The sequence below is a fragment of the Tamandua tetradactyla genome, chromosome 8 (assembly GCF_023851605.1).
Source record: "Tamandua tetradactyla isolate mTamTet1 chromosome 8, mTamTet1.pri, whole genome shotgun sequence".
NCBI classification, from domain to species: Eukaryota; Metazoa; Chordata; class Mammalia; order Pilosa; family Myrmecophagidae; genus Tamandua; species Tamandua tetradactyla.
In genome coordinates, this window is record NC_135334.1 from 78,356,016 (window position 1) to 78,500,194 (window position 144,179).

A 144,179-nucleotide genomic window follows, 5' to 3' on the forward strand; every position below is an offset into this window, starting at 1 on the left:
TCCCATTTTCAACACCTTGGAATATTGACATTCATTTGTTCTCCCTCATGCAAAAACATTCTTATATTTGTACACATAATCACCATTCTAGGCATCCCTAAGTTATACCAAGTCAGTCTATGTTTCCCTCTGGTGTCATATGTGCCCACAGCCCTTCTCCCTTGACTACACTCACATTCAGCTTCATTCGGTACACATTATGTTACTGTACTACCATGAGACAATATTGTGTTATACATTTCAGAATATAATCAGTTATGTTGCACACTCTGTATGCCTTCAGCACCAAATACCTAATCTCTACCCTCTTTCTATCTCCTGGTAACCTGTGTTCTTAACACTCAGAAGTCAGTCATTAATGTCGGTTCATATTAGTGAGACCATACAGTATTTGTCCTTTTGTTTCTGGCTAATTTCACTCAACATAGTCCTCAAAGTTCATCCATGTTACATACTTCATGACTTTATTCTGTTTTGCAGCAGCATAATATTCCATCTTACATATATACACCACACCTTGTGTAGCCACTTGTCCACTGATGGACATTTCCATCTCTTGGCAATTGTATATAATGTTGCTATAAACACTGCATGCAAATGTCTATTTGTGTCCTTGCCTTTATTTCCTCCAAATATATGCCTAGTAATAATGTAATCTTTACTTGTCTTTTCCCCCAAAGATTGTTTTTTGATTAGTAATTATTCTTATTCTTTACTGGTTTTCTTTAATATAGTTTTTCTTGTATTAAAATGGCAGTAGCCTCCTGCATCTCATTGGAAAATGTAATTAGAATTTAATTTCTTCTCCTTCTTGTTTGCAAACCAGATTTTTTAGGAACATATGTTCTGAGGCCACAGGTTGGGGCTTCTTAATCTACCCATGTCTAGTGACTTTCATGTAAGTTATGAAGGAAAGCCTAGGTCAGAGATTGGCAAACGGTGGAAGTGCCTTCCAGTTAACAATGTTTTGTGTTTTTTAACATTTTTTACAAGCTGAAAGAGAAACAAAACATAGACTAATGTGTGACAAAGACAATAAAATATTTACTGTCTTGACTTTTGTAGTAAAGTTTGTTGACCCCTGGATATGTTGGTGAGAATTAGAGGCGCATATGGGATCCCTCAGCAAGTAGGTGACGTTTGGTCTCCCTGATTTACTTTGAAACCCGGGTCTCCGACATGGCAGGCAGGAACTCTGCCACCGAGCCACCGTGGCCCGCCCTACATTTTAGTTTTGATGATATTTTTAATTTGGATTAGAAATGATTCTCTTTGTAAACACAATTATGAATTCCATCTTTCCAGGGAATCCCTCCCTTTCCCAAACTCTTTTTCTCTTCTGGAAACTTGGCAGATGTTGGGGGCCCCATGGTAGACTGGAATAGGACTAAAGACAGAAACTTTACCTTCCTGAATGCAGCGAACCACACTTTTTTTTTAATTTAATTTATTTTGTATTATCAAACTAAAACAACACACAAACATAAACATTCTTAACATACAAACATTCCATGTATGGTGCACAATCAATGGCAGTGAGTCACACTTTTGTCATTGGAAAATTTCCAACTAAATTTCATGAGTGCGTACCGCCTGGAGTGCCAGTCTTTCTGGCCCAGTGAAAAGTGGTTTAAAGAGAAATAGAAATCCCAGATATCAGTCAAAATATGTACTGGGTAAGTAAGGAAGTCTGACAATACCAGTCAAATAAGGTGCCCTTAAAAAAAAAAAAAAAAAAAAAAAACTTCCAAAAAGCAAAACAACAAAACTCAAAACAAAGTTCTAGAAGGGAATCTGAACTTATAATAAAACAGTTTCTACGACTTTCATATACTGTTGAAAGGGGGTGTACCTTTGGGCGTTTCTGCTACTTAATAATTTAAAATTGGAAAACAAACTAGGACAGTCAGACCAAGAGCAAAAGTAACTGCAGAAATTGTGAACTGGGTTATTTCTATTTTTTTTGCAATTCATTGTAAAGTTAGCAAAATTTTCATTGAGATAGCAGGGAAAAGGGGAGAAAAGCTGTGGACACTTTAATATGACTCAGGTGAAATAACATCATCAATTAAACTCACAAGTCGCTGTAAAACAGGACAGTTCCACAAATGTCCCTCTCTTAGTGCTTTCCTCTTCTTATAACCTACCTCAATAAGGAGCAGGAATTGGTACTCGAAGCAGTGGAAAAATTTCCCTGGTGTTTTAATTTTCACCATTCACACTGATAGCTGCTAAGACTCTTGTCAGCCTTAATTTCACAGGACTTTATACCTGTCATCCTTATCAGACTCCATATTAAAACAAAACCCATTGCTAAGATTTTCTGGACGATAATTTTATATACAGTGGTTTTCACAGAGCTTGAATGTTAGATTATACTTTTGAGGATTGAATAAAAATTCTTAGTCTTCATGGAGACAGCTGGAATCATGCAATTTATGTTTTGGGAGGTGGGGAGAGTGCAACTCATTTAAAAAAAATTATCATTCATTTAAAAATGATTAATTAGAAAGGTGTTACTCAGAAAACTTCCAGTAATGTGGTATGGGACCTCTTTGGGGTCAGATAGAACTGGACATGAAGAGAAAATTTGAATTCATAGGGAGTGATTTTGGAACTGAAAAACACAAAACAAAAAACCAGAGGTGGAAAAAGAGCCACTGGAAGCCAAACTGACCCAGGCCTCCGAGGACCTTAAAGCACTATTGTTTCTCCAGAGACCGTAAGAGACCATCATCCATTGGCCCCAGCCCCTTCTCTTTCTTATTTCTTTAATATATTTTTGTTGTCAAATCTTAACAAACAAACATACAAACATTCTTGATGTATGTGATGGTTTGAAAGGATATATGTACCCTAGAAAAGCCATGCTTTAATTCTAATCCCATTTTGTAAAGGCAACCGTTTCTTCTAATCCCTATTCAGTACTGTAGCTGCAATCAGATCATCTCCCTGGAGATGTGATTTAATCAAGACTGGTTGTTAAGGGGGATTAGGTGGAGGCGTGTCTCCACCCATTAGGGTCAGTCTTGATTAGTTTACTGGAATCCTATTAAAGAGGAAATATTTTGGAGAATGCAAGAGATTCTGAGAGAGCAAAGCAGAACAACATAGCCATGAGAAGCAGAGTCCACCAGCCAGCAATCTTTGGAGATGAAGAAGGAAAATGCCTCCCAGGAAGCTTCGTGAAGGGAAGCCAGGAGAGAAAGCTAGCAGATGACACCATGTTCACCATGTGTCTTTCCAGATGAGAGAGAAACCCTGACCCTGTTCGCCATGTGCCTTCTCACTTGAGAGAGAAACCCTGAACTTCATCGGCCTTCTTGAACCAAGGTATCTTTCCCTGGATGCCTTTGATTGCACATTTCTATAGACTTGTTTTAATTGGGACATTTTCTCAGCCTTAGAACTGTAAACTAGCAACTAACTAAATTCCCCTTTTAAAAGCCATTCCGTTTCTGATATATTGCATTCCAGCAGTTAGCAAACAAGAACAACATACAAACATTCTATACATGGCATTCGATCAATGCTCACAATATCATCCCATAGTTGTGTATTCATGAGCATGATCATTTTTTTTGAAAATTTGCATCACTCCAGCAAAAGAAATAAAAAATTCATACATACCATACACCTTACCTGTCCCTCTCATTAACCACTAATATTTCAATCCACTCAATTTATTTTAACCTTTGTTCCCCTTATGATTTGTTCATTTTTTATCCATATTTTTTACTCCTCTGTCCATACCCTAGATAAAAGGCAAATCAGACACAAGGTTTTCACAATCACACAGTCACATTGTGAAACCTGTATCATTATACGATCATCTTTAAGAAACATGGCTACTGGAACACAACTCCACATTCTCAGGCAGTTTCCTCCAGTCTCTCCACTACATCTTGACTAACAAGGTGATATCTATTTAATGCATAAGAATAACCTCCAGGATAACCTCTCGACTCTGTTTGGATCTCTGAGCCATTGGCACTTTATTTTGTCTCATTTCACTCTTCCTCCTTTTGGTCAAGAAGGTTTTCTCAATACCCTGATGCTGAGCCTCAGCTCATTCTGGGGGTTTTCTCAACCCCTTAATGCTAAGTTTCAGCTCATTCCAGGACTTCTGTCCCACATTGCTAGGAAGGTCCACACCCCTGGGAGTCATGTCCCATGTAGACAGGGTGAGTTTGCTTGTTGTGTTGGCTGAAGAGAGAGGCCACATCTGAGCAATAAAAGAGGTTCTCTTGGGGGTGACTCTTAGGCCTAATTTTAAGTAGGCTTGACCTATCCTTTGTGGGGTTAAGTTTCATATGAACAAACCCCAAGATTGGGGGCTCAGTCTACAGCTTTGATTATCCACACTCCTTATGAGAATATCAAGAATTCAACTTGGGGAAGTTGAATTTTCCCCCTTTCTCATCATTATTTTTTAATTTATTGAATTTTGCACGCATCAGTGGTTTATTCATTTTTAATACTGAGTAACTTTATTTTATTCAAACCATTTACCCATTAGATTGTTGATATAAAGCTGGATCTTTTCATTTTGAGGAGATATGAATACAGCCGATATGGAGAAACCTGCAAAAGATTCAAAAAAAAGAGGAATAAAAAGATAGATGTGGTATCTGTGGGAGAGTTGGTAAAGGAAGCTGTAGTCTAAAAAAAAAAGATCTTTGGATGAGGGAGCACATCTCCTTCAGCCACAACTATCAGTACCCTTTCTTAATTGTCCTTATTACAGAAAAATATTCTCATTCTAGCATCTTCTTTCCCTTCCAAATGACAAAAGGATATATAGATTCACTTTGTGTCAGGTGTTTGCCTGAGGTGCAGGTGCTACTGGAATGTGAGAAAGACACATATTGGGTGTCCATGCTTAGAGCTGACTCTGTCAGGATCTCTTCTCTACAACTGCCAAGAATTTTCTTTTTCCAATATTTTTTCCCACTATTGGTTCCAGCTTGTGACTAGCTTTGCTACCTCATGCAGATTCCTGTAGTACAATCTACAGATGTTTCGCAGGTTCTTCTTTACTAAATATCAGTTTTCTGTGTGTTTCCTCCCCAAGTGTTGCCTAAACTCAGAGTCCAGCATACAACGTGCATTTCAATGTCGCTTGAGATAGGACAGCAGAGACTATAAAAGCCTTAAATCATGCAGCAACTTGTAAATCATGCTGCCTTGGAGGCTGTCTGAAGAGAAGCTAAACAAAATTCATCTGAAAAATGTGCGGGCCCTCAGAGGTCAGCAGGGACTGGGCTGATGTCCTGGGAGCCGTCTCTGATGCACTGGATTAGAGGAACAGAAAAAACAAGTGGAGTAATAACAGCCTGTCAGGGACCAGAAAACTGTCAGTAAGAAGACACCATGCTCATTGTCACTCCACCACATAGTTCATCAATGAGCTGAACCCATTGGCATGTTCCACATTCCTGCTTACCCTGTTTCAGTGACCAGGGAACAAGCAATCCTCCCTAGGGCCCTGCGTGTCCCATCAAGTCCCTACAAGCCTTTTTTATGGAACACTCAGAAGCATACATTTATCCAGGAAATGCAATTACCAGAATCCTTGGTATTTCAATCTATCTCAAGTCTTGCTGACATTCTCTTCGGGGAAGTCATAACCACTTCTTTTATTAAATGGGATAGTGTCCACTTTAAATGTAAACAAAGTGCTTGAACTAAACTACTTAAATGCTTGAGCAAATGACTTAAAAGTTTAGAGGAGGACGATGTTTTACAAAGCATATCTGAAATGCTAAAGAACTAGACCACTATACGCTAGTATTTCTCCCTATACTAGAACACTACTGTACATCTTTGCTACTGAATAGATGAATTTTTCTATGATCAAGGCTTAAAATTCTGGGATAAACTGAAAACTACATTAACGAAAAGTACTGCTACTCATGCTCAGCAATAACACGTAAAACTACCTTATTGCCTCCTTTAAACTGTCTTTATTTTAAGAATTATAAATAGGTTCCAAACTACACAAAGAACAGATTGTGGATTACTATAGAAGGGGAAAAAATAGCTTACCTATGTTACTAAATTTCAACACCAAAAAATTTAACTTGGCTGAAGTTCTGAAGCTAAGATACTGAACCAGGAAGCTACAATTTATAATGAAATATTGAAACACCCTTAAAAACTTTTGCATTTATAGCTATACTAAATAATATTTCTTTAGGACTTCCTTACCCTGTAATGCAAGAATACAAGCCTAACAATAATATTACTGTTTTTATATTCCTTGTCTTTAATATATATGTAGCTGTATAAACAAATACCTTTAATAATTATGAAATTAAATTAAAATAAGTCCATAACTCTTGTATACTACTTTGGTCTCAACATTTTAAAACATCAATTAATTTTGAAAATATACAATTTACAACATGATCCTGTGGATGCAAGCACATTTTGTAGCGGACTAAAGATGCATTCACCACGTAATCCAGTGTTCAATACCTAAATTATAAATAACAATGCTGACTGACTTCTTACTTTGAAAATCCTTGAAAACTGGAATAATATTCTAGGACTCGCAGTGCTCACAAACATGTAGAAAAAGGTATACATTTCTCAACTTCCTGAAAGAGTGACACAAAATGCCCATTTTTTATACAGGGTAGATAATTACGTCAAATTCCTTTTCATTACCTTCCAATCCATGATCTTCTTTTTAGGCGTTTTCACTAGTTAAAATGTTTTTAAAATGTACAAATTCTCCTATAAGTTCTGACAAGAAAATGAACCTCAGCTCTTTAATTTCAGCCTTGAAAAAGGAATTTGGTCACAGTCATACACTAATAGCAGCCATTCAGTAAAACAGTGATATTGAGTGGGCAGGATTAAATTAAATTTAAAAAACTCACAAAATTCCCTTCATAGTTTGAACTGTAAACAAAGATCACATCTCTAAATCCAGTAATTTTAATACAAATTAGTTCCTGTACATTTTGACAAAGAGTCTGCAGATTTTTATGATTACATCACCCTCATAATTTCCATACATCATGAATATAATCTTCTCTTTACTTCCTATTTAAAAGCACTCCTTTAAATTGAGCTAGTAAGAGTGTGTAACTCCTAAGGCTAGCAGAGTTAAAGGCAAAACCTTCGCTTCTGCTATTTCTTGCTACAAACTACTTGGCTCATCCCTAGGAATGAAAGAACCAAAATATAATAAATATAGTTAAATTAAATAAATAGGCAAAAAATGAAATTTGAACATATTTTTGCACTTTTAGTTTATGATATTATTGAATATAAATGGATAGAAAGGGTGTAATCAGGAACACTAACAATCAGATTAGATCCTTTTGCATCAATGCTCGAATATTAGAGAGAATACATATTTTAGGAATGATTGTTCAGTGTTTAAAAACTTACTTTTATAAATCAATACAAATGAATATTCATTATACATTATGTTTAAATAAAAGTAAAAAACTTCCACTGTGCTTATTTATAGTCTACTATCCATTATATATATAATTGTGTTTTTCAAAGTACAAAATGCAACAGTGATGCTAACAATGACAATGTAATAAACTGTTGTAGCTGAGAGTATATGTTTAATTTCTCAGAAAACTGTAAAGAAATCTCACAGGAAAAAAGAAAATAGGGTAAGCAAAAAAGGAATGGGAGAATTATTATTTTTAAATAAGCAGCCAAATGAAGAAAGCTTTTTTTAAAAAAGATTAAGAATGTAAAAGTACATTTTAATATTTAAAAAGCATTTTTAAAAATCTTTAGCAACTTTATAAAAAAGAAAAATGAAAAAAAAATCGATAGCAACTTTATGACGAAATCTGCATTTGAAAAAGGCCTGTGAAAAACAGCAGGACAAAATTGCCCTCATCGCCTTTTATTTATTCTTGTCAGAAAAAAGTGATGCATCCCTGGAGCCTATGTAATGTTAAATAGGCATTTATAAAGTAGCAAGGAGAGTTTCATGGGAAACTTTTGCTTTTTCCAATCATTGACATTGCAGCCCCAGTAGGTCACAAGTAAACTTTCTCTAGCTAAAAGCAAAACGGGATATAAAGTTTTGAACAGCATTGTCGGTTGCCTGTGTTTTGCTGATCTCATTTTTTCAAAATGTGACTCCATTTCTTCTAAAACTTTGGGTGTGTATCATACTATTAATTTAACCTTTCCTTGAACTGCTTTCAGAGTTTATACAGCTTTTTCATGATGTTTTCCTTCAATGTCCACTCCATTAAAAGAAAGGAGTTGATTTTCCCATTTGAGCCCCCCCATGTCTGCCAGCAATACCACCTGGAATTATTTGGAATATATAGATTGGAGTGTTTTGTTATTTCCCTCATATAATACTGACTTCAAGCATCTCTTCTGTTTTTGGTAGCTCAACCACTGTTTATCACTGGCAGCAAATGTAGCAACAGTAACCTTTGTAGTTGCATTAGCTCTCACTCCAAGTCAGCTACTGATGTCCACAGCTCAGCATGAGGGGTTGAGGAAGGCACCACAAATCTGAAAAATAAAGACACTCACACAGAAGAGTCTTTTAAAATGAAAACAGGGGACTCATGTCCCAAAAAGACAAGAGCCCTGAACGCTTACTCAGTGCCATATATATTTTCTCAGTAAGGCAGGGAGTGCACAGAAATAACTTTTTCTTTGTGTCTATTATTTAACAGTATGTGCAGACAGAGAGAGTGCTTGTTCCTTCATTATTGGGGTAATGATTATGGGACAAAGATCATGTTCCTGTTCTTTATTTTTTTCCATGGGCAGGCACCAGGAAGTGAACCCAGGTCTCGGCATGGCAGGCAAGAACTTAGCCTGCTAAGCCACCATGGCCCACTTGCTCTATTTTTACTGGAATGTTAGCCAAGTGGATGTTTCTCAACTTTGGCTGACTTTAGTGTTCTAAAGTCAACCTTCCATCATAACCCACAGGTCTCAGTGTTCTGAGTTTGCAGATGTTTTGCAAAGCTGTTGTTTTGACTTCTTCTCTTATTTTTCTCTTTATGTCCCCCATTTTGTTTTTGAGGATCAGGCTAGGGACCTAGAGGAACTTCTTGGGACCTAGATATCTTTATCAGAGTACACCTCCTTCTAGGAGGATAGCCAGTCCTCCCAGCTAGAGTGCACATTTTAACTGCTTCTTACCAAGGTCACACAATAGCAATTGCATGTAATGGCAACATCAGGTGAACAGAAAAGACGCCACAAATGTATCTTTCTCTTACATTCGGACCCTTAGAATCTGATTTATTCACGATGTAAGCCATGGTTATTTTTTTGGGGGGGGGATGGATTTAGTGTATACATATATTTTGTATAAATGCAGGACAAAGCATTAAAATGTTTTTATACAGGTTTAAAGGAATTTAGGTATTTACATGATTTGAACATCATTTAGCCAGCACAATAAGAGTATACATTAAGAACAGGTCCACTTACAGCAATATTACTTTAGATTAATAGATTAAGCCACCTGGTTTGGGGCAAGAAAAGAAACATTTTCCAGCCAGTATAACATTTATAAAATAGAAAAGAAATATTACCCAGATTTGCATAGCTTGGGGCACCCAGTACAATATGTTAGGAGATAGACAAGCACATTATCCAGCCGGTACAGTATTTTTATACTAGCTACCCTGGTCTGGGGCAAAAACAAACACATAAAGCATTACCCAGCCAAGTACACCAAGCACCAAGTACAGTATTCTTCTTATACTTTTCTTCTATTCTTTTGCCATGGCGTCCTAGATTAATCCCATTAAAGGTTTGACAAAGAGTACAACAATATGACAACAAACAACAGAGCAGAATCAGAGATCCTATTATACTATTCAATGTTATTAATATTGAATGCCAAGCACCAGTGAGGGCATTCCACTATAAATGTAAAGGATCTGGGGAAAGAGTGTATGACTTTTACTGCCTCATCTATTTTTTGAAAAGCATTTTCAATAGAATTTTAATTATCAGGGATATATTTATATATTTTACATGCATAATAGCATAGATTCTTTTTTGAGCAATTGTTAGATTTAGACAAGTCCAATTCTGTTCAGTGGTTGATGTTATTCATTACAGAAGTCCTTTAGCTGCATCAGTTGGGAATTCAGCATAGATTTAGCAGCGAAAGATATCATGCACTCAGGCACAGGTATGAGCCCATGATGTCAGACTGTCAGTCATTTCTCCAGCAATCATCCAGTTTCAGATTGTGAACACTGTAACAGACTTAATCATGAAGAAAAGGTTGAGTTTTCCTTTATATCCTTCATATTTAAGCCATTACTTCAAGCAAACATTTCACCCACCTACAATTGCCATCAAAATTAAATTTTCCAAAATAATGTCAAATACTTAAAGTGCTTTAGTCAATGTATATTTGAAACATCAATATATAATTTTTTAATAAGAATTTTCACTTTTTCAGAGTTTTTTGATGGTATTTCTTTTGTAAAACAAATCTAATCATAAGATGCCATTGAAATTTAAAGTTTCAATCTTAAGCTGTTTTTCGCCGATGTCCAGTTTATACAATGGAAAGTTAACAGATTTTTTAACTTAAAAGTAAAGAAAAACTATAAGGATAAAACTTGCAAGCAAGGAGTTTCTTAATATTAAGCAGCTTCTCCAATTTAAAAATATGTAATATAAAACCAAAGGGGAGCCACAAATTTGGGGTCATCAGGTATCTCTGGGCAGCAGCGGAGGGGGTGGGGTGGGAGGTGGCGGCAAGTCAGCATCTCCAAAATTAATGTAGGGGCCAAGGGTAAGTTCATTTTAACATTAGAATCCTCAGAAGATTTAATAGAAGGAACTTTATCAAATACCCTTTCCTCTTCCTCCTCCTCACCCTCAGTCTGCAAAGGTTCCAGAACAGATTTAATAATAGTCCAGATCGGCCAGAAAATGACGGAGCGGGACCGCTTGCACGTGTAGCTTTTGAACTTTTTATCCACTCATTTCCAATATCCTAATTTTAAACTGCCCAATGTTGGAAACCAGGAACAGTGTTTTTCTATAACTCGCAAAAGTTCCATAATGCAGGGCTCGCTGGCCCTAGCTCCTCCTGCTTGGAGGAACAGTTTCAGAAGACAGACCTAGGGGCGACATTTAGTGTGCTTTCGCTATTCCCCTGACTACCCCACTTGTTTTACCTGAGAGTGTCCCTACCTTTAGTTTCTGTTTCCTGAACTCAAGAAGCCTCTAAATCCACTCGGGGATTCGTGATGTGACAATTTCAATTTTCGCTCTGGCAAATCTTCTTCAAGCTCCACTTTGGGTGCCACTTGCTGAGACCAGCTTAGCACAAGGGGTCAAGAAATGCACCACGAATCTGAAAAATAAAGACACTTACACAGAAGAGTCTTTTAAAATGAGAGCAGGGGACTCATGTCTCAAAGGACAAGAGCCTGAACGCTTGCTCAGCACCGTATTTATTTTCTCAGTCAAGCAGGGAGTGCACAGAAACAACTTTTGGTTTGTGTTTATTCTTTAACAGTACATGCAGACAGAGAGAGTGCCTGTTTCTTTACTATTGGGGTAATGATTATGGGACAAAGAGCATGTTCTTGCTCTGTCTTTACTGGAATGTTTGCCAAGTGGATGTTTCTCAACTTTGGCTGACTTAAGTGTTCTAAAGCTAACATTCCATCATAACCCACAGGTCTCAGTGTTCTGAGTCTGCAGGTGTTTTGCAAAGCTATTGCTTTGGCTTCTCTTATTTTTCCCTCCACAGTCTCGTAGATGTGTTCATATACTTCTCTTACAGCATTGCAGAACTCACTCTGAAGGATTCTTTGTAAAGCCTGAGGTTCTTGTGGTGGTTCTCCTCCACTCTTTTGTAGTTTTTACAACAGTGCAATTGCTCTACAAATATCTGTCTCCAGCAGCACAGGTTCCCCCAGTGCTGCCATCTACTCCTTTTGCCCACAGACCTACAGGAAAAATTCCCTACAACTCTTACTAGAGAAGAATCTAATGAGAGATCGCCCTCTTCTGGCCCATACATAGTATTTTAATATTTTCTCTCTGAGAAAACTGTGGGCAAAGAAAGAAGTAGTATCGTTAAGAGTGTGGTGGGAGGAAGGAATTAAAAACAAAGCAATGAAGTATATCTCTGAGTAAACCTTAGGAAGAAAACAGAAGATGTGACATATTGCTCATTAAAATCTTTGAAACAGTTTATATGAATATTAATGATTTTGGAATTTTAACAGGTGCCACAGCAGTTGTGTTCAGGTCAAGAACACCAACAAATGAGAAGTCTGTCTTATCATCAAAGTGTTCAATTTAATTAAAATGATCTCTAGCTATACATCTCTTTTATCTATTTAATTATCATTCCCTGTATTCTACACCTTGTAATCAATTTGAGATAATACAAACAAAAGGTCAAGGTCCCTGCCTGCCTTTAAGAAACTTTGAGTTTGAGAAATTGGAATGGGTTTGAGGGATTCTCAATGACAGTAGTATGTGATTAAGAATGTTGTTAAAGGAAAAACTGGTAGCTCTATGAATACAATCAGTATAAAATTGAGATTAATGGTATCACTAAACTTGAAAAACAGTATCAGTCTCTCAGATGGTAAATAAACTTCACTTATTCTCAAGAAAGTGAAAATTATCATATGACTCAGTTATGCAAATAAAATGATCAGTTCCTGCCTCATAGTTACAATTGAGTTTAAAAAAAGATTGCAAGTGAAGATCAGTTTATTACTCTGTGAGTAGCAAACAATATACAATTATCTATGCTTTGAATCCTCAGTAGTTGATTTCTTATTCACCTTTCATGTCTCACAGGTTAATGTGCATCAGCCAGAGACCCCTGCGATGGATGCTCTATCATCTCATACCAGGACCACCTGACACATGCAGTCAGAACAAGAGCAGATGGATGGTAGGACATAAAAGCATTTGCAGTAAATGAAAATCTTTCAATTCTACTTTTTGAATGATGATGCAGATTTACCAAAAGGGGATAAAGGAGGAAAAACTATGAAAGTGTGAGCATAGCTCAATACAATATTACCTGTGTACGGTACCATCTATTAACGTCTCTGTTTTCACCTGCCTCGTTAGTTGCTGGGTACAGGACGCTGACACAGTTGTCCCTCTATTAGTCCAGGAAAGCCTTCCTGTTTTGGCTGCTTGGATAAGAAGCAGAAATTGCTTATCCTCAAAGAGACTCCTAAGATTCAATGTATTTGGACACATTTTCTCCAGAGACTCACATACTGAAGCTTTATCAAACTTACTTTCCCACTCACACTGACAACTGCTTATACTGCCCAAATATCAGCCCAAATTACACAGAGCTTTACAGCTGATGATTTCCTCCATCAGATTCTGTATTTTAGGGGGTCAGATATGAAGCCTTTATTGATCATTCAATTGTCCCCAGTGACTTGCACAGGGCCTGACTATACAATAAGCTCAACTAATACTTGGAGGATTGAACTGACATTCTGAGTGTTCAGGTAAGGTTGTGGGGAAGATACAGTTTTAAATCAATTTTTTCTTAATTCAAATATTCTGTCCTCACTAGAAATAACTAGTTTTGGAAATGTTAACCAAACATGTCCTGGAGGACAGGCTGGAGCTTTGAGGAGAAGATGGCACCCTGAGCCTGAGCGGAGGTTGTCCCTCTCCGGTATATACCTGGGGCCTGAGACTAGTTGGGGTAAGAATAAGAACTCACTCACTGCCTCGCGGGGCCGCAGCCGAGGGCAGGACGTCTGCCAGCAGCCCGAAGTGGCGGCCTCTCATTGGTCCTCAACTTTCACTTTCGATTTCCTGCCTTCAACTGAGAACTCAGCTTCCTTTTCTCTGCAGCAAACCTCGGGGAAGTCTTCTGCGCAGATCGGGCGCGCTCCAGGTTTTGGTGAGTGATTCCTGACCACGCTTGGCCCTGTCCTGCCGTCTGGGAGGTTTGTGGGAGGCAGAGCTGCGAGAATTCGGGATGAGAAAACTGTCTGTGCCGGTGGGAGTTTGATCCCGAAGCTGTGCTGAAGGAAAGAGAGCCGGATGCGGGCGGCTGCTGTGACTGCAGGCTCCAGGACCGCCTCGGTCTCGGGAGCGGCGCCCGGAAAGAAGGAGGGTCTTGAAGAAGTGAAGTGCTGACTTCTTTCCTGGACTGACCGCTAGTTCTCCGAGCTGAGTGACCCTCTCTCCTTATTATTCAATAGGTTTGATTTTCAGACTTTGCCAGGGGGAGCCAGAGTCCTCTTTTCTTCAGAGATGGAAAGTCCCCCCCACCTTTCCTCTCCAGAGAAGCCTGTGAGATGGTTTCCCTGTTGGCTGTTTGTGAAAGCCCACGCGGTGCTGAGGGCCGGCAGAAATGGGAGCCCTCACCGGACTCTGTGGGAGGGAAGAGGGTGCCAGGGGCTCCACCAGGATGGGTTACTCCAGAAGCTGATCTTTTCCTTCCCTCTTGATCACCTCTGTGCTGCTATTCACAGCCTTCTTCACAAATTTTTGAAGCCACTTAGCCTGTTCAGAGATGGTAGGCTGGAAGAAGAGGTTGCTGCATAATTCTCCAAATTCTCCTGTGATCATGTCTCCCCCAGAATGTTGGGGCGCAGGGAACTTGCTCTGCCCTAAGTGCTCTGGAGGAGTACCTTCGAGGCTGGCACGATCCTCGGGTGTCCCCTCTGCTTAGAACTTTTCTTCATCACTCTTCAACTTAAAAACACATCTGCTTTAACCTCAATTCCTTACAGGTTTTCCCTTGCTCACACCTAGGGACAGGAGTTGGTAATACCTCAGAAAAAGCCCATCTTCATCTCACCCATGAGGGCTATGCACCTCCATCCCCCCGTGTTGCATTCTGTTCTGATGTGTCCTTTCCTTTCCTCCACCTGTTCGGCTTTCAAGGCAGCTGCTTCCTCATGAGTCTGTGCTTTACACCAGTACCGAGTCCATATTGGCTGGTTCTAAATTGCTGCCTCAGTGACTAGAATAGCGCAGAATACATTGAAAGAAATGAATATATGCATATATATAAATTAAACATTTCTGTAATGTTTAATTTCCTAATAGAAAAAGTATGCTGCTGAGGTGACCAAACTGTAATTTACATCCTTTCAAAGTACAATAAGTAAATACAGGTGCATCTAAGGGATTGCATTCTGAGGCAGGAATAGAGGGATATTAAGCAAACAAAAAGTATTTAATATAGTATGCAAAAAGGTGGCAATGGTAAAAAGATGGAATTAAAACAACAAAACAAATGGGCTTTATTTTGGGTTTAGTCCCACAGGGTTTTGCAATCGTAAATAGATTTCAGGTTAGGTCTCATTGTGAAAAGGTGATATTAGGTGGACTGTTTAAGGAAAAGAGGGATTTAAGTGCTCTTAGGTGGGGTTTGTCTGGAGTGGTCAGAAACCCTCTGGGAGGCCAGGGTGGGTTGGAGAGCAGAGTGCAGGGGGAGGAGCCGGAGGTGGGTCAGATGGATGAGACAGTGGGAGGAGTGGACCATGTGGACGTAATCAGACAATTGCAAAGAAAGGCTTCACTTTGGAGGGCATGGCTGAGCAGAGGAGTGGCGGGACTGACATCTGTTTTGACTCACTCTGGCTGATGGTGCGCGCACCGTGATGAGCACAGACTGTGGCAGACCCATGATAACATCAGCGAGACCAGTGGGGGCTATTCCTGGAGTCCACGTACAGATGCAGGTGGCAGGGAACTCATCAGAACATCCACAGGATTTTCTGTGAGAGAAGGGGCGGAGACTGCAGGTAGCTTTATTAATATGACCCTGGGTTACAAAGTGGCTTCTCTGATATGTGAAACCAGAAAGCTAGATCATTGGAGAGATTTCATTCATGTGGACCAGATTTAGCCTTTGCCTCTGTGGGGGGCTGCAGAGTGAGCTCTGAGTGGAATGGGAAGGAGTTGCAATGTTTCTGATTTCTGGGATCTCTGGTTGCCAAAAGGCTTTCCCTTTTGGCAGCTCCTGACCCAAGGGCCAGGGGAAGTTTAAAGGGTGTTGGCTCAACCCCACACCGAATTTATTCTCTGCACCTCCCACGGCTGCCTACCACTGCTTTATGGAGACATTTTCATTTTATTCATCTGATCTGTAGAGGCAGAGGAAGCCTCTATACAGACAGCCAGGATCCAGTGAGATAAGGGGGCTCAGGATTTAGCCAGGTCTCATCCTATGCTAAAACCTCTACCTTTGTACCACCCCTGAATAGGAACACACATTTTTTCTCAATGCCTGTCTGTCCTTGGTAGGGAGGATTTCAGTGGTGGCAATGCACAGGACTCATTGCAAGGAAAGTGAGCTTTATTCGTTTACTTTTGGCAGAAGCTTATGGAAGAACTGGTCAGGAACTGTGTACATGTACATTTTGCTGTGATAGTTTAGGGGTGCTTGGAGGACTTTGCACTGATGGACAATAGAGGAAGCCCAGTGGGATGAGTCTAGTCCAAGGGACAGGAGGACAGCAGGACATTCTGGTATCCCTGCTTCTTTCTACTCATACCATTTCATATTCTAACTCAAGTGAAACTGACTCAATCCTCACACTTAAGAGTGGGCCTAGTTCTGGTTCAGAGCTTCCTTTGAATTTCTAGTGAGAAAATCTTATACAGGGAACCTATGGAGGCTCCAAGGGCCCCAGCCCAGGCTTCTGTCAATTCTGACAGGGTTCAGCAGAGTCAAGAGTCCAGCCTGGATTGCTCTGGGAGGAAACAAATATACTGAGCAGGATAATAAGGGCAAAATCGGAGGGATCTTTGAAGCCCATTAGGTTGATGTCTCTCAGCCTAATAAACTTTTCTGCATGCCTCTCCACATAAATCCTTTGCAGTCTGATCTGTCCACATTTAGAAATCTTATTGGTATGATGGCTTCCCAGTGCTGAAGCTTCTCTTCAGTATTCCTACTAGTGCCCTAAGTCAAGACTCAGGGAACCTCTCTAGTTTCTTAAAATTCCTTCACCTTGTTCATGCATCTCCTTGACTCATATTTGCCACCCAAAAGCAGAGCTCAGCTGAGAGATCACAAGCAAGAGGAACAATAAGAAGAATTTCCAGAAGTGGTACCTTTTTTTTTTTTTTTTTTTTTTTTTTTTTTTTTTAAAGGAAAGACAGAGAGAAGGAAGGAAGGATAGAAGGAAGGAAGGAAGGAAGAAAGGGAAACATCTTTAAACATTTTCTTGTTTTATTGTATTTTGTTTTTCCGTTTTTTGTTACATGGGCTGGGGCCGGGAATCGAACCGAGGTCCTCCGGCATAGCAGGCAAGCACTTTGCCCGCTGAGCCACCGCGGCCCGCCCAGAAGTGGTACCTTTATTACTTGAAAATAAAATGATTTTCTGGATTGGTGTTAATGATATGTAAAGGGGTCAGAAGAAGTGTCATGATGACAATATCCTGAGACCACTGAGATGAAGGAGTTAAAATAGAATGCTCTGTGTTTAACATCCCTGGCCTCCCCATGGAAGAAGGCACAGCTCAGATATGCTGATGCCGGGTAACTCAGATATGCTGATGACATTAGACAAAGCTCTTTTCTCTTCTGCACATCTGAATGTTATACTGTATCAAGGTTGACCTTGTGTATTATCACCTCTGCCACATCTTCCCAGTCCCCCTTCGGGTCATAAGTCCGTGTTAGGCACTTGTCTTCTGAACTCACATAGTATACTTTCAGGCTACTTATTACAGGGTTTTAGAGTTGTTTTGTTATTTTCTACTTCGGTTTTAATTGTGCTAGGTTTATAAGAAGTATTCATTGAATAGTACTAGATGACACTATCCAGAATGAAATTTAGTATGATTTCATTCGCCAATCTATTTAGAAACATGATCTTTTCCCATATACTTTCTGTAAACTGGGGCTTTATAATGCCCAGAGATACAGTTATATCCCAGGCATAGAACGCACAAATCTCTATTATTATGCTTAGATTTATACAAAGCCTAGTTTTTGTCTTTTATTATCTGTACTCCTTGTCTTTAGTTGTCACATCTAGGACATTGTCAATTTGCATTCTCATTAGTCTACATACCAGGAGAAGACCCAAGAATGACTGCAATCATCTTGGGTTAATGGTAGCAGCTGACTTAACAGATTCTACCCAAATTTCCTTGTCTTTCATTCCAACTGCTGTGGAGCCCTTGGATCACTGCCTAGGCAGTGGTGGAGTCACTGCCTATGTATGTGGGTTTTGGAATTTCTACACTTGACCTCTATACTTTGATATCAGCTCCTAATATTCCCGTAGTGGACCTCAAATCCACAAAACCCATGTTCTCAGCAATGGTTGTATCCTGAGTGGGGTGAGAGATTAATTGGAGGCCCTGCTCCCATGGTTGGTTCACAGCTCAGCTCATAAACAATGTGGACATTTTTCATATGGAAACCATTGATCTTGCCACCCCCTCAGTCTGATCTGGCCGTTGGTAGCTGTGGCCCCGAGCCCTCTGCATATGGCCTTTGGCTGATCTTCATTATGTGAACCATTGGCTGCATGAGCTCTCCAGCCCCCAGTTGGCCTTGTTTCTCTTCAGGTTCACTTGTTGGGTGATGGGAAGAGTGGACAGTTTTTCCTAGGTTTATGTTTAACATCATATAGCTTCAAAACCACCCCATCTTCCTTGTACAGAACAAAGGAAAGATTTTCTTGTTCATGTCATCTTTTACATCAAAGCTTGGAAACCATTAAAACATGCATATCTACTAAGATCTTTGTTGTTTTCTGCTATATGTTTCCTTGCCTGTTCCTTTCTTGCCTCCCAGCCCAGGTTCTTGGAGTCAGCCTCACTATGCACCACTCTGCTATGCTGCCTCATGGACTGCCACCAGTAGTTCAATTTTGATTGCCATTCCTGCAAGCATGACCTAATAGAACATAAACTGGCCAGGTTTGCTTAGTTTTCCAGGGTAAACAGGACAAGAGACACAGTTGGTTAGCATGGCTGCTCAAAGGATCACTAAGTGAGGTATTTTACCTCCTCTCAGAGCTTTGTAAGAAACTTGACTAGGCAGATGTGTGGGAACCTACCATAACTTAAGTAACCCTACTGCTCCATAGGAGTAAGAACTAAGATCCCTGAGACAGTTTCCATGGTACAATAAGGGTGACATTTATTACAAAAGCCATAATCCTCTGGTGTGAGCTGAGGTCTGTGCTTACCAATTGAAGCTGAAAGTTCACTTACAGTCTTCTCAGTCCAAATAGGCTTTACCCAACTCGGCAATTTTTACTATACATTATGTGTCCTAGCAAAGCAGCTGATGTTTCATTTTATATTAACTCAGTAAACTTCCAGGGGAGAAATAAACCCAAATTATGCCAGTGTGCTCTTCACAGGAAGAAAGGACTCAAACCTCATGTTAACACTTTGTTCATACAAATCCAATCTAATTCCCAATCCTGACACTTTTACTTCAGTTTATCTCTCACCCTCATCTGTTTCTCTCCATTTCCCCCATCAATTTATCCTGCAAAATCCCATAGTCTCTCCTTGGTTAACTGTGCATGCGTTCTCAGTGATTTCTCCATTCCTACCTTGAATCCCCCTAAACTTTCACAACTCAAGTGGCATGATTATGTCTTTACTGTCCTCTATTGGATACTTTATAATTTTTACTTACTCTAGGAAAGAGACCATCACTTTTACATTGTTTGAGAAGTGTGGCATCTTCTGGGTACTGTTGTCTTATATGGCACCAGAGGCCTAGCAGCTCTGTGCACTCATAGCACACATAAAACTCAAAGCAGATGCTGTGCCTTCCCTGAACAGGACATTCGAATGCACTTTCTTCCAGGTAGAACGTTCTCTTCTTTCTTTTCCGTATTTCGTTCATTTTCTTCACTTTTCAGTTCAATCTTATGGTTTCAATTTGGAATTCCTGAGTAACTTTATCTGCCACATTGTTTAATTTCCCAATAATGCACACGTCTCTTTAGTAGTCTTTGTCACATCTGTTCTTCTTTTTTTTTTTTGCATGGGCAAGCACCAGAAACCGAAACATCTGCTCTTTTATACATATGTAGCTGATTATTTAATCTTGTTGACTTTTCAGGTGCTATTGAGTCCACTATTTAAAACTATTTAAACTCATCTTTATATTTTGGGAATTTAGTCTAGGTCCTAGCATATAATCTATCATCAAGGATAATTTGTTGAATGACATCATCTTATATTTTGAGAATTGTTTTCAAAAAGTCACAGCCATCTCATCTTTGTTTCTATTTCCTAGGTCTCTGACATGTGTGATCCCAAAAATATATCCGTAACCACATCCGTTCCCTACTATACATAATACACATGCATTTTTGGACTCCTGTCATTGTACTTGTCACATATCTCGGACAAGGTGAAATCCTACCATCTGCAAACAGAAGATCCTCAGAATCTGCCAGCTGGTCTGGACAAATCATTTCCACACCTCCATGTTTTAGGGTGTTAATTGAGCTTGTGCATTTATCTCTGTATTTGTTTAACTCTGTGTGGTTGGAGACAGACCACTGAAGGAAGAATCTAAATACATTAGATTCATTCCATCTCTATATATTGAATATAAACGTTGTTTGTGAGTCACTTACCATCTGTCTTTCCACATTTAATGAAAGGTTGCTCTCTTCATGTGTACACATATTGTCATCATTGCAGATGTATAAGAGAAATCATTGCAGATGTATAGCAGGTAATGAAACTGGTTGTGTCTTAGATAAGGTAGTTAGAGCAGACCTTTCTTAAGGAGAAGTGTAAGGGGAGAACGTGACAGGACTAGTAAAGAGAGACTGAAGTATAAGAATAAATTATTACCAGGGAAGAATCATTCCATGCTATGAGAAAGCAAGTGTAAAATCCTGAGGATCTTTGCATTTGGTGTGTTTTGCATCAAGGATGTGTTGTTTTTTTATATAATTTTTTTTTTAAATACCAAAAACCATCAAACGCAAACATTCTTAACTTTTGATCATTTCATTCTATATATATAATCAGTAATTCACAATATCATCACATAGTTGCATATTCATTATCATGATCATTCCTTGGAACATTTGCATCTATTCAGAAAAAGAAATAAAAAGAAAATGAAAAAAAAATTCACATACACCATACCCCTTACCCCTCCCTTTCATTGATCACTAGCATTTCAAACTAAATTTATTTTAACATTTGTTCCCCCTATCATTTATTTTTATTCCATATGTTCTACTTGTCTGTTGACAAGATAGATAAAAAGAGCATCAGACACAAGGTTTTCGCAATCACACAGTCACATTGTGAAAGCTACATCATTATACAATCATCATCAAGAAACATGGCTACTGGAGCACAGCTCTACATTTTCAGGCAATTCCCTCCAGCCTCTCCATTACATCTTGACTAACAAGGTGATATCTATTTAATGCATAAGAATAACCTCCAGGGTAACCTCTTGACTCTGTTTGGAATTTCTTAGCCATTGACACTTTATTTTGTCTCGTTTCACTCTTCCCCCTTTTGGTCAAGAAGGTTTTTTCAGTCCCTTGATGCCGAGTCTCAGCTCATTATAGGGGTTTTCTCAATCCCCTGATGCTGAGTCTCAGCTCATTCTAGGATTTCTGCCCCACGTTGCCAGGAAGGTCCACACCCCTGGGAGTCATGTCCCACGTAGATGGGGTGTGTGTGTGGTGAGTTTGCTGGTTGTGTTGGCTGGAGAGAGAGGCCACATCTGAGCAACAAAAGAGGTTCTCTTGGGGGTGATTCTTAGGCCTAATTTAAGTAGGCTTTGCAGGGTTAACTTTCATATGAACAAACCCCAAGACTGGGGGCTCAGCCTATAGCTTTGGTTGTCCATATTGCTTGTGAGAATTTCAAGAATTCAACTTGGGGAAGTTGAATTTTTCCCCTTTCTCACCATTCCCCGAAAGGGACTTTGCAAATACCTTAAGGATATGTTTTTGGTGTGGACAAGAAAAAGGGTATGTGGTAGGTCACACAGGGTGTTGGTAGAAAAGGCATTGTGTTTTCTTTGGCCAGTAACAATAAAGGAAAATAACGATCCTTGCATTAAGGATGTAATTTGTTGTACGATGTGAGCTAGGAAGAAATTATTGTGGAAAGCCCTTTTTACCCAGCCATCTAACTCTTTTCTTTGTTTTTCTCTCTCATTTTTCTATCTTTCAGTATTTTGGTCTTGGCACATTCTTGATTTCTGCCCAATCAGTATCCATTTGATTCCCACCTTACTTACCTTGCCCCTTTAATCATGCAGGAATTTATAAACAAGAATGGAGCAACCATATGGCTTCAGAAATCCTGGTGGACATACAGGAGGAGGTGACCTGCCCCATTTGCCTGGACTTCCTGACAGAACCCATGAGTACAGACTGTGGCCACAGCTTATGCCAAGCCTGCATAACAGGGAATAGCAAGCAATCAGAGATCAGTGAAGAAGGGCAAATCAGCTGTCCTGTGTGCAGAACTAGCTACCAACCTGAGAACCTCTGGCTTAATGGGCATCTGGCCAACACAGTGAAGAGGCTCAAGGACGTGGGATTGGACTCAGGGAAGTAGCCAAAGTTAAGTCTTTGTGTGCACCATGGAGAAAAACTCCAGCTCTTCTGCAAGGAGGATGGGAAGGTCATTTGCTGGCTTTGTGAGCGGTCGCAGGAGCACCACGGTCACCACACACTCCTGGTGGAGGAGGCTGCCCAGGAGTACCAGGTGGGAACCCAAGATGGAGGGATACAGGGCAGAAAGTGTAACCTGATGGGAAATCACTACCTTGCATCCTACTTTAATAATTTTGTCACCATAATGCTGAGCCTTGCTCTCTCTTTCTGTACCTTTTGTTCATCTTCGAAGGTCTAAATGACCCTTTTGTGCATTTTACCCACTTAAATAAAGATAAGCCTAGAGTACAGAGTCATGGCCATGCACAGATTATTTTGTACTTTGTCCCAAAAGGGTGGAGATTTAGTACCCAAGATTCTTCCTCTGAGCACAGTACAACTGGAGATCTTGGGGGTTTGAGAGGAAAGGATGTTCCTTACTGCAGGACCAGGTTCTTCTAAGATAAGATAGAATTAAGCTACTATTCTTGGCAAGAGAGTAGTGACTTTTACTGCTTGGGACTTAGAGAATATTTTCACTTCCTCAAATTTTCTTCCAAGTCAAAAATTCTAATTGCCTGCTTTATGATTTCTGTAATTTCTCATTGTCTGAGATTTGCCTGAATTTGCCCTAATTTATCCTCTGTCCTGGGCAAAGAAAGCCATTGTTTAACTCTGGTGTGATTCCTTTCTCACAGGAGAAGCTCCAGTTGTTTTTGGAGCAGCTGAGGAAGGACCAGAAGGAAGCTGAGAAGTTGGAAGCAGACGTCAGAGAAGAGAAAGCTTTCTGGAAGGCAAGAGGAGACTCTTCTTGAGGGTGTGAAGGATGGGTTTATCACTCAATCTTAGCTGAATTAATATATACAATTCCTCTGTTTCCATTAACAACACACAGTGATTTGTGTAGCCTCACAATTTAGTTCTGACTATAGATAAAACTTCTACTCCGAATCCTTTTTTCTACTTAATACATCTTTATTTTGTTTATATCATATACAATCAAAAAGCCCAATACAGAGAGTAAAGCCATTTTTATATATGTCAACCCAGTTGTTGGCTTAGTGTGTTGACCTGAAGAGGAAAGCTGGAGTAAAGGAGACTAAATATATTGTCACAAATATATTCAGACAAGTAAACAGCATCAGTAATGATGAAAAAGAACAAATGATGAAGGACATTGTGGCTATGGATATTGGTTTGGTAGAGACTGAAATTTAGGTCAAGATATTTTCATTTTTAGAAGAGTGTCTAAGTGGATAATAGTAACTTTAAGGACAATAGCATATAAAAGAATAGATGATGTGGCTGTTGAATAGTAAGTTATGTGTTAGACAACTTAAGTGGCTGATTCCTGTGGTTTCTTCACTAATGAATATATTAACCTGCATTTAAAAGAGAAATATGACTAAAACTAGAGAGTTGAAAATCGACAGAACATATATATGTGTTGCATTTTAATGGAGCGGTTGAGGTGACTTGGAGTTAGTGTTTAGAATGAGAAGAGAGAGGCTTGAAAAACACATGCCAAGGGTGCACGAGTGGTTCAGTGGTAGGATGCTTGCCTTCCATGCAGGAGACTTGGGTTCAATTCCTGGACCATGCACCAAAAAAAAAAAAAGAAAAAAAATAACCACATGTCAGTGCTCCCGTTTGTATGTCCCTCTCCCAAAATAATGTAAATTTCTTGAGGACTGTATTAATTGGACATCCTGGATTCTCCAAAGCCTGGGGTAATCATTGGCAAATAGTAGTGTATCACTTTGCGTACATTGAATAAATGAAAAAGTGAATTATTCAAATCAGTTCATGGCGAGTCATATATATTTGGGTAAGCAAAACTATGGGCCTCTTCCTTGTAAATACAGCCCATGTTTGCACTGAAAGCCTCTTGCTGTACTTCCAGTAGCGTCAAAGCTGCTTCTACTCTTTAGGGAACCTGACAACTTCCCATGGGTCTTTAGCTGTTCATCCATCTGGGTCTTGTATTTAGTTTTTGGCCCTCACACTGGGATCATCTCTCTATTCCTGCCAAATCAGGAAATCAGGGAGTGGTCGTTGGATATAATAAGGATTTTGTACTTGGGGAGAGGGCCATTCACTCCCTGACTCATGCTTTCTCTCTTTTCCCTAGGATACGCATGCATCATGGAAAGGTATGCATGGAGACCAGGGGTGAACCTTCTGCATTTTAAAAAGTGGTTTGTATCCATGACAGTTACATGGTGATCAACTAAAATGAAAAGTCTTTCAGGGAAGGAAAATTTGGATATCCTTTTCCCTTAAGTTTCTGGTCACAAATCAGTGTTGAGTGTTCCATAACTATTGAGAATCAACCAGATTCATGGTAAGGAATTTGGGTTGGGGGAAGTCACATTATTGGGTCCAAGACAGGTATTATGATGAAATGTTGCAGCTTCTGACATCATAAATTTTATGATGTGCCTTCATCTAGCACTGGTGTTTGTATTTCATAGGTGCTTCCCGTATTATTGGGATGGAGGTAGTATCCTATCCTTTTTGTCTGCCAAGTGTGGGAAAATGACCGGAGGTTAGAATGTTTCCATGAAGCAGATAGGGGTGCTGACCTTCAAACACCAGGCCCTGCCAGGGTGGAACACTGTCCTGGCCAGCACATGATTATTTGCAGAAAGAAACATCTGAACCTTTACGATGTGCCTGAGACTAATGTTGATGAGGCAGTTCAAGAAAAAACAATAACAATCATGAAAGATACTTTCTGTTTTGAAGTGCCTGAGTAAATACCATGAGGAACTCAGAGTCCTCGAGTCTCTCAGTGCTTGAGACTGAGTCCCCTGTTCCCATTTTTAAATGCTCTCTTGTGTTTTGTTTTTTGAGTTCTGCCTCGCCTTCCAATCAACCTCACCCTTTGCTGAGCTGGACTCAGCAAGTCATGCCCGAAGAGGACCTGAATGGAAGAAGGATCACCTGAGCGAAACTGAAACTGGTATATCGCCGCAGAACCCCGAGTAGTTTCAGAGGCCTCCGAAGTCCTCAGAAGGTAAAGATACTCGGATATTTTTACACGGTGACCATGGGAAATGGAGATAGCATGATGAAATATCATCCGTATATCTGTCTCCTGAGACAACTCCTCAAAGCAGGAGGAGCTAAGGCCAGTGAGCCCTGCATTATGGAACTTTTGCAAGTTATAGAGAAACACTGTTCTTGATTTCCAACACTGGGCAGTTTAAAATTAGGAGATTGGGAACGAGTGGGTAAAAAGTTAAAAAGGCTGCATGTGCAAGGAGTCCCACCCCCCATCACTATCTGGCCTACCTGGACTCTTATTAAATCTGTTCCAGAACTTTTGCAGACTGAGGAGGAGAAGGAGGAAGAGGAAAAGGTATTTGATAAAGTTCCTCCTATTAAATCTTCTGAGGATTCCTATGTTAAAATTGATTAGCCCTCGGCCCCTACATTAATTGATTTTAGAGAGGCTGACTTGCCTCCATCTCCTCCCCCACCTCCTCCACTGATGTCCAGAGTTACCTGACCAAAATTATCATCCTTTCAGCAGGGCATCCTACAGGCTAGGAGGGAGGGGGACCTTGAGGCTCTTGAAATGGCTTTCCCTGTTACTGTGTATGAAAGGGTAGGTCCCAGGGTTGATGCAAACAACCTGAACAGAATCTATGAATTCACTTATGGAACTTTCTCATTTAAAATTTTGAAGGACTTGAATTTGGCCATACAGCAATACGGTCCTAACTCTCCTTTTACTTTCAATTTAGTACGAGGTCTTGCTGAAAGCTCCAGACTGATACCAGTTGATTGGTCTACACTAGCATGTACCACTCTGGGGTCTGGAGAATTTTTACAATTTAAAACTTGGTGGATGGATCATGCAGAAACTCAGACTGCTCACAACAGAGCCCATAACATCCCTATTTCTCTCGATCAGTTAGTAGGAGCAGGAAATTGGGCTGGAGTAGAAAATCAGCTAACGATGAATGATCAGGCTACTGCTCACATTTGGTGCTGTTGCCTAAGGGTTTGGGAAAAAATTGAAACTAAGAGTGAGCCTCTTGTCTCTTTTGAAAAGGTTGTGCAGGGACCTCAAGAGCTCTACCCTGAATTTATTGGCCGGTTACAAGAGGCCATTAAAAAACAGGTCAATGATGTAGAAGTAGCTGATACTATTTTGCAATTAATGGCTTATGAGAATGCTAATCAAGATTGTCAAAAGACTACTGGAGTAATGAAAGGAAAAGTGGATCTTAAAAGATATATTAAATTGTGTCAAGGGATAGGGACAGAGAGTAACCGAGTTGCAATGATGGCTCAAGCTATGGCTGGATTGAGTCAATAATACATTCCCTGGAGAATGTTTAAATTGTGGAAAACTTGGACATACTAGAAAGGAGTGTCAGAAGAAACCCAGGGGAGCCAATGTTAAATTCAGGACAAAATGCTCCCCCTCAAAAGCAGCCAGGGTTGTAGAGGGAATCATTAGCCTAATCAATGTAGATCTGTATATCATAAGGATGGAACCCCTTTGCTGGGAAACTCCCAGTGGGTCCAGCTCCCGGCCTCTTATCAAAAGGAGGCCCTCCCTGTTCAGCAGAACGATCCCAACAGTCCCCCATGCTCCACAGTGCTTTGGATTTATCCTCTGCCACAGTAGGGTGTGCAGCTGTAGACATCCCTGCTGCAGAGCCTGTTATCTTGCTCCCTGGGGAGGTGCCGGTCCCTGTAAAAACTGGAATCAAGGGACCTCTGCCTGTTGGCACTGTCGGACTCCTCCTTGGAAGGAGCAGTTTCACCTCTCAGGCAGTTAGGGTATGTACTAGGGTGATTGATTGTGATTATCACGGTGAAATTCAAGTTATTATGTCTACATCAGTTCCTTGGAAGGCTAATTATGGAGACCGTATAGTTCAACTACCCCTACTTCCTTACACTCCCATAGGAGCTAGTAAAAGGGCTCGAGGTGACAAGGGTATTAGAAGCAAAGGGACAGCTGGAGTATTTTTAACTGAAAAAATTGTAGAGTCTTATCCCATCTGTAAAGTTACTATTCAAAATAGAATGTTTAAAGTACTTATTGATACTGGGGCTGACATTTCTGTTCTTAGCTCCAGTCATTGGCCCTCCTCCAGCCATTTCAGGAATCCTCTATTTCTGCTGCAGAACTTGGCACTACTAAGGGGTTGAAGCAAAATGTTCACATTTTTCGTTGTCAGGGACCTGATGGTCAGCTTGCCACTCTACAGCCATATGTTGCAGACTTACCGATCAACCTTTGGGATGGTGACGTTACAACAATGGTAAACTGAAATTTATATCCCAAAGCCTGGTCAATACAGTAACCAGAGTCAGCAGCTGATGAAGAAGCAAGGACATATTATGGGACTAGGACTAGGTAAACACTATCAAGGTATTGTTGACCTGATCTCTTCTATGGCTAATGAAAATCATGAGGGCCTCAGCTACTCGCCTTTCTCTTTCATGGCCACTGTTCATTCTAGCCTCCTCAGATCACCCAAACCTATTCCTCTTAAGTGGACTACATCCACCCCAGTTTGGGTTGAATAGCAGTCTCTACCTGGAGAAGAACTGGAGGCACGTCATAAATTAGTCAAAGAACAGTTGAATATGGATCATACTGAAGAATCTTTTAGTCCATGAAGCTCTCCAGTGTTCCCTATTACAAAAAAATCAGGAAAATAGAGGTTACTAACAGGACTCCGAGCTGTTAATGCAGTGATTCATCCTATGGGTGCATTACAGCCAGGATCACCTATACCATCTATGATCCCTAAAACTGCAGTGATTGATCCCATTTGTAGGGATTGATCTAAAGGATTTTTTTTTTTTTTACCATACCTTTGGCTCTTCAGGACTGAGAAAAATTTGCATTCTCTGTACCATCTTTTAATAATAAGGAGCCTATGAAATGGTTCCAATAGAAATATCTCCCTCAGGGAATGTTTAATAGTTCCACTCTATGTCAAAAGTTTGTAGCCAAGGTTTTAGAAGCTGTTAGATTACAATTTCCTTCATGTACATCATTCATTATATGGATGACATAATTCAAGCATATCAAGCTTTAGATAAAAACTTGACTGATGCAGGATTAAAAATTGCCCCTGAAAAAATACAAAAGACTACTCCTGCATCATACCTTGGGTCTATAGTTGACAACATTACAATTAAGACTCAAAAGGTTCAAATTCGAAGAGACTCTATTAAGACCTTGAATGATTTGCAGAAATTATTAGGAGATATAACTTGGTTAAGACCCAAGGTGGGTATTGCAACCTACGAATTGTCTAATCTCTTTCCCTTACTTCGGGGAAATCCTCAGTTAAACAGCCCTGGACTCTTGACAAAAGAGGCTGAACAAGAATTAGAGATCATTGAAAAGAAAATTCAGAAAGCCTCAGTAGGACTGATTGACTCATAAAAACCCATACCATTGATCATTTTCCATTCTCTACATTCCCCTACTGGGGTCTTTTATGCAACAGGATAGTATTGTAAAATGGATGTTTCTACCAAATAGTATGGTTAAATCCTTATCTCCTTATGTGGACTTGATTGCCCAGATCACACTTAAAGGAAGGGAGCACACCCGTGCCTTACATGAGCAAGAGTCCTCCCATGTTATTCTCCCTCCTTTGAGTAAACAGGCAGAAGCCTGTTTACAAAATCATTTACTCGGGGATTTGCAGAATTACTTTTATGTGTTGGCCCTGCTGAAGGATGTTTAAATTTAACTTATCAAACTTGGTTGTCAGTTACCCCCAAACTTAAAAATGTTAAAAAGACACAATTGCATTTAATATCAGGAATGAGTTTTAAATATGTGTCTAATAATAGTACAGGCCTTAGTCCTCCTGATAAACCATTGTGAACATATCATCCTTTATGGACTCCAGAAAGTGAGTATATCCATTGGGAGGATTGTTGAGGGTCTAGTAGTGTAACACTACTTAATGCTTCCTGTTAACCATTAAGATCCTCTAAGGGGTGTGCAGCTCAGAATTGTAGTAATACAAACGAGACCTGTTCCTTTCATGAAGCATTAAGATGGAGTGTGTCTGGATATAATGTAGCACGCAGGCCCCTTGGCAGCAAGCGGGCTCCTTGTTTACTCAAGCTGCTCCCTCTTTGGAAAGTCTCCCAGCCCCAAGGATGGTTGAAAGCACAGGTAAGCAAAGATAAGATGCTTCTGTAGGAGCCCCCACCCCCATAACCGCTCATCCACTTCTGTAAACTCAACTTTGCAATCCTTACAGGTCTGATCACTGGCATGCAGCCAATCATCTCCTTCAGACATCACCAGTTGCCATATTAGGACCACCCTACATCTAACAAACTGTCTTATCTATAAAAATCTTGTATCAGCCCCAATTCAGGGCTTAGACTTTCAGAAGCTACTCAGCTGATCCCTATGTTCATAGACTAATAAAACCTACTTCCTGAAACGTCAGGGCCTCAATCCTGGATCATTCTGTTTCCATGTAACGTTCCTGGAAGCTTACAACTTCGTTCCTGGTTATGCGCTCCAGTCCTGTTTCTGCATAATATTCCTGGAGGCTCTTGCAAAGGGTTGTTCCTGGTTTTGCACTTCATTTCTGGGGATTCTTCCGGGATCTAAAGGCTGGTCATATTCTCACCTCCCTTGCCCGTGGCAGCGGCGTTGCCCAGACCAGAGACCCGATGGGGTTCAGTGCTGACATCAGGACTTTCCCCATCTTTCAGACCTCTGAGCTCTCCAGGCAGGGTGCTCATCACAGCCAAACTAACCATCTGGGATAGTTTCTGGAACCAGGGTCCTGGAAACACCACCTGTCTGAGTGGTAAACACCCGGGTACATCAGTTTCAGCCCACTCATGACAGGCGAGGGGAGCCTGAGTGGAAGGTGGGTCTGATCACCTCCCAAGACTATCTGAGTACAGCTTCATCTGGATGACCAGGGGAAATGGAAATCTTCAGGGCCTGTTTGGGAAGGATGTGTTGGTTGAATGTGTGTGAATTTGTGAGTGAAAGGAAGTCCTGGGCCACAGGAGCTGTGCACCAGGCCATGATTGGGTTCGGACCCTGCGATTCCTGCACCCCTTTTAAGGGCCAGCCAGACTGAACAAAGTGATATTTGTTCAAAACACTCTCTTGTTTGTCTGTAAGTCCTCTCCCTACTTGGTGGCACCACCAATATGGGAGGGGAAGTCAGTAAGACACAGTTGTGGTGCATGATGTCCAAAAGATAACATTTTCAGTAAATGATGCTAGAGCAATTGGACACCCATATGCAAAAAAAAAAAAAAAAAAAAAAAAATGAGCCTCAACTGAAGGCCTATACTTTATACAAAATTAGCTCAAAAAGAGACATGAACTTATATGTAAAATGTGAAACTATAAAATAGCTTTTAGAAAGAAACAGTAGAAAATCCTTGCGATCTAGGGCTAAGGAAAGAGCTCTTGGACTTGATACCAATAAAATAGAACCATAAGGAAAATGGTAAACTAAATTTCATCAAAATTAAAAACTGTCGTTTTGTCAAAGACTTAAAAATTAAGCCAAAGTAGAAAATGGGCAAAAAACCCACCATGAACAGACATTTCAATGAAGAAAATATACAAATGGCAAATAGGATATGATTAACCATTAGAGAAATGCAAATATAACCACTATGAGGTATCACTATACAAGTAGGAGAATGGAAAAATAAAAAAAAAATTAGTGATAACAGTAAATGCTGGTGACAATGCTGAGAAACTACATTATTCATATATTGCTAGTGGTATTGTAAAATGCAAAAATGTAAAATGTCATTCTGGAAATAGGCAGTTTTTCTTGAAAAACTAAGCATGTAACAGCCATATGGCCCAACAATTGAACTCCTGGGCATTTATCCCAGAGGAATGCTATAGGTGGATATGTTCTTAAAGTATATTTTATTATACTGGCTAAGTGATGTTGAAATCATGTAGATATCTGAATTTCTTTATGCCTGTATAAAATTGTTTTAATGCTGTTGGAGACAGTTCTCTGGGGACTTAAGCTGTTGGCTGACCGCCAAGGGCATGGGGCATAGGCACACCGTGCCCTGCTAATGTGGTGAACTGCAGAAGCAAATGTTCTCAGGGCTGACTGAGGACATGGGACATAGGCACACCATGCCCTGCTAATGCGGTAGACTGCTGAAGCAAATGCTCTCAAGGACGCTGACTCAGGAGCCGGAAGAGATCTGAATAGAGAGCATTCTGATAAGAAATAAACGGTTCCTGGGACAAGGAGCTGGAAACCAAACTTTATAGCTTTGCATGCATAACAGATAGTCACAAATAATCTTGCTTTGATTATACTCCCTAAAGCAGTTCCTATGTAAGAACACAATAAATATGTGGACGTCAGTTTATCTGGGGCTCTTGCTGCTGCTGATCTTGAGTCCCCTGACCCCACTTAACTAACTTCTTGAATCTGTCATTTCTTAATCATGTGTGGCGCCCTTTCTTCTCCCCTGTTCTCCAGGGAAATCGTGGCAACTGGCGCCCAAACAGGGACCTGAAGAAGGGAAGACTCCCATCGATTGCAGAGATTTGTCACATTGCCAGGACCCAGGAGGAGGGAGAGTCCGGACTCCAAGAACTTAGTAAAAAGTTTTGTTCTGGGAATGTGTCAATCAGGGTTACATTGGGGCAATATACTTCTTTGCATGCTGGATATAAAACCTTGTTGTTTACTTTGTTAAAGGCAAATGTGGTGAAAGTAAAAAAGGATAAAATCATAGAGGTATTTTGCATTATTCAGAAATATTGTCACTGGTTGCTGGAAAGAGGAACTTTAGAACTTAAACAATGGCATGAAGTGATAAAGGAATTAAAAAAAGTTTACATACAAGAGAAAAATATCCCTGTTTCTATTTGGTCTTTGTGTAACTTAATTACAGCCGTATTACAACCATTTCCACATAGCAGTTCAGAAATGAAAGTGACAGTGACCATGAACGCGATGGGCCAGCGGATGCCACAGATGAAATAAAACGGGAGGAAAAGGCCACCTCTTTTCATTCTGAGGAATTTCCTTTTTTGCCCTCTGTAGATAAATTATCCCATAAAGGAATTTATTTTGAACAATAAAATATACTCAGTGAACTCCTCCTTTTGCTCTTCCAGACAATGTAACAAATGAATGTCCCCCCACAATTTTCAGTTGCAGTTCCTAAAGGACCAGTGGTCTCATTGGGAATTCAGCAAGCTCAGTTAGAGGGGGATCTAAAAGCTTATATGCTTCCAGTACAAATTACTCATATTCCTCCTAATGACTAATTTCCTCAAGGAGCGCACCAATTTGAGCATGTACCTCTTCCTTTTAAAATTTTAAAAGAGTTGAAAACTGTTTGTGCTCAATATGGCACCTCCTCCCCGTATACTGTGGGACTTTTAAAAGTCTGAGCACAGTCTGAGAGATTAATTTCATGGGACTGGGAGATGCTTGCACGTGCTGCCTTAACAGGTTCTGAGTTTTTGCAATGGAAATTATGTCTACTAGATGAAGCAAATCAACAAGCAGCTCATAATGCTAATGCACAGCCACCAGTACCAGTCACAGCAAATCAAATTGTGGGCACTGGACCACATGCCGGTGTTGAAGCTCAGGTACAGTATGATGATGTGGCTATTTTCAAACTCGACTTGCTTGTATTAGAGCTTGGGAACAAATTATTCCTCCTGGGACTGTTAACCCTTCTTTTGTACAAATTTTACAAGGAACTAATGAACCATATATATACTGATTTTGTAGCTCGATTAAAAGATAATATAGAAAAGTCAGTATCTCAGGTGGAATTAAGAAATTTGTTATTGCAAAGATTTGCTTTTGATAATGCTAATACTGAATGTCAAAAGACTTTGCACCCTGTTAAAGCTGCTGGGGGACATTTAAAAGATTATCTTAAATGTTGCATAGACATTGGTTCAGAAATAGGTAGAATGCAAATGTTAGCTGAAGCTGTTGCTGGAATAAACATAAAAGGGTCCCAAAAAGGGAAATGTTTCAAATGTGGAAAACCTGGACACATGAAAAAAGATTGTAAAGCTAGAAATAATTTTAGACCTAATCCCAAAACTAATAATGGTAATTTGGAAATTAGGTCAGGAGGAAACACTCCCTAAATGTCAAAAAGGTTATCATTGGAGCAATCAGTGTAGGTCTTGATTTGATGTTGAAGGCAATTTGTTATCCAGAAACTAGACATGGGGGCCAGCTCGGGGCCCCAGCCAAAACAATGCCGGGTGGATGCAGAGAGGATACAAACCCTCTCTGGCGATGTGTCCAAGATTTGTCCCCTGCAACCAGGGGAAGTGCTGCAATAGACTTACCTACTGCTGAAACTATTATGCTAGTCCCTGAATCTAATCCCAGAAAAATTAAAACAGGAATATATGGTGTGCCATTTTGACAGGATGTATGTACCCTAGAAAAGCCATGTTTTGATCCTAATCCTATTTAATAAAGGCAGCCATTTCTAATTCCTATTCAGTACTGTATGTTTGAAACTTTAATTAGATCATCTCCCTGGAGATGTGACTCAATCAAGAGTGGTTGTTAAACTGGATGAGGTGGAGATATGTCTCTACCCATTCTAGGTGGGTCTTGATTAGTTTACTGGAATCCTATAAACGAGGAAACATTTTTGGAGAAGGTCAGAGATTCAGAGAGAGCAGAGAAGAATGGCATAGCCTTGAGAAGCAGAGAATCCACCAGCCAGTGACCTTTGGAGATGAAAAAGGAAAATGCCTCCCGGGGATCTTCGTGAAACAGGAAGTCTGGAGAGAAAGCTAGCAGATGACACCATGTTCACCATGTGCCTTCTCACTTGAAAGAGAAACCCTGAACTTCATAAGCCTACTTGAGCCAAGGTATCTTTCCCTAGATGCCTTTGATTGGACATTTCTATAGACTTGTTTTAATTGGGATATTTTTTCAGCCTTAGAATTATAAACTAGCAACTTATTAAATTCCTCTTTTAAAAAGCCATTGTGTTTCTGGTATATTGCATTCAGGCAGCTAGCAAACTAGAACATGTGGCCCTATTCCTGCACAAACAGTAAGACTCATGCTAGGAAGCAGCAGTTTAAGTAATAAAAGCATCTTTGTTCATACAGGAAGCATTGATATGGATTATAAAGATGAAATTCAAGTTATGATTTCAGTGCAAGGTCCATATCAAATTATAGAAGGACACTGGATTGCTCAATTATCAATTTTACCATATTATAAAATGGAACATTCAGGAAAGAAAAAAAATAAGAGAATTTGGCAGTACTGGAAAACAAGAAGTATATTGGCAAGAGTTATTAACAAAAGAAAGACCCGAATGTACTATACAGGGTGGAGGTAAATCATTTAAAGGACTTGTAGATACAGGAATAGACATTACTATCATTGCTTTAAAATACTGGCCATCAAGCTGGCCTCTGCAGATGTTGAGCCAGACTTTACATGGGATTGGCACAGGTAACACTTATATCCTATAAAGGGCCAATGGTCAAACAGGAACCATTCAGCCTTATGTTCTGGACATAGCAATAAATCTTTGGGGTAGAGACTTATTAGAACAAAGGGGAGCATATGTTAAAATTCCATTCTTAGCTCCCGCAGTAAAGGACATGACAAAAAATATGGGTTATAATTCACTTCAGAGCCCCTCACAAAATTTTAATATTCAAGGACAAAGTTCTCATACAGGCCTCAGCTATCCAAATTTCTAATTGGGGCTGCTGCTGGTATTACACGCCAACCCATATCTCTAACTTGGGAAACAAATGAGCCTGTGTGGGTTGAGCAGCGGCCCTTATCTAAAGAAAAATCAGAGCCTCTAACTCAATTAGTTCAAGAACAGTTTAAAGCAGGACATATAGAAGAATCTTATAGTCCTTGGAATCCTCCAGTATTTGTTATAAAAGAGAAATCAGGAAAATGGAGAATGTTAACTGATTTAAGAAAAGTTAATGCTGTAATTCAATCTATGGGGTCTTTACAATCTGGCTTGCCCATACCAGTTATGATTCTTAAAAACTGGTTTATTATTGTGATAGATTTAAAAGATTGCTTCTTTACCATACCTTTAGCAGAACAAGATAAAGAGAAATTTGCTTTTACTGTGCCCACATACAATCATCAAGAGCCAGTACATAGATAGCAGTGGAGAGTTCTTCCTCAAGGCATGTTAAATAGCCCTACAATATGCCAGAGACAAGCTGGATTGGCTTTGCAGCCTATCTGAGACAAATATCCTGAAGAATATATCATTCATTATATGGATGACATTTTAGTAGCCATGAAACAAGAACAGTTACAAATTCTTTTTCAAAGGTTAGAACAAAGATTAAATAAAGTAGGATTACAAACAGCACCAGAAAAAATTCAAAAAACAGTTCCATATAAATACTTGGGCAGTATAATAAATAAAACTACTGTTACTCCTCAAAAGGTTTAAATAAAAAAAAGAACATTTGCAAACATTAAATGACTTTCAGAAATTGTTAGGAGCTATTAATTGGTTACAATCCATGCTTGGAATTCCTACTTATGCCTTACATCATTTATTTGATACTTTGAAAGGAGATCCTCAAATAGTCCCAGAAAATTAACCATTCAGGCTGAAAAGGAATTAGAATGGCTTCAAGAATGTATCCATTAATAGCTCAATAGCATAGAATTCAAATTAGAGTACCTGCATGGCTTTTCATTTTTCCCTCAAAACATTCTCCCACAGAAATTTTAACACAACACGAAGCTATACTAGAATGGATATTTTTGCCTCATTCCACACAGAAAAAATTAACAACTTACCTGGATAAAAGGGGTCTATTGATATTTAATAGCAGGTTATGGCTAAGACAATTGTGTGGGCAAAATCCAGAGAAAATTATTGTTCCACTTACCAAACAACAAACAGAAAGTACATATCAAACTAATTTAAATTGACAAATAGGCCTTGCAGATTACCTGAAGGAAATTGATAATCATTACCCTAAAACAAAATTGTTTCAATTTCTCAAGGTTACCACTGAGATTTTACCTAAAATTATCAGTAAAGAACCTTTAGTGATGCAGCTCCATACTTTACAGATGCCAATAAATCAGGAAAACCTGGTTATTATGGACCAGGTGCAAAAGTATGGGACACCAGGTGTACTTCAATACAAAAAGCAGAATTAGGAGTAATTATTCAATTAATAAAAGATAAACCAAGTTTGCTTAATATTGTAGTGGATTCACAATATTCTGTTACTGTCACTCATAATATTGGAACCGTTCATTTAAACACTGACAGCTCTGAGTTAGGTCAATTATTTAAACAGCTACAAAATGCTATATGACAGCGTACTCATAAGATTTACATTGTTCATATTCGATCTCATACACAATTACTATGTGCGTTGGTGAAAGGTAATGATAAAATTGATAAACTATTAATTGAAACTGTAAAAGCTTCCACATGGCATGATCTTACACATTGCAATTCTAAAGGTTTACAGCAAAAATTTCATTTAACTCATGCTCAGGCTCAACAAATTATTCAACATTGTCCAACTTGTCCCTTACATCCTATACCATTCACATCCAGAGTGAATCCATGGGGGTTACAACCAAATGAAATCTGGCAAACTAACGTTACACATGTCCCCTCATTTGGAAAACTGGCTTATGTTCATGTTCCCATTGATACTTAGTTTGGCTATATTGTAGCTTCTCCTTTAAGTGGAGAAACAGCTAAGCACATTATTGTCCATTTTCTGGAATGTTTTGGACATATGAGAATTCCTTCACAAATAAAAACAGATAACGGACCAACCTATATATTTAGAGAAGTTCAATCATTTTTTCAATTATGGAACATAAAACATGTAGCAGGAATCCCATGTCACTCACAAGGTCAAGCTGTTAGAGAAAGGGCTCATCAAACACACAAAATGCAATTTCAAGAACAAAAAGGGGGAAATGGGGAGCTATTCTCTTCTACTCCTAGAAATCAGGGTAACTAAACTATGATTACATTAAATTTTTTCAATATTAGAGGAGAAGTTTCTGAGACAGCCACAGAAAAACACTGGTCAAAGGTATTACACAAACAATTTTTAGAACAACCAATTTGGTGGAAAGATTTAGATACAAATGAATGGAAGCCTGAATGGGTAACTAATGTGGGGAATAGGATATGCTTGTATTTCCGCGGGTGATGGACAGCCATTGTTCTGGATCCCCTCTAGGAGAATCAAGCCAAGATACGGGCAGGAAACCATAGAAGAAGCGATGTGTGGTAATGCCCTGCACCCAACAAGCTAAGCCACCTTCATGGGGGCAAATAAAAAGTTAGCACGGGAAGCTGAGGAAACTCTTAAGGAGTGAGGCAAGGAAAGAAATACACTTAATTTGTTCCTTACCTTTGGTGACCGTGGTTGAACTATCTGTAAGTTACCTTGTCTTACATTTTAATAAACACTCAAGTAAATTGATGTTGCTTATCTTTGCAATTGTATTAAAAATACCTATAACTAAGGCTGAAAATTATACTTATTGGGCATCTGTACCAAAGACCTGTCACATGGCAAGATAATTCTATAGCTGTTTATATTAATGATTCATCTTATCTTCCTGGACCAGTTGATTTTTGTCTCCCTTACTTCCAAAAGGAGGAAAGGCATTTTAAGGCTTTATTTATATCTGTCAAGCCATGATAATACTCCTTGTTTGAAATTAGAACTTCAAAGATGGCTAGGTTATATTCCTAAGAAAAATAATTCTCTGGCTAAATTGCATTTGCTTTCTGCAATGATCTTTGCATATAAGAAAAATCAACTTCCGAGCCTGTTCCTAATGAACTGCCTTTATGTGAAAATTTATATACATGGACTGAAGCAGAGCGTATTCAATGGGTGCAATGCCATGCTGAACAAAAGTCAGTACTCGTTAATGATTCCTATGGAACTGTAATGGTTTGGTCCCCTAAGGCGTATTCAATTCAGAATTGTAGCTCTGACTTAAAGTGTTTGGTTAAGTTATGTTGGTGTACACTGAATAATTATTCTACTGAGATTTATACCAGGGCTACAAATAAAATCTTGTGGCATGGGATGGGAATGGTAACCCCATCCCCTTTTATTAACTCAGGTCCTCGACATACAGCAACTTGAAACTAGCCATGAGTTTAGCCTCTATTCATATTTGGAAAGGAAATCACTTTTTAATAAAATCAATCTATTCTCTTAAATTTAAAACTGATCAAACTGGTTATATTCAAGCTTGTGCGATGAATCCTTATGTTATTTTAGCAGGAAAAATTGTGTTCTAGTTTGCTAGCTGCCAGAATGCAAAATATCAGAAACAGAATGGCTTTTAAAAAGGAATTTGATAAGTTGCTAGTTTACAGTTCTAAGGCTGAGAAAATGTCCCAATTAAAACAAGTCTATAGAAATGTGCAATCAAAGCATCCATCCAGGGACAGATACCTTGGTTCAAGAAGGCCGATGAAGTTCAGGGTTTCTCTCTCAAGTGAGAAGGCACATGGCGAACGCAGTCAGGGCTTCTTTCTCAGCTGGAAGGGCACATGGCAAACACGGCATCATCTGCTAGCTTTCTCTCCTGGCTTCCGGTTTCATGAAGCTCCCTGGGAGGCGTTTTCCTTCTTCATCTCTAAAGGTCGCTGGCTCGTGGACTCTCTGCTTCGTGGTGCTGCAGCATTCTCTGCTCTCTACGAATCTCCCATTCTCCAAAATGTTTCCTCTTTTATAGGACTTCAGAAACTAATCAAGACCCACCCAAATGGGTGGAGACATGCCTCTACTTAATCCAGTTTAACAACCACTCTTGATTAAACCACATCTCCAGGGAGATGATCTAATTACATACAGTATTGAATAGGGATTATTCTGCCTTTGTGAAATGGGATCTTGATTAAAACATGGCTTTTGTAGGGGACATACATCCTTTCAAACCAGTACAAATTGCTCAAGGGCTGCAATCTCTAAATCCACTAATGTGGCTGAAAATATTAGGACGATTTACTATTAGCTTAAATATTAGGACGATTTACTATTAGCTTAATAGTGATGTTAATTCTTCTCTTTTGTCTTTTATGCATAATCTGAAGTGTTTCCAAAGAAAGCAGCGTGCATCCAAATTAAGGAGTGCTGCCTTGACCTCTGTCATGCTAGCGCTACAAAAATAAAAAAGGAGAGATGTTGGAGATGGTTCTCTGAGGGCTCGAGTGGTTGACTGACAGCTGAGGGCAAGGGGCATAGGTACACCTTGCTCTGCTAATTTTGTAAACTGCTGAAGCAAATGCTGTCAAGGACGCTGACTCAGGAGCCCAAAGAGACCTGAATAGAGAGATTCTGATAAGAAATAAATGCTTTCTGGGATAAGGAGCTGGAAACCAAACTTTGTAGTTTTGCAGGCATGACACATATTCACAAATAAAATCTTGCTCTGATTATACTCCCTAAAGTAGTTCCCATGTAAGAACACAATAAATATGTGGACATCAGTTTATTCAGAGCTCTTGCTCCTGATGAGATTAAGTCCCCTGACCCCACTTAACTAACTTCTTGTGTCTGTCGTTTCTTAATCCTGCGCAGCGCCCTTCTTCTCCCATGTTCTCCAGGGAAATCCCGGCAAAATGCTTTGTCCTGTATTTAGATGAAAATATATGTATACACTAAATTCCTCCCCCCAAAATGGGCGTGGCTTACATTGTGAACAGATCAGACTCTAAGGGCCGAATGTAAGGAAAAAAATAAATTTGTGGAGTCTGTTCTGTTCAATTGATGTTGCCATTGCGTGACCTTGGTGAGAAATAATTGAAGTGTGCATCTAGCTGGGCGGACTGGCTATTCTCCTGGAAGGATGTGTAGTTTGATAAAGATATCTAGGTCCCAGGAAGTTCCTCTCGGTCCCTAGTCAGTTCCCAGAGGACCCACCTGGGTCTGGTCATGTAAGCTAATTGGAATTTGGCCACCGTTGTGTGAAGATATCACAGAAAAAACTGCATGCAAGCTGTTAGAGAAAGAAAGAGGAGAAACTGAGGAGAAGAAGAAGATGAAGAGATGAGATAAAGTGAACAAAAAGAAAGTACGTACAGCCACCGCCACTGCTGACTGTGACCCTGATAAGTGGGAAGGCGATGTGTGGGTTGAAACTGATGATGAAAAAGATGGTAATATTTTAGATGAGAAAGTCTGTCAGAATGGAAAGAGTAAATGTCCTCTAGAAATAGGAGCTTGCCCATTACAAAGGCAAAAAGAAGAGAAACGGCAACCAGATTAGTTTCAAAACCACTATAAAAAACAAGAAATAACTGACATTCTTAGGTGTTTTACTCAGAAAACTGATGAGCCATTAATTACCTGTAGGGTCAGAATTGCTGATGCAGGGGTTGGAGGAGTGGTGCTGGAATATGCTGGTTGCATGAAACTTGTAGGAATCAGTACTGATTCCTTTATACAGACTGCTTTTCAGGAGTTTAGTTGGCAGACTGGAGAAAGCTCTAACTTGCTGGCATTGGCTGCACAAGGGTGTAATAAGCAGTACCCTACTGACACTGTGTGGCCATGAAACGATTGGCCCTGGTACACTTTGCGAGATGCTATGCAGAAATTGAAAGAGGAAGTTATGAAGTCAGCAATTGCTTTAGGAGAAGCCAACACATACCACCTCCTCCCTGTCAATGCTTCACAAAAAAATGCTATCATTAAGGCAGCACTTCCAGCATATAAACACTTGATAATGACTTATTATTAGGAGAAACAGGCAATCCACTTAACAGTGTCTTAAATAAAATGACAGAGCTGGGAGACACAGGAGACTGGAATATAGGGAAAGGAGAGACCAAATGATATAATGGGAGATGGTTTCCCAATACCAGTAACAGGATTTCCTGCAGACATATGTTCCAAGCCCTGCTGGAAGCTGGGGTCAACCAAGAAAGTATTAACATTTTGTCAAATAATGAAATAAAGAGAATGTATGAAGAAAAATATAAACCAGGTTATAATTGTGAAGTGAATAATGTTCTTACTCCTGGCAAAGTATAAGACCTGTGTCTAGCTCCCTTAGCACCTCTGCACCCTCATTTAGTCCCTTTCTTTCAGATAAAGGGATTAGGCCAAACCCCATTATCTCTGACTCCAAATTTGTGAGTCCCCTTTGGTTTTATGTTTCATATTTTTGAATTGGGGAAGCTGTTGAATATTGAGAAACTCCTTGCTTGTAAGTTTTATCCTTACACTTTTTCTTTACTTTTAAATAAAAAAATCTGTTGAGTTTGAAAAAGTCTTGATATGTGCCATTAATTCATATTAAAAAATTGTATATTGATGTTTCAAATATGCATTGACTAAAGCATTTTAAGCATTTAACATTATTCTGACTAACTTGATTTTGATGGTAATTGTGTGTGGTGAAATGTTTGCTTGAAGTAATGACAAGTATGAAGGATGTAAAGGATGTGTTTTTACTAAAAGGAAAAAAGAGTAGTTTTGTCCTAAAATAAAATAAATGGCTGTTACAGAATGAGGAAAATGTAAGACAAAGCCTGAACAAATATAGTAAGTTGCCGAAGGTTTGTGGAAAAGGAAATTATGGTCAAAAGTTAGGAAAAGTTTTAGGTGAACTAAAAGGGAAGGTGTTGGAAGCAGTACCCGAATCCTTTAGTATCTACCCTCCCTTATGTGAGTTTGAGCCAGGGGACTTGGTGTGGGCAAAAGAGTGGGAAAAAATGGCTCCCTCCAGCCTCAACAGCTGTCAGAGTCACAGAAATCATCCCATGGATTGACTTCTTGCAGTGGTCAAGAGGGCCACTGTAGACAACCCCTGGGAGTGTACCCCTGATCCTGAGCACCCAGCATACCTCACCATCCAGGGACTGCCACACTTGTCTTCATCACAGCTGAGATCCACTGACTAGTCTGCAACTAAGGCCTGCTTCGGTCACCCCAGAAGCTGATCAATCTATGTGTGGCCAAAGCCTGAGGAAGCTACCAGCCAGCCCGAGTAAGCCCTTCCTGGTTTCTATGGGTGTTCTAATGTTGTGGGTATCCCTCTCAGTCCCTTGCTTGTGCTAACCATGTACTTAATCCTCTTAGTTTTCCCAGCCACTGCCTAGGGAGCATGTCCCTGGTGACGGCACTCCCCATAGCCAGCACTATGCTCCTTACTCTGATGCTCCTAATTGGCAAACTTACAAGCTCCTCCAGTGGGGATGACCCATGTGAGTCATACCTTAAAACCACGTATGTTGGAGACAGAGTAGAAACCACCATGGTCTTCCACTACCAGGGCCACCCCAGGTCTGTCACCTTAAAGACACCCAATACTCTGTGTGCACCCCCAAGGGAGGGTCCCTGTATGCTGTAATCCCACCTTGCCAGGTTCAGTAGTGCTGTTTTTGCTACACACGGGTGGCAAGGCTATCACCATAACCTCTATAAAAGGAAGCAGTTCCCAAGTCCACCTGATCTTCAACACATGTACAGTTTTACCCCCATTGAATCCACACCTTTCCTGGTGCAATCCTCCTGGTAGTGCAATGCATACGAGATCAGGGGGAGCTCTTGGCTGTGCTGAGGTGGAGGCCTCCTGGGAGCTGGTGCCATGCAATTTGTCTCTTGCCCAAAGCTATGAGCTGGGCTCTCACTGAAGAAGAAACCTGGGTTCCCCAAAACATGTGACCAGAGCCTGGCTCCTGCCAGCAGGTGAGGAAATTCCAAGGCAGGTGCTGGGTGTGGAGGCCAGGGGGCATAGGCTGTCAAGGAGACAGATCAGACCCTCTCAGGGGCCATTGCCCCTCCCTCACTTGCACATCTCACATCACCCTGCTTGGCCCTGGAGGATGGCTGGTAAGCCAAAGATGGGTAAGATTCCTCAGGGAAGGAACAACCTAAGACAGGCACAGTTGCAAAGTGTAAGAATTTGAGAATTTTGCCACGCAAAGGAGGACTCCAAGAGACGTTCTCTCATGCAACACGCAAGGGGTTTATTTTCCACACATGTGTGGGGCTCGCTGAACACGCAGGAACAGAGAGCCCCGAACCTAAGTCTGCAAAAGCTTTTTAAAGGGTAAGATGAGGGGGGTGGGGGTTGAGCATGGGTCACAGGTGCTGTTTTGCAAAAAAGCAGATAAGAACAGTTTTACAATAAGCATTTCTTAACAGTTTTACAACAAGTAACCTTGGCGCCAGGATTGTTTATCTTCAGCCTGATGGGGCCCATAATTCTTTTCTTTATAATTCTTAACTCACACTAAATGCATAGCCGTGAATATAAAATGACACAAATGCTTTTGCTGGATATTTCAGAAGCTAAAATATATGTAAATAGCTAAATTAAGCAGGAAAAATTAGCTACTGTTAAGCTTTATAAAATTCCCTTTTACAAAAGGAGCCATCAGGAGAAAACTTGGGGACTAACAGAGGTGGGGCACAGACCCTCACCCCCAGCTTTGCAGGGGCCTAAAGCCTTACCCCTTCTGAGGAGGGACTCCTGCCCCCATGGCTACCTTGTTTCCCACGCCCAGTTCAGATTGGGACCCAGGTAGCAGACAAAAACCTGGCCAAACAGCAACTTCCCACTTACCACAGCCCAGATTTGTTTCCCATTTTTACCTTAGCCACAGGAAAAAGGGCAACTAATGAAAAGGACTGTGTTAGGGTGCTTTCCCCCTTCTTTTTCTTCCTTTTTTTTTTTTTTCCCCCTAAATGCCTCCTACTAGTCCTGGTTGACAGTTTATGGTGCTCTCTTAAAGCCCTGGTAGAAAGAAAAACTGCGGCTCAGGTCCTGGCCGTCTGAAATACCAACACCTGCAACAAAAAGAAGACAAGATACAGGTGATGCTATTGCCCACTGGCATGGGCAAGCATCAAAGCGGGGAATGTAGCACACAGGGCCCTGGCAGCAAGCAGGCTCCTTGTTCACTCAAGCTGCTCCCACTTTGGAAAGCCTCCCAGCCCCAAGGACAGTTGAAAGCACATGTAAGCAAAGATAAGAGTCTTCTGTAGGGGGCCCCTCCCCCACAACTGCCCATCTGCTTCTATAAACTCAGCTTTGCAATCCTTTCGGGTCTGGTCGCCAGCATGCAGCCAATCATCTCCTTCAGACATTGCCAGTTGCCATATTAGGACCACCCTACCTCTAACATGTCCTCTTGTCCATAAAAATCTTATATCAGCCCCCATCCTGGGCTCAGACTTTCAGAGGCTACTCAGCTGAGCCCTATGTTCATAGACTAATAAAACCTTCTTCCTGAAACTTGGAGCCTTGATCTTGGTTTGTTCTGTTTCCACATAACATTCTTAGAAACTTGCAGCCTCGTTCCTGGTTATGTGCTCCAGAGGCTCTTGCAGAGACTTGTTCCTGGTTTCACACTACAAAATCATACTAGTATTACAACTTATGTGAACCCTCCCATTATTTGGCATGGTATGGGGATGGCCCCACTTTTTCCAACATTAGAGGATGGGCCAGCCCAAATCACATTGTGGAAAATTCCCTTTAGCTTGAAACCCATCCAAATTTTGGACGGACAATATCAACATTCTAGTAACTACTCACTATCCTTAATGTCTCCACTAATTTCTACTTTCATATTCAGTCTTATGTCTGCAATCTGTATGTTTTCTTAGTAGGCAAATTATATTTGAATGAAACAATTCAAGAGATTCAGTGTTTAAATAATTCATGTAAATTCTGTACATGCCTTAATTCATCTCTGTTTTCTCCCAATCATAGTTATATGGTAAACATACTAAAAGATATAAGAGTGTTTATAGCTGCTGTCATGGGCATAATAGCCATCACTACTGTGGCTGCCGTTTCAGGAGTGGCCTTGCAAAAGAGTATTCAAACTACAGAATTTGTAGTTTGTACAGGGTTGGTCTGGGGAAGTCAAACCAGGACTGATAAAGAAATTAATACTAGGATAGGGGATTTAGAAAATGCAGTTCTAATTTTAGGAGAAGAGTTGCAAAATGTAAATATGCAATTGCATTTAAAATGTGATTGGAATGTATCTAGCTTTTGTGTAACCCCTCATGCTTATAGCAGCAGCACCTCTTGGGAATCTGTAAAGCTGCATTTGCTTGGCCATTGGGACAATTTAAGTTTAGACATCTCTCGATTATAGGCCGTAGTATCAAACATTCAACATGCTCAATTGCAATTGCTTCCTAATTTACAGACCATGATATGAGTCGCAGATTGATTACAGTCTTTAAACCATATGACCTGGATAAAGGGCTGGGGAAGAGGTCTTTTGGGAGGAATGCTAATTATTTGTCTTTGTCTTCTCTGTTTATATTTAGTCTTCAGATGCATGCCACAAGCCCTCCAGGGTAGGAAAATCGCCAGATCTGCCTTCATAGTTCTACAAAAACAAAAAGGGGGAAATGTGGGAAAATGGCCCAAGGTTAGAATGTTTCTATGAAGCAGTTAGGGGTGCTGACCTTGGAACACTAGGTCCTGCCAGGATAGAACACTGACCTGGCCAGCACATGAGTATTTGAAGAAAGAAACATTTGAACCTTGCACTGGGCGCCTGAGATTAATGTTGACCTGGCAGTTCAGGAAAGAAAAACAACTTAATAACAATCATGAAAGATACTTTCTGTTTTTTTTTTAAAACTTTTTTTTATTAATTAAAAAAAATTAAAAAAACATTTAGATATCATTCCATTCTACATATACAATCAGTAATTCTTAATATCATCACATAGTTGCATATTCATCATTTCTTAGTACATTTGCATCGATTTAGAAAAAGAAATAAAAAGATAACAGGAAAAGAAATAAAATGATAGTAGAGAAAAAAAGACTATACGTACCATACCCCTTACCCCTCGCTTTCATTTACCACTATTTCAAACTGAATTTATTTTATCATTTGTTCCCCCTATTTTATTCCATATGTTCTACTCTTCTGTTGATATAGTAGCTAAAAGGAGCATCAGACATAAGGTTTTCACATTCACAGAGTCTCATTGTGAAAGCTATATCATTGTTCAATCATCATCAAGAAACATGGCTACTGGAACACAGCACTACATTTTCAGGCAATTCCCTCCAGCCTCTCCACTACATCTTGCACAACAAGGTCATATCTACTTAACTCGTAAGAATAACCTCCAGGATAACCTCTCAACTCTGTTTGGAATCTCTCAGCCGTTGACACTTTGTCTCATTTTACTCTTCCCCCTTTTGGTCGGGAAGGTTCTCTCAGTCTCTTGATGTTAATTCTCAGCTCATTCTAGGGTTTTTCTCAGTCCCTTGATGCTGAGTCTCAGCTCATTCCAGGATCTCTGTTCCATGTTGCCAGGAAGGTCCACACCCCTGGGAGTCATGTCCCACGCAGAGAGGGGGAGGGTGGTAAGACTGCTCGTCGTGTTGGCTGGAGAGAGGGGCCACATCTGAGCAACAAAAGAGGCTTTCTTGGGGGTGACTTTTTAGGCCTAAATTTTAAGTAGGCTTGACCTATCCTTTGTGGGGTTAAGTTTCATGTGAACAAACCCCAAGCCTGGGGGCTCAGCCTATAGCTTTGGTTGTCCACACTGCTTGTGAGAATATCAAGAATTTTCAACTTGGGGAAGTTGAATTTCTCCCCACTGATACTTTCTGTTTTAAAGCTCCTCAATAAATACAATGAGGAACTCAATAGTCCAGGCTTTCAGTCCTTGAGACTGAGTCCCCTGTTCCTATCTTTAAGTGCTCTCTTGTGTTTTGTTTTCTTAAGTTCTGTATCGCCTTTCATTCAACCTCACCCTTTGCTGAGCTAAACTCAGCAGTCAAGTACCCAGAACTTTCCCCATGGGGACAACTCCTTTTTTATTTATATTTCTCTCCTGGGAATAAAAGAGTTCAGATCTTTCTGTGTGATTCTTCTTAAATTTCCACAAACAGACCCAAGTCTCAGGGAATAATATTTTGGCCCTAGTGCCATCAATTGACCCATCTAGGTCAAATATGTTCAAAGCTTTTATAGAAAGGTGGCATATGTGTCTAAAATTGCACACCTACCTGGCAGCATCAAGCCCCTTAAAGCAAATAATGTTCAACCTTCTGTTAGTCTGGTGGTCATCACTTCTTCCTCACCATGTGCGTTTAACTTTTTTCCTCAAAACCTGAAATCTCAGATGTTATTCTGAAGCCTTTCTACTGGCTAAACAGACTTTCAGACTCTTGGGCCTCTCAAAATAGGATTTCCACTCTTGATATGTGTCAAGCTCCCAGCATTCAAGTTGTGCAACCTTGCTTTCTGACTATCTCCCTGGGAATCCATAATTGTGGCAGTGAATTTTCTATACATTAAAGGTTCCTTTTTTTTTTTTCATAGATGCATCCAAACTTTTTTTTTGTAAATCCATTATTTCATATAATTCCAAATGATTTCTAGGAATTAGCAAGGGAGATGGTAATTATTTCATTTTAGGAGATAGAAACGGCTTTTGAGAGCTTAAGACTTTTCTAGGTCACTCAGAATAAAGGAAAGGGTAAACATGAGCACATATCTTCTGACGCCAGTGTCAGGAGATTTGCTCCCCCCCTCAGTATCATAGGGGTAAAGGGTCCAAGTGCATTAATAGGACATAAAGCGAGAATGTCATAGAGTTTGAGGGACACCAGACCAGAGGTATTGGGGCCAAATTTTGTCATCCCTTGGAGTGAGGATTCGACCCTGAAGAAGCCAATAATTTTTCAAAACAAAGGAGTGTATTCCAAGCTCCAGATCTGAGTGGGATGCTACAAGCATCAAGAGGTGAGGAGAGTTGGGGGAAGGGCATGGCTATGGGATTCTTGAGAGGCAGGGGCTAAATGGGGGGGAGGGTGCATTTTCTTGAGGAGGCTCAAGGAGATGAGACAGAGCAGCAATGAATGGGCATCATGTGCTCAGGATATAGTCATTTACTACATATTTATGGGAATGGCCAGAAGTCTGGTTTATCCTCTCACTCATCACTTTATTGCCTCACATAGTCCCCTCTTCTTGCCCATTCTGGACAGGAATTAGATTTCAGGGCTCACTCTTATGTGTGTATTCAATATTAAGAAATTTTTTTTTTGTTTTTTCGTAGCTCAAAAATGTCCAGTGCTACTGGGGTAGGGAAAAATCACCGTTTCTTCAAACTACCCTGTTTTCATCACCTTTTAGTATTATGTCTTCTCTAGCAGGTCTCATGCTTTAATGTCCCACCTCCTAACACTCATCATGATGTTTCTCCGGTTTTCCCTCTTTGCCCATGACCCCTGAGCAAAGTTCTTTCTAGCTCCATCTCAGATGCTCTCAAGGTCCTTATCTAAATGTCACAAATAAAATCATTTCATATCCTTCATATACTCTGTAATTCCTACAGTTTCCATGATGCTGAATCCAACCAACCCTAATCCAGGTATTGTTGTTTCTGAGGATTGGACACAAGTGACATATGCCCCAAAGTTCATGAAAAATTCATTTTCATTTTGGAACTGTTATGACTTTGATATCTTGGGCTCTCACATAATCACATTAGGGAGACATTACTGGGAGGTAACTGTGTCCCAGAAAACTGCCTGGTTCCTGGGGGTGTACTGTGAAAGACATTCCAAATCTTTTTCAAGCTTTGTTTTTAAACAACATGCAAATAATCAAGCTAATTACTCCAGATACCAACCTCAATATGTCGTCTGTGTTATAAGATTATGTAAGCAAAATAGGTATAATGTTTTGAGGATTCTTTTTCCTCAAATCCATTCACGTTGACCCTCTCCTTGACTGTTTCTCCCTGTCATGTTGGGGTTTTCATAGACTATAAAGCTAGCACTGTGTCATTTTTCAATGTCACAAACTGTGTGTTTCTCATCTATAAATCTCTAATTGTCATTTTCTCAAACTGTTTATACATATTTCAATGCCAGAAATTGTAAAGGCCCCATGTCCCTGCATCCCCCAAACTCCTCAATGTTCTTATACCCTAAATCACCTCTATGCAGTGGCCCTTTTCCTGGAGTACATCTCTTGCGTCCAGTTCATTTGCAACATCCTGACTATTTTTTCCTTGCTCTTTTCTTCCTCCCTCAGAAGATCCTTCAGTCATCAATAGGATGTACCATTTTTTTAATTAAAAAAAATTAAGAACAAACAAAAACATTAATATATCATTCCGTTCTACATACATAATTAGTAATTCACAATATCATCACATAGTTGCATATTCATCATTTCTTAGAACATTTGCATCAATTCAATAAAGAATTGATAAAAAGAATCAAAAAGAATAAAAAGACAACACCAAAAGAAATAAAACGAAAACAGAGGAAAATAAAAAGATTATACATACCATACCCCTTACCCCTCGCTTTCATTTATCACTAGCATTTCAAACTAAATTTATTTTAACATTTGTTCCCCTTATTATTTAATTTTATTCCATATGTTCTACTCATCTGTTGACAAGGTAGATAAAAGGAGCATCAGACACAAGGTTTTCACAATCACACAGTCACATTGTGAAAGCTATATCACTATACAATCATCATCAAGAAACATGGCTACTGGAACAGAGCGCTACATTTTCAGGCAGTTCCCTCCTTCCTCTCCACTACATCTAGAATAACAAGGTGATATCTGCTTAATGCATAAGAATAACCTCCAAGATAACCTCTCCACTCTGTCTGGAATCTCTCAGCCATTGACACTTTGGTCTCATTTCACTCTTCCCCCTTTTGGTCAAGAAGGTTTTCTCAATCCCTTGATTTATAGTCTCAGCTCATTCTAAGGTTTTTCTCAATTCCTTGGTGCTGAGTCTCAGTTCATTCCAGGATTCTGTCCCATGTTGCTAGGAAAGTCCACACCCCTGGGAGTCATGTCCCACGTAGACAGGGCGAGGGTGGTGAGTTTGCTTGTTGTGTTGGCTGGAGAGAGAAGGGGATGTACCATTTTACCTTATGTCTTATTCTTCCAATATCTTGTTAGCATTAGGAGAGAAGCCTAATTCACCATGTTCCCTATTCCCAAGGAAAAAGTGACCGTTGAATCCTAAAACAAATGAACAAACAAAATGACTAGCATTGGGATAAACCTCTGCAGGCTCGTTACTCCTCATTCTCTCTGCCACTGGCCTCAGAAGTTGAGGCATAGCGTCCTAACAACCTTATCTGATATCTAAGACCTTATATAAGAATCACTTGCTAAAAAATGTGTCCTTAGGGGCATGTCAGTTTATCCTTCAGGCCCATATTTACCAAGGATTTAGGGAGAAAGCAATATAAATACTGTATACCAAGAGTGTAAATTTTGTATCCACAGTGTTTACTTCCTTGCTGTCCACATACCAGCAGTGTATCCTGGAATAAGATACTTAAATGGTTTTGCTTAAGTTTTTAAAATGACTTGGGAATAAAAACTGTTAATACTTAAATCATTGTGAGGAGGTCAATATTATTAAACGTGAAGCATCGATCTAACTGTCTCAACTTAATAAATACTTGTTCTACTTTTTACTGAAAAATATATGCTGTCCCATAGAACAGGCTCAAACCTTCAAGGGAACTATAGAAGGCTCTACTGAAATTTCATTTTTCAAATCCCAAATAAGACTGTCAAGATTACTCCAGCTCTTCTTTGATTAGCAGTTAGATTTTATCCCAATTCTGATATTGCCACATACTATCTTTATGAAGTGAACTGAATTCTGTGGAATTCCCTTTCTCATTTGTAAAATAATGTAGTGAAACTTATCTGATGGAATATAGTGAAAATTAAATAATATAATGTTTTTAATAAGTTCTGCCATCTCCTAACTTGTTAATAGTTATCTGTAATGGTGTATATTGTTTTTCTCATTCCCTTTCTCTATGACTCACAATAACTGATTTTAAGACTATATAATAGTTTATTTCAAAATTACTACCTTTACTTTGATTTAAGAAATAGACTGACTTGATAAAAATAACACAGATTTTTTAGAAGATATTATCTAACTGTAAAATAAATATTTCAGCATTGCAAAACTCTCTTTGTTCTTATTATCTTCATGGTCACCTGGACTAATTTTATAACTGTAAAAGCACCTTCACCTAATTATATTAAAAGCTGATTTGATATTCTTACCTTTTCCTGTAGTAATTTTATTTCATAGGAAATCATTGCCTCCTTCACCCAACTCTAAAAAATTATTATTCCGAGCGGTAGAGAAATGGTCAGAGTATTAAGGGATCTCTCAATCATGGTTACTTTGGTCAGTCTCACTCAAGTGAGGTAGTTTTTAGGGGTAAAGTTTTCTTTGGCCAGTTCTCCTAATTCTCCTAAAACAGAAGGGGAAGTAATTTCTGCAGTGGATGTTCACGTAGAGCTTGGTAGTAATCCTGTGGCTTTTGGCGTCTTTATCTCCTACTCTGCCCCAACTGGTACTGAGCTGGAAAACTAAAAACAGTGAGCAACTTTTCAGGTAGTTTCTGTTCTGGTTCCTTCTTGGACAGTGGAATTCCCCACTTTCCCATCTCTGAGTGATCTTTGGTGAGGGAAGTCATTGCACGTTAAGATATTTTACACTGTCTCCCTCTTTATATATACACACAACCCTTTGTCTCGCAGCCACCCATGGAAACTGGGAAAAATCAATACTTATAAGTTTTCCCTTTGACTCTTGCATTTGGTTCAGTTCAATGACAATGACTGAGAGTCTAACTAGGGACATCTTGTACTCTTGATAGTCAAGGGACACTCATGTCTTCTCATTCGCTGGAAAGTCCTGTCTTCAGTTCAAGGAGACAAGCAACGGATCTGAACACTAAAAGACATCCTCCTTCTGATAGGTCTTCTTGGCTCCCGTGCTGAAGGCCTCTACTGAAAAAACATGGGAACTAAAAGTTGCTTCCACTTATAATACCTCTTCACAGAGAAAGATCAGAGATGATTTCCTGGACTGAAAAATCCCAGTGGATACCAAATGTTGATTGTTGTCCACATAGGTATCAATTCTAGGGCTCCCCCATCCCCAGCACCTCTGAAACTGAGCAGCAATTTTACCACCTTGTATTTTTGGGGTGTTAGGACGATGCTGGGCCATTGATCAGTGAGGTGGGTGAACACAGTGCAGGGGCTCAGGAGTACCTGAGGCCCTAAACCTTCAGCCCCCAGGATCATCCATGGCCTAAGTTCCAGCAGCAGCATCTAGAGTCATCATCCCTGAGGATGAGCACAAGTTCCTCAGCAATGGGGCCTGAGATCCTCATTGGAATATTGAGGAATATTGTAGTGCAATTCTATCCCAATAAGTTTTAAAATCTCTGTAAAATGAAAAAACCTTTTCTTTCTTTCTTTTTTTTTTTTGGCATGGGCCAGCACCCCAGGAATCGAACCCGGGTCTTTAGCTCAGCAGGTGAAAATTCTGCCATTGAGCCGCTGGCACACCACCCCTAAAATGAAAATCTTTGGACAATAAAATGTCTACTATTCAGAAAGAAGTCGCAAGATAGTGCAAAAATAATGAAAGGAAGAACAAAGTATCTGATGATAAGTACCCAGGACACATAGGGAAAGGGGATGGTGAAAACCCGGCTTCTGGATCAGCTCTGTTGTGGTCATGGACTCACAGAGAAGAGAATTCTCCCAGGCTCTGCTCCTCAGGGTGTAGGGACTGAGGGGAATAATGGAGACAAAGTCAGAGGGACTTAGGAAATGGGTATTTTTCTTCCTGCTTTTGAAACAATGTACTGGTTTTGGATACCTGCTGAGCTTTGAAGCCTCTCCTATGTTCCCTCATCTAACACAAGCATGCAAAAAAAAAAATAAAAATAAAAAAAAGACTAATAATAAATGGTTAGACTTCTTTTCATGAAAACAGATGCCTTTTTTCAGGGAGACACAGAGTACTCTGAGTAGGATCATGTGCCCAAGAAGCAGGCTGATATCTGACAAGGACTTCTTGTTATACAAGGACCCTCCCCATTAGGTGTGGTGTCAAGGTGACCTCAGCCTCAAAGCAGCTCTTCTTGTCCAGAACCAGCAAGGCCTGTTTCCACTTAAGACCAGTTATTTTCAACTTCAGGTCCACACAAGAATGACCTGGGAAGTTTTGATTCTTTTAAAATCAATCATTTGGTATATAATGTGCTTGCAATAAAATGCATCCATTTAAAGTATAAAGTGGAGGAATGCTAACAACTATTTACACCTGTAAAACATATAGAAGATTTTCTTTGGATAAGAAAATCAAGATAAGGAATATTTTCATAATCTCAAAACATTTTCTTAGGTCATTTTTGGTCAATCCCTTTCCTTGCACCCTGCAATCCTGAAACAGCTATTGATCTGTTTTTCTCTCATTCTAGGTCAGTTTAGTTTTTCTAAATTTCATGCGAATATAATCACACAGTGTGTACTCTTGTGTCTGGCTTCTCTTGCTCTTCAGAATACTTTGAGCTTCATCTATGTGGTTTATTTATCAGTAGTGTTTACCTTTATATCCTTAATAAATAATATTCCTTGTACATATATGTGTGCTTTGCCTATTGATGGATATTTGTGTGGTTTACAATTTGAGGCTATTGTGAGTAAAGCTACCATGAATATGTACATATCTTCGTGAAATGAAATATTTTCATTTCTCCTGTGTATACATAAGGGTGTAATTACAATTTTACCCTCCTCTCAATAACATATGAAAGTTTCAGTTTCTCACATCCTCACAAGATCTTGAGATTGATTGTCCTTTAATCATAGTCAATCTAGTGTGTTTCTAGTTGTTTTAATTTTCATTTCCCTGATAATTATGTTTTGCATCTTCTTAACATGCCTACTGGCCATTTATATTTTTGTGTAGTATGCATTCACATTTTTGCCTCTTTTTAGTTGGGTCGTTTTTTATTGCATTTCAAAAGTCATTTTTATACATTTTCTTTCAACTTTGGCTTGTCTATTGAATTTCTTAATAGTATGCATTGAAAAAGAGTGTTATTAAATTTTATCAATTCAAGCTCATCATTTTTTATTACTTTTTTCAAATTTTAATTTTGAAATGATTTCAAACTTACAGAGAAGCGGCAAAAATAATACAGCAATATATGGAACAGTTCATGAATTTGTGGGTCATCCTAGTGCAGAGCCCATCCTACCCTCTTTGCATTATCTGATTTTAGTATATGGACTGCCAAAACAAGCATGATGACTTCTTTTTTGGAACCTAAGGAATTGCTCTTACCCTAAAGCTGCACAGCTTTTTAACTGATATTTCGTTCTTTTTTTTTTTTTTAATGCATAACGCTCACGTCTAGGAGTTGGATCCACTCCAAGTTAAATTTTGTCTGTTGCATGAGGTTGATATTGATGTTCTTTTTTTCTAAACTGATATACAGATTTTCCAGCAAAATTTATGTAAAGGACTTTCTCTACTGAATTATTTTTATTAAATATAAATTGATGCAGGAGACCTAAATACACAAATAAATAAGATAAATAGACCAGCCCATGCACCGTCCTAAATACATACATACATACATACATACATAAATACACAAATTAAATAATTTAATAGACCAGGCCAAAGAGCGCATGAAAAGATGCTCAGCATCATTAGCCATCTGCGATTTGCAAACCAAAACCACAATGACATACGATTTCACAGCCATTAAAGCGACCATTATTAAAAAAAAAAAGAAAATAACAAGTGTTGGGGTGGATGGGGAGAAATTGGAACACTAACTCATCACTCATGGCAATGTAAAATGATGTAGCCACTGTGCAAGACAGTTTGGCAGTTTCCCAGAAAGCTAATTATATATAGGATTACCTTATACCCAGCAATCCCACTACTAGGTATATACCCCAAAAGAATTGAAAATAGGGACTTGGACAGACATTTGCACACCAATGTTCATAGCAGCATTATTACTATTGCCAAAGGATGGAAGCAACCCAATGAGGAATGAATAAACAAAGGAGTATTACTCAGCCATAAAAAATAATGAAGTCCTGATACATGGAGTACCATGATTGAATCTTGTGACATCATGTTCAATAAAATAAGCCAGATAAGAAGACAAATATTGTATGATCTCATTGTTTTGAAATAATTAAAATAAGCAAGCTCGTAGAATCAGAATCTATAATTCATAAGTTACCAGGGTACGGTGTACAGATGCGGGATGGGATGTTAAGGCTTCAAATGTAGTGGGATCCTATTTGTAATGATGGAAATCTTTTGGTAATGGATGGTGGTGATGGTATCACAACATTGTGAGTGCAAGTGACAGCACTGAAAAATATATGTGAATGTGATTAAAAGGGGAAAAGTTAGATTATATATATATATGGTAACACAATAAAATTTTAAAAAATCTAGTGAGGTACACTACACAAACTGAATCTGATATTAAATTATTGAACATAGTTAATAGTCCAATTATAGAAATGCACTATCATCAATAGTAACAAATGTTCCACACCAATGCAAGGTGTTGTTTGTGGGGTGGTATATGGGAGTCCTGCATTTTATCCATGAGTATTCTGTAAACCCACAAATTTTAACATAAACAAACAATGAAACAAACCAGGCCCTTCCATCATCAAGATGGCACAGTGAGACTCTCAAGTGCACTCTGGGCCCCTCCCCTCCACAGAAAACCTGAACATGCAAGAACTGGTAGAAGCACATTCCTCAAGCTCTGGAATCAATCGAAGTGTTTCAGTAACAGTATGCACACTTAATAAAAAATGATATAGCAAATGTGAAAAATGTTAAAATGATTCTGAGTGTCTAGGGGTGGGGTGGGTACATAGGAGTTTTCTGTTTGAGGTTTGCATATTTTTGCAAAGGGTAATTAAGTTTGCAGATGGAATTAAGATTGCTAAACATTTGACTTGAAGACAGGTCCTGAATCATTCCTATAATCAGAAGGTTCCTTAAAAGTAGAAGAGGGAGGAAGAATAGGAGAATTGGGGAAATAAGACTGTGGAAGAAGGCACAGGGAGATGCAATGCTGCTGGCTTTGAAGTGGGAGGAAGGGGGTCTCTAGAAAAAGCAAAGAAGTGAATTCTTTCCCAAAGCCTCCAGAAAGAATGACACCTGATGACATTCTGATTTTAGCTTGGCTGGATTTCTAAACTACAGAGATATGTTATAGGTAATGGATAGTGGTGATGGTGTGACAATATTGTGAATGTAAGAAATTAATTTGTATTGTTTTAAGTGAGGAAGTTTGTGGTAATTTGCTACAGCAGCTGTAGAAAAAACTAATACACATTGCCTCCAACAAAAAGGGTATTTGTATTTTTTTTTAAGTACTCATGGAGCATATGGACAACTCAACTCATTGCTGAGAAAATAAAGGGAGCCTACCTTAACTGAGGCTGATGTCCTATTTATAAAATTTACAGAATGAAGATACAATATTATACACATATCAAGTAACATCATATTGAAATACAGATTCAAAGCAATCACAATCAGAATCTCAACAGGGTGTGTTTTTATAAATTCAGTTGATAATTTTGAAACTTTCATGGCAGTACAACGTGCCACAAATAGATAGGACATTTTTTAAGAACATTTTGGAAAATTTACACTTCCAATATAAAGATTTATTAAAAGCTGTAGAAATTGTAATTTAAGTTTTTAACTGTTAGTGCAAGTTTATACAAATAGACTAACTAAAGAATATAGCAAACACAGGAAAATTCTTAGGCCTCTAAAAATTCTGTCTCAGTGGACTTGACTGACTTGTTTAGGTCTGAAGCTCCTGGGGATCCAATAACCCTAGCTTTCTAGAAGCTGCAGCAGCACTCCATCTCAGGGGAAAAGAAGGTAATGTTTGATTACACCTCTTGTCTAGGACTGAGAAATGCACGGGCCCAGATAACTTAAGTACTATCTCCTGAGAATATATGGAAATGCATAAATGTTTCAATTCACCTCTTACTAGAATTGTTCCTAGCCTAAGGTTTTACTCACTTCCTTCTAAATTAATAGTTCCCACTAATGCTATAAAAAAAGAGACAGAGAGGAGACTGGTGAGTTGAAAACGGCAATCACTGAGGGAGGACAGCCCACTCTTACAGGTTTCACAACTTTATCCAATAACCTAGTCTTGCGTTTGCTCAGGCCCTGAAGGATGTGATCATGAGAGGAGGGTCCTGCTGGCTCCAGCAATTCCGGGGTCAGGAGACAGACCCTGCCGAGCCGCTATCAAAATGGAGGGCAGACCAGCTGTCATAGAAGGAAAGAAGGCCCCTTGGATTGAAGAGTAGGGTTTGACCAGAGCAGCAGAAGACCTTAATTTGCATATTTTCTTAAGATCCCTCTTGGTGGTTTTTATGAGTAGTGGTAATTTTCCTCCCCGTTAAGCATATCCCTTGTAAACCTGAGAATGTGGGCTCCCTGAGAGGAGCAATCAGTGCTCTACGTGTTCTGTATTCTAGACTAAATTATAGAGACATACTTGAGCTCTACCTGTTTTGTTTTGTTTTGTTTTGTTTTTTTAATCAGTCTACCTGTTCTTCAGGCCACAGGAAGTAATGTGGCCATTGTTTTAAGGTGAATATCATAAAGACTCTGTTGCTATACATTACTCTTATAACCTTGATTTCTAGTGCCTGCTGGAGTTCAGCCTGCATCTGTCCTTCAGATGTAACTTAAATAAACCTTCATATGCAGGGTTGGTTACATTTCTCCTAAGGCAGATGCAATGTGCTCACCTTGAATAAGTAAGGATTTTGTCCAAGACAAAACTGCCCCCTAAATGAGGGAAGCTATTACGTAAAGCTTTGACTAGAATCCTGGCAGAGACGTCACAACATCCTACATGGTTTCATCTCGTTTTTTCCATAAGACTGCTACTACTCCTGTAAAATTGATAATACAGAGCTGATATGACTTGCTTACAAAATCCACTTATTCTGTTTAAAAGATTTTTGAATGATATTTTACATTAGTTGGAAAAGATAAGAAACATGTCTCTCCAAAACTGGTATAAGGATGAGTCATATTCTACTGGGCCTCTAAAGGTGTGCTCTCCGGTGTCTGTGCCTGCTTCTCTTTCCTTCTCTTTCCAAAAGTACTTCAAAAAACAGATGACACAAACAATTACAATTGATGGGGCACTTCCTATGCAAAAGCCACCTCAATGGAGTGGGCCTATTTAGTATAAAGCTGAGGATTCCCACATATGTGGTCCCAATTCCAGCTAACCAAAATGAAAACATTAGGGCAAGGACCGTCTTTATTACTCCTTATTTAATCTTCAGAACATGAGAATTTTTTACACCTGACTTCACTTCTCTTTTTCCAAATGACACGGACTAATATTTTTTATAAGGCATTGTCAGACTCGCTGATGGGTAGCTGCATCTCCCCTACTTAAGGAACAGAGATTCTCCAGGATTTAAGGCATTGTTCCTGAGGGTACATGCCATCTCTTAGCTTACTCTTCTATGCTTGAGATAAAGCAGTGTTGCTTACCTGCCATCTGTGTTTTCAGGTAAATGTATTCTTTTATACTCACATCACAGTAGGTATGCACCCTAATCTGAATAATATTCAAATTCGGCATAACAATTCTTGCAACACCGCAGAACTAAATTTGCCTTTTGTTTTCCTTCACCATTTTCCTACAGCTTTATCCAAACACTTTTGTTCGTTGAATTAAATTGATTTTTGAAACACAGCTGTTATATACAAGTCAATCTTTCCTTTCCTCACAGTTCATCTCATTTGATATTTTTATCATTCTCTTTCTCTTCCCCTATTACTATTTCTCTTCCTTCTCCTCTAACTATTCCAACTCCTCCTCCTCCCTTTTCTTCACCTCTTCCTAGTTCATTTTTTCCTTTTAACCAGAACCCATCCTAAATAAACCCGTATTAAGAAAGGAACACATCTGTTTAAGTTTCATATGAAATTGCTGATTGACTGCTCCTCTGACAAAAATAACAATCTCATTTGGTTCATTACTTCAGTATATAAAGAAATGAAGTAAGGTCAGTGGTAAAGAGAAGGGGCAAAAATTGGCCAGTTCTATAAGTGCAGTTCATCCAGCAGATAGAAAATACTTCTAAATGCAGGAACTCTGAGTATGACAGTTGCAGTCCCCAACAGCCTTTAGCACCAGAGTGGAATTAGTTTGCACAGCCCTTTCTGACATTTGTGTTGTCCTCAGGGCTCAAGAACCAGTGGAAACCAGACTGCAGAGGCCATGTATAACTTGAGCTGCTCTAACCCCAGTTCTTTTATCCTCGTTGGGATACCTGGCTTGGAGAAGTTCCACATCTGGATTGGGATTCCCTTTTGTACATTATATGTTGTGGCTGTGGTGGGGAATTGTCTCCTCTTGTACCTCATTGCAGTTGATCATAGCCTCCACGAGCCCATGTTCTTTTTCCTGTCTATGCTGGCCACGACTGACCTCATCTTGTCCACTACTACAGTGCCCAAGCTTCTCGATAACCTCTGGCTTGGCTCCCAGGAAATAACCTTCTCTGGATGTCTCACCCAGATGTTCTTCCTCCACTTCACCTTTGTAGTGGATTCAGCCATCCTACTGGCCATGGCGTTTGATCGCTACGTGGCCATCTGCTTCCCCTTGAGATACAGCACCATCTTGGCTCCGCAGGTGGTCATCAAGCTTGTGGTGAGCCTTGTTCTGAGAAGCTTCTCTGTCGTCCTGCCAGTTGTTTTTCTGCTGAAACGGTTGCCCTTCTGCAGAACACGCATCATCCCACACACGTACTGTGAGCATATAGGTGTTGCTCGGCTTTCCTCAGCTGACATCTCCATCAACATCTGGTATGGGTTTGGTGTACCTCTCATGATACTCATCTCAGATGTGATTTTTATTGCTGTTTCCTACACCTTCATTCTTCGTGCTGTCTTTCAACTCTCATCCCACGGTGCTCGCCAAAAGGCACTTAGTACCTGTGGTTCCCACATCTGTGTTATCCTCATGTTTTACACACCTGCCTTCTTCTCCATCCTCGCTCATCGCTTTGGTCACAGTGTCCCTCAACACTTGCTCATCCTGTTTGCCAACCTCTATGTGACCATCCCTCCTGCTCTGAATCCTATTGTTTACGGAGTGAAGACCAAGCAGATCCAAGACAAATTTATTCTCCTATTCTCTTTGAAGATGACCCAATAATTGAGGAACATCACTGAAGAAGCACTTAATGTAAACTTGATTTGTTGGGACTTATATGATGTAGAAAGATATAAGAACAAAGCTGTAAATCCTATTACTTCAAAAATTCATGTTCCTACCCATGTACAATGAATAGGCAGGTGAGTCTTGGGTTAAAAAAAATCTTTTAGATTTTTTGAAAAACGAGGATTTCCTGGGTTTAGGATTTCTCACTTTTTGTGTGAAAATGATGAGGAGGAGGAGAAGAGAGATAAGACTAGGGCTATATCTTTCCTATTGCTAATTTTAGGAAATTTGAAGTTTAGATATTTCCTAATATAGGGTTCAGGTGTATATTTCTTGATTTCTGAATTAGAGATAAGGTCTTCTGCCCTCCATTTTTAAGTAGGTCTCAATCCTGTCTGCTGCAATTTATCAAACTTACTCCTTCTCACACTTTTAATCTAGATTCTGTACGTTATCAACTCCCCTGCTCCTGTGTTCCACTACCCACAATGGAACTCTTTCTCCAAAAAATTTACCCATTATCATCAACTCACAGAACTGCTTTCTCTGTTTTTGTGTCATGTCTCGCCTCTTATGATGTTCTTTCCTTTCAGGTTCCATCTCATGGAGGCTGCCTTTTCTTCTAAAACCTCTGTTTCAGAGGAATTAAGTGATGAAAAGCAAATCCAAATCTAGATCAATAATTTTCCATCACACTATAACAATTTTGAATGACATCATTTGGTTAAATAAACTTTACTATTAACCATGTTATCTCTGTTACCAAACAAATTCTGCTACTACCCTGACACAGTGAAGCTTCTGTCTCTGAGTTATTTCTCTTTGACTTCATGCCCTTACTCTATTTCAACTTCCATGAATATCTGGATTTTATATGTTCCCAGACTTAACCTACTAAAAATATTAAACTTCAAGTTCCTTGTCTGATTGAGTTTTCTATACTGACAGCTTTTTTTGTGTCTAGAAGACATAAACAATCCATTGTCCTGGCCAGAGTACTCACTTTACATTTCTCCTTTTGAATCTCAATTATACAGAGTTGCATATCCTTTGTATCCATTTTCTTCAATTACATCCTTCAAGAGAAGACCAAACTTAGTTTTTCATTATCTTTACCCAAATTTTATATGTGTATTGGCACACATTTAATGTTCACCAATAATTATGAAGTGGGTAAAATTAATTAACTCATTTCACAGATGAGTAAACAGACCTTTAAATGAGAAATATAATTAGTATATTTGGAATCTGAGCCTAGGTCTCTCTGACTCCAAATTCTAAACTATTTATCCATTTTTCTATCTGGGAATCTACTCACTTAAATGACTGATAAGTTCTTCACATTTCATGTTGCCAAAACTGAGCTTGTGGCTGTCTTACTTTCCCACATAAAATTGCTCTTCCTATTCTTTCTCTTTTCAGTAAATTGTACCATCACCAACCTGAATTCCAAAGCCAGAACCCTAGGACTTTTCCTTTTTTTCTCCTCTATCACCCTCCACCAAAATTTCTCAACAGTTGAGTTGAATGGGACTTGAGTTTGAATTGTTTGTAAATCATGCCAGTGTATATATGTAAATCACATTCTCTACTTTACTATGGCTATTGTGCTTCTTTGGGCCCTTATCTACATCTGTTTCTCTGAATGTATTTCAAAATCCATGCTTAGGTCTTATAGCCTTGCTTCATCAAATCTATTCTCTCTCTATAAAAGCTAGAGTGATCATTTGAAAATGCAACTATGATTGTGTAAGTGCACCTAGAAACTCTACAGTGGTTCAGTTCTCCTTAGAAACTTATAAGCCTTGAATAAAATAGAAATCTATGAAACTCAGTCTTGCATTTTATTTACTTTTGTTTACCCTTTATTAGAATTTCCCTGACCATTTGTGGAATAGTTTCAGAATTAATATTCTTCATTCTTATTGCCATATTCAGTGTCCTACTATTTTATAAAAAATAAATTCTTGATGTGAATGAATTCATATTGGATTAATTCAGGCGTGAGCCATAAATGCTCCTCTTAAGAAATTATACCAAAGTAAGATTACTTATTTCCTAAAACCTCCACTGGAAAAGAAGTCAATTAACGTAAGATGAATATATTAAATGATGTGTAAGAAGTATGGAGTAAGCCGTTAAGAGTGAAGTTGGCACTCTGAGATGAGATCCTTTGTGTGTGTGTGCATGCGCGCGCGTCTCGATTTTTTTTTAATTGTCTGGAATGCCGTTTAGCAGTTTAGAAGAAACACATGCAGGGGCTGCTTTATTTATGCTATCATTAAAATCTGTTATAATTATTTGCTTATGCATTTACTTATCCACATCTAAAGTGTGAGCTCTTGAAGATCAAATCTTAATTTGAGGCAGAATCTTTTTTCTACTTTCTTTTTAATTATGAAAAACATCATATATACAAAAAAAAGCAATAAATTTCAAAGCACAGCACAACAATTAGTGATAGAACAGATTTCACCTTTTGGCATGGGTTACAATTCCAAAATTTTAGGTTTTTCCTTCTAGCTTTTCCTTCTAGCTGCTCCAAGACAATGGAGACTAAAATAAAATATCAATAGAATGATTCAACAATCATACTCATTTGTTATATCCTATCTCCTCCTTTGATCTTTCTCTTAATCTTTAGGGGTATTTGGACTATGTGCATTCTAGCTTTTTCATGTTGGAAAGGGCTGTTTATAATACAGGATAGGGGAATGGAACTAATTGATGTTCAGGAGAGGACCTGGTTGATATTCTTGGAGAGATCGGCAACTCCGGGTTTCAAGATTAATCTGGGGACCATGTAAAAGTGCCATCTGAAGGTTTTCGGTTTCTGAAAACTGAACTTAGTGCATAAAACTTTTGTAGCATCTCAGAGGGAGCCCTGGGTGTTCTTCAGGTTTAACAAGAATAACATTTGTTGGGGTTTGGCAAATGAGGCAATTAGCAGTATCTAGTTGAAGCTTGTATTAGAGTAGTCTCCAGAATAGCATCTCAACTCCATTTGAAATCTCTTCACTGATACTTTATACTTTATTTTGTTATGTTTCATTTCCCCCTTTGGTCCGGAAGACATAGTCAGAACCTAGTTCATCACTGGGAGTCATGTTCCACATTGTTAACAAGACTTTCACCCTTGAATGTCATGTCTCATGTAGTGGGGAGGGTAATGATTCTCTTTGGAAAGAAAGAGAGGCTGCATTTGAGCAAAAAAAAGAGGTTTCCTGGGAGCAAATCTTAGTCATAATTATAGGTAGTCATAGCTTCTCTACTACAAAAATACATTTCATATGTGCAAGTCTCAAAATCAAGGGCTTGGTTTATTTTCTTGGGAGTTCCTAATGTTTCAGAGAGTATCAAGGGCTTCCCAGATGGGAAAATTTAGTAGTTCCATATTTTTTCTCCAGTCCATCAAGGGACTGTATCAATACTATTTAATAATGAGCCCACCATAGTCTGAGATATATCTGGGTGTTGCATTAAGCTACACACAATTACAAGGCCTCATTTCCATGCTTGGCTACATGGGTTTGGATTGTTTAAATGAGCTCTCCAGGCAGATTGATTTAGACTGTGTGTTACAGAAGATTTAGATTCTAGATACAGCAATCCTCCCTGTATTTTTTCTCTTACAGTAGGTGAAGTTCTAGAAAGCATATACTACCATCCCTTGCCTATATTCTGAATTACTCGAGTCTCACCCAAATTGGCTTTGCTCTTATCTTTAAAGCATGACCTCTTTTTTCTTTTCTTTTTTTTTTGGCGTGCATGGTCTGGTAATCAAGTTCAGGTCCACCACATGGAAAGTGAGCATTCTACCACTGAACCACCTGTGCACCCCAAAGCCTGACCTCTTTTTTGGTTACTTTAATGGTTGTTGGATGTAGCAATACTGAATTTCAGGGCTGTAGAATTCCAATTTTGGATCTTAGGTGTCATATAGGTGCCCAAAGTTCCAGGGAAATACCAGCTTATACACATGTAGCACAGCATCTCATAATCTAGACTTACACCTCAGGACTTATTGTGTCCATTGTAAGAGCTTACTACCTAGGGTCCAATTTCCTTGAAAGAATTTTCTAAAAGGGACCATGCCACACTTGTTCTTTTATTTTGATTTATTTTGCACAACACAATGTCCCCAAGGTTCATTCACTTCATTGCATGCCTCACAACTTCGTTCTTCTTGTAGCTACTCAATATTCCATCACGTATATACATTATAGGTAGCCATTCTTTTTCTCAGTCACTGTACCCTTCAGCCCCCACCATCTATTGGGCATCATGGGTAATGTCCAATGTAAATAATCCATGTCTTACAGTGTCCTCACTTAGTTGTACAGTCATCATCACTCTCAATTTTAGACAATTGTCATTGGTCCAAAAAGGCAAACAATCAGTAAACAGAGTATCACCATATATTAAATCTATACCCCAATTATTTACCCCTGGTATTGCTGTTGTACTGTTGATGTCTTCCTGTTAACTATAGGCCACAGAATGCACTATTAGTTTTTCCCCATACCCCTCTATTTTTGAGTTTTTGTACAAGTTCAAATTTTGAAGTAGTTCATGCAAGAACTTATTTAAAATTGTAGAGTTAATTGGTGGGACACACGACTGTATACAGCCCTTTCAACCCTGTTCACCTTCAATAGGGCAATGTTACTCATAAAGCCTCTAAAGAACTACTTTCACTTCTATCCATTCCACTTATATTTAATTTCAATCTCATTGGGTAACCATTCACCCAAATTTAGCTTGTTTGCCTCTAGTTTCCTTGTATTTTATACGGAAAGCTTTTGACTTTACCATTACCAGAACCATAATAATAAAATCATACGGTAGCTATACTTTTCAGTCTTGCTTATTTCATTCAGCATTATGTCCTCAAGTTTCATCCATGTTCTCATATGCTTTAGGTCCACATTTAGTCTTACTGCTGCATAATATTCTAACATATGTATATACAACATTTTGTTTATCCACTCGTTGGTTGACTGGAACTTGGATTGTTTCCATCTTTTGGCAATTGTAAATAGTGCCACAATTAAAATTGGTCCCCAAACATCTGTTCATGTCACAATTTTCAGCTCTTCTGCGTATATACTGAGTATTAGTATTACTGGGTCATAGGGCAACTCAATATTTAGTTTTCTGAGGAACTGTCAAACTTTCTTTCACAGTGGCTTTACATTATACATTCCTGCCAGCAATGAATAAGTTTTCCAATTTCTCCACATCCTCTCCAACATTTGTAGTTTTCTGTTTGTTTAATAACAGCCATTCTTACAAGTATGAGTTGATATCTCTTTGCAGTCTTGATTGCAATTTCCTTATACTAATGGAGATGAGCATATCTCCATGCTTATTTAAGCAATTTGTATTTGCTCTTTGGAAAAATGTCTTTTCATATCTATTGGCAATTTTATGATTGGGTTGTTTGTTCTTTGGTTGTTGAGTTGTATAATTTCTTCATGTACACAGGATATCAAACTTTTGTCTGATATGTGGTTTCCAAATATTTTCTTTCATGGAGCTTGCTGCCACTTTACTTTTTTGACAAAGCCCTTTGAGGCATAGAATCTTTTGGTTTTGAAGAATTCTCAATTGGCTATTTTGTTTTTCTTTCATTGCTTGTGCTATAGTGTAGAAGTAAAACTACCTCCTATTATGAAGTCTTGAAGATAGTTCCTTATATTTTCTTCTCGGAATTTTATAGTACTCTCTCTTATATTTTGGCCTTTGACCCATTTTGAATTAATTTGTGTATAGGGTATAAGTTAAGGATCTTCTTTCATACTTTTGGCTATTGATAACCAGTTCTCCCATGCCCATTTATTGAAATGACTAATCTGTCCTAGTTCAGTGTATTTGAGGGCCTTGTCAAAGTTCAATTGACCATAGATTTGGTAGTCTATTTCCACACTCCTGATTTGATTTCATTGGTCAATATATTTCTTCTTTGTGCCAATACCATGCTGTTTTAACTGCTGTGGCCTTATTATAAGCTTTAGTCTTTCCACTTCTCTTTCTCTTTTTAGTATATTTTTAGCTATTCAAGTCCATGTTCCCTTCACTATAAATTTGATAACAGCCTTTTCAGGTCTTCAATGTTGGTTTTTGGAATTTTGATTGGTATTGTATTAAATTCTTCTTCTTTTTTTTGTTTTTTTGGCATGGGCAGGCACCAGGAAATGTCATTCTTCTTTTCTTATATAGGCATTTAGGGCAATAAATTTTGCTCTCAACATTGCCTTTGACACATCCCATAAGTTCTGATATGTTGAATTCTCATTTTCATTCATGTCTTGATATTTATCAATTTCTCTCACAATTTCTTCCTTGATCCACTGATTATTTAAGGGTGTGTTGTTTTATCTCCATGTATTTGTGAAAGTTGTGGTTATTTGGTGGTTATTAATTTCCAGCTTTATTCCATCATGGTCAGAGAAAGTGTTTTGAATAACTTCAATCTTATTACATTTTAAAGACCTGTTTTGTGTTCCAGCATATGACCTATCCTGGAGAACATTTCATAAACACTTGTGAGAATCTATGAGTTGGTGTTTTGGGGTGTATCAATCTATATATGCTTATTAGTTCTAATTCCCTTATAACATTATTTAAGTTCTCTACTTCCTTCTTGATCCTCTGTCTGGTTGTTCTATCTATAAAGGAAAGTGATGCATTGAAGTCTCCCACTCTTATTGTTGAAATGTCTATTGCTTCTTTCAGTTCTGCCAATGTTTGCCTCAAGTACTTTGGAGCTACTTGATTGGAAGCATAAACATTTATGATTGCCATTTCTTCTTGGACAATTTCCCATTTATTAATATGTAGTGCCCTTCCTTGTCTCTTATGACATCTTTACATTGAATGTTTATTTTTTTCTGATATTAGAATAGCTACTCCCACTTTCTTTTGGTTACAGCTTGCATCGAAGATCTTTTCTGTCTATTCACTTTCAATGTATTTGCATCCTTTGGTCTAAAATGAGTCTCTTGTAAGCTGCATATAGATGGATCATGGTTTTTAATCCATTCTGTCAATCTGTATCTTTTAAATGGTGAGTTTAGTCCATTAACATTCAAAATTATTACTGCAAGAGCAGTTCTTGAGTCAACCATCTTATCCTTTAGTTTTTATTTGTCAGATCTGTGTATTCTCTCCCTTCTCTCTCTTTTATCCTTTAAATTACCTTTGCTGGTACTCTTCAATTCTGTACCCTCCTCCAGACCTCTTCCTTCTGTCTCTTTTGTTTCATTCAACAGAGCTCTTTTTAGTATTTCTTGCAGGGCAGATCTCTTGTTGACTAATTCTCTTAGCCTTTGTTTATTTGAGATTTCTGAAGGACAACTTGGATGCATAAAGACTTCTTTTGTGGAAGTCTTTCTTTTTCAGAATCTTAAATATATCATGCTATAGCCTTCTCACCTCCATCGTGCCTGATGTTCAGTCTGAAGTCTGTCTTTCTGGTTTCCCTTGTATGTATTAAACCTCTGTTCTCTTGCTGCTTTCAGGACTTCCTGCATTTCTTCAAGCATTTGACAATCTATTTAGTATGTGTCTTGAAGTAGCCCTATTTGGATTTATTCTATTTTAGGTTTGTTGGGCTTCTTTAGTTTCCATATTTACATCTACTATAATAGTTGGGTAGTTTTCCTCCATTATCTCTTCAACTAACTTTCCTAGCCCTTTAATCTTCTTTTCTCCTTCTGGGAAACTGAAGATTCTTATATTTGTGCTCTTCATGCTGTGAATCATTTCCCTTAAGTCCATTCCTTTTTTTCCATCTTTCTTGCCATTTGTTCTTTTGTGCACTCGAGTTCAATTGTCCTGTCTTCTAGCTCACTTAATCTTTCTTGTACCTCTTCCAATTTACTGTTGTATATTCTAGTAAATTTTTAATTTGGTCTCCAGTATTGTTCATCTCTTTGAGATCTGCCATATTTCTATTTATTCTTTCACATTCTTCTTTATGGTCTTTTAGTGTCATCTTGATATCTTTTACGTTCTTATAAATATCCTTGGTTTGTTGTTCCAAATTCAGTGTCCTCTCTGGTGTTTTAATTTGACCATTTGGCAGGGCCATATGTGTCTGAATTTTTATATACTTTGTGATTTTCTTTTGCTTCAAGGCTTTTGATTATCTTGGTAAGGTTATTTTGCAAGTTGGTTTCCATAACTCACATAAGGTTTTGTATTTTCTTAGGTTTGCAGAGGAGGTCACCTTTTGCACTTGGTTTGTCAGCAATTCCTCATGAAACCAAAGCCTATATCTTGTGGATGGGATTAAATACTACTTGAGGCTTCTGAATAAATGGTGCTCTTGAGCCACTTCTTCCCCTCAGGCTTGCATCTACCTGACTAATGGTCATCAGAGCAAGGTGGAGACCCCATGTAATTCCAGCCGTAGCTGCTGATGTTGATACACACTGTGAGCTGCCAACCTCGGAGCTGGGGGGTGTGCACTATGGACCTCAGCAAAGGTGCCACCTACAGTTCCAGTGGTTCTGGTAGCCCCCAGCCTCCCATTAGGATTGACCTTAGGCTGTTGGGTTGGATATTTCAGTTGATGCTGCCCAGAGCTAGCATGAAAATGCTTGGGCCAGTCCTGGCATGTGTGGTGAGGTGGCCAGTCCCAGTGCAGAATGGGGCAGGCATTTGTGGTGCCCAGTGGGGTGACTTGTCAGGATGCAAGTATGGTAGTTTTTACAGCACACCACAGGTCACAGAGCACTTTTGCTCTTGTCAATGCTATAATTTAGAAATATATATTAGATTATAATAATTCAAAAGACAGGTTCACATATTCTCTACCTTCTAAAGTGAGAAATATCCAAATTGTTTTCAAAATATGTTCAAAAACAAATCCATTGGATTGTTTAAAAAAATACAGTTTCTCCCTACAATTTGGTATACAAAATAGGGAAGATGCTAGCCAGGATTTTTTTGAGAATTACAATGCTAAACAACTCTAAAGTTCCTTAAGCAAAATGGATGCACTTGAGTGAGGAGACCTCTGCAGAGGTCTTAGTGAGAGATGATGAACTACTAGGGTAGTTCAGTCACTGTAAGGGTAGTAATAAATGGATGTGATGCAGTGATATTTAGGGAGTGAATAACTGCAATATGCTAATTTTTAGAAAATGAGAGATGCTTGTGTGTGGAAGAGAAATGATTAAGATGCATGAAAAGACCAAATGTATATTCTGTTCTTTTGCTGAATTAGAAAGTTTGTAGAAAAACAGATTGGGGGCATAGAAAGAGAAATAATTTAGTTTGGAACATGCTGAGTTATATGCACCTATGGGAAGTTCTGAGTGATGATGATGGACATGAAGTTTGAAAGCTGAGGAGAGAGGAGTATTTTTAAGATTATAAATGTGAAATTGAGAGGATGATATCGGATAAGACTCAGAGGCAGATGTCTGCAGAGAATTGTGATGATCAGCCATGAAGTTCGTAATTTGAGTTTATAAGACATTCAATCTGAGATAGTGATGGTCACCTTCAACTTGAGCATCCTCAATCCAGTCCCATTCACCTTTCTGAGAATTTGAAGACTGGAGAAGTTCTGCATCTGGATCAGGATTCCCTTCTTCACTATACCTTCTGGTCTTTTCAGGCAACAGTGTTCTCTTCTACCTAATTTCCAGGGAGTACAGTCTCCATGAACCCATGTGCAGTCCAGTGACTTCTATGTGCCTCTCTCACTCCCACTACTTGCAGTTATCTTATCTCTGTATTGCCATTGCACAGGTATATTACAGGTGTCGGATGCAGGAATCAGATGGTGTACTTGTTCATTTCATGGGTATTTGAATTGAAAGGAGATGCACTCCAAGAGCTGTATATAAGGAACTGCACCAAAGGACATTCATTCACACTCTGATGTGATTGAGAAGATAAGATCCTGGACTTTGAACTGATCACAGAATGGAAATTGAACTTTGTGAGGTGTCATGGAACAGGGTGAATATGTTTTGAATGTTTGAAGAAATACGCATTATTGGGCCAGATGGTGGACTGTTGAGGATTTTGTTTTCCAGCCATTGCTCAAACAGTTTCTCGTAACCTATATACCCTTCTGCAATATGACAATTCACCAGGAACTACAGTCTAAATACTCTTCCTTGTGTCTGGGATGGCCTTTGAGACTTGTTTGGAAAATAGGATGCAGTACTTGTGACAATTGAGGACATCTGAAACTTGGTTACAAGAAGTGATACAGCTTCTCCATCCATGTCTTGGAACATTTAATTCTGGGACACTCTTTAGAATACAGTCACCACAGATGGAGAGTTTCACAAGGTTTGGTTAAGTAATGTTGACAGCCCCAGATGGGCTTCTAGTTAACTAGCATCAGCTGCACCAACTCTGGTACAAGCTTAGAGATGTCCATAGCTTCATCCAAATATCTGATTGCAGCCACACGAGAGAGAGAAACTAAGTGAGAATTACCTAGCTGACCCCAGTAAATCTACAGTTATAGTACATAATAAAATATTTGTTCCTTTGATCAGTAAGTTTTGGTGTAGCTTGTTTGTTATGCAACAATAGACAGGAATAGTTCTGACAGAAAGGGAATAGCTGTATTCTGTACTCTGTACTCTGACACTTCCTCCTAAACTCTTATCCTTATCTCATCTACTCATTAATTCCTATCTCATTAATTCCTTAAAATTACCTAGAAGTTTCATTTACACAAGTAAAGGTAAATTTTCTATCATCTCAATTTCAGGCATTTTAATCCCAAAATATCACATTCTATCTTTGCACCTCACTTCTTCTGGTATCCTAATTATATAATCTTTCGACTCCAAAGCAGTGATATTACCTTTTTAAATTATTCATTTCTCTCATTGCTCAATTTCTGTCTTTCTTTTTAGGGAAAGAAAGAGCCAGCTTTCAATGTGGGGAAGGGTGGCCTTGTAAAAATGGAGAATTTCAAAAGGGCTTTGCTTGTTTTTTGTATGGACCACCACCTAGTCTGAGTGTAAACCCATCTCCTTATTGCATGTTTCAGATTTTCCACCTGGGCAGGGGGAGGCAGGATCCTATCATTTTGAGAGGTGAACAAAGGTCCCTACCTCTCCCTTCTCAGAGGAACCTATGTGATGGAAAATGGCATCTAGATATATCACTATACAGTGACCAGAAGTTTTTCAACTCTGGGGACCTAGAATACTCACTGGAATACAAACACATGGTCTGCGCTCACTGGGATGGAATCCCAATGATCTTCCATTTGCTACAAGGATGATAATAGGCAATTTATTGATCCTGGTTCCTATTCTCTCTTTACTGTCCATTTCAGGTTGGTTTTTTAGCTCAGAATACACAGACACTCTTCAGTGCACTGTGTCTTCTTTAGTGCTATGCATCCTCTAATAGAGGTGACTCTCATGTAGTCTTATCTGGGTGGGAAGTGGTACATTTTTTTCTCTTCAGGTTTGATTTGCCACTGAGGCCCTACAGGTCTATTCCTAGAGCCTAAATGTTCTCAGCTCTTGAAAATATTGGAGACAATAACAAAGCTGAATTATCTTCAAGATATGGGGATAAATACACTAATTGTACACAAATAACGTCAATTTCCTTTCTTTCAGTGATAGTATTACTCTAAATAGTCATCTTGAACAAAATCACATAATTTTAGTAAGCTGATACCGAATGTAGTTCACGTGTGATGGATCAATGCTTAATATTTTGTAAGAAAGCTAAAATAAAGGGGATGATGCTTTACAATGACAAATTTGTCCTCAGTTATTCTCAGAGACTTCAGGTCTTACTCTTCATCAAGTCGCTGATGTTGATTTGCATTTTCTGAGGCCCCTTTAGTGACTTATGGGGCGGGAGCTGCATCTAGGGACTTGTAGTCTGAAAATCCGAAGGCTGTGTTGGATATGTTAGTCTCTATTAGCAGATCCCCCCCTGACTTGAGTCCTTTCTTTTCCCCACTGAGCCTATTCAGTTTCAAAGTACCACTAGCTGGTATCATAGGTGGAGACAACTGCAGTAGTATGTGGTCTTCTCCACAGCTGGGGCAACAACTTCAGGGTTGAGGAGGTATCTCAGCCTTTTCCGGTCATATGTAGTGCTTTCACTTCTCCTACAGGAGAAATTTTGTCTTTGAAAGAAAATATTAGGCAATAACATATACTAAAATAAACTGTTAGAAGTAAAATGTGATTACTTTACACAAATTTTCACCAGATAAAAGACAGCCCAGAAAAAACTGAATGATTAATGAGTGGTTCATTACAGAATACTAAGAAAAAAACAATTGATACACAATTCTAGGATAAGTTTTTAAATTTCTGAAAAATTAATCATCTTTTGAAAAATAAAATTATTTCACTTCCTGCAAAAATGAGAAAAGTGCCATAGCACCATGACAACAAAAGGATATGCAAGATTACGAAACTATAGGTCTCCAAAATTCATAGATTAAATGAGCTTTTGAAGGCCCAGGTTTCTTGGTCAGTTTGTAATCATGGCTAGAAAAGAAGACTGACTTGCCTGCCCTGCTTCAGGAGCAGGCTGTAAGTGAGGAGACTTGGTGAGGGTAAAACCACAGATATCTCAGAAATGTGATAATTTGACTTGCAAAATATTGTGTTTTTTGTGGCCATCTAGATAAATTCCAACCTCTCTCTTTTGCCTTGAGGATGGCAATCTAACCAGGTCTGCAGCCTCTGTTCTAATCAGTCACCTCTTTTGAACACTAGCCCACTCCCTCAAATTACCCACAGATACCAGAAAGCACCAAACTCAGTCATTCATTTGCCTGGATGATGAATGCTAGGGGTACAGCTCAGAGGAGGGTAGAAAACTAAAGGAACAGTTGTACACAAGAGAGAGTTTCCAAAATTGACATCTTTTTACCTTGTTTTTACTTGGGATAACTATAGTTATCATAGGCAGTGCTAAGAAACAATACTTGGGCCAGTTTCCCCCAATAGTAATGTTTGGCAAAATTATAGTATGATATCATAACCAAGATATCGATGTTGATATAATCCACTAATATTATTTAGGTTTCTCCAGTTTTACACATATTCATCTATGCTTTGTGTGTTTTTGTGTGTGCATGCCTGCATTGAAATTTTTTTGTTTTTGGACAATATTGTAAAGAAAAGAGTAAAATTAATTTTCTAAATTTTGCTCCTTTTTTATTTGGCTTCTTTGCTTTCTTACAGATGAATTCAAGACTGCTTTAAATATTCTAATATATGTCTTTTATTTGTTTTTTTCAGTTGAGAACCTAGATTTCATTGATGACTATTACTAATGGCTGTTGACATGTTTCTTGACATGTTCCCAGTCATAGATGCAAAGCATTTCTCTTTGACCATTAAGTGTGAAGTCAGCAATAGGTTTCTCCTGTTTCCCTTTATCAGACTGTTATTACTAATTTTGTAAAATGTTTATTCTGCATGTATTGAAATGAACATATGGATTTTCCCCTTTTATTTTTTTTATTTTATTAGATTTTAATTTTTTCTTCTCTTATTTTACATTTAGATATTGATATTTTTAGTGATTATTCTGTGATTTACACACGTTATTCATGCATATCATCAAGGCTCTGGTCATTATTTTCAGATTGTATAGTTTTTATTGCTCTACCTTTACATTTATTTAGTCTATCTTCAGTCATCTCTGAACTACTGCTTTAAAAAAAAATTATTAGTGAAGTTGTGTTTTTACAGAACAATGATGCATAAAGTATGGGATTCCCAATCACTACCTGTAGTAATTAGGTAAATTTGGCCAGGTAATGGTGCCAACTTGTTCTGTTGTTGTGGACTTAAATCATTAGCATGTGAAACCCTTCTATGGCTGATTACATCTGCAGTCCGTGAAGGGGACTATCTACTGCAGTGAGTGATGTTTAACCTAACTAGCTGGAGGCTTTAAAGGAAAAGGCAGAAGAGTGAGAAGGAGCTCAGTACAGCTCAGCTCAGACCTCAGAGCTGTATAGATCTAGAAGTTTGGAGATGCAGAAGGGACACACCCCAGGGGAACTTCCCCAACTCAGAAGCTAGGAGAGAAGGCAAGTAGACATCGCCTAAAGATTCTCTACTTTAGCGCATTTTTGTTGTTTTTTTTTTCTTTTTTGCTTTGAAAATGGTTTCAGCACTTTACATTCCCACATAATTCAGAAAGGAAATGATGATATTATGGAATATATCTTCTTGTCATTTGCAGGAGAAAGAATGTACTAGAATGAAAATATGTGGTGTGGAAAGCACCGGGGTAAGTTAGAGGTAGTGATGCTGGTGGCCAAAGGAGATGTGTTCTCTCATCCAAAGAGCTCTTCTATTCAGTTCAGTACTTCCTTTCCCAACCCTCCTACAGTACACATTGACTCTTTTACTCCTCTTGTGAATCTCTAAAATGACACCATACCCTGGCTCCATAGAACCAGTGGTTTCACTGCGCACATCTGGATCTGGTGTTTGCCTGAGATGTAGGCATTGCTTGAATGTGAGAAAGACACATGTTGGGGATGGATGTTTAGAGCTGACTCTCTTAGGTTCCCTTCTCTATAACTGCCAAGAATTTCCTTTTCCTTATTTTTTTTTTCCAGCAATTGTTCCAGCTTGTGACTAGCTCTGCTACCTCACTCAATTTCCTGCAGGACAATCTACAGTTGTCCACTGATTTCACAGGTTCTTCTTTGCTAAACATGAGTTCTCTGTGTGCTTCCTCCCCAAATGTTACTTCAACTCAGAGTCCAGCACACACCATACATTTCAGTGTAGATTGAGATAGGACAGCGTTCACTATAAAAGCCTTGAATCATGCTGCAAATTGTAATTCGTGCTGCCTTGGGAGTTGTCTGGAAAAAGACTAAAAGCAATTGATCTGGAAAATGTGGGAGCCTTCAGAGGTCAGGAGGGACTGGGCTGATGTCCTGGGAGCCGTCTCTGAGGCATTTGATTTGAGGAACAGAGAAACAAGTGGAGTAATACGAGTCTATCAGGGACCAGAAAACCTGGGCCAGCAGGAAGGTACCACGCTTGTTCTCATACTACCACACAATTTATCTTCTAGCTGCATATTCCATATTCCTGCTTACCCTATTCTCAGTGACGAGGGAACGATCGATCCTCCCTAGGGCCCTGCGGGTCCCATCTAGTACCTACAAGTCTTACTCGAGTGGAATCTAATGAAAGATCTCCCTCTTTGGACCATGCGTGGTATTTTAACACCTCCTGAAAAAAGCGTGGGCAAAATGAGAATTCCATGGTTAGAATGCTGCGGGAGAAAGGAATTAAACACAAAGCACTGAGGTAAATCTCTGAGAGTAAACCTCTGTAAGATGAGAAATATTGTTCATTAAAATCTTTCAGTTTATATAAATATTAATTCTCCAGAATTTCAATACGTACCACAGTAGTTTGCGTTCACATCAAGAACGCCAATAGAACAGGTTATCATCAGGATGTTCAATGCAATTAAAATGATGTCTATAGCTATATATCTCTTTATCTGTTTACTTAACTATTACTCCCTGTATACTACATCATGTAATCAATTTGAGATAAAAAGAACAAAATGTCAAGGTCCTTGTCTGCTTTTACGAAACAGAGTTTGAGAATTTAGCATGGGTATGAGGGATTCTCAATGATAGCAATGTGCAATCAATAATGATGGTAAAGGGAAAACTGCTGCTCTATGAATACAATCGGTATAAAATTGAGATGAGCAGAATCATTAAAATTCGAAAAATAGTATCGGGCGGGCCGCGGTGGCTCAGCGGGCAAAGTGCTTGCCTGCTATGCCGGAGGACCTCGGTTCGATTCCCGGCCCCAGCCCATGTAACAAAAAAAAACGGAGAAACAGAATACAATAAAAACAAGAAAATGTTTAAAAATGTTTCCCTTTCTTCCTTCCTTCCTTCCTTCTATCCTTCCTTCCTTCTCTCTGTCTTTCCTTTAAAAAAAAAAAAAAAAAAAAAAAAAAAGAAAAATAGTATCAACCTATTAGATGGTAGAACAAACTCCACCTATTCTCAAGAAAGTGAAAATGATCATATGACTCAGTTATGCAAATAGAGTTCAGTTTCTGCCTTTTAGTTATGAGTCAAAAAAGTTTGTAGTGAAGATTAGCTTATTATTCAGTGAGAGACAATACACAATTACCTATGCTTTGAATCCCCCGAAGTTGATTTGTATTCACCTTTCATGTCTCACAGGTTAATGTGTAGAGGTGCATTGGCCAGAGACCCCAGCAATGGATGCTCCATCATCTCGTACCTGGACCACCTGACACATGCTGTCAGAACAAGAGCAGAGGGACAGTAAGACACAAAAGCATTTGCAGTAAATGAAAATCTTTCAGTTCTACTGTTTGAGTGATGGTATAAAGTTACCAAAAGGGGATAAAGGAGAAAAAGTTATAAAGGTGTGAGCATTACACATATATAGTACTATCTTACCATCTCTGCTATTACCTGCCTCGTTAGTTGCTGGGTACAGGACACTGACACAGTTGTCCCTCTATTAGTCCAGGAAAGCCTTCCTGTTTTGGCTGCTTGGATAAAAAGCAGAACATGCTTATCCACAAAGAGACTCCTAAGATATTTGGACACATCTTCTCCAGAGACTCACATACTGAAGCTTTATCAAACTTACTTTCCTACTCACACTGACAACTGCTTATACTGCCCAAATATCAGCCCAAATTACACAGAGCTTTACAGCTGATGATTTCCTCCATCAGATTCTGTATTTTAGGGGGTCAGATATGAAGCCTTTATTGATCATTCATTTGTCCCCAGTGACTTGCACAGGGCCTGACTATAGGGTAAGCTCAACTAATACTTGGAGGATTGAACTGACATTCTGAGTGTTCAGGTAAGGTTGTGGGGAAGATATCGTTTTAACTCAATTTTTTCTTAATTCAAATATTCTGTCCTCACTAGAAATGACCAGCTTTGGAAATGTTAACCAAACATGTCCTGGAGGATAGGCTGGAGCTTTGAGGAGAAGATGGCACCCTGAGCCTGAGCGGAGGTTGTCCCTCTCCGGTATATACCTGGGGCCTGAGACTAGTTGGGGTAAGAATAAGAACTCACTCACTGCCTCGCGGGGCCGCACCCGAGGGCAGGACGTCTGCCAGCAGCCCGAAGTGGCGGCCTCTCATTGGTCCTCAACTTTCACTTTCGATTTCCTGCCTTCAACTGAGAACTCAGCTTCCGTTTCTCTGCAGCAAACCTCGGGGAAGTCTTCTGCGCAGATCGGGCGCGCTCCAGGTTTTGGTGAGTGATTCCTGACCACGCTTGGCCCTGTCCTGCCGTCTGGGAGGTTTGTGGGAGGCAGAGGTGCGAGAATTCGGGATGAGAAAACTGTCTGTGCCTGTGGGAGTTTGATCCCGAAGCTGTGCTGAAGGAAAGAGAGCCGGATGCGGGCGGCTGCTGTGACTGCAGGCTCCAGGACCGCCTCGGTCTCGGGAGCGGCGCCCGGAAAGAAGGAGGGTCTGGAAGAAGTGAAGTGCTGACTTCTTTCCTGGACTGACCGCTAGTTCTCCGAGCTGAGTGACCCTCTCTCCTTATTATTCAATAGGTTTGATTTTCAGACTTTGCCAGGGGGAGCCAGAGTCCTCTTTTTTTCGGAGATGGAAAGTCCCCGCCCCCCTTTCCTCTCCAGAGAAGCCGGTGAGATGGTTTCCCTGTTGGCTGTTTGTGAAAGCCCACGCGGTGCTGAGGGCCGGCAGAAATGGGAGCCCTCACCGGACTCTGTGGGAGGGAAGAGGGTGCCAGGGGCTCCGCCAGGGTGGGTTGCTCCGGATGCTGATCCTTTCCTTCCCTCCACACCCTCTGTGCCGCTCACAGCCTTCTTCACAAGCTTCAGGTCGCTTAGACTGCTCAGGAACGGCAAGGTGGAAGAAGTGGCTGCTTCCTATGTTGCAGACTGTCCTGTGGTCGTGTCTCCCCCAGAATGTTGGGGCGCAGGGAACTTGCTCTTTCTTCCCTGAGTGCTTTGGCTCAGTTTTACCTCAGGAGGCTGGTACGGCCCTCGGGTGTCCCCTTTACTTAGAGCTTTTTTTCCATCACTCTTCATTTAGATACACATTTGCACTGCACATTACCTCAGTTTCTCTTTATCCCTTCCTCAGACGTGACGTAGGGTAAAGAGTTGGTAATACCTCAGAAAAAGCCCATCTTCATCTCGCCTGTGGGCCCTTTGCACCTTGATCCTGCTGTCGCATTCTATTCTGATGTGTCCTTTCCTTTCTCCATCGTTTTAGATTTGAATACAACTGCCTTCTCCTGAGTCTGTGCCTTACAGGAGGACCAGATCGTACCTGCTGGATCCCATCTGTCTCCTCAGGGACTAGAACAGGGTCAATACAATGAAAGAAATGGATTCATATTTATTTTTAAAAGTTTCTGCAAAATTTAATTTCGTAAGAAAAAAGCATGTGGCAGAGTGAGCAAATTGTAATTAACATCCTTTCAAAACACAATAAATAAATTTTAAGTGCCTCCAAGAGATTACATTCTGGGGCAGGAACAGAGAGAAATTCAACAGTTGGTAAAAAAGGTGGCTCGGGCAATGAGATAAAATTAAAACGACCAAGCAAAAGGTTTGGATTAGGGCTCTATTTCCAAAGGGTTTTGCAATCGTAACTAGATTTCAGGTTTGGTCATTGTGAAAAGGTGATATTAGGTGGACTGTTTAAGGAAAAGAGGGATATAAGTGCTCTTAGGTGGGGTTTGTCTGGAGTGGTCAGAAACCCTCTGGGAGGCCAGGGTGGGTTGGAGAGCAGAGTGCAGGGGGAGGAGCCGGAGGTGGGTCAGATGGATGAGACGTGGGAGGAGTGGACCATGTGGACGTAATCAGACAATTGCAAAGAAAGGCTTCACTTTGGAGGGCATGGCTGAGCAGAGGAGTGGCGGGACTGACATCTGTTTTGACTCACTCTGGCTGATGGTGCGCGCACCGTGATGAGCACAGACTGCGGCAGACCCATGATAACATCAGCGAGACCAGTGGGGGCTATTCCTGGAGTCCACATTACAGATGCAGGTGGCAGGGAACTAATCAGAACATCCACAGGATTTTCTGTGAAAGGGTGGAGACTTGGGGTACCTTTATTAATGTGTCCCTGTGTTAAAAGTGGCTTTTCTGGTACATGATACCAGAAAACTAGACTCTTAGAATTTATTCATGTGGACCAGTTTTAGCCTTTGCCTCTTGAGGGGGGCTGCAGAGTGAGCTCTGAGGGGAATGGAGAGGAGTTGCATGCCTGTTTTCTGGAGACTCATTTTACTCATCTGACCTGTAGAGGTACAAGAAGCCTCTGTACAGACATTCAGGATCTAATTAGATAAGGGGGCTCAGTGTCTAGCTAGGTCTCATCCTGCTCTGAGGTACACCTCTACCTTTGTACCACCCCTGAATAGGAACATGCAGTTTTTCTCACTGTCTGTCTGTCCTTGATGGGAAGGATTTCAGAGGTGGCAATGCACAGGATTCATTTCAAGGAGAGTGAACTTTAATAGGCTTTACTTCTGATGGGAACTTATGGAAGAACTGATCAGGAACTGTGTATTCAGCACATGCATGTATATTTTGTGGTGAGAGTTTAGAAGGTGCTTGGAGGACTGTAGTCTAATGAACAGTAGAGGTAGTCCAAAGAGCTGAGTCTGGTCTAAGGGATAGGAGGACACAGGACACCCTGATTGTCTTTGCTTCCTTCTACTTAGACCATTTCATATTGTAACTCAGGTGAAACTGGCTGAATCATCACATTTAAGAGTGAGCCTAGTTCTGTGCGGAGAACTTCCTCTGAATTTCTAGTGAGGAGATCTCAGGGATCAGAGTAAGAATAAAGGAAAATAGCTCTCTTGTTGATAAGGATGATACTTGTCATGTGACCTGAGCTGGGAAAAAGGTGTTTGAAGTTATTATGGAAAGCCGTTTTTTACCCAGCCATTGAATTCCTTTCCTTCTTTTTCTCTCCTTTCTCTTCTTTCAGTATTTTCATGTTGGCACATTCTTGATTTCTGCACAGTCAATATCTTTTGATTCCCACCTTACTTATCCTGCCCCTTTTATCATGCAGGAATTTGTAAGCAAGAACAGAGCAGCCATTATGGCTTCAGAAATCCTGGTGGACATACAGGAGGAGGTGACCTGCCCCATCTGCCTGGACCTCATGAAAGAACCTATGAGTCCAGTCTGTGGCCACAGCTTCTGCCAATCCTGCATCCCGAGGAATAGCACAACATCAGAGATCAGTGAAGAAGGGCAAAACAGCTGTCCTGTGTGCAGAACTATCTATCAGCCTGAGAACCTCCGGCCTAATCGGCATTTGGCCAACATAGTGGAGAGGCTCAGGGAGGTGGGATTGGACTCAGGGAAGCAGCCAAAGTTAAGTCTTTGTGTGCACCATGGAGAAAAACTCCAGCTCTTCTGCAAGGAGGATGGGAAGGTCATTTGCTGGCTTTGTGAGCGGTTGCAGGAGCACCGTGGTCACCACACGCTCCTGGTGGAGGAGGCTGCCCAGGAGTACCAGGTGGGAACCCAAGATGGAGGGAGACAGGGCAGAAAGTGTAACCTGATGGGAAATCTCTACTTTGTGTCCTACTTTAATGATTTTGTCACCATGACACAGGCCTGCTTTCTCTTTCTATACCTTTTGTTCATTTTCGAAGGCCTAAATGACCCTTTTGTGCATTTCATCCACTTAAATAAAGGATAAGCCTAGAGTACAGAGTCATGGCCATGCATAGATTATTTTGTACTTTGTCCAAGAAGGGTGGAGATTTAGTATTTCAAGATTGTTCCTCTGAGCACAGTGCAACTGGAGAACTTGGTGGTTTGAGAGGAAAGAATGTTCCTTACTGCAGGAGCAGTTTCTTCTTCTAGGCTAAGATAGAATTAAGCTACTATTCTGGCAAGAGAGTAGTGACTTTTACTGCTTGGGACTTAAAGAATATTTTCACTTCCTCAAATTTTCTTCCAACTCAAAAATTCTAATTGCCTGCCTCACGATTTCTGTAATTTCTCATTGTCTGAGATTTGCCTGAATCTGCCCTAATTTATCCTCTATCCTGGTGCAAAGAAAGCCATTGTTTGACTCTGGTGTGATTCCTTTCTCACAGGAGAAGCTCCACTTGGTTTTGGAGCAGCTGAGGAAGGACCAGAAAGAATCTGAGAAGTTGGAAGCAGACGTCAGGAAAGAGAAAGCTTTCTGGAAGGCAAGAGGAGACTCTTCTTGGGGGAGTTGTGAGAGGCATCAGGGCAGCACCTTTGGTCCCAGTCAGAAGGAGACCTCTTCCTCTTTGTTTCCTGATAGTTGATATGTCTAAAAGTCATCTGATTACTCCTGTTTCAAATCCCGTCCCTGAGAAGGGCTGGAGACTGGAAAATATATATGTCACAAATTATATTTTGGAGTTGAGTATATAGAGGGACTTCATAGGTGGGTGAATCCTGTGTTCTATTCCTCTTGCGTTGTTTGACCCTGTGGCACCTTACAGGGAAGATCCTGGGGTGGTCCAGAATTCTGTCTACAGGATTCATCACTGAACAGAGAATAAATGAGGGAGGTGGTGGAAGGTAATGCTGGAACATAGGAGTATCCTCTGGATACTTGCCTGCCAACCAAGCCTACCCAAGAATCCCATTTTGAGTCAAGATGAATCTTAATGAGATAAACTTGAGGCCATTGGTTTGGAATGTGAAGAAGAGAAAATAATAGGAAAAACAGCACCTCCCAGGAAAGAATCCCATGCTTTTAAGTCCCTCTCCTGTAGGAACTCCCCAGACTAAATAGTTCCCTTCCTGGCTCCCAGACCATTGAGAATTGAGCCTTCCTGATTGACTGGCTCTCTCTCTCTCTCTTCTTCATCCCGGAAGAATCAGATACAGGATGATAGACAACGTATCCAGTCAGAGTTCAATCAGTTGAGAGGAATCCTGGACAGTGAGGAGCAGAGGGAGCTGCAAAATCTGGCAACGGAGGAAGGAAAAATTCTGAATAACCTGACAGAGGCTGAGAATGAGATGGTTAAGCAGAGGCAGTTTGTGAGAAAGCTCATCTCAGATGTGGAGCATCGGTTACAGGGCTCAAGGATGGAGATGCTGCAGGTAAGACTGGGGAAGGAGACTTTGTATCTGAGAGTAGGAAAAAGGAAGATTTAGTTTTGTTCTTTTGTGTGTTGCTGAGCTCTTTCCAATGATATCATTGAGGTTCCTTTGGCCCTGCAATTTCTCTTCCTTGTATCTATTTCAAAGATTAAAGGAATAATTGGATGCATGAATAGCAAGAAAAAATCTTTTTATTTAACTTATAAAATGCAATGCAAAAATTAAATCATGGAGAGAAGCTCCTTTGTATCCAGTAATATGCTATAAGCCCCTCTTGTGTGTGATCTGGTCTTAAGCATTTGTCACTCATCTCTTAATTTGACTTAGGCACAAGCAAACACATGCACTTTAGGTTCCAAAAGGTGTTATTTTGTTTTTCTTTTATTTATAGAATGAGGTAGAATTTGTCCCATCCTGTTTTTTTCTGGAAAAAAAAATCATGAAGGATTGGTATATTTATTCTTTAAACATTTATTAGAATTTACCAGTGAATCCATCTTAATCTGGACTTTTCTTTTTCAGTAAAGTTTAGCAATTTTAAGTTCTTTATTGTTTATTTAGAGTTTTATTTCTTCTTGAGGTAGTTTTTGGTTGTGTGTGTCTTTAAGGCATTTGCTCATTTTGCTTAATTTGTTGGCGTCAAGGTCATCACACAATTACCTTATCATCTGTTTAATTCCTGTCGCCCTCAGAATAACATCCCCTCTTTCATTCTTTTTTTTTTAATTTTTAATTTTATTTTTTTAAATACCAAAAAACACCTAACAAACGCAAACATTCCTATTTTGATCATTCCGTTCTACATATATAATCAGTAATTCACAATATCATCACATAGTTGCATATTCATCATCATGATTACTTCTTGGAACATTTGCATCTATTCAGAAAACGAAATAAAATGAAAACAGAAAAAAAAATTGCGCATACCATGCCCCTTTCCCCTCCCTTTCATTGATCCCTCTTTCATTCTTGATTTTGGTGATATATTTCTTTTATTTTCTCGGTCAGTTTAGTTAATATTTGTAAATTTTTTTTAATCTTTTCTAACAACTAACTTTTTGGTTTCATTGATTTTATCTGAATCTGTATCTTTTATTTCTGTTGTTACGTTTATTATTCATTTTTGCTTTGGATGTGGTTGGCTGTTCTTTTTCTTCTTTCTTAAAATGGAAGTTTGATTTTTTTTGAGACAGAAGTTTAATGGCATAACTGCATTGCTTTGGCTGTATTCCAGACATTTTGACTGTTGGAGTTTCATTTTTGTTTAAACCAACATATTTCCTAATCCTGTGCAGTTGTTATCCATTGAGTTTTTGAAAATGTTTTTTTTAATTCCAAAATAATTTGAGAATTCTTAAATTCTTCTGTGGATTTATGTTTAATTATTTCAATAGATTTAAATGTTTTGAAGCTTGTTGTATGGTCTAATATATTGTGTATCCAGGAAAGTGTTCCATGTGCATTTGGAAAGAATTTAATTTATTAGTGAGAATATAGATATTACTTAGGTCAAGTTGGTTAATAGTGTTGTCCGTGTCTTCCATATCCTTAGAGATTTTGTACTAGTTATTCTAACAGTTATTAAGAGTGGGTTATTAAAATCTCCAGCTATCATTGTTTGTTTTTTTCTCTGTCTAGTTTTTACAGTTTTGCTTTGTGTATTTTGAAGCTCTGTTTTACCCACTTGTCTTTTGTCTTTTGTGTGTGTATGTGTCAGGTTGTATTAAGGCAGAAGTTCTCCAATCTGTTGCTTGTCAGTCACCTGGAAAGCTAATTATGAACTCCAAGGCCCAGGCCCACTGTAAGCTTTTCCATTTTCATTTCTCAATCCCTTTATTGAGGTATGATTGGCATAAATAAGCTGCATCTGTTTAAAATATACAATTTTAAGACATTTTTTAATACCTCTTTTTCTCCACTCATGACTTTGTCAGTCACTGATCTTTTAAATCCTCTACAGTTCTGCCTTTTCCAGAATGATATAGTTGGAATCATTTAGTAGGTAGCCTTTTCAGACTGATTTCTTACGTATAACAGTGAGCAGTTAAGATTCTTCCATGTCTTTTCGTGGCTTGGTAGTACAGTGATATCTTTTATTACTGAAAATATTCCATCGTATGAACACAAATTGTTTACCCATTCACCTATTGGAAAAGTGGCTTACTTTCAGTTTTTGGCAATAATGAATAAAGCTATCGTGAACGTTTTTGTGCATGTTTTTGTATGGACGTAAGTTTTTATTTATTTATTTCAGTAAATAACTAGGAGTCGGATTTCTGGAACATTTGTTACGTCCGTGTTTACTTTCATAAGAAACTGCCAAACTGTCCTCTAAAGTAGCCATACTATTTTGTATTTCATTAGCAGTCAGTGAGAGTTCCTGTTGCTCCATATTCTTGACAGTTTGGTATTATCAGTGTTGCTGGTTTTATTCATTCTAGTAGCTCTGTACTGCCATCTATTTTTGGGGGGAGGGTATGGGGGGATGCATGGTCTGGGAATCGAACCCAGGTCTCCTGCGTGAAAGGCAAGTATTCTACCACTGAACCACTTGTGCACCCTTGCTGTCTCACTTTATTGATTCTCATTTCCCTAATTATATATGCTGTTGAGCATCTTTTCATATTCTTATTTGTCATCTGCATATCTTTAGTGATATGTCTGTTCAGATCTTGTGCCTGCTTTTTTTGTTTGTTTTTTTGTACCTGCTTTTAATTTTGTTGTTTATTTTCTTATTGTTGGGATCTTAAGTGCTCTGTCCATGTGGAGGTGGAGTATTGGGAAGGGAAAACATTCTATAATTTTATGATTCCATTTCAGATTTTTTAGTGTTCCTGAGAATTTTTTCTGTGAGGAGGAGTTTCTTCTGAGAAATTTCTTAATGTTTTTTTTTAAGGTTACAGAAGATCAGAGTTTTATAATTGTGTTTTCCCTAGATTAGATAAGGCCTTGATGAAGGAATTTCCCTTGAGAGCATTTTGGAGAACTGAAATATCTGGGCATATTTTTAAATGGGCGTATTTCAAAATGGTGACTCTCTCCTTCTGCTGGAAGTGTGGGGGCAGGGTTAGGTTTGGGGGAATGGGTTGTGTTCTCTGACCCTCACCGTGAAAATGTGGCAGGGCCACTGAAGGTAAAACTCAACAAATGGATCCCCCACCCTCTTCCCACAATACTGGGTCCTGAGGAGATTATGTCTCAGGGTAGTTCACACTCGGCCTCCAGCCATCTGTGGATGGTTTCCATGGTTCTGGTTCCAGTGGTTTCTGTTCCTGGTAAGTGCTGCTTCTCTGTCATTTGTCCTTCTCTCTAGTTTTCTGGGTGGCAGTTTGCTTTATGACATCAGTACTCCGATGAGTCTAAGAAGAGCTGGGATTTTTTAGTTTGTTCAGTATTTCTCTTGTTATGTGGGCAAGAGTGATAATGTTAGAGCTCTTTCTTATGAGAACAAAATAGCTTTCTATTTTTACGATATTGCCAGTTTCTGATAGCACCAAATTTTAGGAGCTGACATAAGACTTTTTTTGTAGCCCTTTGCTCTAGTTCCCTTGTAAGCATTAGTCAGCACTCATGTACTTGCCATCTCCAGGCAGCGATCTCATATGTTTATACCATCTGTTCTGATTCTCACAGACATTCTTATTACTCCTCAAAAGGTACTTCCACTTGATTATCTTCTCCCCATCAGTTTTCCCATATTCGCTAATAAAATCTTTCAATCTCAATCTTAATCTTCCTTTTCTTTTGTGTTTATGAAAGTGACACTGCCATTCAAAATAGCCTGAATTAAGCCTGGAAATTCCAGGATGACCTGGGACTAACATCAATATAAGGAGAAGAGGTGCTCAGAAATGTTATGCCATGGCATTTGCTCTCTTCTGACAAGTTATTTCTGAAGCCACATAGAATCCTGGATATTTTATGTGTTTGCTCTACCATGACCTACATCCCCAACTTTTGTCTATTCAAGCCAATGTTACTTGGCATTTGCTCATTTGAAGTAGAAATAATGCTGAGGAATTTGAAAATGATTACTTGGAATTGGGAGGCTATAAATAAAAGGTAGGAACAAGGTGGTTCTTATGCAGTCACTGGTTTTATACTGGAACTTATACTTTATTTTTAATAAAGCTTGAATATCTAAAGGCTTGGCTTGTGGCTGTATCATTTAACCTTGCAAAGGACTTATAAGATTCTCATTTCAGTCAAAATTACTCTTTTAAAACAAATCGAATTTTGCTAAGAGAGCTCTGTCTTCCTTAAATAGTTCAAGTGTTCTGCCTGAAACCATAGTTAGTGCAAACCCAATATCCATTTCCTTTTTTCAGTAACAATACATGAATTTCCCTTTTATTGATAACCCACCACTCATACCTCACCTCAGTCCATGGAGTTGGTTGTAAGAAAATCAGTAGTGTGACAGATGGATTTACAATCAATCCGTTAATATATGCAATTCATGTGTTTCCACTAAACAACACAGTGATTCTTTTAAGATACGTACCCAATCCATTTTTCCTCAAAGCCTATTAGGCCTCAGAATTTTATTACAACTTAGAGAGTTTCTCTTCTGCTGGGAATTATATCAGGATACTCAGGTTTCCTTCATATTTTGTCCAAACATAAAGTCAACATAGAGGGAATAATAGAATTTAAGCAAGGACATAGAGCAGTGCCTGATAAGAAGGTTGTAGCTTCAAAATTTAGCCATGACTAATGTTATAACTGCCACTCTAAATCCTTTTTTCTACTTAATTCATCGTTATTTGTTTTATGCCATATACACTCCCAGTACCCTAATACAGAGAATAAAATAATTTTTGTATCTATAGACCCAGTTGTTGACCTAGTCTTTGGTGACATGGAAGAACAAGACTATGGTAAAGGAGAGTAAATCTATTGCTACATATCTTTTTAGACAAATAAATATCATCTGTGATGATGAAGAAGAACAATTAGCCAAAAGAAGTTATGGAGTTGGACTAAATGGCCTTGGACGAGACTGGAATTTAGATCAAGCTGTTGTAGGTTTTAGGAGAGTGTCTGAATGAGTACTGGTAACATGGACAATGGGATATAAGGGTAGAGTCTGTGTAGCCGTTGAATAGAAAGTTAGGTAGTAGACAAACTACGTTTCTCATTTCTGCACTTCACTAATTTATAACAAATATATGTGTTGAATTTAAGGGAGTGGATGAAGTAACTTATAGTGTATAGAATGAGAAGAGAGAGGCTTGAGAAACACTTATATTAGTGTTTATTTGTTTATTATTAACTATTTATTAGTGTTTTTATTAGTTTAGTTGTATCTCTGCAAAAATAATGTAAACTTCTTGAGGACTGTATTAATTGATTATCTTGGATTCCCCAAAGATTGGGGTAACATTTGACAAATAATAGTATATCACTTTACATACTTTTGTATAAATGAAAGAAGAGTGAATTTAAACCCGTTCAAGGGGAATCCTATGTATTTGGGAAAAAAAATATATAGACCTCTTCCTTGTAAATGCGTCCCATGTTCGCACTGGACTTCTTGACATGCTTCCACCAGTATTAAAGCTGCTGCTACCTTTTAGGGAACCTAACAACCTCTGATGAGTCTTTAGCTGTTACTGATCTGGGTCTGGTGTTTACGTTTTGGCAGAGTGATCATCTCTCTAGTCCCACCAAATCAGGGAGGCGTAGTTGGATTGTAATGAGGATTTTTTAATTGGGGAGAGGGCCAATTCCTCCCTGACTCATGCTTTCTCTCTTTTCCCTAGGATGTGAATGACGTCATGGAAAGGTATGCATGGGAAACCAGGGGTGGACCTTTTGCATTTTAAAAAGTGGTTTGAGGGCAGCCCGTGGTAGCTCAGCAGGCAGAGTTCTTGCCTGCCATGCCAAAGAGCCAGGTTCGATTTCCAGTGCACCATGCAAAAAAAAAAAAAAGTTTGTATCCTTGAGAATTATCAGGTTCAACTAGAATGAAAAACTTTTCAAGGCAGGAAAATTTGAATATCCTTTTATTCAAGTTTCTGGTCACAATCGTGAGTGTTCTGTGACTATTGAGAATGAACCAGATTCAGGGTAACAAATTTGGGTTTTGGGAGGTCAATCCTTGGAGCAGTGAGGTTTTTAAGGATGAAATGTAACAGCATAAAAACCGTGTGACATCATACTTTTTTTAAATATATATTTCTCCCCTAGGAATACAAGAGACCAGATCTTTTTATGCAAATCATTTCCATAAACGTATTCAAATTACATTTCCACAAACAAATCTAAATCATAGGGAATAATATTTTGGCCCTAGTGCCATCAATTGATCCATCTTGTATAGAAAGGTGGCATCTGTGTCTAAAATTGCCCACCTGCCTGGCAGCACCAAACCCTTTAAATCACATAACATTCAGGCTTCTGTTAGTCTCATGTTCATAACTTCTTTAGCATGTGTGTGTAACTTTTTGCCAGAGGAACTGAAATCTTAAATGTCATTCTTAGTCCTTCCTGATGGGAAGACTTTCAGACTCTTTGGCTTCTCCAAATAGTATTCTCACAGTTGATATATCTTAATGCCTCAGCATACAGGTTGTGCAGCCTCGCTTTCTGACTATCTTCCTGGGAACCCATATCTATGGCAGGGACATTTTGACACATTAAATGTTCCTTTTATTTATTTATTTTTTTAAAGGAACCAAAATTTTTTGGTAAATCCATTTTTTCATATAATTTCAAATGGTTTCTCAGAGTTAGAGAGGGAGATGGTAATTATTTCATTTTAGAAGAAAGAAACTGCTTTGGAGAGCTTAAGACCCCCCAGGCCACTCAGAGAGTAAATGGAAGGGTGGACATGAGCACATATCTTCTGACTCCAGTGTCAGAAGATTTGCTTCTCCCCTCTCAGTATCCTAAGGGAAGATCATTCAAGTGCATCAGTGGGGTATAAAGAGAGGAAGTCAGAGGTGTTGAAGGGACACAAGATCAAAGGTATGGGGTCAAATCAAATTTTGTCATCCCTAGGAGTAAGGGTTTGACCCTGAAGAAGCCAACAAGTCTTCGAAACGAGCAGAGGAGTGTATTCCGAGCTCCAGATTTGAGTGCGATGCTGCAAGTGTTAAGAGGTGAGGAGAAACTCTCACTGCTGAGGCCAGAAGAAGAACAGCCAGCCCTTTCCAGGGCTGAAGGAGCCTACTCACCTGCAGAAGCCCATCTCCCCGATCTATCGAGGTCATTGAATGATGCTGTGTTTATTTGGAACTATCGTACTCAATTATTTAACATCTAAAATCTTTGTCATGAAGGATGGTATTTCTGGTCCTTTGTCGTAAAAGGTTTATTTAAAAGGCTTTATGTACAATAGAATTTGAAAAGGGCTCAAAAACTTGCTAATTGAATCCATGTTGGTCTCATGCAAAGAGGATGTTTCCCCTGCCCCCTGGAAGAACCAACTCCACCTTCCAAAAGCAGAGGAAAAGATGGAGAAAGGCAAGAGAAGGGGGCAGGGCCGCAGAGGAAGCACACCTATCCATTCTCTACAGTTTCCCAGTTGGGGTGAGTGGCCAACTGGCAGCTAGAGTCTGTGGTCCCCTCCTCTCGTCTTCCAGGTGGTTCCTTACAACCTTTGAAAGCCAAGGCCTCTGGGATACATTGGAGGTAATGCTTTTGAGAGCCATGGAGGTGCGACTGCCCTCTGCAGGTGAAGCCTGCTGAAATCCCACCACAGCTTCTAGAGTTCAGGGGAGCTATGGAAGGCTCTGCTGATTTCTCATTTTTCAGGTACCAGAAAAGACTGTCAAGATTTCTTGAGTTCTTCTTTGATTAACAGGTCTGTGTGTGTGTGTGTATGTGTGTGTGTATCACAGTTAGATTTTCTTCTAATTCAGATATTGCCACAGAGTAGCCTTATAAAGTAAACTAAATCCTGTGGAACTCATTTGTAAAATAGTATAATGAAACATACCTGATGGAATACTGTGAAAATTAAGCAACAACAGTGTTTTTAAAAAGTTCTTCCCACTTCCTAGCATGTTAACACTAAACCATAACAATGTGTATTAAAATTTTTTGGAGTCCCTTTCTCTATGACTTGAAATAACTGATTCAAAGTACGTACTAGTTTATTTTCAAAATGACTACCTTTACTTTGTAATAAAAAAGAGTAACTTGATTAAAGAGACATTAAAAATATCAACTAATTGTAAAATAAATATTTCAGCATTGTAAAAACATCTTTGTTCTTATTATCTTCATAGCCACCTGGACTTATCATTGTAATAGCATCATAATCTGATAATATTGAAAGTTTATTTGATAATTCTTTCCTTTTCCTGTAGTAGTTCTGTTTCATTGAAAATCATTGTCTCTTTCACCCAACTTTAAAAGTGATTATTCCGAGCAGTACAGAAATGGTCAGGGTATTCTTAACGGATCTCTCAAACGTGGTTACTTTGGTCAGCCTCACTCAAGCAAGGTAGTTTTCAGGGATGTAGTTTTCTTTGGCCAGTTCTTGTCATCCTGTGAGACAGAAGGGGAAATATTTCTGCAGTAGATGTTCATATAGGGCTTTGTGGTAACCCTGTGGCTTTTGGCATTTTAATCTACTCTGCCCCAAATGTTTCTGAACTGGAAAAGTAAAAATAATGGGCAGCTTCTCCAGGTAGTTTCTATCCTGGTTCCATCTTGGTCAAAGGAATTCCCAAGTTCCCCATCTCTGGAGACTTTTGGTTAAGGGAAGGCATTGCATGTATGACATTTGCAGTGTCTCCCTTTTTATGTATATACACAATCCTTTTTCTTATATCATCCATGGGAAACTGGGAAAAATCAATTCCTATAAATTTTCCCTTTGACCCTTGCATTCAGTCCCCTTCACTGAAAATGGCTAGAGTCTTACTCACTGGAAATATCCTGAATTCTTGACTTCAAGGGATGCTCATGTCTTTTCATTCACCAGGAAGCCCAGTCTTCAGTTCAGAGAGGACAAAGACCGTATCTGAATGCTAAAAGACACTCTCATTTTAATAGGTTGTGTTAGTTAGATTCAGTTGTCAACTTGGCCAGGTGAGCATACCTAGTTTTGTTGCTGCGGACATAAGCCAATAGTATGTGAACCTCATCTGTTGCTAATTACATCTGCAGTCGGCTAGGAGGCGTGTCTGCTGCAATGAGTGATGTTTGACTTAATTGGCTGGTGCTTAAGTGAGAGAACGCAATGTAGCACAGCCTAAGCAGCTCGGCATTCCTCATCTCAGCACTCGCAGCTCAGCCCAGGCCTTTGGAGATGCAGAAAGAAGTCACCCCGGGGAAAGCTGTTGGAGCCCAGGGGCCTGGAGAGAAGACCAGCAGAGACCATCCTGTGCCTTCCACGTAAGAAAGAACCTCAGTGGAAAGTTAGCTGCCTTTCCTCTGAAGAACTAAGAAAATAAATCCCCTTTTATTAAAAGCCAGTCCATCTCTCGTGTGTTGCATTCCAGCAGCTGGCAAACTAGAACATAAGTCTTCCTGGCTCCAGAGCTGAAGCCTTCAACTAATAGAGTATGGGACCTAAACGTTGTTTCCATTTATAATTCCTCTTCTTAGAAGAAGATCAGAGAATATTTCCTATACTCAAACATCCAGTGCGTACCAAATGAGGATGTGCTCACCATGTAGGTATTCTAGGGCTCTCCCTTCCCCAGCACCTCTGAAATTCTGAGTGGCAATTTTACTACCTTGTGTGTCTGGGATGTTAGGACAATGCTGGGCCATTGATTGATGAGGTGGGTGAACACAGTACATGGGCTCATGACTATCTGAGGGCCTAAACCTTCAGGCCCCAGGATCATCCATGGCCTAAGTTCCAGCAGCAGCATCTAGAGTCATCATCCGTGAGGATGAGCACAAGTTCCTCAGCAATGGGGCCCTGAGATCCTCATTGGAGTATTGAGGAATATTGTAATTGAATTCTATCCCAAAAAGTTTTAAAATCTCGGTAAAATGAAAAACTTTTGACAAAATGTCTAGCTTTGGTTGTCCACACTGCTTGTGAGAATATCCAGAATTCAACTTGAGGAAGTTGAATTTTCCCCCTTTGTCACCATTCCCTGAAGAGGACTTTGCAAATACTTTTTTATTCACTGTTCAAATCACTCTGGGATTTATGGGGCATCACTGGACAAACCAATAAAATCTCATGTCCTACTCAAGTTTCTATGTACTTATGGTGTTCAATTAAGCTGTCTACATAAGTTATATTAGGAGATGCACTAGTCAAAATAAAAATTTTGTACCAAATGAACATTTTTTGCTTTAGTCTCACACATAAGTTAAAATTTTAAAATATGAATTACCATCTATTTTCAGCACCCTGTAGTAATTACATTCCTTTGTTCTTCCTCATGCAAAAACATTTTTTAAATTTGTACACTTAGTCACTATCATTATACACTCCAGGCATTCCTAGATTATACCATCTCAGTCTTTATCATCTATCTTTCTTTCCAATTTCATTTGTGCCCCCAGCTCTCTTCACTCTCATTCTCACATTCAACTTCATTCAGTGTTTTAACATGCTTATATTACAGTTAGGTAGTATTGTGCTGTCCATTTCTGAGCTTTTACATTCAGTCCTGTTGCACAGTCTGTATCCCTTCAGCTCCAATTACCCAAATTCTCCAAGTTTAGTCACTAATGTCAGTTCATATCAGTGAGACTATACAGTATTTGTCCTTTCGTTTCTGGCTAATCTCACTCAGCATAATGTCCTTAACGTCCATTCATATTGTTACATACTTCATAACTTTATTCTGTCTTACAGCTGCATAATATTCCATCATATGTATATGCCACAGTTTGTTGAGCCACTCGTCTAGAACATTTTCTTTTGATAAGAAAATCAAGATACAGAACATTTTCATCATCTCAAAAAATTTCCTTAGGACATTTTAAATCAACCCATCTCCTTGCACCCTCCAACCCCCAAGCAACTATTGATCTTTGTCTCACTCTAGGTTAGTTTATTTTCCTAAAATATCATATAAATATAATCATACAGTATAACTCACTTGTGGCTGGCTTCTTTCGCTCTTCAGAATATTTTTCTTCATTTTTTAAATATAATTACTGCATAATTTTCCATTATGTTAGCGTGTGTGTTTCACCTGTAGGTGATATAGGTGATAATAATATAAAAGAACAAAATGTTGATAAAATCATAGGTAAGGGTCAAAATGTTCTGAAGTGGGAAAATGAAAAAAGACAAAAAATTTATCTGAATCAATTTTCTTTCTATCTTAGAGATTAGACATATGTTATCCATGAAATGGATCGGAATCCCAAACCATCACAGTAATTCAGAATTGAGTCCCTGGGGTTATAGGTCGAGATAACAGGAAGGATAAGCAAAGGAAAAAAGTAAAGAAGGAAGAGAGTAGTTCGAGGGCCTCTCGCACACCACAGCACAGGAAAATAGATGATATGTATGTACATCACAACACATATATATCTTTATATGAAGAAAGCAAGGCAAAAGTAACAAAACAACAAGAAAAAAGTAAGCAAGGCAAAAAAACAAAATAACTGAATTGAGACATTTACATGCATTTAATATTACTGATATAGCTAGCAGATTAAAATTAGTCAAGTGCAGTGAATCTGACAGCCATAATTTACAAAACTTTGAAACCCTTTCCAGCAGGCAGAATAATGTTCACCTCAAAGACATCCTCATCATAATTCCCAGAACCTGTGAACATGACAGATTAGATGACAAGGGTAATTAAGGTCACAGATGGAATTAGGTTTGCTAATCATTTGACCTGAAGACAAGTCCTGAATAATCCTTGTAATCACAAGTTTCTTTAAAAGCAGAAGACCGAGGCAGAAGGGGACAGTTGGGGAAATGAGATTGTGGCACAAGGCACAGAGAAATGCAATGCTGTTGGCTTTGAAGAGGGAGGGAGGGGATCTCTAGAAGAACCAAGGAAATGAATTTTTTCCAAAGACTCCAGAAAGGATAATACCCGATAACATCCTGATATTAGCTCAGCTGGATTTCTAAACTTCAGAGATACATTATAGATAATTAATGTGTATTGTTTTAAGTTAGAAAGTGTGTGGTAAATTGTCATTGCAGGTATAGAAAACCAAAACACAGCATCTGAGAAAAAGTGTAATTGTATTTTTTTACGTAACCACAGAACATATTGACATCTCAATCCATTATAGACGAAAATAAGACTTCATTAACAGAGGCTGATGTCATATTCAAAATATCTATAGGATAAAGATACAATATTATAAACTTTCAAGTCATACCATGTTGATACAGATTCAGTGCAATCACAAACCCAGTTTGTGTGTGTTTATAAATTGAGATGGTGATTCTAAAACTTTCATGGCAATACAAAATGCCAAGAATCGAGAGGTCATTTTTGAAGAACATGCGGGAGGACTTATATTTCCAATTCAAAGATTTATTTAAAGCTATTGAAAATTAAACTTAAATATTTAACTGTTTGTTCAAGATTATATAAATAGATTAACTAAAATATTTAGCAAGCACAGGAAAAATCTAGGAATTGTGTCTCAGAGAACTTGTCTGACTTGTTTAGGCCTGAATCTCCCAGGGATCCAATCACCCTAGCCTTCTAGCAGCCCCAGCAACACTCCATCTCAGGGGAAAAGGAGTTAATGTGTTTGATTTCATCCCTCAGCTAGGACTGGGAAATACAGGGACCCAGATAATCTAAGAATGATCTCCTAGGAATATATGGAAATGCATAAATGTTTCAATTTACCTCTCACTGGAAACTTTACTAGAGAGTTTTACTCACTTCCTTCTAAATAGAAACTTCCCTATAAAAAAAGAGGCAGAAGATGAGACTGGTGAGTTGAAAACTGCAATCATTGAGGGAGGAGAAAAACTCTTACAGGCTCTACAATTTCATCCAATAACCTAGTGCTGGGTTTACTCAAGCCCTGAAGGATGTGATCATGAGAGGAGGGTCCTGCTGGCACCGATGATTCTGAGGTCAGGAGACAAACACTGGTGAGGCACTATCAAAATAAAGAGCAGACCAGCTGTCGTAGAAGGAAAGAGGTCCTCTTCGGATTGAAGAGTAGGTTTGACCAGAGCAGCAGACCTTGATTTAGATATCTTCTTATGATCCCTCTTGGTAGTTTTTATGATTCATGGTAATTTTCCTCCCTATTAAGCATATGCCTGTAAACCTGAGGAAATGGGCTTCCTGAGAGGAGGAATCTGTTGCTCCAAGTGTTCTGAGCTGCAGTCTAGACTAAATTCTAGAGATATTCTTGAGGTCTACCTGCTTGTTTTTTTTTTTTTTTTTTTTTTTTTTTTTTTTTTTTTTAACAGAGAGAAGGATAGAAGGAAGGAAGGAAGGAAGAAAGGGAAACATTTTTAAACATTTTCTTGTTTTATTGTATTCTGTTTCTCCGTTTTTGTTACATGGGCTGGGGCCGGGAATCGAACCGAGGTCCTCCGGCATAGCAGGCAAGCACTTTGCCCGCTGAGCCACCGCGGCCCGCCTGCTTGTTTTTTTTTAAATCACTCTACCTGTTTTTCAGGCCACAGGAAGTAATGTGGCCATCGTTTTAGGATGGATATCATGAGGACTCTCTGTTGTTATATATTGTAAGCTTGATTTCTAGTGCCTGCCGGAGTTCAGCCTCGTCCTTGAGATGTAACCTAAATATACACTCATATGGAGGGCTGTCTATATTTCTCTTAAGGCAGATGCAATGTGTTCACCTTGAATAATTAAGGATTTTGTCCATGACAAAACTATCCCCTAAATGAGAGAAGCTCATTATATTAAGCTTTGATCAGGTTCCTGGCAGAAATGTCACTATATCCTACATGATTCCGTTCCCTCTTTTTACATAAGACTGTTACTACTCCTGCTAAAATCAATAATACAGAGATGGTATGACTCGCTTACAAAAACACTTACTTTCCTTAAAAGTTTTTTGAATGATAATTTACATTTGTTGGGGAAGATAAGAACCATGTCTCTCCAAAACTGATCTAAGGATGGACCGTATTCTGCTGGGACTCTGTAATGCTGTGTTCTCTGGTGTCTGTGTGCCTGATTACCTTTCCTTCTCTTTCTAAAAGTGTATCATAAAATAGATGACACAAACTGAATTACAGCTCATGGAACATTTTCCATGTAAAAGCTGCCTCAAAAGGCAAGCTCTGTGTAGTGCAAAGCTGAAGATACCCAGAGGTAAATACATAAAGAAATGAAGTTGGGTACAAGACAAAAAGAAGGGGTAATAATTAGTCAATTCTATAAGTGCAATTCATCCAGCAGATAGGAAATGCTTCTAATGCAGGAACTCTGAATGTGACGGTTGCAGTGCCCAATTGCTTTCAGCACCAGAGTGGAATTAGTTTGCACAGCCTTTTCTGACAATTGTGTTGTTCTCATGACTCAAGAACCAGTGGAAATCAGACTGCAGAGGCCATGGATAACTTGAGCTGTTATAACCCCAGTTCTTTTATCCTCATTGGCATATCTGGCTTGGAGAAGTTCCACGTCTGGATTGGGATTCCGTTTTGCACATTCTATGTTGTGGCCGTGGTGGGGAATTGCCTCCTCTTGTACCTCATTGCAGTTGATCATAGCCTCCACGAGCCCATGTTCTTTTTCCTGTCTATGCTGGCCACGACTGACCTCATCTTGTCCACTACTACAGTGCCCAAGCTTCTCGGTAACCTCTGGCTTGGCTCCCAGGAAATAACCTTCTCTGGATGTCTCACCCAGATGTTCTTCCTCCACTTCACCTTTGTAGTGGATTCAGCCATCCTATTGGCCATGGCATTTGATCGCTACGTGGCCATCTGCTTCCCCTTGAGATACAGCACCATCTTGGCTCCGCAGGTGGTCATCAAGCTTGTGGTGAGCCTTGTTCTGAGAAGCTTCTCTGTCGTCCTGCCAGTTGTTTTTCTGCTGAAACGGTTGCCCTTCTGCAGAACACGCATCATCCCACACACGAGCATATAGGTGTCGCTCGGCTTTCCTCAGCTGACATCTCCATCAACATCTGGTATGGATTTGCTGTTCTTATCATGACAGTCATCTCAGATGTGATTTTTATCGCTGCTTCTTACACCTTTGTCCTTTGTGCTGTCTTTCAACTCTCATCCCATGGTGCTCGCCAAAAGGCACTTAGTACCTGTGGCTCCCATGCCTGTGTTATCCTCATATTTTACATGCCTGCCTTCTTCTCCATCCTTGCTCATCGCTTTGGTCACAATGTTCCACGACACTTGCTCATCCTATTTGCCAACCTCTATGTGGCCATCCCTCCTGCTCTAAATCCTGTTGTTTATGGAGTGAAGACCAAGCAGATCCAAGACAAATTTATTCTCCTATTCTCTTTGACGACGACCCAATAATTGAGGAACACCACTGAAGAAGAATTTAATGTAAACTTGATTTGTTGAGACTTATATGATGTAGAAAGATATAAGAACAAAGCTGTAAATGCTATTGCTTTGAAAAGTTGGGTTCTTACCCACATGCAATGAATAGGCAGAGAGTGTTTGCAGGAAAAAAATTCTAAAGTTTTTGAAAAACAAGGATTTCTTGAGTTTAGGATTTCTCATCATTTCTGTGGAAATGATGGTGATGAGGAGAACAGAGGTAAAACTAGGCTTTTATCTTTCCTATTTCTACTTTTAGGAAATTTGAAGTTTAGATATTTCCTAATATACAGTTCAACTATATTTTTCATTTCTCAATTAGAGATAGTGTCTCCTGCCCTCCTTATTTAAATAACTCTCAGTCCTGTGTGCTACAACTTTTTAAACTTACTCCTTCTCACACTTTCAATCTAAAGTCTGTACATATCAACTACACTGCTCCTGAGTTCCACTACCTACAATGGAACTATTTCTCCAAAAAATTTACCCATCATCATGAACTCCTTACAGCACTGCTCTGTCTGCTTTTGTGTCATTTTTTTTTCCTTTTCAAGTTCCATCCTATGGAAGCTATCTCTTCTCCCAAAACCTCTGTTTCAGAAGAATTATGTGATTCAGAAGAATTATTAGATTAAAATCTACATCAATAATTTTTCATCACACTATAATCATTTTGAAGGACATCATTTGGTTAAATAAACTTCTATACTAACTACCTTATTATCTGTGTTACCAGGCAAATTCTGCTGCTAGGCTGACACAATGAATCCTCCATCTCCTAGTTATTTCTCTCTGATGTCATGCCCTCACTCTGCTTCCTCTTCCATGAATATCTGGATTTTATATGTTCTCAGACCTAAACCACTAAAAAATACTGAACTCAAGTTGCCCTATCTATCTGAGTTTTCTATACTGACAGCTCTTTTGCTTCTCTGAGACATAAACTGTCCACTGTCCTGGCCAGATTACTCATTTTACATTTTTCCTTATGGATCTCAATGACATAGGCATATCCTTTGTATCCATTTTCATTTATTGCATCCTTCAAGAGAAGACCAAACTTAGGTTTTCACTATTTTTACCCAAATTTTACATGTGTGTTGGCACATTTCATGTTCATCAATAATTATGAAGTGGGTAAAGCTAAATAACTCATTTCACAGATGAGGAAACAGACATATAAATGGGAAATATAAGTAGTTGGTCTGGGATGTGAGCCCAGGTCTGTCTGATTCCAAGTTCTGTATTCTTTATCCATTTCCTATCTGGGAATCTACTCACTTAAATGGCCCATAGCTATTCACATTTAATGTTGCAAAATTGACCTGATGACTATCTACCACCCACATAAAACTGTTCTTCCCTTACTTCCTATTTTTTTAGTAAATTGGAACGTCACCAACCAATTCCAAAGCCAGAAACATAGGGCTTTTCCTTTACTTCTCATCTTCAGCCCTCTAAGAAAATATTTCACATTTGCGTTGAATGTGACTCGAGTTTGAATTGCTTATAAGTCATGCCAGTGTAGATACGTAAACCACATTCTCTCCTTTATTTCTGCTCCTGTGCTTATTTAGGTCCTTACTTGTCATCTATTTCTCTGAGTATATTGCAAAGTCCACATTTAGGTCTTACAGAGTTGCTTCATCCAATCTACTCTCTCTCTATGAAAGCTAGAGTGATCATTTAAAAATGCACTTATGGAAAAAAAATGCACCTATGATTGTGTCAGTGCACCTTGAGACTCTACAGTGATTCAGTTGTCCTTAGAATCATGGAAGCTTTGAGTGAAAATAGCAACCTCCCATGAAGCTCTAGTTTAAGCCTGTATAAGAGTAACCTCCAGAATAGCTTCTCAACTCCATTTGAACTCTCTTAGCCACTGATAACTTATATTGTTCTACTTCTTTTCCCCCTTTTGGTCCAGAAAGCACGTTCAATCCCACAGTACCAGAGCCAGTCTCCACACTGGGAGTCATGTTCCACATTGTCAGGGAGACTTTCACCCCTGAATGTCATGTCTCTTATAGGTGAGAGGGCAATGATTCTCTTTGGAAAGTTTGGCTGAGACAGAGAGAAAGGCTGCATCTGAGCAAAAAAAAAAAAAAGAAATTTCCTGGGAGCAGCTCTTAGTCATAATTATAGATTGTCTTAGCTTCTCTACTACAAAAATAAGTTTAATAATAGCAAGTCTCAAAATCAAGGGCTTGGCCTATTTTCTCTGGAATTCCTTACGTTTCAGAGAGTACCAAGGGCTTCCCAGGTGGGAAAATTTAGTAGTTCCATATTTTTTTCTCCAGTCCATCTAGGGACTCTACCAATACTTTTTAATTATCAGCTCACCACAGTCTAGGATGTATCTGGGTGTTATATTAAGCTATACACAATTAGATGTCCTTGTTCCTGTTCTAGGCTCCATGATACAATTATCTTCTCTGCATTTTGTCTCTTACAGTAGGTAAAGCTCTATTGTCCTTTGCCCTGTTTTCTGATTTACCTGAGTCTCAACCAAGTCGGCTTTGTTTTTATCTCTAATTGAAGCCTGACCTCTTTTTTTGGTTACTTTAACAGTTGTTGGATGTAGCAATACTAACTTTCAGAGCTACAAACTCCACCTCTGAGTCTTAGGTGTCACATAAGTGCCCAAAGTTCCAGGGAAATACCAGCTTATACACATTTAGCACGGCATCTCGGAATTTAGAAATACACTTTCACCTAGAGACTTAATGTGTTTGCTGTAAGAGTTTACTATATAGGCTCCAATTTTCTTGTAAGGATCTTCTAAAAGGGACCATACCATATTTGTTCTTTCATTTCTAGCTTATTTTGAAGAACACAATGTCCCCAAGGATCAATCACTTTATTGTATGCCTTATGACTTCGTTCTTTTTGTAGCTGCTCAAAATTCGAACATGTGTATACATCACAGTTTGGACATTCTGCTTCTCACTCATTGGACCTTTTGGCCCCCACCTTCTATAAGGGCAGGATAGATAATGTCCAATATAAACAATCCATGTCTTATTGTCTCCTCACTTATTTGTACAGTCATCAGCACTCTTAAATTTAGACAGTTGTCATCGGTTCAAAAAGACACACAACCAATAAACAGAATCTCATCATATATCAAATCTGTATACTTCAGTTATTTACCCCTGGTATTGCTGTTGTACTGTTGATGTCTTCTGCTAACTATAGGCTACAGAATGCACTATTAGTTTTCCCCTATACTCCTCTATTCTTGAGTCTTTGCACAAATTTAAACTTTTGAAGTAATTCATGCAAGAACTTATTTAAAATTGTAGAGTTAATTGGTCAGAGACATGACCCTTTTCAATCCTATTCACCGTCAATATGGTAGTGTTACTCATAATGCCACTAATGAACTACCTTCACTTCTATCCATTCACTTACATTTAGATTCAGCCCCATTGGGTAACTGTACACCCACATCTAGCTTCTGTGTACCTCTGGGTCCCCTATATTCTATATTGAACACTTCTGAGTTTACCATTACCAGAATTATAACAGTGAAATCATACAGTATATATTCTTTTGGGTCTGGCTTATTTCACTCAATATTATGTCTCCAAGGACATCCATGTTGTCATGTGCCTCAGAACCACATTTTGCCTTACTATTGCATAATAGTCCATCGTATGTATATATAACATTTTGTTTATCCACTCATCGGTTGATGGGCACTTGGATTGTTTCCATCTTTTGGCCATTGTAAATAGTGCCACTATTAAAATTGGTGCCGAAATGTCTGTTTTTTTCAGTATTTTCAGCTCTACTGCATATATACTGAATAGTAGTATTGCTGGGTTGTAGGACAACTCATTTAGTTTTTGTGAGGAGCTGACAAACTGTCTTTCACAGTGGCTTTACCATTATTCATTCCTTCCCAGCAATGAATAAGCTTTCCAATTTCTCCACATCTTCTCCAACATTTATACTTTTCTGTTTGTTTAATAACAGCAATTCTTATGTGTGAGGTGGTACCTCATTCTAGTCTTGATTGCATTTCCCTTACACTAATGGAGATGAGCTTATCTTCATATGTTTTTTACTCATTTGAATTTGTTCTTTGAAAAAAATGTCTTTTCATATCCTTTGCCAATTCATAATTGGGTTGTTTGTTCTTTTCCTCTTGAGGTGTACAATTTTTTCATGTACACAGGATATCAAACTTTTGTCTGATATGTGGTTTTCAAATATTTTCTCCCATTGAGCTTGCTGCCTCTTAACCTTTTTGACAAAGTCCATTGAGGCACAGAATATTTTGATTTTGAAGACTTCCCATGTGTCTATACAGGAAGGATATGGTTAAAGCATTTGTAAACTTGCAGTTTGTTTGAATGTCCTCAAGCAATAGAAAACCACTGCACACATCTGCACAATGATTTCATGCTGAAAACAGCATGAGAGCTGAAAACAGCTCAAAATGTTTGCCTTCTTCATTTATCTGTGGCCTTCTCTGTTCTGGAATGTCTCCTCCTATTCTTGAGTAGACGTCTGTTTTGTTCTTTTATTAATGATAATTTCTCAAGGTAATATTTAACCTACCCTCATAATCAAAGAATAATCTTACTATGCTGCTTGCCATATGGCCTCTTTTTCATCTAATAAATAGCTAACAGAAAATAAACTCGAGGCTCTGATTCTCTCTTTAGATAGATTCTTCCTTACTTTCTGACTTCTTGTTAAAGAATTTTTTTCTCATGCTGATTCTTTGTGGGACCAAGAATAACTGGCATAAGTGGAGTCACCAATAGTCTATATTTATTTTTATTCTTAGGCTTTAGGTGTAGAGATAAAGTTACCTCTTATTAAGAATTTATGAAGATATTTTATTCTTGGGGTTATATGGTATCCTCTCTTACATTTAGGTCTTTGTTCCACTTTGAATTAATTTGTATACAGGGTATAAATTAGGGGTTGTATTTCATTCTTTAGCTTTTGATACCCAGTTCTTTCATGCTCATTTATTGAAAATGCTTTTCTGTCTACATTCAGTATAATTTAGGGCCTTGTCAAAGTTCAATTGACCATAGATTTGGTGGTCTATTTCCACACTCACGATTTGATTCCTTTGGTCAAAAAAAAATATATATATATATATATTTTATTCCTTTGGTCAATATATATATATATATATTTAGATGTAAATAGCATGCTCTCTTGACTGTTGCGTTTTTTTATTATAAGCTTCAAAGTCAGGAAGTGTTAATCTTCAAACTTCTCTCTGAATGTCTGCTTTTCTGATATTTTCTGAAAATATCCTGCTTTCTTTTGGTTACAGCTTTCATAGAAGATCTTTCCCAACCTTCCACTTTCAATGTATTTGTATCCTTGGGTCTAAAATGAGCATATATTTGGATTATGTTTTTTAATCCATTCCATCATTCTGAATCTTTTAAGTGGTATGCTTAGTCCATTTAAATTCAAATATATTACTGTAAGAATATCTACTATATTATCTTTTATCTTTTATTTGTCAGAGCTATACATTCTTTCCCCTTTCTCTCTTTTTTTATCCTTTATGTTACTTTTAGTGATCACTCTTCAATTCTGCATCCTCTTCCAGACCTCCCCCTTCTGTCTTTAGTACTTCTTGTAGGGGAAGTCTCTTGTTGACAAATTCTCTTAGCCTTTGTTTGTTTGAGAAGATTTTAATCTCCCTAAATTCTGAAGGGATGGCTGCATAAAAAATTTTTTCCTGGAAGTATTTCTTTTTCATGATCTTAAAAATATCATACCATTGCCTTCTTGCCTCCATTTTGCTTGTTGTTTAGTCTGAACTCAGTCTTTGTGGTTTCCCTTATATGTATTGAACCTCTGTTCTCTTGCTACTTTCAGGACTTTCTCCTTGCATTCAACATTTGGGAATCTGTTTAGTATATATATGTCTTGGAGTAGGTCTATTTAGATTCATTTCATTTCAGGTTTTCGTGGGCTTCTTTGATTTGCATATTTATGTCTTTTATAATAGTTGGAAATTTCCCTCCCTTATCTCTTCAACTAACCATCCTAGACCTTATTCTTCTCTTCTCCTTCTGGGAAAGCAAGGATTTTCTTGTATGTGCTCTTCATATTGTCAATCATTTCCCTTAAATCCATTCCATTTTTTCCCCATCTTTCTTGCCATTTGTTCTTTTGTGTACTCAAGTTCAATTGTCCTGTCTTCTAGCTCTCTTGATCTTTCTTCTACCTCTTCTAATCTTCTGTTGTGTGTCTCTAGTATATGTTTAACTTGATCTTCAGTATCTTCTATCTCTTTGAGATCTACCATTTTTTTATTTAGTCCCTCTTTCAAATTCTTCTTTATGGTCTTCCAGTGTTGTCTTGATGTCCTTTATGTTCTTATGAATATCCTTGATTTGTTGCTCCAAATTCTGTGTCCTCTCTGGTATTTTAATTTGGTCATTTGGCAGGGCCAAATCTGTCTAAATCTTCACATACTTGGTGATTTTTCTGTTGCTTCAGGGCATTTGATTATCTTAATAAGGTTATTTTGCAAGTTGGTTTCCTTCACTCCTGTAAAGTTTTGTATTTGCTTAAGTTTGCATTGAAGGTCCCCTTTTGCACTTGGTTTGTCAGTAATTCCTCAGCAAATCAGGGCCTAGATCTCAAGGAGTGGATTAAGTACTACTTGAGGCTTCCAAACAGAAGGTGCTCTTGAGCCACCTCTTTCCCTCAGGCCTGCATCTCCCTGACTACAGCAGTCATCAGAGCAAGGTGGAGTCCCCATGTACTTTCAGCTGTAGCTGCTGATGTTAATGCACACTGAGAGTCTCCAACCTTGGGGCTCAGGGGTGAGAACTATGTATCTCAGCGAAGGTGCCACTTATAGGCCCAGTGGGTCTGATGGCCCCCAGGCTCCCACTTGGGATGACCTTAGCCTGTTGGTTTGGGTATTTCAGCTGATCCTGCCCAGAAGCAGCCCCAAAATGCCTGGTGGCTGGTCCTGGCATGTGGCAGATAACCAATCCCCATGCACATTGGAGTGGCCAGTTGCAGTGCAGGAAGGAGCAGCCATATGCAGTGCCCAATGGGGTGACTTGTCACAATACAGTCAGGACAGTTATTTGTAGCACACTGCAGGGTGTTTGGCCACAGCAGGGAAACTAAGCCTACTTATAAATATGCCTAAATGTCACCCTGAGAGAACCTCTTTTATTGCTCAGATGCACCCTTTCTCTCCAAGTCAAACTCTGCAAATAAACTTACTCTCCTCCCCCTGCCCTTTCACATAGGGGTGTAAGTCTTCCTGGTTTTGTTTGGCATGACTTCAAAGACAAGCCTGGTCCTGGCATTATGGGCTTGACAGTGCCTTTTTGATCAAAAGAGGAAAGAGAAATGAAACATAATAAAGTTTCAATGGTGAAGAGATTTCAGATAGAGTCAAGAGGTTATTCTTAAGGTTACTCTTATGTAAGTTTCAGTCAAATATTGCAAATTATCACAGTATGCCAAGCTGCAACCAAAGTATTCCTTTACCTCATCTGTCATTTTGTAGATCTCATATAAGTGGAAGAGTACTCTAAGACCCAGAATAGGTTAAGTTCAGTTCCAGCCCTACATCTGGCAACATGTTTAATCTTGAGGAGTCATTTAAAATGTCTATACTCTAGGAACACTCTTACTTATTTCAGTATACTTATATGAGGAACAAATGAAACCCACAGATGAAGTAATTTCTAAATGTTAACTACATGTAAAATATTAATTCTCTTTAGGGTGGATATTTTTTTGTGTTTTTCTCTGAGAAGATAATTGTGAGGGGTGGTGTAGAGATGTATTAGAAGGTGAAAATTTCTTCACAGGAAATCACATCTGTGCCCTTGAAGCTTGACTGTTGGAGAGCTATGATAGTTTGAGTGCAAAAAAAAAAAAAAAAAAAAAAAGAAAAATAAATTAAGAAATAAATGGCACAAATGAAAGTTATTCTTTCACCTTAAACAAATAGAAAAGTGGACAAAATAATAAAACATCTGGTTTCTGACACTGGGAAAGCAAGTAGTGTGGGATTGTGATCGCTGACACACTAATATCATCTGTGTGGGTCAGAAAAGGACAAAACAACAAGAAGGAGTATGGGTCAGAATGTCTACAAATCCAGAGATTTTCTAGTTTCCAGGTCTAGATAAAGGAAGTAGTAGCTTAGAAGGAAATTTAGCTTCTGCCATATAAGATGAATTTTAAAAGTTTCTAATATAGAAATAGAAAATCCAACCACTGCTTGAAGTCAGGAATAGGGGACAGGGACCCTGATCAAGAACATAAAATAACCATACACATGCACACACAAGTGCACACACATACACTAACATGCACATACATGTACACATGCACACACATGCACACATGTACATGCATGTGCTCACACACATACATGTGTACACGTACATATGAATACACACATACACACCACAAAGCATACAAACACACACCAAAAACTGCTACCAAACCAGTTCTCAGAAGTAACGTTTATAGAAAGCTGCTTGCCTGGACATATGGGAGGAGGGAGACATTTTTGTATTTAGTAACTGTTATTAACTGAATCAATCTTTCTATCTTAGAGACTGGACATATGTTATCCAAGAAATGGATCAGAATCCCAAACCATCACATTAAGCTATTGTTCAGAATTGAGTCCCTCTGGTTATAGGTCAAGGTAACTGGAAGGATAAGCAAAGGAAGAAAGTAAAGAAGAGAGTAGTCAGAGGGCCTCTCACACACCATAGCACAGGAAAATAGATGATGTGTATGTACATCAGAGCACATATATCTTTATGCAAAGAAAGTAAGGCAAAACTTCAAAACAACAAGAAAAAGTAAGAAGTAAGGCAAAAATAACAAAATAACAACTGAATAGAGATATTTATACACATCTATTACTGCAATAGCTCGCAGACTAAAATTAATCAAATGCTGAATTTGAGAGCCATAATTTACAAAGTTTGAAACTTTTTACAGTAGGCACAATAATATTCACCCCAAAGACATCCTTGTTGTAATTCCTAGAACCTGTGAACATGACAGATTAGATGACAAAGAATAATTAAGGTTGCAGATGGAATTAGGTTTGCTAATCAGTTGACCTGAACACAGGTCCTGAATAATCCTTATAATCACAAATTTCCTTAAAAATAGAAGACAAAGGTATAAGAGAACAGTCAGGAGTCAGGGAGATGAGACTGTGGAACAAGCACACAGAGATGGAATGCTGCTGGCTTTTTTTTTTTTTTTTAATTTTAAAAAGAGGAATTTATTAAGTTGCAAGTTTACAATTCTAAGGCCATGAAAATGTCCCAATTAAGGCAAGGCTATAAAAGTCCAAATTAAGGCACCAAGAAGAGGCTGTTTTCACTCAGGAAAGGCCAATGTAGTTCGGGTTTCTCTCAGCTGAGAGGGAGCATGGCAATACCTGTTAGCTTTATTTCCCAGCTTCTTGTTTCATGAAACTCCCCCAGTAGCATTTTTCTTCTTCATCTCCAAAGATCTCTGGCTGTGGGCACTTTGATGGTTCTGGTTGCTTTTTTCAAAACGGTTCTCTCTTAAACGGTTCCAGTAAGCAACCCCAGTTTGAATGGGTGGAAAAACATCTCCATGGAAACCATCTTATAAAAAATTATCACCCACAGTTGTGTGGTTCACATCTCCATGGAAACAATCAAAATGTCCCACCCAGCTGTAGTGAGTGAGGATTAAAGGAAATGGGTTTTCTTGGACACATAATAGTTTCAAACTGGCACATTCTACATTTTGGATTCCGAAAAGACATGTTCTTCCAAATGCAAAATGCACTCATACCATCATGATATCATAAAGCCTTAATCCATTTCAGTAACAATACAAATAGAATACAAATTCAGAAACACTACAAAATTTCATCAAAGTCAGCTATAGGCATGGTCTGTTCTAAGGCAAAACTGTCCTCTGGCTCTGGACCTGTAAAACTTACTACAAGTTATCTGCTGCCAATATACAAATCAGGGATAATCATATGATGTAAGTTCCCATTTCCATAGGGAGGAACTGAAGGGAACATAGAGGCGACAGGACCTAAATAGTTCTGGAAACCTGAAGGACAAAGGCCATTCGATTTCAAAGTCTGAAAATCATTTATCCTTGGGGCTTTAGAAAGCTGCAGTCCCAACTTTTCTAATGGTCTTTGCAGTGGCCCTAGTCTCTCCAAATGCAACCTTGGGGGACACTGGGGAGAACACCTTTATCTCAGGTCCACTCTGTCCAAGCACTGTGGATGTACCTGGGTTCTCTGCCATCTCAGCAACACCTTCTCAACCCTTCCAGGGCAACGTGGTGGCAGCTAGGCTCTCCCCAATCCCCAAGGAATGTGCTCCACACTCTCCAAGGCTCGGGGCACATTTTTTTTCTCAAACAGTGAAGTGGAAGGCCCACCCTCTGCCTTTGGAGCAAACTCACACTCTCCAAGTGCTTGAGTGCGTCCGCTTTTCTGGCCTGAGATTTCTTGACTTCAGGCCAAAGCTTCCATTGTTCTGCCTCTAAAGTTATATTTCCTCCAACTTTTCCCTTTTTGTCCAGACTGGCAGTGGTTCCATTTATTCAGATCCTACAATACTCCTGTTGGTTTTCTATGGAGGAGGCTGGGATCATGCCCATCAGACAAAAGGGCTTTCCAAAAATCCCTCCTGGATAACTCCATATTCAATCCTCCCTTGTCCTGTAAGGGCTGACTGCTTCCATGTTTGGTCAAATCCTCACGTGCGGCTCTGCTCTCTGGAGTCTCCTTATCTGGAAGCAGGGAATTTTCCATAACATCCATTTCTGGTTTCGTTGAACTCTAGATTTCAATTCTCATAGTAACTTGTTCCTATCGCATTTTACTATACGCTTCAAGGAGGATGAATGCTGCTGCCTTTGAAGAGAGAGGAAAGGTAGCTCTCGAAAAAGCAAGGAAATGAATTCTTTCCAAAGGACCCCAGGAAGGATACTGGGGTCCTACCTGATGACATCTTGATATTACCTCAGCTGGATTTCTAAACTTCAGAGATATATTATCGATAATTAATGTGTATTGTTTTACGTTAGAAAGCTTGTGGTAAAGTTTTTTTTTTTTTAATTTTTTTATTAATCAAAAAAAGAAAAGAAATTAACACAACATTTAGAAATCATTCCATTCTACAAATGCACTCAGTAATTCTTAGTATCATCACATAGATGTATGATCATCATTTCTTAGTACATTTGCATCGATTTAGGAAAAGAACTAGCAAAACAGCAGAAAAAGATATAGAATGTTAATATAGAGAAGAGAATTAAAATAATAATACTAATAATATATATATATATATATATAAAGGAAAAAGAAAAAAAACAAAAACAAAAGATGCAAACACACAAACAAACAAACAAAAAACCATATTTCAGGTGCAGCTTCATTCAGTGTTCCAACCTAGTTACATTACACTTAGGTATTATTGTGCTGTCCATTTTTGAGTTTTTGTATCTAGTCCTGTTGCACAGTCTGTATCCCTTCTGCTCCAATTACCCATTATCTTACCCTGTTTCTAACTCCTGCTGGTCTCTGTTACCAATGATATATTCCAAGCTGATTCTCGAATGTCGGTTCACATCAGTGGGACCTTACAGTATTTGTCCTTTAGTTTTGGGCTAGACTCACTCAGCATAATGTTCTCTAGGTCCATCCATGTTATTACATGCTTCATAAGTTTAGTCTGTCTTAAAGCTGCATAATATTCCATCGTAGGTATATGCCACAGTTTGTTTAGCCACTCGTCTGTTGATGAACATTTTGGCTGTTTCCATCTCTTTGCAATTGTAGATAATGCTGCTATAAACACTGGTGTGCAAATGTCCGTCTGTGTCTTTGCCCTTAAGTCCCTTGAGTAGATACCTAGCAGTGGTATTGCTGGGTCGTAATCCATTCTGCCATTCTATGTCTTTTGATTGGGAAATTCAGTCCATTAACTTTTAGTATTATTACTGTTTGGATAATATTTTCCTCCACCATTTTGGCTTTTGTATTATATATATCATATCTGATTTTCCTTCTTTCTACACTTTACTCCATACCTCTCTCTTCTGTCTTTTTGTATCTGACTCTAGTGCTCCCTTTAGTATTTCTTGCAGAGCTGGTCTCTTGGTCACAAATTCTCTCAGTGACTTTTTGTCTATAAATGTTTTAATTTCTCCTTCATTTTTGAAGGACAATTTTGCTGGATATAGGAGTCTTGGTTGGCAGTTTTTCTCTTTTAGTAATTTAAATATATCATCCCACTGTCTTCTAGCTTCCATGGTTTCTGCTGAGAAATCTACACATAGTCTTATTGGGTTTCCCTTGGATGTGACAGATTGTTTTTCTCTTGCTGCTTTCAAGATCTTCTCTTTCTCTTTGACCTCTGACATTCTAACTAGTAAGTGTCTTGGAGAACGCCTATTTGGGTCTATTCTCTTTGGGGTGCGCTGCACTTCTTGGATCTGCAAATTTAGGTCTTTCATAAGAGTTGGGAAATTTTCAGTGATAATTTCTTCCATTAGTTTTTCTCCTCCTTTTCCCTTCTCTTCTCCTTCTGGGACACCCACAACACGTATATTTGTGCGCTTCATATTGTCATTCAGTTCCCTGATCCCCTGCTCAAGTTTTTCCATTCTTTTCCCGATAGTTTCTGTTTCTTTTTGGAATTCAGATGTTCCATCCTCCAGTTCACTAATTGTAGCTTCTGTCTCTTTAGATCTACCATTGTAGGTATCCATTGTTTTTTCCATTTTTTCTTCTTTGTCCTTCACTCCCATAAGTTCTGTGATTTGTTTTTTCAGATTTTCTATTTCTTCTTTTTGTTCAGCCCATGTCTTCTTCATGTCCTCCCTCAATTTATTGATTTGGTTTTTGAAGAGTTTTTCCATTTCTGTTCGTATATTCAGCATTAGTTGTCTCAGCTCCTGTATCTCATTTGAACTATTGGTTTGTTCCTTTGACTGGGCCATATCTTCAATTTTCCGAGCGTCATCCATTATTTTCTGCTGGTGTCTGGGCATTTGATCAGATTTCCCTGGGTGTGGGACCCAGCTGGTTGAAAGGTTTTTCTGTGGAATCTCTGGGCTCTGTTTTTCTTTTCCTGCCCAGTAGGTGGCGCTCGTGGCGCTCGTCTGTCTGCACGGCAGTCGGCCCGGGAAACCGCGCATGGAGGCGGGGGTCGCTGGCCGCCGCGGCTTGGGAGAGTGCCGGTCCTAATTGCCCAGCTGGCCTGAAACGCCAAGCGTGACGGGAGGGCCCCGCTATCCAACGTTCCCAGTCAGACCGGGGAGCCACGTGCGTGGAGGGGACCCCAGTCGCCAGCCGCCCGGGCCGGGAAAACGCGCGCCCCTCGGGTATCTCACCGCAGCAGATTCTCCCTGCCTGTTCAGCTGTTCCAGAATGGGGTACGCTGTCTTTTTGGTCTCTGTCGTGACTCCGGGAGCTGTTTCGTATTGTTTCTGTTTCTTTAGTTGCTTTTCTGGAGGAGAAACTAAGACCCGCGTGTCTTACTAAGCCGCCATCTTCTCCGGAAGTAATTGTGGTAAAGTTTTTTTGCAGGTATAGAAAACCAGTATACACAGCTTCTGACAAGAAGTGTAATTGTATGTTTCTTAAGTAATCATGGACCATATTAACATCTCAACTCATTCTTGAGGAAAATAAGACTTCATTAATAGAGGCTGATGTCATATTCAAAATATTTATAGGCTAAAGATACAATATTATAAACTGTCAAGTGATACCATGTTGATACAGATTCAGTGCAATTACAAATCCAGTGTGTGTGTGTGTTTATAAATTGAGAAGGTGATTTTAAAACTTTCATAGCAATACAAAATGTCAAGAATAGAGAGGTCATTTCTGAAGGACATGTGGGAGAACTTTTACTTCCAATTCAAAGATTTATTTAAAGCTATAGAAAATTTAACTTAAATATTTAACTTTTTGTTCAAGATTGTATAAATAGATTAACTAAAATATGCAGTAAGCACAGAAAAATTCTTAGGCCTCTAAGAATTCTGCCTCAGAGAACTTGTCTGACTTGTTTACGCCTGAATCTCTCAGGGATCCAATCACCCTAGCCTTCTAGCAGCCCCAGCAGCACTCCATCTCAGGGGAAAAGGAGTTACTGTGTTTGATTTCATCCTTGTCTAGGACTGGGAAATGCAGGGGCCCAGATAATCAAAGAATGATCTCCTAGGAATATATGGAAATGCATAAATGTTTCAATTCACCTCTCACTGGAAACTTTACTAGAGAGTTTTACTCACTTCCTTCTAAATAGATACTTCCCACTCTTCCTATAAGACAGGGGACAGAAACGAGACTGGTGAGTTGAAAACTGCAATCACTGAGGGAGGAAAAACACTCTTACAGGCTCTACAACTTTATCCAATAACCTAGTGTTGAGTTTACTCAGGGTCCGAAGGATGTGATCATGAGAGGAGGGTCTTGCTGGCACCAACGATTCTGGGGTCAGGAGACAGACCATGGTAAGCCACTATCAAAATAGAGGTCAGACCAGCTGTCATAGGAGAAAAGAAAGAAAGGGTTGAAGAGTAGGTTTTGACCAGAGCAGCAGACCTTGATTTGGATATCTTCTTATAATCCCTCTTGGTAGTTTTTATGAGTAGTGGTAATTTTCCTCCCCATTAAGCATATTCCTGTAAACCTGAGAAAATGGGCTCCCTGAGAGGAGCAATTTGTGCTCCAAATTTTTTGAGCTATAGTCTAGACTAAATTATAGAGATATTATTGAGCTCTAACTGTTTATGTTTTTTAAAATCAGTCTACCTGCTTTTCAGGCCATGGGAAGTAACATGGCCATTGTTTTAGGGTGGATATCATGAAGACTCTCTGTTGCCATACAGTATTCTTGTAAGCTTGATTTCTAGTGCCTGCCAGACTGCAGGCTGCATTGGCTCTTGAGATATAACTTAAATATGCATCCATATGGAGGGCTGCTTACATTACTCCTAAGGCAGACGCAATGTGTTCACCTTGAATAATTAAGGATTTTGTTCATGACAAAACCTCCCCCTAAATGAGGGAGGCTCATATATAAAACTTTGACTAGGATCCTGGGAGAGACGTCACAATAGCCTACATGGTTCCATCCTTTCTTTTTACATAAGACTGTTACTACGCCTGTCAAAATTGACAATACAGTGCTAGTATGACTTGCTTACAAATTTCACTTACTTTCCTTAAAAGCTTTTTGAATGATATCTTGCATTTGTTGGGGAAGATAACAACCATCTCTCTCCAAAACTGGTATAAAGTTGGGGCATATTCTCCAGAATGTGAGGATTTTCTCAGGTTGACTTCTCCTTTGCCAAATGACATTGACTGACATTTATTAAGAAGGCATTGCCAAACTCACTGATGGATAGCTTCCTCTCCTCTTCTTAAGGAACAGAGGTTCTCCAGGATTTAGGTCATTGCTCCTAGGGCACATGCCACCTCTCAGCTCATTTTTCTCTGCCTAAGACAGAACAGTGTTCCCCAATGCCATCTGTGTTTTCTCCTAAATGCATTCCTTATAGTCACATCACAGGATGTTTGTGCCTTAATCTGAACCATACCCAAATCTTGTGTAACAGCACTTCTTTCACCACCACACAAATAAAAGCTGCCCTTTATTTTCCATCATCACTTTTTCCAAGCTTCATCCAAACTCTTTAGTTTATTATGTAAAAACCATAATTTGAAACATAATTGTATATGGAAGTCAACCATTGCCTTTCCTTGCAGTTCACCTCATTTGACATTTTTATCATTTACTTTCTCTTCCCCCATCTTTATTTGTCTTACTACTCCTCCTCTTCCATCTCTTCCACCTCCCATTCCTGTCCCTCCCATTTCTTCTCATCCTCATAATTCATACTTCTTCCTTTTGAACTTGAGCTTATCCTAAGTATTTACATTATGACCAGAACACATCTATTTAGGTTTCTTATGAAATGGCTCATTATCAGCTCCTTGACCTATAAAAATAACAATCTCCTTTTGTTCATTAATAAATATATATTGAAATGAAGTGTGGTCCAAAGCAAAGAGAAGGGGCAATAATTAGTCAATTCTGTAAGTGCAGTTCCCCATCCAGCTTCTAATGGAACTCTGAATGTGACAGTTGCAGTCCCCAACTGCCTTCAGCAGCAGAGTAGAATTAGTTTGATCAGCCCTTTCTGACAATTGTGTTGTCCTCAGGACTCAAGAACCAGTGGAAATCAGACTGCAGAGGCCATGGATAACTTGAGCTGCTATAACCCCAGTTCTTTTATCCTTGTTGGGTTACCAAGCCTAGAGAAGTTCCACATCTGGATTGGGATTCCCTTTTGCACATTCTATGTTGTGGCTGTGGTGGGAAATTGCCTCCTCTTGTACCTCATTGCAGTTGATCATAGCCTCCACGAGCCCATGTTCTTTTTCCTGTCTATGCTGGCCATGACTGACCTCATCTTGTCCACTACTACAGTGCCCAAGCTTCTCGATAACCTCTGGCTTGGCTCCCAGGAAATAACTTTCTCTGGATGTCTCACGCAAATGTTCTTCCTCCACTTCACCTTTGCAGTGGATTCAGCCATCCTATTGGCCATGGCGCTTGATCGCTATGTGGCCATCTGCTTCCCCTTGAGATACAGCACCATCCTGGCTCCACAGGTGGTCATCAAGCTTGTGGTAAACCTTGTTCTGAGAAGCTTCTCTGTTATCCTGCCAGTTGTTTTTCTGCTGAAACGGTTGCCCTTCTGCAGAACACGCATCATCCCACACACATACTGTGAGCATATAGGTGTTGCTCGGCTTTCCTCAGCTGACATCTCCATCAACATCTGGTACGGATTTGCTGTGCCTCTCATGACAGTCATCTCAGATGTGATTTTTATCGCTGTTTCCTACACCTTCATCCTTCGTGCTGTCTTTCAACTCTCATCCCACGGTGCTCGCCAAAAGGCACTTAGTACCTGTGGCTCCCATGCCTGTGTTATCCTCATGTTTTACACGCCTGCCTTCTTCTCCATCCTCGCTCATCGCTTTGGTCACAGTGTTCCTCGACACTTGCTCATCCTGTTTGCCAACCTCTATGTGGCCATCCCTCCTGCTCTGAATCCTATTGTTTACGGAGTGAAGACCAAGCAGATCCAAGACAAATTTATTCTCCTATTCTCTTTGAAGATAACCCAATAATTGAGGAACACCACTGAAGAAGAACTTAATGTAAATTTGATTTATTGAAACTTATATGATGTAGAAAGATATAAGAACAAAGCTGTAAATTCTATTACTGCAAAAATTCAGGATTGTACCCAGGTACAATGAATAAGCAAGAGAGTGTGTAGAGAAAAAATGTTCTAGATATTTTGAAAAACAAGGATTGTGTGGGTTTAGATTTCTCACTTTTTGTGTGAAAATGACGATGATGAGGAGAAGAGAGGTAAAACTAGGCTTATATCTTTCCTATTTTAATTTTAGGAAATTTGAAGTTTAAATATTTCCTAATGTATGGTTGAGGTACATTTTTTTTTTTTAATTTCTCAGTTAGTGATAAGGTCTCCTGCCTTCTTTATTTAATTAGCTCTCAATTCTGTCTGCTCCAACTTTAATTAAACTTAGTTCTTATCATTCTTTTATTCTAGATTCTGTACATATCAAGTACGCTGCTCTTGTGTTCAGCTACCCACAATGGAACAGTTTCTCCAAAAAATTTTTTCATCATCATCAACTCCTCACAGAACTGCTCTGTCTGTATTTGTGTCATGTCTCTCCTCTCATGTCTCTCTTCTTACGTCTTTCCTTTCGAGTTCCATCCCATGGAGGCTCCCTTTTCTCCCAAAACCTCTGTTTTAGAAGAATTAAGTGATGAAAAGCAGATCCAAATATAGATCAATATTTTTTCATTACACTATAATCATTTGACTGACATCATTTGGTTAAATAAACTTCTGTACTGTCTACCTTAATATCTCTGTTACCAGACAAATTCTGCTACTATGCTGACACAATGAATCCTCCATCTTCTAGTTATTTCTCTTGACATCACGCCATCACTCTATCCATGGCTATCTGGGTTTTGTAACTTCCCAGGCCTAAACCACTAAAAAATACTGAACTCAAGTTCCCCTATTTGATTGAATTTTCTATACTGACAGCTCCTTTGCTCTAGAAGACAAAACTGTCCACTGTCCTGGCCAGACTTACTTATTTTACATTTTTCTTTATGGATCTCAGTTACATAGAGTTGCATATTCTTTCTATCAATTCTCTTCAATTGCATCCTTCAAGAGAAGACTAAACTTTGGTTTACACAAACTTTATCTTTAAAGATACCCAAACACTATCTTTACCCAAATTTTACATATATATTGGCATATTTAATGTTCACCAATAAGTATGGAGTGGATAAAATTATTTAACTCATTTCATAGATGAGGAAACGGACATATAAGTGAGGAATATAATTGCTGGTCTGGGATCTGAGCTCAGGTCTGTCTGATTCCAAGTTCTGTATTCTTTATCCATATCCTATCTGGGTATCTATTCACTTAAACGGCTCATAAGCTTTTCACATTTAATGTTGCAAAATTGACCTGGTGGCTGTCTACCTTTCCACACAAAAAAACTGTTCTTCCTTTGCTTCCTATCTTTCTAGTAAATTGTTAAATCACTGATCTGAATTCCAAAGCCAAAAACCTAGGACTTTTCCTTTATTTCTCCTCTTTTAGCCTCCAAGAAAATTTCTCAACATTTTAGTTGAATGGTACTCAAGTTTGAATTGCTATAAGTCATACCAGTGTAGAAATGTAAATCACATTCTCTCCTTTATTATTGCTTTTGTGCTTATTTGGGTCCTTACCTGTCATTTATTTCTCTGAGTGTATTGCAAAGTCCACATTTAGGTCTTACAGCCTGCTTTATCCAATCTACTCTTTCCCTATAAAAGCTAGAGTGATCATTTAAAAATGCACCTATGACTGTGTCAGTACACCTTGAAACTCTACAGTGGTTTAGTTGTCCTTAGAATCATGTAAGCATTGAATGAAAATAGCAACCTCCCATGAAACTCCAGTTTAAGCCTGTATAAGAATAACCTTCAGAATAGCCTCTTAATACCATTTGAACATTCTTAGCCACTGATAACTTATTTTCTTTCATTTCTCTTTCCCCCTTTTAGTCCAGAAGGCATGGTCAATCCCAAAGTGCCAGAGCCAAGCTCCTCACTGGGAGTCATGTACCACATTGTCAGGGAAACTTTCACCCTTGAATGTCACATCTCTTATAGGGGGGAAAATTTGCCTTAGGCAGAGAGAGGTTGCATTTGAGCAAAAAAAGAGGTTTCCTGGGAGCAACACTTAGTCATAATTATAGATAGTCTTAGCTTCTCTACTATAAAAATAAGTTTAATAGTTGCAAGTTTCAAAATCAAGGGCTTGGCATATTTTCTCTGAAATTCCTAATGTTTCAGAGAGTTCCAAGGGCTTCCCAGGTGGGAAAATTTGGTAGTTTCATATTTTTTCTCCAGTCCATCAAGGGACTCTACCAATATTTTAAATTATCAGCTCACCATCGTCTGAGATGTATCTGAGTGTTATATTAAGCTGCACACAATTAGATGTCCTCGTTCCTGTTCTAGACTCCATGTGTTTGAATTGTTTTAATAAGCTCTCTAGGTAGATTGACTTAGATTGTGCGTTCCAGAAGATTTAGATTCTAGATACAATAATCTTCTCTGCATTTTGTCTCTTACAGTAGGTGAAGCTCTAGAAAGCATATACTATTGTCCTTTGCCCTGAATTCTGATTTACCTGAGTCTCAACCAAGTCAGCTTTGTTTTTATGTCTAATTGAAACCTGATCTCCTTTTTCAATTATCTTAACAGTTGTTGGATGTAACAATACTAACTTTCAGAGCTACAAACTCCATCTCTGAGTCTTAGGTGTCACATAAGTACCCAAAGTTCCAGGGAAATACCAGCTTATATACGTTTAGCACAGCATCTCGGAATCTAGAAATATACTTTAAGCTAGGGACTTAATGTGTCTGCTGTAAAAGAGCTTAACTATATAGGCTCCAATTTTCTTGCAAGCATTTTCTAAAAGGGACCATACCATATATATTTTTAAATTTATTTATTAATTAAAAAAATTAACAAATGAAATAAAAATTAACATAGGTAATCAGTAATTCACAATATCATCACTTAGTTACATATTCATCATTTCTTAGAACATTTGCATCCATTCAGAAAAAGAAATAAAAAGACAATAGAAAAAGAAGTAAAACGAAATCAGAAAAAAAAAAATTATACCTACCATACCCCTTACCCCTCGCTTTCACTGATCACTAGCATTTCATACTAAATTTATTTTAACATTTGTTCCCCCTATTATTTATTTTTATTCCATATAGTCTACTCATCTGTTGACAAGGTAGATAAAAGGAGCATCAGACACAAGGTTTTCACAATCACACAGTCACATTGTGAAAGCTATATCATTATTCAATCATCTTCAAGAAATATGGCTACTGGAATACAGCTCTACATTTTCAGGCAGTTTCCTCCAGCCTTTCCCTTACATCTTGAATAACAAGGTGATATCTACTCAGTGGGTAAGAATAACCTCCAGGATAACCTCTCGACTCTGTTTGGAATCTCTGCGCCATTGACACTTTGTCTCATTTCACTCTTCCCCCTTTTGGTAGAGAAGGTTTTCTCAATCCCTTGATGCTCAGTTTCAGCTCATTCTAGGGTTTTTCTCAATCCTTTGATGCTGAGTCTCAGCTCATTCTAAGATTTCTGTCCCACGTTGCCAGGAAGGTCCACACCCCTGGGAGTCATGTCCCATGTAGACAGGGGGAGGGTGGTGAGATTGCTTGTTGTGTTGGCTGGAGAGAGAGGCCACATCTGAGCAACAAAAGAGGCTCTCTTGGGGGTGACTCTTAGGCCTAAATTTTAAGTAGACTTGACCTATCCTTTGTGGGGTTAAGTTTTATGTGAACAAACCCCAAGACTGGGGGTTCAGCCTATAGCTTTGGTTGTCCTCACTACTTGTGAGAATATCAAGAATTCAACTTGGGGAAGTTGAATTTCTCCCCGTTTTCACCATTCCCTGAAGCGGGCTTTGCAAATACTTTTCCACTCACTGATAGAATCACTCTGGGATTCATCAGGGCATCACTCTGGGCAAACCAACAAAATCTCAGGACTGTACCATATTTGTTCTTTTGTTTCTGACTTGTTTTGCAGAACACAATATCCCCCAAGGATCCTTCACTTCATTGCATGCCTTATGACTTCGTTCTTTTAGTAGCCGCTCAAAATTCAAACCATGTATATACATCAGAGTTGGTCATTCTGCTTCTCAGATATTTGTACCCTTCAGCCCCCATTGGGCATCATGGATAATGTCCAGTATAAGCAATTCATGTCTTACAGTGTCCTCACTTAATTGCATAGTTTTCAGTACTCCTAATTTTAGACAATTCTTATTGATTCAAAAATGCAAAAAACAGAGTCTCACCATAGAAGAAATCTATACGCCGATTACTTACCCCGGGTATTGCTGTTATACTGTTGATGTCTTCCTGTTAACTATAAGCCACAGAATGCAATATTAATTTCCCTCATACTCCTCTATTTTTGAGTCTTTATACAAAATCAAAATTTTGAAATAGTTCATTCAAGAACTTATTTAAAATTATAGAGTTAATTGGTGGGACGCATGATTCTATACCACTCTTTTTGATCCTATTCACCTTCAATATGTCAATGTTACTCCTAATGCCACTAATGAACTACCTTCACTTCTATCCATTCACTTACATTTAAGTTCAACCTCATTGGATAACCGATTACCCACATTTAGTTCATGTGTATCTCTAGGCCCACTATATTCTCTATAAAATGTCTCTGAGTTTACCACTACCAGAAGCATAATAGCAAAATGATACAGTAGCTGTTCTTTTGGGTCTAGATTATTTCACTCAACATTATGTCCCCAAAGTACATCCTGTTGTCGTATGCTTCAGGACCACATTTTGTCTTATTGCTGCACAATATTCCATCATATGTATGTACAACATTTTGTTTATACACTCATCAGTTGACTGGACTTGGATGGTTTCCATCTTTTGGCAATTGTGAATAGTTCCACTGTGAAAATTGGTGTGCAAATGTCTGTTTGCATCAGTATATACTGATGTCCTGTTTGTAGGACAACTCATTTGGTTTTCCTAAGGAATTGCCAAACTGTCTTTCACAGTGGCTTTACCATTATACATTCCTGCCAGCAATGAATAATTTTGCAATTTCTCCACATCCTCTACAACATTTCCAGTCTTCTGTTTGTATAATAATAGCCATTCTTATGGCTGTGAGGTGATATCACATTGTAGTCTTGATTGTATTTCCCTCACACTAATGGAGACAAGCATACCTTCCTGTGATTTTTAGTGATTTGTATTTGTTTTTTGATAAAATGTCTTTTCATATCCTTTGCCAATTTTATAATCAGGTTGTTTGTTCTTTTGCTGTTGAGTTGTACAATTTCTTCCTGTACACAGGGCATCAAACTTTTGTCTGATATATGATTTCCAAATACTTTCTCACATTGAGCTTGCTGCCTCTTTACCTATTTGACAAAGTCCTTTGAGGCACAGAATCTTTTGATTTTGGAGAGTTCCCATGTATCTATGTGGGAAGGATATGGTTAAAGCATTTGTAAGCTTGCTGTTTGTTTGTATGTCCTCAAGCAGCGGAAAACTACTGCACATGTCTGCACAATGACTTCATACTGAAAACAGCTCAAAATGTTTGTCTGCTTTGCTTAGCTGTGGCCTTCGCTCTTCTGGAACGTCTCCTCCTGTGCTTGAGAAGACTTCTGTTTTATTCTGAAAATAATGATACTTTCTCAAGGTAATCTTTAAGCTCCCCTCATAGTAAAAGAATAACTTTACTCTGCTGCTTGCCAGATAAAAGGGCTTCTTTTTATCCAATAAATAGCTAACAGAAAATAAACTTGAGGCTTGGGCTCTAGCTTGAGACAACTCTTCCTTGCTGTCTAACTTCTTGTCACAGAATTTTCTTCTTGTGCTGGTTCTTTGTGGAACAAAAAATAACTGCCATAAGTGGTGTCACCCACAGTCTCATTCTTGTGCTTTAGGTTTAGAGTTAAGCTACTTCATATTAAGAATTCTTAAAGATATTTTCTTCTTGGGTTTTATGACTTTCTCTCTTATATTTAGGCCTTTGTTCCATTTCATATTAATTTGTGTATAGAGTATAAGTTAGGGGTCATATTTCATTCTTTTGACTATTGATATCCAATTCTCCCATACCCATTTATTGAAAAGACTTTTCTGACCAGATTTAGTACATTTTAGGACCTTGTCAAAGTTCAATTGACCATAGATTTGGTGGTCTATTTCCACACTCTTGAATTGATTCCACTGGTCAATATTTCTTTCTTTGTGCCAATGCCATACTCTCTTGACTGCTGTGGCTTTATTATAATCTTCAAAGTCAGGAAGTGCTAGTCTTCCCACTTCTCTCTTATGACATGTAAACATTGAATGTCTGTTTTATCTGATATTAGAATAGCTACTCCTGCTTTCTTTTTGGTTACAGCTTGCATAGAAGTTCTTTCCCAACTTTTCACTTTCAATGTATTTGTATCCTTGGGTCTAAGATGAGTCCCTTGTAAGTCGCACATAGATGGATCATGTTTTTTACTCCAATCTATCATTCTGTATTTTCTCAGTGGTGAGTTTAGTCCATTTAAATTCAAAGTTATTACTGTAAGAGTACTTCTTAAGTCTACCATCTTATCCTTTACTTTTTATTTGTCAGAACTATACATTCTTTCCCCCCTTCTCTTTTTTTATGCTTTATGTTACTTTTAGTGATAACTCTTCAATTCTGCATGCTCCTCTAGACCTCCTCTTTCTGTCTTTGTATTTCTTGTAGGGTAGGTCTCCCGTGGATAAATTCTCTTAGCCTTTGTTTGTTTGAGAAGATTTTAATCTCTCCCTAAATTCTGAAGGACAATTGGCTCATAAAGAATTCTTTCCTGGAAGTCTTTCTTTTTCACAATCTTAAAAATATCATACCATTGCCTTCTTGCTTCCATTTTGCTTGTTGTTTAGTCTGAACTCAGTCTTTGTGGTTTCCCTTATATATATTGAACCTCTGTTCTCTTGCTGGTTTCAGGACTTTCTCCTTCCATTCAACATTTGGCAATCTGTTTAGTATGTGTCTTGGAGTAGGTCTATTTAGATATATTCTATTTCAGGTTTCTTGGACTTCTTTGATTTGCATATGTATGTCTTTTATAATAGTTGGGAAATTTTCCTCCCTTATCTCTTCAACTAACCATCCTAGACCTTTGCTCTTCTCTTCTCCTTCTGGGAAACCAAGGATTTTCTTGCATGTGCTCTTCATGTTGTCAATCATTTCCCTTAAATCATTCCATTTTTGCCATCTTTCTTGCCATTTGTTCTTTTGTGTACTCAAGTTCAGTTGTCCTGTCTTCTAGCTCGCTTTATCTTTATTCTACCTCTTCTAATCTTCTGTTGTGTGTCTCTAGTATATTTTTAATTTGGTCTCCAGCACCTTTCATCTCTTTGAGATCTGCCATTTTTCTATTTATTCTTTCAAATTCTTTCTTATGATCTTCCAGTGTCTTCTTGATAGCCTTTATATTCTTATGAATAGCCTTGATTTGTGTTCCAGATTCTTTGTCCTCTCTGGTGTTTTAATTTGGTCATTTGACTGGGCCATACCTGTCTGAATCATCATATATTTTGGGATTTTTCTGTTGCTTCAGGATATCTGATTATCTTAATAAGGTTATTTTGCAAGTTGGTTTCCTACACTCCTGTAAGGTTTTGTATTGGCTTAATTTTGCAGTGAAGGCACCCCTTCCTTTTTTTTTTTTTTTTTTGTCAAAATTTCCCCAAGAAATCAAAGCCTTTATCTCATGGTTTAAATACTACTTGAGGCATCTGAATAAATGGTGCTCTTGAGCCAACTCTTCCCCTGCATCTCCCTGATTGCAGTGGTCATCAGAGCAATGTGGAGACCCCATGTCTCCATCCATAGCTGTTGGTGTTGATGCACACTGTGAGCCACCCACTTTGGAGCTAGGGGGTGAGAACTATATACCTCAGCGAAGGTGCCATTTATGGACCCAACGTGTTCTGTGGCCCCCAGGCTCCCACTTGGGATGACCTTGAGCTGTTGGTTTGGGTATTTCAGCTGATCCTGTCCAGAGGCAGCCTCAAAATGCCTGGTGGCTGGTTCTGGCATGTGGCAGATGACCAATCCCCATGCATGGTGGGGTGGCCAGTCACAGTGCAGGAAGGGGCAGCCTTTTGCAGTGCCCAGGGGGGTGGCTTGTCAGGATGCAGGCAGGGTAGTTTTTTTTTTAGCATACCACAGGGTGTTTGGTCACAGCAGGCAGCTGAGTGTGTTTTCAGGTTCCCTGCAGGAGCTCTAGGCTGTGGAGCTACTTGGGAAGATCTCCCAGGCTAGCTGTGGGGTAGCTGGAGTGCAGAGACTGTCTGCTTTCTATGGACCCACATTCTGCCTCATACTGCCAATGACTCAGTGGGTTCACATCCAAAATCACTCACCCCATTTTTTCCATCTCAATTTCTCCACTTTTTCTTCTAGGACTACCCTATATAATGTAGCAGACCTTCTCTAGCAACTCACACCCTGAAACTACATTCCATTCATTTTTTTCTTTCCTTTCCCTCATTGTTCCATGGAGCAGAGGTGAACTCCGTGTATCCTATTCTGGTGTCTTTCTGGAAATCTCTAGTTTTGAAGTATTGTGGAATGTTATTCTTGGCACTATTTTCTAGCCTATATTTTCAGATTTCTCTTCCTACATTGCTCATAATTTGTGGCTTATTTATTTACTTAAATTGTTATTCCCATACAGATTTCAGATAGGTAATGTTTACTAAATCGGGTGGGATTTCTTTATAATTAGATTTACATTTTTTTAATACATGGGGAACTTTATTTATTTAGTATGAAAAATGGGGCTAAGCACATTTTTGCGGAGTAGATAACAAAAGATTTCCAAAGCATATTTGGAATAACCCAGTATTTTTTCACTGTTTTAATTCCTCAAATTTCATAAAACATTATAAAATTACTGCCAATCCAGGGCTATAAAATTTGCTGCATGGGTATAGTTATTCTTTTTTTTTCTTTTTCATTTTATATATTATGTTTATTTTCTTAATGTTTCTTTTTATTGTGCATTATAACATATATACAAAGGAGCAATAAATTTCCAAGTACATTTTTAACAAATAGTTATAGAACATATTTTAAAGTTTGGTATGGGTTACAGTTCCATGATTTTTCTCTTTTCCTTTCAGGGGCTCCAAGACACTGGAGACCAATAGAAATATCAATATGATGATTCAGCAGTCATACTCTTTTGTTAAATGCTATCTTCTCCTTTATATTCCTCCTTCTTTCTTTTTAATTATTTTTTTATTAATTAAAAAAATTAACTAACGCAGCATTTAGAAATCATTTCATTCTACATCTACAATCAGTAGTTCTTAATATCATCACATAGATGCATATTCATCGTTTCTTAGTACACTTGCATCGATTTAGAAAAAGAAATAGAAAGACAACAGAAAAAGAAATACAATGATAATACAGAGAAAAAAATAAAAAAAAATAAAAGAAGAAAAAAAATTATACCTCAGACAGCTTCATTCAGTGTTTTAACCTAATTACATTACAATTAGGTAGTATTGTGCTGTCCATTTCTGGGTTTTTGTATCCACTCTTGTTGCACAGTCTGTATCCCTTCAGCACCAATTACCCATTATCTTACCCTATTTCTATCTCCTGATGGTCTCTGTTATCAATGACATATTCCAAGTTTATTCTCTAATGTCGGTTCACATCAGTGGGACCATACAGTATTTGTCCTTCAGTTTTTGGCTAGATTCACTCAGCATAATGTTCCCTAGGTCCATCCATGTTATTACATGCTTCATAAGTTTATTCTGTCTTAAAGCTGCATAATATTCCATCGTATGTATATACCACAGTTTGTTTAGCCACTCGTCTGTTGATGGACATTTTGGCTGCTTCCATCTCTTTGCAATTGTAAATAATGCTGCTATAAACATTGGTGTGCAAATGTCCGTTTGTGTCTTTGCCCTTAGTCCTCTGAATAGATACCTAGCAATGGAATTGTTGGGTCGTTTGGCAATTCTATATTCAGCTTTTTGAGGAACTGCCAAACTGCCTTCCAGTGGTTGCACCATTTGACATTCCCACCAACAGTGGATAAGTGTGCCTCTTTCTCCACATCCTCTCCAGCACTTGTCATTTTCTGTTTTGTTGATAATGGCCATTCTGGTGGGTGTGAGATGATATCTCATTGTGGTTTTGATTTGCATTTCTCTAATGGCCAGGGACATTGAGCATCTCTTCATGTGCCTTTTGGCCATTTGTATTTCCTCTTCAAGTGAGAAGTGTCTGTTCAAGTCTTTTTCCCATTTTGTAATTGGATTGGCTGTCTTTTTGTTGTTGAGTTGAACAATCTCTTTGTAAATTCTGGATACTAGACCTTTGTCTGATATGTCGTTTCCAAATATTGTCTCCCATTGTGTAGGCTGCCTTTCTACTTTCTTGATGAAGTTCTTTGATGCACAAAAGTGTTTGATTTTGAGGAGCTCCCATTTATTTATTTCTTTCTTCAGTGCTCTTGCTTTAGGTTTAAGGTCCATAAAACCGCCTCCAATTGTAAGCTTCATAAGATAGCTCCCTACATTTTTCTCTAACCGTTTTATGGTCTTAGACCTAATGTTTAGATCTTTGATCCATTTTGAGTTAACTTTTGTATAGGGTGTGAGATACGGGTCCTCTTTCATTCTTTTGCATATGGATATCCAGTTCTCTAGGCACCATTTATTGAAGAGACTGTTCTGTCCCAGGTGAGTTGGCTTGACTGCCTTATCAAAGATCAAATGTCCATAGATGAGAGGATCTATATCTGAGCACTCTATTCGATTCCATTGGTCGATATATCTATCTTTATGCCAGTACCATGCTGTTTTGCCCACTGTGGCTTCATAATATGCCTTAAAGTCAGGCAGCGTGAGACCACCAGCTTCGTTTTTTTTTTTTCCTCAAGATACTTTTAGCAATTCGGGGCACCCTGCCCTTCCAGATAAATTTGCTTATTGGTTTTTCTATTTCTGAAAAATAAGTTGTTGGGATTTTGATTGGTATTGCATTGAATCTGTAAATCAGTTTAGGTAGATTTGACATCTTAACTATATTTAGTCTTTCAATCCATGAACACGGTATACCTTTCCATCTATTTAGGTCTTTTGTGATTTCTTTTAACAGTTTTTTGTAGAATTCTTTGTATAGGTTTTTTGTCTCTTTAGTTAAATTTATTCCTATGTATTTTATTCTTTTAGTTGCAATTGTAAATGGGATTCGTTTCTTGATTTCCCCCTCCGCTTGTTCATTGCTAGTGTATAGAAACACTTCAGATTTTTGAATGTTGATCTTGTAACCTGCTACTTTGCTGTACACATTTATTAGCTCTAGTAGCTTTGCTGTGGATTTTTCCAGGTTTTCGACATATAGTATCATATCGTCTGCAAACAGTGATAGTTTTACTTCTTCCTTTCCAATTTTGATGCTTGTATTTCTTTTTCTTGTCTAATTGCTCTGGCTAGAACCTCCAACATGATGTTGAATAACAGTGGTGATAATGGACATCCTTGTCTTGTTCCTGATCTTAGGGGGAAAGTTTTCAATTTTTCCCAATTAAGGATGATATTAGCTGTGGGTTTTTCATATATTCCCTCTATCATTTTAAGGAGGTTCCCTTGTATTCCTATCCTTTGAAGTGTTTTCAACAGGAAAGGATGTTGAATCTTGTCAAATGCCTTTTCTGCATCAATTGAGATGATCATGTGATTTTTCTGCTTTGATTTGTTGATATGGTGTATTACATTAATTGATTTTCTTATGTTGAACCATCCTTGCATACCTGGGATGAATCCTACTTGGTCATGATGTATAATTCTTTTAATGTGTTGCTGGATTCGATTTGCTAGAATTATGTTGAGGATTCTTGCATCTATATTCATTAGAGAAATTGGTCTGTAGTTTTCTTTTTTTGTAATATCTTTGCCTGGTTTTGGTATGAGGGTGATGTTGGCTTCATAGAATGAAATAGGTAGCTTTCCCTCCGCTTCAATTTTTTTGAAGAGTTTGAGCAGGGTTGGTACTAATTCTTTCTGAAATGTTTGGTAGAATTCACATGTGAAGCCGTCTGGTCCTGGACTTTTCTTTTTGTGAAGCTTTTCAATGACTGATTCAATTTCTTTACTTGTGATTGGTTTGTTGAGGTCGTCTATTTCTTCTTGAGTCAAAGTTGGTTGTTCATGCCTTTCTAGGAACTTGTCCATTTCATCTACATTGTTGTATTTATTAACATAGAGTTGTTCATAGTATCCTGTTATTACCTCTTTTATTTCTGTGAGGTCAGTGGTTATGTCTCCTCTTCCATTTCTGATCCTTTTTATTTGCATCCTCTCTCTTCTTCTTTTCGTCAATCTTGCTAAGGGTCCATCAATCTTGTTGATTTTCTCATAGAACCAACTTCTGGTCTTATTGATTTTCTCTATTGTTTTCATGTTCTCAATTTCATTAATTTCTGCTCGAATCTTTGTTATTTCTTTCCTTTTGCTTGCTTTGGGGTAAGTTTGCTGTTCTTTCTCCAGTTCTTCCAAGTGGACAGTTAATTCCCGAATTTTTGCCCTTTCTTCTTTTTTGATATGGGCATTTAGAGCAATAAATTTCCCTCTTATCACTGCCTTTGCTGCATCCCATAGGTTTTGATATGTTCTGTTTTCATTTTCATTCACCTTGAGATATTTACTAATTTCTCTTGTAATTTCTTCCTTGACCCACTCGTTGTTTAAGAGTGTGTTGTTGAGCCTCCGCGTATTTGTGAATTTTCTGGCACTCTGCCTATTGTTGATTTCCAACTTCATTCATTTATGATCCGAGAAAGTGTTGTGTATGATTTCAATCTTTTTAAATTTGTTGAGACTTGCTTTGTGACCCAGCATATGGTCTATCTTTGAGAATGATCCATGAGCACTTGAGAAAAAGGTGTATCCTGCTGTTGTGGGATGTAATGTCCTATAAATGTCTGTTAAGTCTAGCTCATTTATTGTAATATTCAAATTCTCTGTTTCTTTATTGATCCTCTGTCTAGATGTTCTGTCCATTGATGAGAGTGGGGAATTGAAGTCTCCAACTATTATGGTAGATGTGTCTATTTCTCTTTTCAGTATTTGTAATGTATTCCTCATGTATTTTGGGGCATTCTGATTCAGTGTGTAAATATTTATGATTGTTATGTCTTCTTGTTTAATTGTTCCTTTTATTAGTAGATAGTATCCTTCTTTGTCTCTTTTAACTGTTTTACATTTGAAGTTTAATTTGTTATATATTAGTATAGCTACTCCTGCTCTTTTCTGGTTGTTATTTGCATGAAATACCTTTTCCCAACCTTTCACTTTCAACCTATGTTTATCTTTGGGTCTAAGATGTGTTTCCTGTAGACAGCATATAGAAGGATCCTGTTTTTTAATCCATTCTGCCAGTCTATGTCTTTTGATTGGGGAATTCAGTCCATTAACATTTAGTGTTATTACTGTTTGGGGAATACTTTCCTCTACAATTTTGCCTTTTGTATTATGTATATCGTATCTAATTTTCCTTCTTTCTATACTCTTCTCCACACCTCTCTCTTCTGTTTTTTCGTGTCTGACTCTAGTGCTCCCTTCAGTATTTCTTGCAGAGCTGGTCTCTTGGTCACAAATTCTCTCAGTGACTTTTTGTCTGAGAATGTTTTAATTTCTCCCTCATTTTTGAAGGACAATTTTGCTGGATATAGAAGTCTTGGTTGGCAGTTTTTCTCTTTTAGTAATTTAAATATATCATCCCACTGTCTTCTTGCCTCCTTGGTTTCTGCTGAGAAATCTACACATAGTCATATTGGGTTTCCCTTGTATGTGATGGATTGTTTTTCTCTTGCTGCTTTCACGATCCTCTCTTTCTCTTTGACCTCTGACATTCTAACTAGTAAGTGTCTTGGGGAATGCCTATTTGGATCTATTGTCTTTGTGGTGCGCTGCACTTCTTGGATCTGTAACTTTAGGTCTTTCATAAGAGTTGGGAAATTTTCAGTGATAATTTTTTCCATTAGTTTTTCTCCTCCTTTTCCCTTCTCTTCTCCTTCTGGGACACCCAGAACATGTATATTTGTGCGCTTCATATTATCATTCAATTCCTTGAGCCCCTCCTCAAATTTTTCCATTCTTTTCCCTATAGTTTCTGTTTCTTTCTGGATTTCAGGTGTTCCATCCTCCAGTTCTCTAATTCTAACCTCTGTCTCTTGAAATCTACCATTGTAGGTTTCCATTGTTTTTTTCATCTGTTCTACTGTATCTTTCATTCCCATAAGATCTGTGATTTGTTTTTTCAGACTTTCCATTTCTTCTTTTTGTTCATCCCTTGCCTTCTTCATGTCCTTTCTCAATTTATTGGTTTGGTTTTTGAAGAGGTTTTCCATTTCTGTTTGTATATTCAGAATTAGTTGTTTCAGCTCCTGTATCTCATTTGAACTATTGGTTTGTTCCTTTGACTGGTCCATATCTTCAATTTTCCTGGTGTGATTTGTTATTTTTTGTTGGCATCTGGACATTTAATTAGATTTCCCTGAGTGTGAGACCCAGCTGGTTGAAAGATTTTCCTGTGAAGTCTCTGGACTCTGTTTTTTTTATCCTGCCCAGTAGGTGTGGGTCCCACCAGCAAAAGATGTCGTGGCTCCTTTATTAATGCCACTATTGGTGTTTGGTTGGACCCAGTCCCTGCCACTGTCGGAAACTCCCTCCTCTCCCTCCGGGTAGCCGCCTGTGGGGGAGGGGCACCGGTCGCTGGCCGCTGGCCGCTGCGGCCTGGGGAACTTGCCGTTCTGAGACCCGCCGCCAGACCGGGAAGCTGCCCCCAGGGGAGGGGTGCTGGTCGCTGTCCGCCACGGCTTGGGGAGCCCGCTGATCCGAGACTCGTAGCCAGTCCGGGAAGCCGCCCGTGAAAGAAGGGTGCCGGCTGCTGCAGCTTGGAAACTTGCCTCTCCGAGACTCCCAGCCATTCCGGGAAGGAGGGAGGGAGGGGCGCTGGCCTCCAGCCACCGTGGCCCGGGGAAGCGTGCACTGCTCGGGGAGCTAACTGCAGCGGAGTCTCGCAGACGGTCTAGCCAGTCCAGACTGGGGTACGCTGTGTGTCCGTTCCCTGCCATGGCCCTGGGCGCTGTTCTGCACTGTTTATGGTCACCTAGTAGTTGCTCTGGAGGAGGAACTAAGACACGCATACCTTACTAAGCCGCCATCTTGGCCCCCTCTCCATTCCTCCCTCTTTTTAAATAACATTTATACAAAAGCAATACATTTTAAAGTATATCACAACGCTTAGTTGTGTAAACTAAATGTAACAACACTTAGTTCTGTACACTTAGTTGTGTAAAGGTGTGGACAGATGCCTTACCTTCAGGCAGAGTGCTCAGAGTAGGATCGTGTGCCCAAGAAGCAGGGTAATATCTGACAGGGACTTCCTGGTACAAGGACTCTCCCCATTAGGTGTAGTTTCAAGGTGACCTCAGTCTCAAAGTAGCTCTTCTTGTCCAAAACCAGTAAGCTCTGATTTGCCACTTAAGACCAGTTTTTGCTGTTGTGTTTTTTTGGCATGGACAAGCTCCAGGAATTGAATCTGGGTCTCCAGTTCAGCAGGTGAAAATTCATGCCTTGGAGCCACTGTTGCACTGCCCAAGATCAGTGACTTTTAATTTCAGATCCAAATGTGAATCACTTGGGAAGCTTTAATTTTCTTTTAAAGTCAGTCATTTAATGTACAATGTGCTTGCAATAAAATGTACCCATTTAAAGTGTAGAGTTGAGAGTGTTGACTACTGTTTATACCTATAATATGTACATATCTTTGTGTTTTAGATTGCAAGCTGCTTGAAAGCAATATACCAGGAATGGAATGAATTTTAAAAGTGGGAATTTATTAAGTTGCAAGTTTACAGTTCTAAGACTATGAAAACGTCCAAATTAAGACAAAGCAATGAAAAATTTCCAAGTTAAGACATCCAGAGAAAGATACCTTGGTTCAAAAAGGCCCATGATGTTCAGGGTTTCTCTCTCAACTGAATAAGGCACATGGCAACATCTGCTAGCTTCTTTCTAGGAATTTTCAATGGCTTTCCTGGGATTCTGTCTGTTCTGTTAGCTTTATCGGGTCTGGTAGCTCTCTTGGTTCTTAAAGATTTTTCCAAAATGGTTCTGCCTTAAAGGGCTCTGTAAGGTTTTGGACTAGACAATAAGAACCATCAGGTTTTTTGACAGGCAAAGTAGGGGTGTTATGTGGTGAGTTAGTGGGTATGAAGAGTCCCTTTCCCTAAATATGGTGGAGGCCCTGGTCGTTTAAAGGAAGATGAATTGGGGGGTCGGAAAAGGAGGAAGTTTTATCGGACTGTTTGTCCAGGAGTGCGGGCTTGGGGGTATCTTTGGCTAGAAGAACCTGAACTGTAGAGCAGGAAGTGCAGAGAGAGGGGCTGGAGCGCGGAAGAAATAAGCATGGACTTAAGGAATTTCGGCCCATTTGTCGTTCATCTGGCAAAAGTTGCGGAGGTTTGTAAGGATATTAAAATCGAAAGTCCCATCCTCAGGCCAATGAGAATCATTGTCCAACTGATATTGGGGTCAAGCCTTTTTACAAAAGTAAGTGAGGCATTGTGGCCGGATGTCTGGAAGTAAATCCAGTGTTGATAGGTTAGTCAGGAGACAACCCAGTGGTTAGAAGGTTTGACTTTTGAGGATTTGCTGCCCATACTGATGGGTCTGAAAGGAGAAAGGATTTGCCCAGGGGGTGTCGGCATCCCAACACCCTGAGAGAGTCCTTGGAGCTCTTACGAGTTGGGGCTTGTCTACCCAGGGGACATCTCACCCTGGTTTGAGGCCATTTGAGATCCTGGACCTGAAAATCGGGAGGGAAATGAGAAGCGGGGCATCCCCACGACTTTTTGAGTCCCGGGAAAGGGTATGAGGTTTGCAGGCATCCCCGTTCACCTCAGCCCTCAGAAGTGATCCTGATGTGAATTCATGATTTTTGGAGGATAATTTACGGACAGGCTCTCTTGGAATGGTGAGACCCGATAGCAGGGCTAAGAAGGAAGGGACTTACCCAATCTGTGGTGAATGTGGCAGCAGGTCGAGGGATCCCTTGTAGCTGGATATGTGGAAGAAAGAGGAGAGAGGAGGTCGGGTTGCCCCTGGCCATGCGGGTGGCACCCGTGCTCTCCTCCCGGGTTTTGGGCACCAAAATGTTAGATTTTGAAGGTGCAAGAGAGAAGAGGCAGACCAAAAAACCTTAGAGTGAGCGATTTTATTCCTGTGCTCCCAGGCAGAACTCACAGAACTCAAGGTAGGGAGCTGCGAGCTCACCTCTGGGTCCTGGTGCGGGCGGTTTTGAAGCAAGGGGGTTAGGTGACGTCTCGAAGGGGTGGCACATTTTACACAGCTCGAGTCACGGTGACCTTCCCTGTTCCCCCAACCTAACAGTGTCCAGTAAGCAACCCTACTTTCAATGGGTAGGGACACATCTTCATGGAAACCATCTAATCAATGATTACCACCCAGAATTGGGTGGGTTACATCTCTATGGAAATAATAAAAAGATTCCATCTAGCAATATAGAATGAGGATTAAAGGACATAGCTTTTCTGGTGTACATGTTAGTTTCAAACTAGCATAATTTGTGAACTGGAATTTTTTCATTTCTCTTGTGTATACTCAAGGGTGGAATTGCAATTTTATCCTGCTGTCATCAACTTATGAGATTTTCCATTGCTCTTATTCACACAAACTTTTGAAATTGATGGTCTTTTCATAGCAGCAAATGTAGTGTGTTTCTCGTGGCATTTCATTGTGGTTTTAATTTTCATTTCCCTGATAATTAATTATGCTTCTTATCTTTTTACATGCATACTGGTCCTTTATATTAATTACATTTTTGTGAAGGTCACATTCACAGTTTTCCCTTTTTAAATTTGGTTGTCTTTTATCAAATTTTAAAAGCTTCATATATATATATATATATATATATATATATATATGTATATATATGTATACATATATGTATATATTTTTTTCTGTCAATTTTTCACTTGTCCATTGGAGTTCTTCTTAAAATTATGCCTTGAAAAGGAACAGTACTAAATTTTATTAATTCTAATTTATCATTTTTATTTGTATTTTGAAATAATTTCAAACCTACAGAAAAGCTGTAAAAATAATGCAAAAATATATGTTAACTCTTTGTAAATTCGTTACCCTTCTGCAGAGACCATACAATCTTCTCTGTGTCAATCTAAGTTTAGTGTGTGTGCTGCCAAAGTGAGCATGGATACTTCTTTTTTTAGACCTAAAAAAAGCTTTGTTTACTCCAAAGACAGAAAATTTTTAACTTGTGTTTTCTTTTAGTTTTTTTTTTTTTAAGGCCTAGTGCTCAAGCTTTGGAATTAGATCCATTTCAAGTTAAAGGTTGTGTGTTGCATGAGGTATAGTTTGATATTCTTTTTCTCCACACCAATATTTTCCAAGTTATATGAAAGATTCTTTCTCCATTGAATTACCTTTGTTAAAAATAAATGGACCTTCCCAGAAAGGACATGGAAATATGCTCAACGTCATTAGCCATCTGGGAAATGCAAATCAAAACCAACAATGACCAGCAGGTTCATCCACATTGCTGCATGCCACATGACTTTTTTCCATCTTACATCTGTGTAATATTCCATTGTATGTATATGCCACAATTTGTTTGTCCACTCATCTGTTGATAGACATTTGGGGTATTTTCATCTATGAGTAACCATGAATAATGCCGCTATAAACATTGACATACAAATGTTTGTTCATGTCGCTGCTCTCAGTTCTTCTGAGTATATTCCTAGCAGTGGGATTGCTGGATCATATGGCAGTTCTATACTTAGCTTCCTGAGGAACCATCAAACTGTCTTCCAGAGCAGCTGTACCACTTTACATTCCCTACCTAGAGTAAACAAGTGTACCTATTTCTCCACGTCTTCTCCAGCACTTGTAGATTTCTGTTTTTTTTGATAATGAGCATTCTAGTAGATGTGAGATCATACCTCACTGTGGGTTAGATTTGTATTTCCCTAATAACTGGTGAACTTGAGCATCTTTTCATTTGCTTTTGAACCATTTACATTTCCTCTTTTGAAAAATGTGTATCAATGGATTTTCCCATTTTTTCTACTAGGTTGTTTGTCTTTTGTTGACTATTTATAGGCTCTCTTTATGTATTTCAGATATTAAATTCTCATCTGATAAGTGGTGTCAAAATATGGTCTCCCACTGAGAAGGTCTCCTTTTTATTTCCTGGCAAAGTGCTTTGACATGTGAAAGTATTGAATTTTAGCACATTTATCTATTTCTGCTTTCATTGCTTGTGCTTTGGATGTAAAGTCTAGGAAACCACCTCCTCAATCTCTGTAAAATATTTCATTACATTTTCTTCGAAAAGTTTTATAGTCTTAGCTCTGATGTTTAGGTCTTTCATCCATTTTTGAGTTAACTTTTGTATAAGGTGTGAGAAAGGGGTCTTCTTTCCTTCTTTTGGATATAGATATCCAGTGTTCTAAGAACTATTGTTGGGGAGGCTGTTCCATCCCAGTTGCGAGTACTTGGCAGCCTTGTCAAACATCAATTGGCCATAGATATGAGGATCTATTTGTGAACTCTCAATTCATTCCATTGGTGAATATGTCTATTTTTATGCCATTACCATGCTGTTTTTGACAACTATAGCTTTGTAATATACTTTAAAGTCAGGTAGTGTGAGACCTCCCACTTCATTTTTCTTTCTTAACATATTTTTGGCTATTCAGGGTGCCCTGCACTTCCAAATAAATTTGATTATCGATTTCTTTATTTCTGCAAAATATGGTTTCATTAATATGAACCAACTATAATGAGAAAACTCTGAGAGTTGAAGTTGAGAACACAGGTTATCAAGAGATAGAAACAGGGTAATGATTAGACATTTGATGTTGAAAGAGTGCAGGATGTTTCACAAGATGGACTGTAAAGATCCAGAAATAAATAGCACAACATTCTGTGATGGTAGCGTAGTGTTGTAAGTCGAGTGACAAAGCTGAGTGTGAGTGTGGCTGAAAGAGGAAGACTAAGGGCATGTATGACATCAGAAGTAAGTATAGAGGATAAAAACTGGGATTGTATTAATTTAACTAAACCTGGAATAGATAATATGGTGATTATATATACAAATATAAGAAAAATTTTACCTGGGTGGGAACAAACTTATGTCACCATTGCATGGTATTAAAAGTGGGTTAGTATGAAAAAAAATGCAATGAATCCAAACTAGTGTTTCTAGTTAACAATAACAGTGTAATATTCTTTCAGTGTCGGTAACAAAGGAAGTATATTAAACAGAAATGTCAATAAGAGGATATAAGGGAGGGGGATATGAGATATTTTTTATTTTTCTTTTCCTTGTTTTTTTTTTTTCCCTCTTCTTTCTTTATGGAAAAAGTGGAAATGTTCACATATAGATTGTGGTGGTGACTGTATGATTATGTCAGGAATCATTGATTGTATATTTACGATGGGTTGCATGATGTGACGATAACACCTTAAAAATAAACTGGGTGGGGGGTGCAAGGATAGTTCAGTGGTAGAATTCTTGCCTGCCATGTAACAGACTCCAGTTCAATCTCCAGTCCATGCACTTCCCCAAAAACAAACAAATAAGCAAAACAAATAAAAATTCAACAGATGGTGCTACAAACAAACAAAAAACAAGCAAAAATTCAAAAAACGGTGCTACAATTACGAGATACTCACATGGAAAAATAATGAAATGTGACCCTGCCATACAGCATACAAAAAAAATTAATAAAATAAACTGAGTGCTACAACCTCTTGTGGAAATACGGAAAGAGATACACCGTGCACTGTTGGTAGGGAAGTAGAATGGTGCAGCCCCTCTGGAGGGCAGTGTGGCAGTTCCGCAAGAGGCTAAGTATAAGGTTGCCTTTTGATCCTGCCATCAGATACCAGGAATATACTTGGAAGAACTGAAAGTAGGGACATGAATAGACATTAGAACACTGGTTTTATGGTGGCATTGTTCATGATTTGCAATGGATAGAGGTGGTCCAAGAGTACATCGACTGATGAGCAGAAGGGCAAACAGTGATGTATGCATGCGATGAAATACTGTGCAGCTGCAGAAAGGAATGACATCACGAGGCAGGCAAGAAGGTGAATGAAACTTGAGGACATTATGACCAAAAAAAAAAAAAAATTAAATCAGAAAAGGAAATGGTCTCACTAACCTAAACTATTAGTGAGCAAACTAAGAATTTAATTTCAGAGAAGGTTTTAAGGACACAGAAACCAGGTAGAGATTGTGGAACCAATGATTAAGGAGTACAGAATGTTCAATAAAGCTCTTTGTAAAGGTTCCTAGACTGTAAGTTCTTACAGCAGTCACATTTACTTTTGAGTTTTAAATGTTATCTTTAAATTTTGAGATGCTGTGCTCCTTATGCATAACCTGGTATTTCCCTCGAACTTTGCATATCTGTGTGACATCTGGGAGTCAGGATTAAAGTTCTGGAGCTCTGAATGTCAGCATTACTCCATACAGCAACTGTTAAAGTTGAAAAAGAGATCAGACTTCCATTATATATATGGATGAAGTGGATCTGGTTAGAACTAAGATAAACAGAATACAGGATAAAGATGTTATTGTCTCTATTTTAAAACTTCAATTCCTAGTTGAGACCAAAGGAAGATGTATATATTTTGCCAAAAACTTAAATTGTTTGCAGCACACTATCTGATTTAACATGCCTGGTCAGTTTATTGAAGCAATCTAACTACATGGAACCTAGAATGGAGAATGGGATCTTGTTATTTTATACAGGGTATTTCAATACCCTAATACATGTCACAGCGTTTTGGGCAGAAAATTAAAAAAAAGTATATCCAAATCTCTTGAGGGATTAGAGAAAAGATTAAACTCCCTCTCCTCCTCCAGGCATTCCTGATATTCTCCCGAGGATTAAGGACTCCCAATTTAATAAACTAAGCTCTCAATCTTAAAGCTTGACCATATGAAATTGATTTTTGTAATGGGGAAAATAAGCTTACTTTTAATTGTACCTAAGAGTCACCCCTAGGGAACCTCTTTTACTGCTCAGATGCACCCTTTCTCTCTAAGTCAAACCCTGCAAATAAACTCACTACCTTTCCCCACCCCCTCCCTTCACAGGACCAGGCTCCCAGGAGTGTAGGTCTCCCTGGCATTGTTTGATCAGACTCCAAAGACAAGCCTGGTCCTGGCCTTCTTAATCAAAAGAGGGAAGAAAAATGAAGCATAATAAAGTTGCAAAGGTGAAGAGATTTCAAATAGAGTCAAGAGGTTATTCTTAAGTTTACTCTTAGGCAAGCTTCAACCAAACATGCCAAGGCCCAACCATCAGTATTCCTGAAAACCCTAAAGAATACCCTAGGCTCTATCTAAGACTATATAAAAGTTTTACCTATTAAATTTATTTTCTCAGAAACTTAAAGCCTCCAAATGGCTTTTGTACCAGATAAACCCTGAAACACAGAAGAACCCTTCTCTCTAACAGCATAAAAAATTTCGTTCTTCTACCATATAATGTTGACACTGCTTTTCAACACAAAGAATTTAGAATAATCATTGCCTAGATATCCCTGAAAATTGGGAGAATCATCAAATGAGAAAGAGGAGTTGTAACTGAGCAGTTAGTATTTAAAAAATGATTGTGACTACTAACTCATTATACAGATATTTATTTTAATTTCTAGTGTATGAGAATTGCCAGAAAGAAATATCTGAAATTGTTGAAATGTAATCCAGTTGATTAGGATGATGATTGATAATGATTATATAACTATATAGCCTCATCTTTTGAGCATATGATTATAAAAATCTTGTGACTGACAAACCCTTTATCCATTGTCTGGGGAGATGAATATTAAAGTAAAGATATGCATGAAAAAAGAAGAAAAAACATGAGATAACATTTCATACCCATTAGAATGGCTATTAAAAAATGGAAAATAACATTGTCAGAGAAGATGCAGAGAAATAAGAACACTCATTGATTTCTGGTAGCAATGCAAATTGGTGCAGCCACTGTGGAAGATAGTTCAGCAGTTCCTCAGAAAGCTAACAATAGAACTACCCTATGACCCAGCAATCCCACAACTAGGCATATACTTGAAAAAATTGAAAGTAGGAATTAGAACAGATAGTTGCACACTGACTTTCATAGCAGCATTATGGACAAATGCCAAAAGATAAAAGCAACCCCAAGTGTCCATCAACTGATGAATGGCTAAAGAAAGTGTGTCATATACAGCCAATGGAATATTTTTCAGCCAGAAAAAGGACTGAAGTCCTGATTCATGCAGAAACATCAATGAACATTGAAGACAACCTGTTGAGTGAAATGAGCCAGACAAAAGGGCAAATATTGTGTGAGCCCCTTGTTTTGAAACATTTAGAATAAACAAACTCCTATGTTTAGAATCTAGAATATAGGTTACCAGAAGATGGGTTGCAGATAGGGAATAAAGTTTAAGCCTTAAAAGGTAACGGGCTCCTCAAGTGGTAGAAGTGCTAGCCTGCGTGAGAGAGACCTGGGATTAAGTCCCAGCCCATGCCGCTCTTCAGAAAAATCAAAAGAAAACACAACACTGGTTTCCTATGTGGAATGATTTTGGTAATGGATAGTGGTGATAGTAGCATAACATTGTGAATATAATTAACAGCACTGAAATATATATATATATATATATATATGTGAATGTGATCAAAATTGGAAACGTTAGATAGTGTACATGGAAACAAAATAAAAAAAATTAAAATGAATCCATTGAACTATACTACCCAAATGGTGAATACTAAATTAAACCATAGACTATAGTTGACAGTACAATTATGGAAAAGCATTATTATCAATCGTAACAAATGTTACACACTCCTGAAAGATGTTCGTGGTGGGTGGTTTATGGGAATCCTTGATTTTATTCATGATTGCTCACTAAATCCACAATTTTTAAATAAACAATGTAACCAAACAAATAAACTAGGCCTTTCCCTGATCAAGTTGACAGAGTGAGACCCTCCAGGCCACTGTCCCCGTCACGGAAAGATTGAACAACAAGCAAAAACTGCCAGAAATGTCTGAAAACTGTAAAATGTTTCAGTAAAAGGGTGAGCCATGAGTCAAGAATGATATAGCAAATGAGAAAAAATGTTAAAATTGATGGATCTGGGTAATATCTGTGGGTGGGTGGGTATGCTGGGAGTTCTCTATATGAGATTTGTATATTTTTGCAACTGCCCTGAAGTTTAAAATTATTCAAAATAAAAAGTTCATGAAAAAAATTAATGGGCCAATGTTGCACAAAAGACAGCATGATATTTGTGGCCTTTGAACTTAGAGACTTGGATTCACAGACAACATCGTCTTCTGTAGAAGCCAAGAGTTTAAAGCAAGACCTACAGAATTTGTTGCAAGCTGCTGGCCTCAGGATGGCGTCTGTAAACTGTGGAGATTGTTATGTAGAGCAGTCTGGGAGGAAGAGAATGTTTACCCAAAACAGTTATGTTAAGTATGAAGAACACTGTGAGATAAGAATCTTGCTCCCTCAGGAAATGCCTGCATATCTATTGACATCCTGTGGTATATAACTAGGATCTGGTTGAGAATAAAGTTGTCTGAAGTCTGTCTGAAGTAAACTCAAGCTTCAGACCCCCTGAGCCCGTCTGTGTCTTTCTTTCTTTCTTCCTTTCTTTTTTTTCTCATCATTCCTTAATATCCTTCAAGCTCTGTTTCAATAGGAAGCAACAGTCTTCAGTGATATAAAAATGGAATTTATTAGGAAAGTAATTAAAAGGTTTTTAAAAATGAGACAGTTACATCACCAGGGAGGATAGCACCAGCACCTGCAGAGAGCCCTGAGGAATCTGGAGATAGGTTTCAGTGTCCGACTAGACAAGCCTCAAGCAACACATCCTCCTCTCCTCTTGGATAAGTTTCTCTTTCTTTCTCTCTTCCTCTCTCATGAAATTCTCCTCCTTCTTCTCTAATGGTATCTTTACCCAAGAGTGGCTGAATTCCAATTAGTTTATGTGACCAGGCCCAGGTGGTCCTCTGGGAATTGACTGAGAGGAACTTCCTGGAACCTTGATTACTTTATCAAAGTATATCTCTTTCTGGGAGCATAGCCAGTCTTCCCAGCTGGATTGGACATTTCACAATTTATTGCTAAAGGTTATGCAATGGCAGCATCAGTTGAATAGAGCAAACTCTACAAATTTGTCTTTCCCTTACAACCATATATTAATGGAAGAATTTCTGAGCTTTCTATAAATGTCCATTGGTATATATATTTGTATGCCAGACTGGCTGAACACACACACACACACACACACACATATTCCACTTTCAATATTTAAAAAGTATTATTCCATTGCCTTCTGGTCATCTCAGACTACCAGTTATAATGGATCTCTCCCTCTCTATGCTTACAAAACACTCAGTCTGTGCCTGGTTCTTACAGCCTTTACCACATCTGTCATTTCGTAAAAGATCTCATATAAGTGGAAGAGTACTCTAAGACCTAGAATAGGTCAAGTTCAGTTCCAGCCCTACATCTGGCAACATGCTTGATCTTGGGAAGTCATTTAAAATGTTCTAGCCTAAGAACAATCTCACTTATTTCAATATGCTTGTTTGAGGAATAAATGAAATCACAAGGGTAGTAATTTCTAAATGATAACTATATGTAAAATATGAATTCTCTTTAAGGTGAATATTGTTTTGTGGTTTTCTCTGAGAAGATAATTGTGAGGCATCGAAAGGGTCTGGTGTAGAGATGTATTAGAAGGTGAAAATTTCTTCACCAAAATTCATATCTGTGCCCTTGAAGCTTGACTGTTGGAGAGCAATGACAGTTTGAGGGAAAAAAAAAAAAAAGAAAGACAACAAAATGAAAAGAAGCTCTAGTCACCTGGGAAAGGAAATAGGGTCCTGGTTTTACTTTTTATTCATCCAAGAACTGTTTGGTAAGCACCGTGGGTCAGGCATTATTACGCTATACCATGCACAGTTCTAGGAGATGCAGGTATACCCAGAACAGCAAAAAAAAAGTCCCTGGTTCAAGGTGATTCAATTTGAGTGCAAGAATTCAACCAGTTGAACAAATATTTTAGGTAGGCATGAGAACAATAATTCTAATATGACTAATGGAAATATTTGACTAAAGTGATAGAATGAGCCTTTCCCTCAACTTCGTGCTGTCCAGAGCAAACGTCTGTCCCCCAGTCATCCCCTGTCCAGACACTGAGACGTCTGAGAATTTTACACTGACTTGATGTTTTCCTCAAAGAAGGAGCTTTAAGTGGCTCAGGAGTTCCTGTGAGAATAGCAGTCAGCAGCTGGAATTTTGGAAAGTGATGTCAGAGAAAACATATCCTGGAAGGCAGGAGAAGGATGTGAGGTCTGTACGTATTTCTCCACTGCATCCCTTGAAAGTAAGGGCGTTGCCCTCATGGGGAAGCTGAGAGGTTGATGAGCACAAGGACTTTGTCTTTAGGCCCTAAGAAATAAATGGCACAAAGGAAAGTTATTCTTTCACCTTAAACAAATAGAAAAGTGGACAAAATAAATAAAACTTCCAGTTTCTGGCACTGGGAAAACAAGTAGTGTGGGATTGTGATCACTGACACACCAATATCATCTTTGCAGGTCAGAAAAGAACAAAACAAGAGGGAGTATGGGACAGAATGTCTACAAATCCAGAGATTTTCTAGTTTTCAGATCTAGAAAAAGGAAGTAGTAGCTTAGAAAGAAATTTAGCTTCTGCCCTATAAGATGAGTTTTAAAAATTTCTAATATAGAAATAAAAAATCCAGCCACTGCTTGAAGCCGGAAATAGGGGACAGGGACCCTGATCAAGAACAAAAAATAACCACACACATGCACACGCAAGTGCACACACGTACACTCAAATGCACACACAGGTACACACGGGCACACATGTACACGCACGTGCACACATAGTACACTCACATGAACACATGTACACACATGTACACATGCACACAGGCATGCATATGCACATGCACATACACTCTCATGCACACATGTACACTCACATTCACACAATATGCTGAATTGCACACACATGTACACATGTGTACTCATACACACAATGCATACACATGTACAGTCACATACACATACATACACATGTACACTCACATGCATACACACATATATACAGTACACTCACGTGCACACACATGTAAACTCACATGCATATACACACATGCATACACATGTACACTCACATGCATGCATACACATGTACCTACACACAGTACACTCACATGCACACACATGAGCACACACACACACAATGCAAGCACACAAATACACACTAAAATCTGCTACCAAACCAGTTCTCAGAAATAAAGTTTGTAGAAAGCTACTTGCCTGGATGTATGGGAGGATGGAAACATTTTCTGTACAACTAAATGTTATTAACTGAATCAATCTTCGAATCTCAGTGCTTGGACATACGTTACCCAAGAAATGGATCAGAATCCTAAACCATCACATTAAACTATTATTCAGAATTGAAAAATATATATTATTATTATATATATTTTAATAATATATATTATTATAATATATAACCTCGGGTTATAGGTCTAGTTAACCAGAAGGATAAGCAAAGGAAGAAAGTAAAGAGGAGAGTAGTCAGAGGGCCTCTCATATGCCATAGCACAGGAAAATAGATGATGTATATGTTTATCACAGCATATGTACATATATATTCATATAAAGAAAGCAAGGCAAAAGTACAAAACAACAAGAAAAAATAAATAAGTAGCAAGTCAAAAATAACAAAATAACAACTGAATTGAGACTTTTACATGTGTGTATTATTACTGATATGGCTTGCAGATTAAAATTAGTCAAGTGCCCTGAATTTGAGAGCAATGATTTACAAAGTTTGTAACTATTTCTGGTAGACACAATAATATTCACCCCAAAGTTGCCCTCCTTGTAATTCCCAGAACCTATGAACATGACAGATTAGATGACAAAGGGTAATTAAGGTTGCAGATGGAATTAGGTTTGCTAATCATTTGACCTGAACACAGGTCCTGAATAATCCTTATAATCACAAGTTTTCTTAAAAGTAGAAAATGGAGGCAGAAGGGAAAAGTCAGGGAGATGAGACTGGAACAAGCACAGAGAGATGAAATGCTGCTGGCTTTTTTTTTTCAAACTTTTAACAAGAGGGAAAGTTGCAAATTTATAGTTCTAAGGCCATGAAAATGTCCCAATAAGGCAAGGCTATAAAAATCTCCAAATTAAGGCACCACCAAGATGTTACTTCACTCAAGAAAGGCTAATGAAGTTCAGGGTTTCTCTCAGCTGGGAGGGAACATGGCAATGTCTTCTAGCGTTCTCTCCCAGCTTTTTGTTTCATGAAGGAAGGAAGCATTTTCCTTCTTCATCTCCAAAGATGGAGTGTGGACTTTGATGGTTCTGGTTGCTCTTTCCAAAATGGTTCTCTCTTAAATGGCTCCAGTAAGCAACCCCACTTTGAATGGGTGGAAAAACATCTCCATGGAAACCATCTTATCCAGTCCTCCCTTGTCCTA

At 38.9% G+C, this 144,179-nt stretch overlaps 4 protein-coding genes, 1 non-coding gene and 1 pseudogene across 5 annotated transcripts; 4 read left to right on the forward strand and 2 right to left on the reverse strand.

Moving 5' to 3' along the window:
• Positions 1 to 7,923: 7,923 nt before the first annotated feature.
• LOC143645193 (protein lin-7 homolog C pseudogene) lies at positions 7,924 to 8,457 on the reverse strand (annotated as a pseudogene).
• A 5,331-nt stretch (positions 8,458 to 13,788) lies between these two features.
• LOC143645194 (uncharacterized) lies at positions 13,789 to 91,045 on the forward strand. The gene is given in 11 exon segments (XM_077114763.1): positions 13,789 to 13,891; positions 22,237 to 22,688; positions 23,275 to 23,390; positions 24,708 to 24,729; positions 25,433 to 25,541; positions 77,721 to 77,989; positions 80,800 to 81,252; positions 81,842 to 81,937; positions 82,599 to 82,829; positions 88,598 to 88,620; positions 89,838 to 91,045. Coding segments are annotated over 10 exon segments (2,007 nt in total). The 5' UTR covers positions 13,789 to 13,891; positions 22,237 to 22,265; the 3' UTR covers positions 90,103 to 91,045.
• Positions 59,764 to 60,705, forward strand: LOC143644597 (olfactory receptor 52H1-like). Its single transcript, XM_077113789.1, has one exon. It carries the CDS (start codon positions 59,764 to 59,766, stop codon positions 60,703 to 60,705), a length of 942 nt encoding a protein of 313 aa, XP_076969904.1.
• Positions 91,046 to 97,285: 6,240 nt separating the features above from the next.
• Positions 97,286 to 98,220, forward strand: LOC143643578 (olfactory receptor 52H1-like). Its single transcript, XM_077112190.1, is given in 2 exon segments — positions 97,286 to 97,811; positions 97,814 to 98,220. Coding segments are annotated over 2 exon segments (933 nt in total).
• Positions 98,221 to 114,339: 16,119 nt separating this feature from the next.
• Positions 114,340 to 115,781, forward strand: LOC143643579 (olfactory receptor 52H1-like). Its single transcript, XM_077112191.1, has one exon. The coding sequence runs from the start codon at positions 114,521 to 114,523 to the stop codon at positions 115,460 to 115,462; it is 942 nt and encodes a 313-aa protein (XP_076968306.1). The 5' UTR covers positions 114,340 to 114,520; the 3' UTR covers positions 115,463 to 115,781.
• Positions 115,782 to 133,704: 17,923 nt separating this feature from the next.
• LOC143645400 (U6 spliceosomal RNA) lies at positions 133,705 to 133,809 on the reverse strand. Its single transcript, XR_013157109.1, has one exon. It is a non-coding gene; the product is annotated as a U6 spliceosomal RNA (small nuclear RNA).
• Positions 133,810 to 144,179: the final 10,370 nt, after the last annotated feature.

What these genes read in the sequence shown, in the direction of transcription:
- LOC143643579 (XM_077112191.1), top strand. Translation starts at nt 114,521, where the DNA reads ATGGATAACTTGAGCTGCTATAACCCCAGTTCTTTTATCCTTGTTGGG.
- LOC143644597 (XM_077113789.1), top strand. Translation starts at nt 59,764, where the DNA reads ATGTATAACTTGAGCTGCTCTAACCCCAGTTCTTTTATCCTCGTTGGG.